We start from the raw sequence: 144,179 nt of genomic DNA, 5'->3' as shown, positions 1-144,179 counted from the left end.
ATTTGAAATTTATTTTCTTACTCTTGTTACACCTGAACATGGAAATTCTGTCATCTACCTTCAGTATGTGCATGCTTGGATTTGCTACCCAAAAGCAATAAGAATGCGCATTGAGTATATGTTGTTATGGTTTGGTAGACCAGTTGATTTTGCTAAATTTCACTAATACTTTTGTCTAAATACTGTCTCTCTACAGTGTTCCCTGATGGTTGGGTGCTTGCAGTTTCAGTTTTTGTTGGCATATCATGTGGAAAAATAGGGTCTGGGAAAATATCATGAGTATGCCACAGAAGGAGAAGCTGTCGAAGGGATTGACCGACCATGACACCAGCTCCTCCTCCCACCGCAGACCTCGAACATTCGAGAGCTCTGACACGCAGCCACTGCGCCGTGCATCCTGCCTACATGGATGTTCCTGCCATTTTTGTAAGTACAAGTTATTTCTGGAGGCAAACGTGCTGGAAAGAAGTGACAATCAAACTATCATCAACACATTGATTATATTTAGCATAAGTAACTGTTTTGGAGAAAAAATTGGTGGATCAAATAGCATTCAGATTTAGACATTTTGTGTGCATAAGAAAAGCTATGCATTGGTGGTTATTCCTATCTGTTATTTTACTAACTTGGCTCAGCGAAGAACTATCATAATGGGTTGTTGCTTGAGAGATGCATACCGTCCGCAAGTTTGTGCATTGCTGTAGTAATGATTGCTTCCATGTTTTATAAGGTCTTCTTTCACTGCTTTCTATTTTCCTCCTTTCTAAAGTTGTGTAATTTTATCTGCTTTCTACTTTCCTCCTTTCTAAAGTTGGTGGTTTATAAGCCTAACCTCAATAACATGACAAAAGTTGAGTTCATTAATTCACTTGATAGACGTAATAGAAATCAAATAATGTTGTATCTTTATCTGATCATTGCTACAGTTTGCCTTCTATTTGTTTCAGATTATATTTCTTTTATTGGATGCACAAATAACACTGCTCATTATATTATAAAGATATTTTTGCAAGAAAAATTCTAGAACCGACAATTAGTTTGGGAGTAATTAATAATTATAGAACTTCTGGAGAATACTTCTATTCGAGGTGCAAGACATTTTTACAAAAGGAGATGACTTTTGAGTTTTTCCCATGCAAGTTAATTATAGGTTTTTTTATTGGATTACTAGCTGAACATAATTCAATTTTAGTCTGCCCATGAGTTGGCTGTAATTTGGGTATGATGGTGCAAACTAATCAATGCAGCAGGCAATAGCGAATTCACAACAACAGCTAGGAAAGCAATAGTCTGCATTTCTCTTTCGTATCGACTAAAGAGTAGCAAATATATCAGTATACAACAGAAAAATTGTATGTAATGCAAAATCCAGCAGCAATGCATGAAGCGATCAACCCAGCTTGGTATAGCATCCCCGGCCGCCTGTTGCTCCTCTTCACCGCATCCCCGGAACTTCACTGCATCCCAGAAAGTCAACTATTCAGATTAAATACTTAAGATGATCTTATAGTTTTGAGATATTATGCGGCTATTTTTTCTATGATCTGTAATCTATGTTAAATGGCAGCTCCAGCAGCGGCATCGCGCGTGAAGGGCATGCGATGGTGAACACTCTCAAGTGTAAGTTGTTCTACATACCTTGGTTCAAGACTACCGTGGCAATTGCCACCTATCTAAATTCAAATATAGGTCATTCAGCTCCTGTTAAGATGATCAAGTAAGAGTATTACTGTGGCTGAAAAATAGGATCTCTGACTTTGTTATAGTCCACTAATAACTACCACTGGATGCAAAACTGGCTAAATCTCAAATTACCATGCTTTACGGTGTCCAGTGTCCGAGTCACCGAGTAAGAATACAGTGTATTCATGGGGTATATTCTTCTCCCTGTAATTCAGATTCACTTCAGGTTTTTGAATCAAAGATTGAGTTCTTCTGCTTAGTAAGTTTAAACCACTCTAGAAGCATGACTAACATGATAATAATGACTTGTTGCAAGATAAATGAACATGTTGTATATAAAACTCCGAGTTAACTGAACTTCTTATGTGCCAGCCATTACAAACAGTGGGGTGACAGGATGACAACAAGTTTTAGTCCCACTTTTAGTACACCAAGTTATTTTTAGCCCAGTCCCTTCTCATTCGACCCAAAACCAGCGTAAGAAAAAATAAGAGAACAAAAAAATGCTACAGTACATCATGTTGGCAAGGACATATAGTTATCTCTACTGGATTCTTAATAAGCCGCATCCTTGCTGCTTATATTGTGGTATCTATTCCTCCCCTGCAGGCCCTCTGCTGTATATTATACAAGGGAGATAAGCTGGAGCTCGGTGAGCTTGATATTACTTGATGAGAACATGATGTAATCTCTTCATGAGGGAGAGAATAACGTTCAATTAGTAGCAACAAAGCAGGGTTCATCAATTGTGGAAGACAAGTGTATGTAGTATGTACCCGCACCTGTAATATGTATTGATTATTCATTCGGCTTCAATTGGTTATTTGGTTTTTGTTTTGTTACATGAACAAGAAATTAAGACACTTGAGAGTTGAGAAGAACTGTAATTTGTATGCACCCATAGATTTCACAGGCCGTTGTTGACACTGACATTGAAGTTGTTGTTGTGCTAGAAGGAGTTGGTACCAAATCCTGAATGGAACACTTATTGAGACTTATTTCTGTAAGTGTTAGTTTTATATAGTATGGCAACACATTAATTCAAAGCAGTGTATGAACTATTGATAATACATAATGTGTAGTTGTCGTGTCTACCCATAACAATATGATGAGAAAAAATTATGAGTTTCTGTTGTGATAATCTATAGATTTTTGTATTTTAAAATCCTTAGTAAGATGGGCGTCTTCAAGATTTATGTTGATCTTAGAATGATGCATGACCTTAGTTAGCATGCATTTAAATTTCTCTATCGTTTTATTCTTTTAATAGAATAAAACATTTAGATCCTTCAAGCATCAAATGTATTGTAATGCTATCATAATTATGTGTTGCATGTTATACAAATTAATAACTTATCATAATTTGAATAGCGAGTATAGTTGAAAAATCATCTAAATATATCTGGGCTAGAGCTTTATTGATTTCTCTATGCATTTATGTGAGAAAAGAGACGCGCTATATTTCTTTCTCGCTGCTTCACATTCCGCATTCTGTTGCAATTTTTGAATCGATGCCGATTGAGGATTAACAAAGTAATTCTTGTTATTGATGCGCTTACACAATAAAAGTACCGCTAATATGGCATGAGCGAAATGGTACTAAAGGACAGAAAGAACACATGTTATCCTCAGAAGGTTAGTGAGAGGGATAAAAATGACATTGTATAGGATGGGGTATTAAAAAACTAAAAGTCACTGTGCTTGCGATGCCCGACAAGATGAAATTATTTTTCTCCATGGCAACACACGGACATTTATCTATGAATAACAAAGTGTTGTTTGGACTAATCAGAAAAGAAATATTCTTTCACAGCACCCTCGTTTTGTGAGACAATAATACATCTAAAAGAAGAAGTTGTTGAGTTGACAGTTACGACTGCCCGAAACACAGGTGTGGAACTTACTGCGAAAGAGTAACAATAAACAATGTTGTCTTGCTATTGTGTTCGGTATTATCATGATGTAGTACATTATGATATCTTTAATTTGCTTTGAATTTTCATAATAAGTTATGAAGTATATATGTGCATTGAGAAATAAAATTTGAGGACCCGTGGCAACGCACGGGCATTTGTACTAGTATACGTATAAGGCTGGTGCCAATGCACCACCCCACTCTCACCCGCCACGTCAGCTTTTTCCCTCACTCTCACCCCACTCTCACCCCACGGTGCCAATGCACGGGCTATAGTGCCATCTCTCACATCTCTCTCCTCCACATCACCATTTCTTTTTCACATTAAGTTATTTCACTCGATTTTGTTTAGACATTCAAAATAATGCAAGAAAATTATTTTATTCAACTTAAAATGTTACCGATTACGTAATAATTAATAAAATTGCATAATAAATATTAAAAATTATATAATAAATAAAAATTCTACTCGTCTTCCTCTTCTTCCTGCTCCTCCTCCTCGTCGTCATCATCTTCCAGACCAAGCTCTTTTTCCACCATCTTGATGGCCTTCGAATGTTTGCGCTTTTCTGCTTCGTTCATGTCGGCGGTTGATCGGTCTTTCATTTTGTTCCATTGCTTGAATAGCTTAGCCTTCACTAAACCCTTCATCATGTTCCTCATCGCGAAGGATTTACTTTCTACCTCACTGCTTGATGAGGTTTCCTTCCCCTTCCTCCTACCCTTACGTGTCGCGGCCTTGGCCCTATCGCGGCCCATTGGACGCTCTTCCTCCGTGTCGCATGTCGCGTCGCTAGAGCTGTGCTCACCAGAAAGTCCTAGACGGCTTCTCTTGGAAGTGGAGTCGGTTCCACTACCAGGACCATGTTGTCCTTTCCACTTCGCTTCATTGCGAACAGCTTGCCACCAGTGGTGCTTTCTGAACGGCTGAGTCACTCTTTTGTCATTCGCGTACCTCTCCATTGCCGCCTTCATGACCATATCATCGTCTACTCCACTCTGACGTAAATTGGTTTCTTGGATGTGGTATGAATTGAACAGGGACACCTCCTTGTTGTAGGCGTTCCAATGATCCTTCAGCTGCTTCGAGGTCTGATGACGGGCAGGATCTGAGGTAGAGTTGAAGGTTGCAGCTATCTGACCCCAAAAACTAGTGCCGGTCTTGCAATTACCGGCAACAGAGTCCTTGGAGTTAAAAAGCCAAGCATTAACCTACCCCGAAATAGATATTGTTAGTGAAAAATCCAAGCAAGAACCAACCCCGAAATAAATATGTGATGGGTAAGTAAAGTACCGAGTTTTTCCTCTTCCGCAACAGTCCAGTCAAGCCTCTTTGCACGCGGTGGTACGATTGTTTCCGCGGCATTGGACTCGGAGCTTGGAGCGGGAGCTTCAGAAGGTGGTGGGGGGTACGGACCATATGGCGCGTATGGATACGGAGGTGGAGGGTATGAACCGTACGAAGGTGGTGGGTAAGGAGGTACAATGCCACTCCCGCTACCTGTAGGTGGTTGGGGGTATGGATACGGAGGCGGAGGGTATGAACCATATGGCGCCGGAGGTGGAGCGTATGGCCCATATGGCCCCGGAGGTGTGCCGGAGGAGTATAAAACTCGGGGAAGCGGCGAAGAACCGACATTGGTGCGACGATGTGTCGGAGAGACATCATCTAGGTTTATTGGTGACCCGTCCGGCCCCAACAGATCTGTGAACGTGGTCAAATCTGGTGGAGTCCAACCGGACATGGTGGAGAAGATTTGAGAGAGGGAAGGTGATGAATGGAGATGAAATGGGTGTGGAGTGAGTGAAACCATATGGGGGGTATTTATAGGGGGTGGGGATGAAATTTTAGGGTTTTTTGAACCAGCAACGGCTACCCAACGGCTAGCTGACATGGACGAATCAGATCGCACCACGTCAGCTAGCCGTTACACACTACCGCCCCTCTCTCGCCCGCTCTCGCCCGCATCTCGCCCGCCTATCGCCCGCTGTCGCCCGCTGTCGCCCGCTGTCGCCCGCCCTCTCGCCCGCCCCGCTCTCGCCCCGCCCCGCCAACGCTGCCGCCTCGCTACCGCCTCCCTCTCGCCTCGCTCTCGCCTCCAACGCGGGCGTTAGCTGGGCGGGAGCGGGCGATAGCGCCGGGCGCCCCCGCCGTCGCCTGCCGCTCCCGTCTCGCCCCACTCCCGCCTCTCTCTCGCCTCCCGGCGGGCGATACCGCCCCGCCTACAGCCCGCAATGGCACCAGCCTAAGGGAAACTAACGATACCAGTGAAATACAATAATACAAACCGGCATGGGCCACCACAAGAGAAGAGCTGTCGCAGCCTGATTCGCGGGAAGGACTCCGGTAGGTACCGGCGTCGGTAAAATCAAGTTTTCGCGGTTTTAGATTGTTGCCACCCCGCTCCGGTGCTCTCTTCCCCGGCAGGCCGGGACAGGTGGGCCGTCTCTCTCCTCTCCTTCTACCCGTTCGGCTGTTCTGTTGCTACAGATGGGACGCAGTGCCCACGCCGCCACGATCAGTCAAGCAGGAGGCAATGTCCAGGGCCGGCCGCCAGCGAGGTGGAGGAGCTAGGTACCATCGCCATCAACACAAGATCAGTACTCTTTGCTTAGTCTTGTCTTCCTTAGTTGATCTGCTCCTAAACTGGTCTATTTATACCACAGGTGTGACTCTGTGTTGTTGACTTTATATTCAGATGTGCACGGCAACGAGGATGTGCACGGACTGGGAGTAGCTTTTTTGCGCATGTGTGGCCAATCCGCGCCTGTGCACTTGTGCAGCCATGTCCGCGCTGCTGATTAGTGATTACTGCTTCCGGTGAAGATCTAGGCAGGTAGGCATGCCATTGGCTTGTGCGTCCAGGTTCGAAAAGCCTCCAATAAGTATAGCTATTTATCTGAACTGCTGAAATTGATGTGAACCACTGAAATTTCTACTTGTCAATTTGTAGTGTGTAATTGTGTGATGTTAGTGTAGGAGTCATTCTATAACTCACGTCAACTTTGGTTAGTGTTTGATGCTAGAGATGTTGTTCATTTAATTGTCATTCTATTTTTTTTTAGAAACACAGTACAAACGCAGACGCTCACATACACGCGCATACACTCACCCCTATGAACGCACACACGCACACCCTACCCCTATGAGCACCTTCGGAAGACTGAGCTAGCGGATCTTGAAATTAACGAAGTCACCACAGGCGCCTCGCTGTCGACGGGAACGTCGCCTCCCACTGAATGAATATTCCGCCTTTATGAGACACACAGATGTCAAACCTGGGGTTTGAACTCTGGTGGGCTGGGGGTACAACCACCCTCCTAACCACCCAACCTCAGGTTAATTCTCTAACATATATTTTCTATTGTACGTAGGTGAATACAAGATTGTATTAACTATTAATGAGACTGGATAACCATATGACTAAGCGAGCGCGGGCTCTCTTTTGGAGTTTCACAGTATGGTGCAGATACAAAGGTTGGGTTAGATTTGGAGTAAATTTTCAAATGTTCAGATTCTTAGGTTTTCTACCATATATTAAACAATATGAGCAAAAACAAACTATACATGAATCGCTGAGTTCTCTTCTGGTTTTTTGTGTGATGTTAGTACAGATTTTATCAATCAAATAACCAAATATCCTTAGTGAATCAAGTTGGTTATGTCCTTTCGATCATCTCATATGGTATCTTTTCTAAACGTAGGCTGTTGTGATGAGAATTGGCTAGGCATCTATTGCATACCCTTTTTTTTTTAGCAAATTGTCTCATCACCTCTTAGTCCATGGAAGCAGCTTAACATAATATTGGCCTTTTTTTAGAACAACATAACATTGGCATACCTAACCTGAGAAAATAAAGAGAACTAAGTGCCAGTACAAAGATAACACAATCTGGATTATTCCATATGCACGCCTTACAAAGATTGGATTAAACATGGCAATCGATCAACTTATGTATTATCCATGCCCACTTTTAAATGCCATGCTATCCATGTGGCAATTATTTAATATATCTGCCATGACACATATCCTTCTAATGGCATCCAAGAATGAAGAAATACTGACTTTCTTGGTGCTGTATTGGCAGTATATAACAATTTATTATGTCATATTGGTTGAATCCTTCTTGCAGAAATTGTACATAATCTAGGACAAGTTTTCCGCGGAACCATTTGGGTGTCCTGTTATGGAACCAAATATTCCTGGTAGCTTCTGTTATTGTCTGCTTAACAAAACAATGTAAGATCATTTTTGTTTGCTAGAGAATCTTATGAGCCACAGGGAAAACGAATCCAGGTTGGTTAATTTTGTGAATTGTTCATTTGCCTATTCTATTCCACCACCTAAGTTTGTTGTGTGATAAATATTACTTTGTCCACCCAAATTTTCCATGAGGTAATTAGAATGATTACATTTTTTTAGAATTTCTATGTGCAGATAAGATAAATTCGAATATGATATTCATATGAGGTGCTTGAAGAATTGCTCCCAAAGAGTTCAGTGTGAATCGAGTCTGGTTTCAGCTCATGCAATATGAGTTAAATTAATATGTGTACTTGTTTTCTAAAGCATATTTAATATCATCTCTTGGATTTTAAATATGAATATTACTATCATTTTTCTTCTTTGTCTTCTATAAGTATGAGTTGGTTCTTATAAACAATAGTGGCTTGCACATGAGGATGGTTGTGTGAAGCTATACAATTTTTTGATATTCGGCACAAATTTTTGTTCGTTCTTTCTGTGTAGATATCCCTGGACGGTGTTTTAAGATTCATTTTAAATGAAAGAAAAAGATCAAACTAGAAGCCACCAGTTTAGACGTGCATGTTTAAGTTAGACTTGAGTGCCCGTAGGTAATTGGTCTATGTCTTATTTTAGTTTTTTACTAATTTTTGAACATAGTCTTATTTTAGTTGATGCTTAGCTGACCTTTGTGTTAGCCACTGATTAAAATATGTTTAGTCTTTTAAATAACAAATTGATTTAGGTATCAAATTTCTATCCTGACATGTAATGGTTGCTAAGCAAGCATGTTTATTCTCAATGAAGAGCTAAAGCTATCCACTATACTTTAAATAATTGATGGTAATATATATTCTGCTGTATCTAAGAGGAACCTGAAGTTCCGAGAATCAACATTCAAGTGATTCTTCTCATCCATGCATAGTTGTAGGTGTGACTAGCCCACATTTCAGAAAGGATGGACCATCCGTTTATACTTCTCAATCCATTCTTCTGTAACATTTTTGCATGTAACAAATATTTGTCGGGCACAAATATACAAGTGTAATGTGCCTTTTATCTTTCTGGCACACGGCTAAAACTTCAATTCAGTACACTGATGGTGTACACAATGATATATTGATCAGATTGATCCAGACTAGAAAAATTCATTAGGGTTAAAGCAACTTGATTCTTATTGCCCATGTATATCTTCTTGCAAAATTTTGAATATTCAACATATTGGAGCTATGTCTGGAAAAGAAAAGTTTAAGTCATTGTTGAATTGTAATGTCATCTGATGGAGTAATTAATGATGTTTTTCTAAGAATGGAGTATTGTGGTTGCTCTCTTTGCTTTGTGGTGACTATCCAGATTGTAGACACGATTATTCAAGTATTGAGAAAGGGTGGTCTGGTACACGTGACTGTTCCAGACCATTAAAAAAATCACAACAAAACACATAGTAAAAAATAGATGATTGAAAAAGAAAAACGGCGCGGCATGACGCGCAGGGTCCTTCTAGTACATGTGTGGCTAGAAGAACAAAGCGAACATCCTGATCCCTTGTAACACTCACGGTTCATCTATGTATTTGGCCTAGTCCTTGCTGTTATATGTCCCTTTGCTTTATCCAAAGAAAAAAGAAGAAGCAAAGGAGCACAGAATCCACCTTAAGTTATCCTTTACTTTGCTACATCGTCAAGCAAAGAATTAACCAGCTAGCTATGTACGGATGCCTACTTTTGGCATAATGGCAAGCCACAGACAATTGCACTCAGCCGCTCAGCTTCATATAACTTGCTGATGTGAACATCTTTCCTCTGCCACAACCAGCATGTACATTGATCCTCCTGTCACCCATCATCATAAGCACACAAGATCGATGTGATTGACTGCATAGTAAGGTACTAATGTTGCTGCTGCTGCTACTTCTGCTCTAATTCCTCGCAGTTTAATTAGTTTGTTTCCGTCGACCGACCGAAATTGTTTATCTATGCACAAACACAAACTAATTCTTTTGCGACTCTTGCGCAGATATTTCGTCTGGTAGTGCAGATTGTTGGGTTAAGTCTCTGGAGCTTCTTGTCTTTGTTGGTCCTTCATTGAGGACACAGTATCCGCCAAGTAAGGTACTGCCGTTGCTACGTACTACTGCTATACCATTTTACTTCCTGTGCCCAATTTCTCGCACTTTTAGTTTGTTTCCATCGACTGACAACGAAGCATAACTAGTGCCTCCCGGTTTCTTATGGTAACTAGGTGAGAACAAGAAAGATATATATAAGTCATCTCTACAGGCCGGAGCAGATCGATCGATGGGTTAGATTTCTGCAGCGTTTGTCTTCGCCGGTCTTTACTGAAATACTATTCATCATGCCTCGACGGGTACATGTATGTTATTCTCACAATCTAGACTCGGTACTGTCCACAGTATAAAATTTGATCCACATTTTAAAATTTCCAGTACATACTAGCCAGCCTATCTGCAAGATTATTTCCAGTACATACTAGCTAGCCTATCTGCATTACTGGAGGAAGGGAGACCATATATATGATGCAACCGCAACCAGATTATTTTCTATGTCTCTTCCCACAGTTGCAGTTGCCTAATTGACCGAGTCTTTTTGTCACTGAGTTAATTGCACCACTCAAACACCCCAACTGACACACATTGTGTTCCATTTGCAAACGAATATTAGCACAGAAGAATTGCATATCACAATTATTTCTAGAGTGGAGACATAACTAGGTGCAGCCGTATACACGTGTAAATACACCCTGGCGATTGATCCCCAAATTCATATCTCTCAGGAAAAAAATATTAATACATAAATGTCCTACCACTATGCACTACGGGAGAGGCAACGTCTGCCGACGGCCCCGCACCGTCGGCACAGCACCCACGACCACGTAAAAGCAGTGACTCTCCTAGAACGTGTGGTGCTTGTTAACCTGCAACAAATCAAATGAGCCGGACACACCTGGGGGTAGCCTTGGAATAAAACCATCTCAAACCACTTGTGTGCATACCATGTGGACACGCACAAGTTTTGGAGCCATTCCCACCCTCCGAGGCTCGATTTCTGACGAAACCCTAGTTCTGTTGATCGCGCGGTCTACCCCTTTGACTACATCCCAGCAGGGGTCCCCCGGTGGGCATATGCCTTCATTTGAGCTTGGATAGGTCATAGGTACATGTGGTAACAATGATCATCCCATATGATCTCAAGGTTCTCTCCGGTTCACCTCCCAGGGAGTTCCCCCTATACATCCAGAATCTACCTAAGTGTAGGAACCCCATGTCCGAGAAGCCGGACACACCTGGGGGGTAGCTTTGGATATAAAACCATCTCAAATCACTTGTGTGCATACCATGTGGACACACACAAGTTTTGGGGCCATTCCCACCCTCCGAGGTGCGAGATCGAAGACATATCAAAACTAGTCACGATTACTACGGAAGGCAGCATACCACACGATTCCATCTCCCGGAATGTAGAGTTTGTCTGGAAGGGACATAGGAAACATGGCCCATCAGGTCTAAAAGACTGGTACTGTCAGCCCTCTACACGGAGTCGGGGCAAAGCAGCAGCATGTGATGCCAACAAGAGAGCTAGGCTTGTATGTACATCGGTTCAGTTGCTTCTACATGACGCCCTAAGACATAATCAGGCCCACTTATCATTTGAGCCTCATGTGGAGTGGCTTGCGAGGTCTCTGCCAGTGGGGCTGGAGTCTCTAGCTGAGCCTCCTGTGGAGTGGCTTGCGAGTTTTCTACCGGAGTTGGTTGAGAAGCCTCGGCTGGTGCTCGATCACGGTTGCGCCTCTGGAAGTACATCCGGGAGACCAATTCAGCGGGCTCTTCTGCATAGCTCTTCCTCACGTAATTGTCCAGGCACTTGTTGTATGAGAAGTTTGTCTGTGTTCCATCTGACGACACCACGTAAAAGCAGCGACTCTCCTGGAACGTGTGGTGCTTGTTAACCTGCAACAAATCAAATGAGCCGGACACAACTGGGGGGTAGCCTTGGATATAAAACCATCTCAAACCACTTATGTGCATACCATATGGACACACACAAGTTTTGGGGCCATTCCCACCCTACGAGGCTCGATTTTTGATGAAACCCTAGTTCTGTTAACCGCGCGCTCTACCCCTATGACTACATCCCAGCGGGGGTCCCCCGGTGGGCATGTGCCTCCATTTGAGCTTGGTTAGGTCATAGGTACATGTGGTAACAATGATCATCCCATATGATCTCAAGGTTCTCTCCGGTTCACCTCCTAGGGAGTCCCCCCTATACATCCAGAATCTGCCTAAGTGTAGGAACCCCATGTCCGAGAAGCCGGACACACCTGGGGGTAGCCTTGGATATAAAACCATCTCAAATCACTTGTGTGCATACCATGTGGACACACACAAGTTTTGGGGCCATTCCCACCCTCCGAGGCTCGATTTCTGACGAAACCCTAGTTCTGTTGACCGCGCGATCTACCTCTTTGACTACATCCCAGCGTGGGTCCCCCGGTGGGCATATGCCTCGATTTGAGCTTGGTTAGTTCATACGTACATGTGGTAACAAGGATCATCCCATATGATCTCAAGGTTCTCTCCGGTTCACCTCCCAGGGAGTTCCCCCTATACATCCAGAAGCTGCCAAAGTGTAGGAACACCATGTCCGGGAAGCCGGACACACCTGGGGGTAGCCTTGGATATAAACCGTCTCAAATAACTTGTGTTCATACCATGTGTACACACACAAGTTTTGGGGCCATTACCACCCTCAGAGGCTCGATTTCTGAAGAAATCCTAGTTCTGTTGACCGCGCGGTCTACCCCTTTGACTACATCCTAGCGGGGGTCCCCCGGTGGGAATATGCCTCCATTTGAGCTTGGTTAGGTCATAGGTACATGTGGTAAAAAGGATCATCCCATATGATCTCAAGGTTCTCTCCGGTCCACCTCCCAGGGAGTCCCCCCTATACATCTAGAATCTACTAGTGTAGGAACACCATGTCCGGGAAGCCGGACACACCTGGGGGTAGCCTTGGATATAAACCATCTCAAATAACTTGTGTTCATACCATGTGTACACACACAAGTTTTGGGGCCATTACCACCCTCCGAGGCTCGATTTCTGACGAAATCCTAGTTCTGTTGACCGCACGGTCTACCCCTTTGACTACATCCCAGCGGGGGTCCCCCGTTGGGCATATGCCTCCATTTGAGCTTGGTTTGGTCATAGGTACATGTGGTAACAAGTATTATCCCAAATGATCTCAAGGTTCTCTCCGGTTCACCTCCTAGGGAGTTCCCCCTATACATCCTGCCTAAGTGTCGGAACCCCATGTCCGAGAAGCAGGACACACCTGGATGGGTAGCCTTGGATATAAAACCATCTCAAGTCACTTGTGTGCATGCCATGTGGACACACAAAAGTTTCGGGGCCATTTCCCACCCTCCGATGCTCGATTTCTGGGGAAACCCCAGACCGGGGTCCCGGGGGATCTATACCGCCCTTATATATAGGTTTCCCGCAAAGGGGTTCGCCAAGAAAGTAGTGAGGAAGAAATGAACAAATTAAAATGATTGGGATTAACAATTAGATGGGTAATAATTACCTTTGTAATAAAAAAGTGTAAAAATAAAAATGGTCCATATGTAGTGCCGACGGCCAGGTGTTATGCCGTGGGTAGCCGTCAGCACAACATGGAGCGCCGTAACGGGGGAAGTGGGGCCCAGCAGTCAGCATGCTGTGTCGACGGCCGGAAGTGTGCTGTGGGTAGCTGTCGGCACAGACTGAAGGCGCCGTGACGGAGTGACGGCACAGCCTGCTTGTCAGGTGCTGCTTCGGTGCACGCCGGGTTGTGCCGACGGCTTAAGTTGCGCCGAAGGTGGCCGTCGGTGTACTGCATGCTGTGCCGACGGCCAGCTCCATCGCCGGTCGCTGGGGCCTCTGTGCCGATGGCCCCTACATTTGGCCGTCAGCACATCACCTGACCGTCGGCACACGCCAGCTCTCCCGTAGTGATGTTAAGGTTTGGAGTCCCCAGATTTCCCCTTGGAAAACGACTCCTAGAATTGGGTATGGTTTGTCGTCTCTAGCCACCCGGCCTCAACTACTCGCCCCAGACTAAGTGCAACCCTAATACGCATCTAGAATGCGAGCAACAATATAGATCTATGAATATCTCATGATTAAACATAGCAAATAATTGAATAGGATAAATCATCTCATAAACAAGCATCCACCATCGAAATTACACGTAGGGAGGCCCATAGTCTAGAGACAACAAGGCACGTGGAGCAACATGATCAAGCTAGCAGCACAAACTCATGGTTCTCTCCGGTGTGTTCATGTGCGTAGATCTTCGTATCCAATCAAAATTTCTTCCCAATGTTTCTCCAATTTTTTTCTCTTTTGGGAACTTTCCTGAAATAATAGATTACGCGAGGGGTATTCTGCCTTCCAAAGTTAAATTGAAAAATAAATAGGATTTAGAAAATACCCATGAAAAATTTGTTAAATAATATTGGAAACATTATATTAAACTTCAAAAGGCAAAGATATGTTTAGGACGTATCACCATCTTCTTCCCTAGTGACGATCTCGTGCAGTGGTGTTCCTCCCGGCCCGTAGCCGACAACTCTGCCACACCCCCATGTATACCACACCACATTCCCTACAATCTTCCTCAGGTCCATGCATGCATTTTAGTGTTTATCCCACTACTAATAGAAAAATGTAGTTGCACCTCTTGCACAAGACAAAAACTTCCAAGTGAGTGACCTTAACTAATTTCCATCAACTAATGCAGAATATTTATACAAACAGCATCGGAGATGCAGTGACATCGATACTCCGTTATCTGGAGGATACGAGCAATATTGCACACAAGGCCATCTATTTTGATGGCTGGTGTGGGCTGGCTGCTTCGGTGGTGCTTAGATCAATAGCTGAGAACCCTCCGTTGTCTCTACTCAATAAATTCAACAAGATCATCCACATTGATTGCTCTAGGTGGAAAAGCCGAAGAGGACTCCAAAGGACAATCGTTCAAGAACTGAAGCTTCCTCAGTGGGTAATGGATGTTATTGATAGGCAAGATGAAGATGATGATTTTAGAGGGGTAGATGAGAGCTCCAGAGCAGAGATACAAGTCGTTGGCACAGAGATACATCGAGTCATACAAGAACACATATATTTAGTAGTCTTCCATAATGGGAGCGATGGCACAATTGACTTGGATGATTTTGGCATTCCTATATCACTATGGGGTACTCGGGTATTGTGGACATTTCGAGGAAGGCTTCGGCTCAACTCAAAAATTATAGAAAAGGTGGAGAATTCACATCTTCATCTTAATGACGCATATAGGTGTACATTATTGTGGAACTACTTACTGCAAAAAGAGGCTACAGAAACCGATGCGTATATCAAAGATACATCCACTAAAGTAGTTGATGAGTGTTACTCGTATCTATTGTCACTCAACTCTCAGGGTGGCAACATCATGGACTACAACTGGGCCACGCATGCTTCAAACTATTGGGTATGTGATGGTATCATAGAGGAAGATCAGGTTGACAAAGCTTGGGAGGTTGCAGGTGCTCTGCATCAACAGATACATACAGAGGATTATTATTTTAATATAATACCCTCTTTTGGTGATGAACTAAAGACTCCCTCGAAACGTTGGATATTCGGTAGGAACACGGACAACCTTGTTGTGCATCAAGAGACAACATCATTTTTTCTGGCTGCAGTCACACACATATTAAATCCTTCAATAACACATCTACCTAATGTCATGTTTCATCAATCGAACAAACTTCGTGTGCTCAAATTAGACCATTGCACTTTCAGCTTTTCTTCGCCTCCTTTCCATTGTTGCCGCAGCTTAAGGTTTCTAGGACTGGCGTACTGTAAGGATAAACGAGAACAAGAAGCTGAAAAGCAAGATAGGACAACAATGGATTTTTTAAAGACGCTATGGGTGCTATACATATGCAAAACAGACTGGGAATTGGATTTATCACCGGATATTATAGATCATATGGCAGCAAACATTAGAGAGGTGCATATATATAGAGGGAGGTTTTGGCACATCAATTTTGCATGGAAAAAACTACAAAACCTTCGCAAGCTTCAAGTAATTGAGCCTACATGCCCCTGGGAGACAGGAGAAAAGGATGAATTTACAAATATGGTGAAGATGGAGTCCCTCAACCTATCTGGAAATTATACAATACAAGTTTTGCCCCGTCTGTCAGGAGCAACAAGCGTCAAAACTATGGTTCTAGATGATTGTGTAGGGTTAGAGCATCTTGAAGGTCTTCCTGTGTCACTTGAATCATTCAGCTTAGATGTAGAACGACAAGTGTATAATTACAAGGAGGCTAAAATAACTCGTATCTCCTTTACTGGTTGTTCAAGTTTATCTGACATCAGGTTGCGGGGGTCATTACCACACCTTGAGCAGTTGGACCTTTCAGGCACAAAATTGAAGACCCTTGACCTCAGAGTTGTGCAGATCCCGTTTCTCCAACGACTCATGCTGGTGGGATGTGAGAAACTTCGTGCTGTACTTTGGCCAGTAAAAGGGATGCCCCAAATAAGTTTTCTATGCATTGATACTCGAGGAGGAGGAGGAGGAGGAGGAGAGGTCGGAAGGATAATACAAGATTATGAGAAGTTAACAAAGGGATATTGTCAAGCATACGTCGCTTTGATGGACTTGAGATTTATTCAGTCATTGGTGTTAACAAGGTATAAAGATATTTTTTGGAACAATGATAGATTTATTATCAACCTCTGCTTATCTGCTAGTGGACAATGGTTCAGCAAAGAGAGGATGGGCTCTGGAAGCCGTGGTAAAATATGCAGGTCACCATCATTAATCCAGCAGCATTCTCGCAACCCCTACACAAGTATTGAGCTTGATGGCATTACTGTTGATCATGACTACACTAGTGCACTGCAGTTTCACCCCTTCGGCTACCATGTGCAAATTGGTGAGGGAATTAGCAACACTAGATTGGAAAGCCAGCAAGAAATAGAGGCTATCATCTTTGTGATGAACAAGGCAAAGTCGTTGCATGTGCACGACAATTTTTCTATCACCACTACCATCCCTGAACACATGCTCACCGGAGAAGGGAATAGGCTTACTTGGAAAGATTTGAAAGAATGTCATGTTGCGAGATGCCCGAAGATGCACACAGTCTTCATCACAAACTATGATGAATATTGCTTTAATAAAATAGAGACCTTTCGGGCAGCTGATCTACAGATGGTACATTGCATTTGGACCAAAGGAAGGATGATTAGTCATATGGACAATAATATGGACAATAGATCGTTTGTGAGATTGCAGAGCATACATTTATGGTCCTGCCCAAGGCTCACGTTTGCGCTTCCACTATCGTGGAATGCTCCACACTCATATTTTCCCAACTTAGAAACTCTACACATCATCAACTGTGGTGATATGAAGGATGTTTTCCCTGTGGAGCCTAGGTTTCTGGCAATAATTTCTACCGGCCACAGAAAAGGAATACTAGAGTTCCCAAAGTTGAAGTACATCTACATGCATGAGCTCTATAAGCTGCAACATATATGCGAAGCCAAAATGTTTGCTCCCAAGCTTGAGAAAGTCAGGCTCAGGGGCTGTTGGGGTGTCAGGCGCCTCCCATCTGTCGCGCAAGACAGCCACCCCATTGTGGACTGCGAGAAGGACTGGTGGGAGAAGCTGGAGTGGGATGGACTGGAGGTCAGGCACGACCCTTCCCTCTTCAAGCCGCGCCACTCGTCGTACTACAAGAACCCCCTGCCCAGAGTCTCGGTGCTTCGATGAACCAACCTTGTTGTCTAGGTAAACACGCATGCATTCCACCTTATTTTCTATTTATTTTTAAAGAATGTGTCGTAATGTGTGAGTGGTGGCCATGATCGAACAGACCTTGTTGTTAATAATCACTCGTATGATTGATCATTTGTTGTGTTGTGTAGGTTTGGTGCTGTCAAGAAAGACCTACAACGGGCGGCGGCATACGTCATGTTGCTTTCTATTTCTGTGGTTGATACAGTTCAAGTGATTAGTGTTTTAATTTCTTCCCAAGATTTGTGGTTCTTTGTTTTCTGAAGAATGAATGGATGCCATCTAGCTCTTTCTACTGGGAGTGAGGTGACCTATTGTCTACCTGTGGTTTGTGATTATGTTGTATGCTTGAAATAAGAAGGGTTTGACGCGTCTCTCTGATGTGTCTACCCCTTTAATTGGTGTGATGGGAATACTATGTGCCAAAGACTATGTAAGAAAATCATTTAATTTGTGTGATATTTATTCAGCAAGTGTGATCAAGTGTTTATGTTTGGTTCTACCATTCAGGTCTGTGTCTTTTAATTATTGTTGTAGGTATGCATATGGAAGGTTAAAACTTGCCACGTTGTCTTGCTTCGAAATTCTAGTGATGTATCCTTTCAAAACTAACCACTTATTTAGATATGGGGGCTGCTACACAGTGCGCGATTACTATTTAGCGCTACATGGTGCCCCTCCTGTATGAACGTGACAATTTCCAGAAATAGAAACTGGTCCCGCGCACGGTGACAATTTCCAGAAATAGAAACTGGTCCCGCACGGTGAAAGCGACGTGTTTCCAAAATAGGAAGACGATCTGGTCCATTTCCCTGCTGATTTTCTTTTCGAGAGGGGGCGCGCGCCACCAGGCGGGGGTGACGCTCCAGAAAATACAGGCCACGTCAGACATGAAGATATGCCGGAAAACTCCATGGCTGTACCAGAAACTACAAGCAAAAGAGCTAATAAACCGGAAAAGTAGTAGAACAACAGTCTCCATTCCTACTGCTGTGCAAGAACCCGAGGAAGGTAAAATTACTTCTGCACATCCAGATCTGTATAAATAGATTTTATTCTACAAGCCAGGTTCAATGTAAAAATTGTTGATGTAACAAAATATTCCATGATTGGAAAATGAAATTATCTCATTGTAAACATATAGTAGCTGGAAGTGATGTGCATACTAGGATGTAAAAAAATGTTCTTCTATGAGAAATATGAACAAAAGCACGTGGCTTTCATAAGTTTGTGAGCATCACAACTTTGAACCACCACTCGAACAACATGGAAGATCCAGAAAAATTTGTAGCAGAAAACTGAATCAAAAACATCATGTACAATTTCCTTGAGGCTTCATGCTCACTCGAACTGTAGGGCGCCATGAGATCTTCATAGGATGAGCTCTGTTTGCATTAAGAAATATCAGAAACAAAAAGTTAGTCATTGTTTTGTTAGCCGGTAAAAAATAGCATAGTAGCTGTAACTTTGCATACTTGAAAAAGTTAAAAGAGAAAATTCATGCTAGTTTTTTGATATGGAAATGAACTTTCTTATGTAACATGCAAATTAGCTTCTATATAATTGTTCTATCTGTTGTAGGTACGGAGTCCAACTATCCTTCTGCTGGTCTGTACCTAAATGTTCCAATTCTGGATGACGCAGATGTACGAACTTTGAGGAGGATCAAAGTCAAGATCATGCACCAGAGGGAGAATAAGTTAAAGCCCCGGTGCATGCTGCTAGAAGGAACAGAGGTCCATCTGCAGATACTGTAGTTGAAACATGGCCAACATTATCTAGTGCTGAACACAAGAAAAGTTACAGCCTACATACATAGGTTTACCAAAAAAGTTACAGCCTACAAACATAAGCTGATTAACAAGTTACAACCTACATACATAATCTGACTAAAAAGTTACAGCCTACATACATAAGCTGACTAAAAAGTTACAGTTTATATAGATAGGTTTACTGAAAAGTTACAGTCTAGATACGAGGTTTACAATAAAAGTTACTGCCTGCATACATAGGTTGACTAAAAAGTTACATGCACATCGCAGAAAAAACAGTAATAAGCTACATTAATGTGACCCATGAGGTAACATGCATTAGAGTATATAGTACATGTAAGAACAATGAAAATTACAGTCCGGCTATAGAGTTGCATGTGGTTCATGACGACCTCATAAAAAGTATATAGATACATGTAAACCATACAAATTATAGTCATGTTCAGCTATACATGTCATAATGCCTCAGGATAAAATAGATACATTCTACAAAAAATGTGAAACCTACAACTGCAATTTGTAACACGATAGCATGTATTTCGGGAACAATAATTACATCCTATTAAAAAACAACATAAAAACCCATATTAATAACATAATTGCATTATTTAACTAGAATAATTGCATGTACTACGGAAATAACATGCATCCTGATCACCAGGTATTGCAGATTCGAGAAAAAAATACATATACAACACCCAAGATGCACGCTTCACCAATTGGAGGTGGTAGCTAGTGTATCTGGGGAGTGGGACAATTATATGACAGTAAAACTTTAATAAAATCGCTACTCCCACCGGCCCTAAATAATTGCCGTAGGTTCAATGAACTTAGTACATTTTATTCTATATTTTGCCTAAATTTATGACAAGTATTAAGGGCCGGAGGGAGTAAAAGTCTCCCAAAAATCACTATGCTGCTCACAATAAAATGAAGGGTATCGGACTACAAAAGCACCCTACGACATAAAAAATACATCCTATGAGCAGCATATATACTAAACTACGACCATGGTCCCAGGATGTATATATTGCCAAAAACATACATCCCGCTACTAAAATCCAAAACTAAGAACTACTACTCTATACTCCATGTTTAGAGCGGGAAAGCTCATATATTACTCACATTCAAGGTACACAATTGTCCACAACGAAATCAGAGATAACAGTTGACACTGGAGCCAGCCAAAGCTTACAGGTTCCAGACCAAATAGCTAGTTGAGCTAAATTGTGGGCACTTGATTTAAACTTTCTCCTAGTAAATTTTGACATAGATCAATGCAGTGTCCTCAGTAGGCATGGACATAGGAATGGGGCGCAGTTCTTCTATGAGCATACTGTATACTGATGCAAAAAGAGCATAGTAGCACCACCATGACAGATTAAATAATACATTGTACGTGTAGATTATTACATACACATGAGCATACTATGCAGTCCGGAAAACAGAGAGACCAAATTCCCACATAGTTATCTGATCCCTAACAGAGTAACAACACCAACGTTACTTCGCTGCATAAACGAAAATCTCCCGTGAAGAAAAACAAAGCCCCCCCCTTCGTCTCTCTCGCGTCGCCCCTCTTGGCGACCGGGGGAGACAAACCCTAGCTCCCGCCGCCACCTCCTCCTCCCACCTCTCCCCCCTTCTCGTCGCCCCTAGAGGCTGCCGCCGCAAAGGCTGTGCGGCGCCGGTGAAGGGGGCGGCGGGGAGTAGCGGTTTCGGCTCCCCTGCAGCAGTATGGAGGAAGACTCTGCGCTGGATCCGTCGCTTCCTCGCCGGCGGCACTGGATCCTTGCACCGCGGCGGCGCCCCGGCCTCTCCTCCTCCACGCTGCTCTTCCCCTCGACCACCGTCGTCGTCCTCGTCTCCCTCGCCATCTGACCCCGGCAGCTGTTGCGCCGCCCTGGTTTCTCCGCGCGGATCCGGCCGTGGTTGGCGGTTCCGTTGCTCCCCAGGCCACTGTGTGTCCTGTCCTTCGGATCTGGGCCGGCGGCCGTTTCTGCGCCAGGGGGCGCAGTCTATGGCCGTGGTTTGGTGGGTGGCCGGTGCTCGTTTCTGCAGGGGCAGTTGTGTGGTCGGCCGCGCATAGGAGCAGTTGGTTTTCCGGTGATGGTCGTCAAAGGGCCAAGCTTTTTGTGCAGGCGATGTGCGGGTGTTGTTCTGGTTTGGCCAGATCTGGTCTTGGGTAAGTTCGTGTGTCTGGTGGAGTTGGCCTTCGGGTCTGGCGGCTGTGCTTCTTCAGAGTGGAGTCTTGGTGGTGCGTTTGTGATTCGCCGCCGGCCAAGTGCTGCTGATGCGTGTGGTTGATGTCGTCGGGGATCTGTGCGCGCGCGGTCAGGGTGACCCGCAATGCCGATGGTGCCGGAGCGGTGGTCTCGCGGTTCCCCCCTTCTTCATCCCAGCGCTCACAGTCTACCTCGCCGCGTGGAATCAGCTTATCACACCTACCTCATCAGCTTTTGTTTCCGCTGGACCTTGGGAGAAGATGGTCCCTTGGTGTGTTGTTCCTCTTGGCTTTTGCCATGGCATGATGGTTTCCACTTGTGTACCTTTTGCTTGTCGTGCATCTCCAGCCTTGGTTCGTGTTTCGTCTTCAGTGAGCCTATACCTACTCTTCTTCGGCAGCCAGGGGGCTGGCCATTGGAGGGGTTTAGTGCAAATTGGCTTGGAGCTACGATTGGCATGGTGTGAGATGAGAGTCGAGGAAGGCTCGGGTGAAAGCCTTGCCCGGCTAGTCTGGTGCCAATGACGATGACACCCACGGGTGCCATTTCCCTTCTTGAAGGCGTCGTTGCGGAGCCTTCCCTTTTCTCGTATTCTTGATCTTGTGTTTCTAGGTGAAAACTTTTCCCCTCACAGGGTGGGCGACGACGGCATTCTGGTGCTTGGAGGCGTCGCTTTAGAACCTTGATCCTCGACGGTTTATCATGTTCTGCACTTCCGGTGGTTTCCTTGTGTGGTTGGTAAGAGTCCGAGAAGACGATGTCATGGTGACTCCGGTGAAGGTCGCGGCTTGAGCCGGCAATGCCCTGTTCTTCTTGGCTGCAAGAGGATGACTCAAGCATAGGACATTAGATTTTCCTTTCTTTGTCAATGCTTTGTCTAGTCGCCCTCTTTGTTTGGTGTTGTTTCTTCTCTCCTGTGCTTATTTGTAAGCTGGTATCCCCAGCGTGTCTGTAACTGCAACTACTTGTCGGTTGAGGGCTTTGTTAATTCAAAGTCGGGCTATGAGCCTTTTATCTAAAAAAAAAATCTCCCGTGAATACTAGACGAGCACACTATTACTGAACAGAAACAACTACAATAGAAAGAGCGCTCTCGTACTAGCTAGACTAGCACCACCATGAGAACAGAACGATTCAGCGCCCTCGTGACCAAAACTGGAGATGAAATCGAGCTCGCGTCGAGCAGCACGCCAGCCCCTTAGAAACGAGAGGGATCAAAGGACTCACCAGCACCTTACTCCTTCAACCACCCCTCAGCCGACGGCCGCCCCGCCACAATAGCGTCGACTGCAGAATCCCTTCCACCAAGTCCTCCTCCGATGCCCGCACCACCTTAGAAGTATAGGATTGGGGACGTCGCGCCGCCGAAGGAACCCTCCCAGGCCCAGCACGGCCACCCCCGCCGCCAGATGCCTTGATCTGCCGTCGAAGCTCCTCCACCACTAATCGAACCGACCAGGGACACTACACCGGGGCTTCCCATTGGATTTCTCCCCGCCGACGAGAGTGATTCGGCGGTGGAGATCGAGCAGGGCGCTCGTGCGCGAGGGGGTAGGTGGGGATGAACCCGGTGGTGCCAATTTCCTAAGACAACGAAAAAGAAAAAGAAAATGAGGCCGTCGCTGGTTTGGATGTTTGCGTCGGTTCTTTTCCATCCGCTCGATCGCAATCCGACGGGCCAGACGACGGAGCACCACGTAAGACACGGCAATGCCCAGGCAAAAATTAGATTTTGCGTTTAGATATATTTATATCTAGATAAAATTGTGACACTCTTATTTCAGAACGGAGATAGTATAGTAAATCAATATTGCATTTTGTTGCCTCTGCGCTTCAAGCAACCCACAACTGGTATTCAGGTTCGCAAATTAGTCATTCAAGTTCGAGAATTTTCCTACCATGCAACGACTAAGTTACCTAACAAATTAGTTCATGTCAGCGCATAATTTGGAACTAGTTTTATCTAAACTCCTTTAGAAATCTAACAAACTAAAACTTTATTTGGACCACCTAACTAATTCTTGGATGAGTAAAACTTGATTTTCGTAATACCCGAATTCACGTTTTGGAAAGAACGGGTCTAAGACGCGACCCGGACGTTTGGAACCTAGCAACGCGCGAGGTCAATATCGCATCCGCACATGCATGCAATGCGATTAGCAACTAATATAGCAATTATTTTATACGGTGTTTCCCTGTGATTTGGTAAAATGTATACGGATGATTGTACATACCACGGACCCCCTTGCATGCGCTTGAGCTTTAATTGAAACTTCGGTCTATGGTACACACGAACCGTACAGAGTTATTGCACATACAGATTTATTTTGCATGCATGCTTTTGACTCGCTAAAAATGGTAACAGGGAACAGGGGGAGTAGTAACAAGTCAAAATATAAAGACGTGATAAAAATACAGAAATGCAAGCCAAAGAGTATTGCAATTATAGAGTGGATAGATAAAAAGGACAAATGTAACAAAGATTGTTAGACTGATTTTTAAAACTAGAGATAGCAATTCAGCATTTAATATGAACATAAAATCCCAAAACTACATTTTAGTGACCTTAGATGTACTAATGATACATGCTGCCTAGGGTTGAAAACGGAATGAGCCGACAGAAGCGGCAATTGAACATAAAGTACAAATATAGTAGTTATACTACCTGGACATCCTTCGGGCTGGGCCGGGCTGAAGAAAGCCTGACGCACGAAAAATAGTCCCAGGCCTGGCCGCCCATCGGACCGGCGGGACGGGCCACCTCCTATTTTGCTTATTTGGACTACCCAGGCTCGGCTCAGCCATTGGGCCAACATTTTCAGGCCTCTAGGCCAAAGAATTTCAGGCCGAGCTGCCCATGCCCAGGTATGTAGTAGTACATAGCCTGGCCTGGTTGCAAGTGTGATCTAGGCCCTAGTTTCATGCATTCCATGGCCCGATGAGCAAGAGAAATGACCAAGTCGGACTACTATTTCGTACTTAGGCCTGGCTAGGATATATTTTCGAAAAGTTTCCGTATTTGTTTTTTCGTAATTTCCTTGTTGTTTCCGTTGGAACTGGCTCTCCGGTTACCTTTTCCATTTCCTTTCCCGTAAAATACCGTTTCCGTATCCTTTTTTGCTCTTTGTTTCCTTTTTCTCCAGAAAAAGGACGGCGTTCCGTTTTCGACCCTACTGCCAATGTAAATAGCTTGTTTATAGTGAAAAGATGATAGTCATCTAATGGACCAATGAAACTAATCAAGTGGCAACTAATGCATCAAGGTATTCTAGACTATACACTAGAGTAGCAAACATAACATGAATATGATATTCAAAACATACTTGAAGTTATAACCGGTTCCAGGCTGGAGAACTTCTGGAGCCATCCTAAACACCAAACAAAAGAACATAGCATGTCAAACATCTTCTCAAATGTTTAATACTTATTGAGCCTCTAGAAGAAGAAATTTTGAAAAAATATAGCTACCAGCACGGGGTTCCCACAAATGTATTCCTAGATCTTTGTCTATCACCTCTGTCAAACAAGCAAGCAGATACACCGAAGTCCCCAAGCTTTACTACACCAGGGCTATCGACAAGGATATTGCCCGCCTGCACAATGTCATATTTAGCAAAAGTGCTGATGAAATTAGCGCAAAATAAACCTATAGAGCAGATTAAGCTAACCTTGACATCTCGGTGGATATGTCCTTGCCTATGGAGGTAATCTAGAGCCTTTAGTGTTTCTTTTAGAATAGAGCAGATGACAGGCTCTTCGAGGCCATCGGGGTATCCAACCTTCATTAGGTGTAAACATGAACCCTCTGCCATGAACGGCATTATCACCCAAAGGTTGTGATCGACAACGAACGAGCAATAGGCCTTGATGACATTCGGATGATCTATCAAGCTCATTATCTGAGCCTCCTTCCGCACATCATCCTGGAGAGGATATGTATACATATTAGATACCACTGTGAGATGCTAAATACACTACGTACTAACTTCAAGAGGCAACCGGTACGTATACAAATACGTTCCCTATGAGATGAACTTTCACTGGTTGGTGTACTGTTTGGCGCTACTGAAGCGGGCACGCAATACTCATGGTGATCATGCCAACCAAAAAAATATGCAGTTACAGTTCCTTGCAACGAAGACGCAATTTAGAAAAAGTACTGCATCCTACATTTCGTTAACCGCATCTACATGCCATCTAGGGGCCTCAAGCGCACTGTGAGAGAAGAATCTGTGAAAGTAATGAATAGCAACCAAAGCATGCTGGAATTGTGCCTAGCAATACAGACAGGAGCCCCACCGTATCTCAGCGGCAAGGGTAGTGCAAGTCAGCAGAAAAATGGTGAAAACCCGACAATCAAAGTATAATTCACAAACAGAAATTGCAGAATCGAGTATGTATACATATGAGATACCAGTGTGAATATACAAATCCATTCATTATGAGATGCACTTTCACTATCAGGTGTACAGCTTGGCGCTACAGAAGCGGGCAAGATGTAATCCTGGTGATCATGCCAGCTAAAAATCCTTGCAACGAAGACGCAATTTAGAAAAGTAGCGCATCCTACAGTTAATTCACCGCGTCGACGTGCCGCCATACAGAGAACAATTGGAAATTATTATCTATGTGATTTGTGAAATCAGTAAATAGCAATCGAAGCTTACCGGAGTTGTGCCTAACAAAGTAACAATACAGATAGGAGTCCTACGGTATCTCCAAACCAGCGGCAAGGGCAATGCAAGTCAGTAGCGAAATGACGAAAACAGAGGATCATCAAAGTAAAATTCGCGAACAGAGATTGCAGGATCGGGTATATCAACTCCTCAAATAGAGCTAAGTCGCATGATCCAGAGTCACCGTCGCACACCAATAAACAGGTTTGCGCAGAGAAAGGGATGGGTAGATCGATCGATCAGCCCGGCTTACCACAGGCCAGCTCGAACGAAGGAGTGTGTCCGCAATGCGTTCCTAAATGACCCGATCAAAACCCTAGGACGCGCGCCTTGCGCGAGCGAGGGAGAATCGGAGAGGAGAGGTGTGACAGAGAGAGGGGGGAGCTCACGAGGTTACTGTTGACCCGATCGAGATCGAGGCACTTGACGGCGATGGTGGTGTTGGCGGGGAGGAAGACGGCGCGGTAGACGACGGCGTTGGCGCCGAAGCCAATCTCCTCCATGAGCCTGTAGTCGCCCGGCGACGCGGTGAAGTCGGGCGGCGGCGCCGGGGCCGCCGCCGCCGCGGACGGCAGCGAGGCCCGCCGCATGCTCCCGCTCCTGACCATCTTCCTCGCGGGCGGGCGGGCCGATCGCGGGCGCGCGCGCGGCCGCCGGCGGGGGAGTTGGTTGACTGGTGTCGCGCGCGTACGAGTGGGGACTCTGGAGAGACCGAGGGGGGCGGAGCGGGGTGAAACGGAAGATTTTGCGGAGGGATTGTTTCTGGCGTGGCGTGGGACGCGAGGGTTTTCGCGGGTATGAGGATGACTTGTGGGGACGGGTGTGGTGGGGCCGGGGTGGAAGTGGGAGTAAGAGGTGGTGGTTGGGGCGGGGTGGAGTGGCCTAGGGAGGGAGGTAGATGCGGCCGGTGCGCTGGGCTGAGAGATCTCCGCCTCCCGATGTTGGTCTGTGAGCAATCAGCGGGATCGTCTGTGCGCAATGCGTTTCACCATCGGTATAAAATTCAGTATAGCCAGCCCATCCCTAACGGCGTGACGTAAACGACAAAAAAGTATCTGTAAAAACTCAGCCCAGCGGCTAGATGTATATAGTGATCAGCCTCTTCGCACATACTAAAAGACATATTTTCTCTCTTTGGTCGGTTTGCGATGGCATGCGGACAGGAAAGAAACCCATATTTGTTTACGCTTGCGGCGGCCCTACCCGCATACCACATTTAGCATGCGCTGCAGCTTTAGCAGGGGATAATGGTGGCTGTTGTTGCTAACCAGAGGCTAATGACGGCATCATCGATTTCCACCCGCCCTTTCCAATCAAGCACCCCGCCCGGGGCCCATTTCGTCGTTGTTTTCTCCTCCGAGGCCGCTTTTGTTTCCCGCCCAGACCGGTGTGCCTATAAATCGAGCCCACCATGGGACCTCGGCCAGATCACAGAACCATAGCCATGTTTGACCTCACCCTACCCGCCACTTTGGCCAAGATTAGCGAGGATGTGCTAAAGAGGTACCCTCCGAGCCCCACGGTGAGCTGTGACGATTGAGGCGACGACGCCGGTGGCGAGGACGATCAGCGCGCGTTGAGCTCTACTGAGCGAGCCCTTCCAAGGCGCGTGGTAACGAGCCCTGCAAGCATCGGACGCCTGCAGACTTCTCAAGTTGTTTCGCTAGACAACGACCTGGGAGGAGCGCGGCCGCTAGTTCATGGCGACAGAGCTCGACTCCCACCGTGCGGCCGAAGAGATCGCCTATCGGGCGTCGGCAGAGGCCGCATTCCAACATGCCGCCCTCCACGCCGCGTTGGAGGCGGTACAGGTGGCCCGCAGGTAGACAAACTTCATCATCGTGTAGGTGTCATCGGAGCGGCTACAAAAGCACGCATCGGCGGAGCGGAAATCGATGGCGTTGCGGCAGGCGGCGAGGGCCGCCGAGATCGAGTTGTCGGCACGCCTGCATAGCCGCTCACGCGACGACGCAGGTAGAGGCGAAGCAGCGGCAGGCCATGACCTATGCCCGGACCATGAGGAGGCATGCAACTCGAGAGAGGATACGATGCGCCAACGAAGCCATGCGTCCGTGGCAACCAAGGGATGACGAGGGCCAAGGAAGCTCCGACGGCCTGCGAGGGCCAAGCCAGCTACGCCGACGATGGGCATGCCTCTATACAGCTTGGTTTAGTGTAATTAGGTTTATTGTATAATGGAAACATGTAGCCACCTAAAAAAATCAAGATTTGTTCCACTGACTTGCGGACAACGGGAAGGTGTGCGGCCTGTCCACGAGATGTCCTTACAACAACAAATTTAGGTAGAGTTGGCTCTAAAAGAGATATGTCGTGGGGCGCGGTAAATTTAGGGCATGTTTCTTGGAATATTCTCAGCAGGGAAAAAATAGGTGGGATTAGTCATTTTCATGAAAATGCTCAGCTTCGTAGTAATCGACAAATCACGTTTCTCACTTTATTTGCAAATTGAGGTCGCTCTCCATAGTGTAGTGCGCATCACCGTCGGTGCACACCGACCTCACAGCTGGCGAGGGGGACATAGGGCGCAGAGGATCCGCTCGTGGTGTGGAGCGGAGCAGCAAGCCCGGGTAGCACGGCCGGGTACGCGCCCGTACCGTACGACCAGAACGGACGGGCTCGGCTCCTCGCGGGCCCACCCTGTGCCGGCGGTACTCACCGTAGTACGGACCGGATCATTCCCCCGACGCGTGGATGTGCTGGCCATGTGCATATGAGCCAGGAGCGCTGGGTAACAACCCTACACTCATTATTCATGGGTCCTCCCAAAAGGAAAAAAAATATTGGTGCCACGGAGTGTGCACTTCGTTGGAGTTACCAAAGCTCCGAAATATTTCACCAAAAAGAAAATGGTGCCAAGTAGCCAGCCAGCCAGCCTTGTTTGACATGTACGTAGTAGTAGTAAAAAATAAAGCAGCTAGCTGCAGCTAGTTGTGCCAAGTCACCATGGAGGAGATTAATCTGCTGGTAGATGTTTCCAGGTTTGGCAAGTACAGTAATGTAACCAAATTAAGACGGAGATCCCGTGCGGACGGATGATAGGCCAAACAATCGCCCATGTTTCCGTATGAAGCCGATCCATGACGCGCGCTACCAAGGGCATGTTCTTTTGGGTTGTGGCTGGCTGGCTGTGCAGGGAAAGCTCCTATGCAGGGAAATCCGCTGTATAGGAAAAGCTGCTGTTTCGAATTTTACTGTTTGGCAACTTAGCTGGCTGTCTGGTTGTGAATAAATGAATTATCTAAAAAACCCTTTAATGTCATACAGATATATTTTTTCTGATTTTTTTTTAATACTTCCTCCGCTCTGAAATAATACTTGTCGCACGTTTAGTGAATCTGGACATATATTGGTGAATCTGGACATACATTAGTTTTAAATTTGTTCAGCAGATTCGCCAGTGTCTCTCATGCATGGTAGGTAGTGTTAATCAAGAAGTAGTAACAGCTGCATGCAGCGGGCCAGCATAATAATTAGCACGCATAGCGCGAGCATTAGCGCGCAGCACGAGTTGTGTGTCGTTTCGGCCAGGGAGCGGCCGCTCGGTGGCAGTTCTACGTAAATACTATGAGAAATAGGGACAAAGGGTTATACCGTTTGGATCTTTAAAGATGAAGCTACGGGAAGCCACGTGAAGCACCTCGTGAGGTGCTTTTGCTCGCCTGTGTATTTCGCTCCGTGGCTTTGGAAAAGCCTGCAGCCAAAGCACCCCGTTTGGTTAGTTTGGTCTACTTATTTCTGTGGAAAGCCAAAACCCAAACAAACAGGCCCCAAGACAGGCCGTTTGTTACAACGCACGCGGTCAAACTTTTATTAGAGAAATAGGGGCATACCCCGGTTCCAATATATTGAAACCAGATAACCAGTCTACATCATCCAGAAATTTTATCATTACAGCACCCAAACCCCTCTCTAGGCACATCTAGCCAGCACATCTTACAGTAACAAACTTACACAACATACTAAGGCACCAGAGAGAAACACACAACATCAAAACAGCATCAGAAGAAGCAGGCTAGCATTTTGAGCCCTCAGACCCCACCCCCTCTCCAGGCTACTGACGATCCAGGACTTGGAAACACGCTCCATCGCCCACCAAGACCAAATCATTCGCCTCCAGGGTCCTTGCCAAGTCCTCTGCTTTGATCAGTCGGGCCAAAAACCTCTCGAGTTGTTCATGTCGCAGACCTCCAATGTCGCTCTTGCCTTTTTCTGTGGAATCACCTAGGTTCCGGCCACAATAGCACTGGTGGCATCCTGGACACTTCCTCCACCTTGCTCAGCATAGACATCACTGTTGGAGATATGCCCAAGAGGCAATAATAAATGGTTATTATATATCTTTGTGTTTATGATAATGTTTACATACCATGCTATAATTGTATTAACCGAAACATTGATACATGTGTGTTATGTGAACAACAAAGAGTCCCTAGTATGCCTCTTAACTAGCTTGTTGATTAATGGATGATTAGTTTCATAATCATGAACATTGGATGTTATTAATAACAAGGTTATATCATTATATGAATGATGTAATGGACACACCCAATTAAGCGTAGCATAAGATCACGTCATTAAGTTATTTGCTATAAGCTTTCGATACATAGTTACCTAGTCCTTATGACCACGAGATCATGTAAATCACTTATACCGGAAAGGTACTTTGATTACATCAAACGCCACTTGCGTAAATGGGTGGTTATAAAGGTGGGATTAAGTATCCGGAAAGTATGAGTTGAGGCATATGGATCAACAATGGGATTTGTCCATCCCGATGACGGATAGATATACTCCGGGCCCTCTCGGTGGAATGTCGTCTAATGTCTTGCAAGCATATGAATAAGTTCATAAGAGACCACATACCACGGTACGAGTAAAGAGTACTTGTTAGGAGACGAGGTTGAACAAGGTATAGAGTGATACCGATGATCAAACCTCGGACAAGTAAAATATCGCGTGACAAAGGGAATTGGTATCATATGTGAATGGTTCATTCAATCACTAAGTCATCGTTGAATATGTGGGAGCCATTATGGATCTCCAGATCCCACTATTGGTTATTGGTCGGAGAGAAGTCTCAACCATGTCTACATAGTTCGCGAACCGTAGGGTGACACACTTAAGGTTTGATGTCGTTTAAGTAGATATGGAATATGGAATGAAGTTCGAAGTTTTGTTCGGAGTCTCGGATGGGATCCAGGACATCACGAGGAGTTCCGGAATGGTCCGGAGAATAAGATTCATATATAGGAAGTCATTTTCTAGGTTTGAAAATGATCCGGTATTTTTCCAGGAAGGTTCTAGAAGAGTCCGGAAGAAATCGGCATGGAAGGTGGAGTCCCAGAGGAACTCCACCCACCTTAGTGGGGTCTAACAATGGTTCACCACCATTTAGCAAAGTAAAAATGGTATTGGTCGAGAATTGCATACTAGGGCTATATGCCCACATATGTTTTTATTATTTTATTTTAGTTTCTTCATATTTGATCCTATTTGGTTTTGAGAAGGTTGGGGTTTAGGGTTTTCGAAATATGTTTAATGTAATAAACAAACAATCATGGTAATAACACAAGTATTAGGTATGAGCACTATGCATAGCATCATATGTAATAAAAGTTTTTGTTGGTTCTCATTTTTGAAAAGTGGAAATTTAATTTCTTCTTTGTTTGAAAATTTGGGATGTTACACCTGTTGTGGGAAAGCAACCAAAGGAAAAAGTGAATTTTTGGGGGTACTTTGATTTTCCAAACACAATGGATATCAACAGTTTGAATTCCCCCAAAGTTAACAATAGCATATAAAGATTTTACACTATAAACCCCACTTGCTTCCCACTTCCAAATCAAACAGTCTTGAGAATCATCCAAATGGATAGTTTGCACAATTTGCTGAATTTCCAACCATTGCAACATCAAATTATGGTCAAAACATCTCCTAAAGGTCATTTTCAAAGAAACACCATCCCATAAATCCGCAATAGTTTTATTTTGCTCATTCAAAAGGAAATAGACTTCCTAGTATTGAATATCTAGAGAGCAAGAACCAAACCAATGGTCCTCCCAGAACTTAATAGTCCTACCATTCCCAACTTTCCATTTATAGCCCATCTTAGCAGCCTTGGCAGCCCAAAGCACCCCTTTCCAAAAGGGGGAGGCACCATTAGCAGAGCAAGAAAAGATGTTAGGGTTACTCACATTATATTTATTATCTACTATCTGTTTCCATATCTTATTATCAGCCAAATGGTATATTTTGATCCAGGAAGCTAAAAGGCACATGTTCATCTCTGATAAATCAGGGATGCCCAATCCTCCATATTCCTTTTTCCTAGTGACCAAGCCCCAATTAGCTAAATCATACTTCTGGTGTCCCTCATAATTATCCCAAAGACAGTGAGCCATCTGAGAGTTAATAAGCGTAATGGCCCATTTAGGGAACTTGATCACACTAAGGAGATAGATGGGAATGCTGGCCAAGACACTCCTAACCAGCTCTAGCTTGGCAGCATGGTTATGGAGTTTCCCTCTCTAGCCAGCAGCTTTTTTGAGAATTTTATCAACAACGGGCTGAATGTCCTCTTTTTTAAGCTTGCAGTGGTGCAGAGGAACCCCCAGATACTGCAGAGGAAACTCACCCAACTTGCAACTCAAAGATTGTGCAAAAAGTTGTCCATCACTCTCAACCACATTAATAGGAACTAGATCACACTTATGAAAGTTCATCCTCATCCCAGACATATGTTCAAAACAAGCCAAGATCCATTTTAAGTTAATGGCAGAAGTTAAACTATTTTCAAGGAAGAGTAAGGTATCATCAGCATACTGCATACTAATGATTCCCCCCTCCCCAGTCCTTGCATAAGCCCAGCTATCTGCCCTCCAAAAGCAGCTTTATAAAGGATTTTAGTGAAAACATCAGCCATAAAATTGAAAAGAATGGGGGATATAGGGTCCCCCTATCTTACACCTCTGCTAGTAAGGAAAAAATGACTATTACAATCATTGATCCTAACACCAACAAAACCATTATGTAAGAGCCCCTCAATAATAGACATCCACTTGGGGCTAAAACCCCTCATTTTCATCACTCTCAAAAGGAAGTCTCTGTCCACTCTATCATATGCATTTTCATAATCAATTTTAAAAATAAAACCACTATGTCCTCTGTGGACAACATCATGAATTACTTCATGGGCAGATACCACACTCTCAAGAATGTATCTCCCTTTAATAAAGGCAGTTTGATTAGGAGAAATAAGTTTCTCACTAACCACACCCAACCTATTAGTGGCACATTTGGAAAAAATCTTAAAACTGCAATTTGTCAAGGCAATAGGTCTGAATTTCTGTATATTTACAGCATCAGACTCCTTTGGAATCAGAGTCAAGAGAGAAAAATTTAGCCTAAAGAGATCAAGTTTTCCCTCATTCCAATCCTTAACCATAGCCATGAAGTCAGCTCTAATGAGCTCCCAAAAGTGTTGATAAAAGAGAAAAGAAAAGCCATCAGGACCAGGAGCACCTTCAGCATAAGAGCCAAAAATAGTCTCCTTTACCTCTTTTTCAGAAAAAGGAGCATTAAGCATCTCATTATGACTCTGTGACACCATATCCTCTGGGTCCCAGAAGTCATCTACTATATCAATATCAAGACAAGGTTCTTTGCAAAACATGGCCTTATAGTAATTAATAGCAATGTCCAACATACCTTTGTTGTCTTCCACCATCCCCTCATCACCTTGCAACTGGCAGATTTGCTTCTTCCTTCTCCTCTGATTTGCTATAGAATGGAAGTAGGCAGTATTACGATCCCCTTCCAAAATATATCTTTCTCTAGACCTTTGCCTAGCCTTAATTTCTTCATTACTCCAAATTTTGGTGAGTTCAACAGAAATATCTTTCATTCTTTTTTTAGAAACAGGTGATAAGCTCCGTGTTTCAGCAATAATATCAAGCAGATCATATTCAACAACCAAACTTTGTTTATTTTTCCTTTGAGCAGATTCAATATTAGCAACCCAACCTTTTAAGCCTTTCCTAGTATTTCTAATCTTAAAATTCCATCTGTTAATGGATTTCTGGAGATGACAGGGAGCTTGCCAAAATTTGGCAACCACCTGATCAAACCCCTCAATATTAAGCCACCATTTCTCAAATCTAAATTGTTTAGTACAAGGAATTTTAAAAGCCCAGTGTCCACAACAAGGGGAGTATGATCACTCCCAACCCTAGCTTTAGAGGCTAGACTACTAGCAGCGATGTCGGTCTTACAGTAGTTGCAATTTCCCTTCTGCAGAACACCATCAATCAGGATCTTCTTGAAGTGCTTCCACATCTCAGATCTTGAATCCATCTTCTTTCGAGCTTCCTTCTTTTCACCCTCCTTGACCTTGCCATCATCCTCCAGCCCTGCTTCCGCTGCTATCTCCTCAACACCACCACCGCTGGACTGCCCTACTTCTGTTGCGTTCACCTCGCCAGCGACAACAATGGCAGTGTCCATGTCTATAGGTACAACAGCTTGGGACCCTGCCTCAGCAGTGTTTGCTGTACCCATATTCTCCATCTCGGACGACATCTAAAAAAAGAAATATTTGACACAATTATCATAAGTAACAATATATCAGGAAGCTGAAATAGACAAACTGATAACAAACTGAAAATCTGATTTCGGACATCTTAAGTATTTACGACCTTGAACCATACTGAAGTATACAACATACCACCAAACTGAAGTATTTACGACCTTGAACCATCTTAAGTGAGCGTAAAGCTAATGCATAGACAGAAAAGTCCAGTGACAAAGTATACGAGCAGTACAGAACAAAGAATAGTCTGATTGTAGATTTGTAGTACTGAACCAAATGAATCCCCATTAGGCCATCGCTAAAATTCAGTTTACAATGGATACACTAACAGCAAAATCTATTGGCTACTTCTAATGTCGATCTCAATTCGTTACAAACTAGCGGTATAATCATAGATTCATAGGCTACTTGTAAAGCTGAATCAAAAGCAATCCAACAGGCCATCACTAACGTTCAGTTTACAGTGAAGAGAGCACAAACCTTGCAGCTTGAAGCCTAGCAGCAGAGTTCGGCGTGGATGTCTTCCACACCAGCCGTGGTCTTCCGATGTGGAATTCCTTCGAACGGCGCCGTCGCCCGCGGCCGCGTCTAGCTTTTGTTACGATTCGAACGACGAACAAACACATCTGTGTAGGATGAGATCTCGGCTCTTATAAGAAACTGCCGAACTGGGGAAAGGAAAAGATCAATCCATTTCGGAAAGAAATCACGCATTCAGGAGGGCGAAAATCAGTCGGTGCCGAGATTCTGGCGAATGAATTCATTACGGGATCGCTAAGTTAGGGGGAGAGGAGGGAGTCAACGCGGCCGCCTCGTCTCTGCGCCTCTATGGAGCTCGTCGAAGACTCCGATGTGGTATGGTTGTCGGTTCCTCGGTCAGTTCGGTGGACCGAACGGTTAGACCGAACTCACCGAAATAAATTCGGTTTTCTAGGACTGCTAACCGAGGGTACTACCGAATATCTCGGTTTCGGTCACTTCGGCTTCGGTCTCGGTTCATTCGGTTCGGTAATTCGGTTTTCGGGTAAAATGCCCACCCCTACTACTAGCAGGGAAAAGGGAATCCCAACAGGTAGTCACAAAAACTCTATCAAGTAAAGCCATAACCAAATTATCTTGATTATTAGCCCAAGAGAATTGCCTACTAGGGTTTTTAATCTCCATCAAATTGAATTTATTGATCCAATCATTAAAAAGATTGGCCCAATGTTGGTTGATGTTCCCAGTGTTTTTCTCACATCTTTCTCTAATGAGATTAAAATCACCACCAATAAGGGTAGGACCATTCCAACAAGACATGATATTATGCAATTCATTAATAAACTCTAGTTTATGTTCCTCATATGCAGAGCCATACACAGCAATAACTCTCCAAAGGACATTATCTCTTTTTTGCTTTGATGTGCACAGACACACAATATGAAAGAATATCCCACTTAATTACATCAAACATATCAATGCTAACCCCAACAAGAATCCCTCCAGCAGTTTTCACATCAGGCAACCAATTCTAGGAAAACTTCTCCCCTGGATCTAATTGCTTAAGCTGTAAGCTAGAGAAAACTTCATTTTTAGATTCAGAAAAACAGATAATATCAGGACATGTCTCTCTAATGAGGTCATGCACTCTAGTAAGCTTATCAGGTCTATTGAGACCTCTAGGGTTCCATATTAGAGCTACTACCATTTTTAAAAATCAGTTTTCTTCTACCCTTCTTTCTACTATGGGACTAATGTTCAAGGTTCATCATCATCAGGTACATCACTAATGTAATCCTCCTGATCAGAGACAACCTTATCCTTATCTTCCAATCCTACCCTCAGTTCTTCCAAAGATAGACTAATGTCACTAGGAAGAAAACTCTCGGGGTTGGAGTTATGAAAGTCAACAAGCCTTTTAGTTTCATCATTTTTAATCTCATCAATAACAGAGTCAACATTAAGTTTTTTATGACCCAGGCTAATGCCAGCATTTTTTGCATTCTCATATAAAGTTGGTGAATGGATCGTAGCGAACAAGAGGGGGGGTGAATGGCGCTACGACAAGTTTTAGTCTTTTTCAATTTTTATGCAACGGAAGGTAAAGGTGAGAACTTTACCAATAGGGGTGATCCTACAATGAATATCGGACAAGTGCAACAAGTAAAGGAATCAACAAGATAACGAGAGTAAGGAGCGAGACAACCGGGGGGGCGCGAGGCGAGTCGAGGTTTGTTTCCCACAGTTCCTTCCACAACGGGAAGTACGTCTGCGTTGAGGAGATGCTAGTCTCACACAAGAGACTAGACGGCCACACCACGAAGGAAGGCATCACCTTCTTCCTCGAGAGAGCTCCACGGAGGTGCTCTCCCTCTTCCACTAAGGCACCGGTCGAGGCGGTGATTCCTTCACAAGGTTGGGGCGAGCTCCACACACAAGGATGCTCCCAACACCCTATGGATCTAGTACATCACCAAGCTAGACTCCATAGCTGCACATCTCCAATGCTCCACCATAGGAACCCATCTCCAATGCTCCACCATAGGAACTCTTCCAATGCTCCACCAAGGAACTCTTCCAATGCTCCACCAAAGGAAACCTTCCAATGCTCCACAAAAGGAACTCTTCTCCAATGCTCCACTAAAGGAACCCTACCACCAAGATCCACTAAGGAATAGCTAGTATTGGTGAAATCTCTCTTGGTAGAACTATAGATCGGGGTCTCCTCCACCTATCCTCAAAGTTTGGGCAAGATTAGTTGGATGGGGAAGGAGATCCTCAAGGATTAAGCTCAGCAACAATGGAGGAGAGAGAGAGGGAAGAGATAAAAACGTGTTGGGGAAGAAGGGGCCCTTAAATAGGCTCCTCCAAATCCAACCGTTATGTCCAGTTTTTGCCTAAGCAGTACTACCGCTTTGGGTAAGCGGTACTACCGCTCTGAGTTCGAATTTTCCCAAATCTGGTCAAAGGACGCAGAGCGGTACTACCGCTCGAGGTACCGCTCGAGGTACCGCAGCAGGGTCCAGAGCTTACTGGATCCAAAGCGGTACCGAAGCGGTACCAGGGCGGTACAGCCGTAACTCGTTTACGGTACCTGAGCGGTACTACCGCTCCAGGTACTACAGGGGTACCGCAACGCGTATTCTGGGTCAATCTCAGTGCAGACTCAGAGCGGTACCGTAGCCGGTACCTATAGGGGTAGCGGTACTACCGCTACAGGTACCGGTAGTACCGGCCTGGCTAAAACTGGTTTTCTTCCCTTTTTCTCTCCAACCATGTTACCTCGCTAAACACACACAAAACCGGAAAACCTATCACCCACGCTTCAGTCTTCTGATCTTGACGTGTCCGGCGAGGTCACCGTGCTCTTGCAAATCTAACAATGATACTCAAGGTACACGGTGAGATATCTCAAGTGTTGTCATCAAACACACAAAACTTGGGGTGTGAATTTTGCTCTTACAATCTCCCCCTTTTTGGTGTTTGGTGACAACACAAGAGTTGACAATAACATATGATATTATGATGAGATACTTTAGATTTGCAAAAACTAGACGGAGCTCCCCCTACACATGTGCATATCATGAATATGTATTTGAATACAAATACACATGTTATAGAGACATCACTCCCCCTAGTTTTTACAAACCAAGCACATATGCAACATAGATAAATGACATGTTCAAGTAGCATATGCACAATATGGAGGCAACATAAGATCATGCACGGAGATTTGGGTGAAGTTATCATACCATAGCCTTGAGAATACCCAAACTCACAATAAGATGCCTCCATAGGGTTGTTGATGTAGCCATAAGACAAGATAAGCAACTAGAACCAAATGGCTACACACAACAAAGATCCCCATCCACCTAGGAACTTCTCCCCCTTTGGCATCGGAACACCAAAAAGGAGGGTAATGAAACTAGAAGGATGGAGAAAAAGAACATACAACCAAGCTTGCAAAAAGCACGAGAAAACAAGCTTGAAAGAGGTTCTCCAAAAACAACAATAATAAAGCAAAGAAGAAAGACAAAACAAGGTCACAAGAAACCGAAAAACCCTTGAAGAGGGGGTGTTGGTGGCCGAAGCCACCGTGTAAGAGTATAGTAGTGTGAGGTCGCGTAGATGTATCTAGGACTCACGGACTACAACTCAACATGAAGCTCATAAGTCACTTAATTGACAAATAGAAAATGTTTTGGATTTCTTTATGCATTATGGGGGGAGGGATAGCTCAATGGATTTAAACCGCACTCCCCCTATGTTCATGCGTGCCTTTCATCTAGATATAAAGGTTATGAGTGGTATGTGCGCACGACGGTCAAGCAAAGTTCGATGGATCGATGATATTTAGCTGATGCCTCAACTCAATGAAACGCTTCTCATCCAAGGGCTTTGTGAAGATGTCCGCCAATTGCTCCTTGGTGCCAATATAGGATAGTACAATATCTCCGCGAGCAATGTGATCCCGGATGAAGTGGTTCCGTATCTCAATGTGCTTCGTCTTGCCATGAAGAACCGGATTGTAGGCGATCTTGATTGCGCTCTCATTGTCACACAAAAGAGGCACCTTGCTATACTCGAGTCCATAATCCCGCAAGGTTTGCCTCATCCATAAGATTTGAGCACAACTACTCGCCGCGGCAATATACTCGGCTTCCGCGGTGGAGACGGAGACACAATTTTGCTTCTTCGAGGACCAACACACCAAAGATCTTCCACGAAAGTGACATGCTCCGGAGGTAGACTTCCTATCAATCTTGTCACCCACCCAATCGGAGTCAGTGAAACCAACCAAAGCAAAGTCCGTGTCCCTTGGGTACCATAGTCCGAAGTGTGGGGTATCAACTAAATATCGAAAGATCCTTTTGACCGCCACAAGGTGGCTTTCCTTCGGACTTGCTTGAAACCGTGCACACATACCAACGCTTAACATTATATCCGGGCGAGAGGCACAAAGGTAAAGAAGCGAACCTATCATCGAACGGTAGAGCTTGGTATCCACCGCCTTGCCGGCCTCGTCAAGAGTGAGTTGACACTTGAGTTGCATCGGAGTTCCAATCCCCTTGGCACCCTTCATATCAAAGCGCTTGAGCATGTCTTGGAGGTACTTTGCTTGATTGATGAAGGTGCCTTGTTGCATTTGCTTGATCTCGAACCCAAGAAAGTACTTGAGTTCACCCATCTGATAATCAACATAACATAGTATTCCATATTCATCGGATCCCAACAAACGCAACATGTAGCATTACAAATAGATGATCTTGATCATGTTAGGTAGCTCACAAGATCGAACAATGATAGCACAATGTGGAGAAGACAACCATCTAGCTACTGCTATGGACCCATAGTCCAGGGGTGAACTACTCACACATCAATCCGGAGGCGATCATGGCGATGAAGAGTCCTCCGGGAGATGATTCCCCTCTCCGGCAGGGTGCCGGAGGTGATCTCGTGAATCCCCCGATATGGGGATTGGTGGCGGCGGCGTCTCTGGAAGGTTTTCCGTATCATGGCTCTCGGTACTGGGGTTTTCTCGACGAAGGCTTCTTATAGGCGGAAGGGTAGGTCAGGGGGCGACGCGAGGGCCCCACACAACAGGGCGGCGCGGCCCCAGCCCTGGCTGCGCGGCCCTGGCGTGGCGTCGCCTCGTCGCCCCACTTCGTATCACTTTCGGTCTTCTGGAAGCTTCGTGAAAAAATAAGACCCTGGGCGTTGATTTCGTCCAATTCCGAGAATATTTCCTTTGTAGGATTTCTGAAACCAAAAACAGCAGAAAACGACAAGCGGCTCTTCGGCATCTTGTTAATAGGTTAGTGCCGGAAAATGCATAAATATGACATAAAGTGTGTATAAAACATGTGAGTATCATCAATAAAGTAGCATGGAACATAAGAAATTATAGATACGTTTGAGACGTATCAACAAGCAGTTTCGATGAAGCAGATAAGTATTCAGGGGGTTTTGATATAGCAGATAAATAGAGTACAAGTAAGTAAAATGCGAGAGTAATAATTGCAGCGAGTGGCCCAATCCTTTTTAGCACAAAGGACAAGCCGGTTTGTTTACTTATGATGACCAAACGTTCTTGAGGACACACGAGAATTTAGTCTAGTGCTTTCGCTTCATATAGTTGATTAATCTTCATTTTTTTTATAAGTGTTGTGTGGGTGAACCTATGCTAATGCATTGCCCTTCCTAGGACTAATACATACTTGTGATTAAACCCCTTGCAAGCATCCGCAAATACAAGAAAGTAATTAAGATAAATCTAACCACAGCCTTAAACTCTGGGATCCTGCTATCCCTCCTGCATCGATATACCAACGGGGGTTCAGGTTGCTGTCACTCCGGCAACCCCACATTAGCAAATGAATACAAGATGCATTCCCGTAGGCCCATAAAGGTGAAGTATCATGTAGTCGACGTTCACATGACACCACTAGAAGAATAACACCACAACTTAAATATCAAACCATTAAATATTACTCAACATAGTTCACTACTAACATTTAGACTTCACCCATGTCCTCAAGAACTAAACGAACTACTCACGAGACATCATATGGAACATGATCAGAGGTGATATGATGATGAATAACAATCTGAGCATAAACCTTGGTTCAATGGTTTCACTCAATAGCGTCAATAACAAGGAGTAATCAATACCGGGAGAGTTTCCCCTATGAAATAATCAAGATTCAACCCTAGATGTTACAGCGGAGACGAGGTGCAGTGGTGGAGATGACGGTGACGGTGTTGGAGATGATGGTGATGATGATCCCAACGAAGTCCAGCTCGATGGCGGTGACGATGGCGACGATTTCCCCCTCCGGGAGGGAATTTCCCCGGTGGATTTCAGCCTGCCGGAGAGCTCTTTTCTCTCTGGTGTTTTCCGCCCCGCAGAGGCGGCTGTGTCTATTCGCGATGATCCCCCAGTACCTTAGGTTTTCGGGTAGATGAAGTACGCGAAAGAGAGGCGTCGAGGGGGGCTGTGGGCCCCCTCCCCACAAGGCGGCGCGACCAGGGTGGAGCCCGCGCCGGCCTATGGTGGGACCATGGCGGCCCTCCTCGGTCCCTCCTTTTGGGTGGCTCCTTCTTCTGGAGAAATAAGACTTTCGGTGTATTTTTCGTCAATTGTTGATCTTCAGAAATATCGTATCCTGACGGTGCTTTTTCCAGCAGAATCCTGACTCCGATGAGTAATTCTCCAATAATCATGAAACATGCAAAATAGGTGAAATAACATAAGTATCATCTCTAAATATGAAATATATCAACGAATAGCGGTAAATTATGATATAAAATAGTGATGCAAAATGGACGTATCAATGACATTGACATGGATCCTCCTTTTTGCACTCAAGCTCCGCTACCGGAGATGGTTGAAGAATCTCCAGACCCGATAGGCAGCGATCAGGAAGTTGGTGGTGGTTCAAATAACCACAGTAGTAGAGGCCCACATAACAATTCAGCTTCACACAATGTTGGGAAAAACAACATCCCGATTACTACAAGGCCTACAGAATCTACCACTTAACTAGAGTTCAAAGATGGTGAAGATGACATAGCTGGCATGCATGAAGTACTTTCCACCCCAACATAACCATTTCTTGGTATGCGGTTTGATAATATCGAAGCAGCAAGAGTACATTATAATGCTTATGCAGCGAAATTGGGTTTCTCAGTTAAGTCTCACGCATCCCAAAGGAACAGACATATAGGCACACTGGAGAAGCAGCAGTTTGTATGCAACAAATTCCGCAAACCTAAAACAGATGAAGAGTTGCAGAGGGAAAGGATGAACATTATTGACGAAGAGAGCCCAGTTCAGATGGATGAAGAGAATTCAGAAGGACATGATGAAGATGACGAAGCTGGACCATCAAAAAGAAGTTCTAGTAGATTAGCGGTTCAGCGCAAGAGAGAAACTTGATGGGTTCGTTGCATGGAAAACAAAAAATTTCTAACGTGAACAAGAACAAAACCAAGATCCAATCTAGTAAAAGCCAAGATCTAATCTATGAAGATCGAAGCAATGAGATACATGTGAGAATAACCCTCGAAGATTTCCAAAGCCTACGAGATTAGATCTCGTTGTTGATGTAGTCGATCATCCTATGCTGCAATCCGGCAGCACTTCCGTACTCGGTCGTGCGTACGGTGTTGATGAAGCCCGTCCTCTCCCCGTTCCAGCGGGAAGCGGAGGTGTGGTAGATTCCCTCGGAATCCCAGCAGCACGACGGCGTGGTGGTGGTGGTGGAGGATAAAAGTTGCAGGGCTCGCCAAGACAGAGCAGTTTATCGGTGGGAGAGAGAGGCGGCTAGAGGTCAAGGGGTGAAGGAGGGATGCGCCCCTGCCCCCTCACCTCTTTATATAGGGGGTGCGGCTAGTGTTGTATTGGCCCCTCCTCCAAGCCCTTGGTCGGCGGCCCAAAGAGGGAGAGGGGGAAACTTGCCCCCCCAAGTTGATCCCCCTTAAGGTTTTGGGGAAACCCTAAGGGGTGGCCGGCCTGGGCCCTTGGGGCTTGATGCGCCTGGCCCATTAGGGCAAGGCAGCACCCCCTCGGCCCATGTTGGCCCCCTAGGTCGTGGGCCCCATGGTGGAACCCTCCGGAACCTTCTAGAACCTTCCCGGTCTTCCACCGGAAAAATCCTAAACTTTTCCGAAACCTAGAAATCAACTTCCCTTATATGAATCTCATTCTCCGGACCATTTCGGACCTCCTCGTGATGTCCTGGATCCCATCCGAGACTCCTAACAAACTTCGGTCTCCATATCATATTCTGAATCTACTTATGCGACATCGAACCTTAAGCGCGTCACCCTACGGTTCGTGAACTATGCAGACATGGCTGAGACTCCTCTCCGACCAATAACCAATAGCGGGATCTGGAGATCCATAATGGCTCCCACACATTCAACAATAACTTAGTGATCGATTGAACCATTTACATACGATACCAATTCCCTTTGTCATGCGATACTTTACTTGTCCGAGGTTTGATCATCGGTATCTCCATACCTAGTTCGACCTCGTTACCGACAAGTACTATTTACTCGTACCATGGTATGTCATCTCTTGTGACCAGGTCACATGCTTGCAAGCTAATTAGACGACATTCCACCGAGAGGGCCCAGAGTATATCTATCTATCATCGGGATGGACAAATCCCACTCTTGATCCATATGCCTCAACCTCACACTTTCCGAATACTTAATCCCATCTTTATAACCACCCATTTACGCAATGGCGTTTGATGTAATCAAAGTACCCTTCCGGTGTAAGTGATTTACATGATCTCATGGTTGAAGGACTAGGTAACTATGTATCGAAAGCTTATAGCAAGTTGAACTTAATGACTTGATCTCATGCTACACTTATATGGGTGTATGTCCATTATATCATTCACCCAATGACATAACCTTGTTATTAACAACATCCAGTGTTCATGATCACAAAATCATGATCATCTATTAATCAACAAGCTAGTTATACAAGAGGCTTACTAGGGACTCCTTGTTGTTTACATAACACACATGTATCAATGTTTCGGTTAATACAATTATAGCATGGGATGTAAACACTTATCATGAACACTAAGATATAACAATAACTAATTTATTATTGCCTCTTGGGCATATCTCCAACAGTCTCCCACTTGCACTAGAGTCAATAATCTAGTTCACATTTGTAAAGATGTAACACCTTGGCCTTCTGGTGCTTATCATGTTTTGCTCACAGGAGAGGTTTTAGTCAACGGATCTGACACGCTCAGAAACGTATGTATTTTGCAATTCATTTGCGTCTCAACGCATCACTCATTTTCCAAATGAGTCGGCATTAATCATATATGTTCAGTCTTATGGTGGAACCTTAATTCCGCGGTCTGAAATATGTCACTAATATTGTCACACACAATATAGCTTCAAAGTTCTGACACTATCGGAACTACACCAAGTTCTCAAAGAACTTCTCGACTTAAACATACTTAGTCATTGTTAGAACAATGACATACTCTGCCTTCGTTTGTAGAATCCGTCACAATATTTAGAACTCATCTAAATCTAGCATAGACTTCTTCTAGCTCATTGTGCTACGTTTCAAAACAACACTTAGCCTAATTGAGATTGAAATTTTATTTTTATATGAGACCAAACTAATATCGGTGAAACACCTTACATCGATTTGTTCGTCATTACCCCATACAAAACTATATATATATCCTTGGTTCTTCTAAAGCACTCAGGGATATTCTTACTGTTGTCCAATGATCATTGCATGAATCATTCTGGTATATGCTCGTAACACTTTAGAGCACAGAACATCTGATTTTGTACATATTATTCGTGATCCAAAATCACTCATGTGTTTTTACTCATCGAGTGTCAAATACACTCAAGTCTTGTTAAACCTTCACATGGAAAAGAACACCTTCTTAATATTTTTATATTGAACTACTTCAATATTCATTCTATGTACTTTGACTTAAACTTATTGTGTGTTTCAATCTATCTTCATAGATCTTGACACTAAATATGTTTCATCCATATCCTTTCATTGAAGTTAATTCTCAATGAAACCTTTTAAACACGTCAAGTATATAATTACATCATTTATAATCAATGATATGTCATCCACATATAATATTATAACTATGTCTCAGCGCTCCCACTTAATTTCTTGCAAATGCAAGCATCTTCATCATTTCTGATGAAATCAAAAAACTCTTTGACTATTTCATCCGGTGAAGATTCCAACTCCGCGAAACTCACTTCATCCAATTGAAGTTTGTATACTTATCTAGTATTCACCGAACCAGCAAAACTCTTGGTTGTATCTAGTATACATCCTTAATACACACTTCTGGTAAGGAATGTATTTTTACCGTCCTACTAACATATATCGTAAAAGAAATATGTAGTGATTACTAGAAGAATCCACATAGACTATAAACATCGCTACGGAAGATCTAATCTTATCGTAGTCAACTCTTTGAACTTTGTCGTAAACAACTTTTCGACAAGTCGAGCTTCTTTAAGGATATTCCATCCAAGTCCATCAATTTTATAGATACATTTACTTTCAAAAAGTATTGACCTATCTTGGATTTTATGGCTCTTAGCCATTTAACGGAGTCAGGGCCCATCATAACTTCTTTGTATGTAGTTGGTTTATCATTGTTCAAAATCAATCCTTTGTTCACAAATCATTTATTTGATCACAAAGTAAACCATACCTACAAGGTTAAATAGGTACTTCGATCTTCATGACTATAACACTTTGTAGACATGGGAGGTATGATCATCGTGGCCGCTTATGGAACCATTTCCGATGTTGTGCTACTCTGATCATCATGCTCAGGTTCATTAACCTTTATCAAGTTTTATTGTCCTCCCACTCAAATAGCTCGCTAGAAAAAATTTCTTGGAAATAAGAAACATCGACATACACTTTTGTCTTTGACTTCATAGTGGAAAGAATTCCCAATCAATTCTCTGGGATAACCAACAAAGACATTCATCCGATTTTGGTTGCAAACTCATTTACTTATGCTACGCATACCAAAATTTAAGAAAGGACTATTAGGGTTTATACCCATGCCATAAATCATATGGTGTCATTTCAACGGATTATGATGACGCTCTATTCAGTGTAAAAGCGGTAGTCTCTAAAGCATAATCCACAAAATATAATGGCATCATTTTATTTTATCTCATCATTAATCCAACAAGGTTTGGATACGTCTCTCGGGTACTCTATCATCACTATGATACTCTCCAAGAAACGTGAGTTGTAGAACAATTTCATAACTCTCTTAGATGTTCGCTAAAAATCATAATTCAAATATTTCCGCCATGATCTAATCATATATATTTGAATTTTCTATTACGATGATTTCCACTTCAGGCTGAAATCTATTTGAATCCATTCAAATGTTTCAAACTTCTTTCAAGACCTTTTCCACTTGCCTCTCTCTATACAAGCCTTTAATGAATTCGAAATGCTTGAAGACATTTGTGTATCAGCAGGTGAAAAAATTCAACTAGGTGAACAAGACTCCTGGACATATATTTGGGGCAATGATACATTCTCTTCAAAAAAGGCATACAAAGCTTTGATTGGAGTTCAACCAGCACCACAACTTTTTGCCTGGATATGGGACACTTCCTATCAAACAAAATACAAGATCTTTTTCTGGTTACTTCTACATGATAGACTAAACACAAGGAACCTTCTCAGAAGGAAAAAATTTCAAATTCCGACCTACAACTGTGCTTCTATCAACTGTGCTCATGAAGAAACGCTGGTTCATCTATTCTGGTCTTGTCCTTTTGCCCAAGAATGCTGGGATTACCTTTGCCCACAAAGAACAAGAAATCTTTCAGTCCATGAAGCTTTTTATGACATCATAGACAAATTGAGACTTCTTTTTTCAATGGATATTATTATTCTTGCAGCCTGGGGTATATGGAATATCAGGAACAACAAGATTTTCAAGAATCAAAGACCAATTTTCCAATCCCGGAAATTCTTATTCTTCCAAGAACTGCATATGCTGGCTTACAGAATGAAGAAACAAAAGGTTCAATCCTTCAAAGATGGCTGCAAACTCAAGTGGCTTAGCTCTGTTAGATCTGTAACTTTGTAGTTTTTCTCTTGTTTTGATAGCTGAGGCTATCTTCAGATATATTTACCTTGTAACCTCTTTTAAAATCTATAAAAATTGCAGTGGGGTTTTCCCCACTGTTTTACCCTTCAAAAAAATTATTTCATACTTGGCGCGACTTGCTCCACAACAACACACATAGCAAAGTAATTTGCAGGGGATTTGACAAACATAAACTAATTGGATGATCATCAAGCAAAATTTATAGGGATTGGCGCTAGAAACTACCTCTGGAAGCCGCCGAAAACTTGGTGACCGCGCACCCCTCCGACGACCGCACCTAGATCTCCACCTCGTTGATGACCACCGCCACGGATCTCGACGCCCGACTATCGAAGTGGCCGCGCACTCTCTGTTCGCATCGACAAGTGGAACGGCTAGACGCATGCGACCTCCCCTCGCCGAAATCGTCGCCGAACCCCGACGGGAAAGCCTCACTCCCCGGCGCAGAGCTCGCCACACTAACGCACGGCTCACACTACGCCAACGAGCAAAGCTTCCCTACGGCGATAACTTCCTCCTCCCAGCGTCCGAGATCGCCGCCCCCCACCAATTCCGAGATCGCTGATAACCCACAAGTATAGGGGATCGCAACAGTCTTCGAGGGAAGTAAAACCCAAATTTATTGATTCGACACAAGGGGAGGTCAAGAATACTTATAAGTCTTAACAACTGAGTTGTCAATTCAGCTGCACCTGGAAAAGCACTAGTAACAAGGGTGATGTGAAAGCAGCAGTAATATGAGAGCAATAGTAACGATAACACGACGAGCGAGTATCGGTAACACGAGAGGCAATGGCACCGAGAAAATAGTTGATACTACTTCCAATGTCATGTAGGAACGAGTATATGATGATGAGAGATGGACCGGGGTCCCCAGCGATCTACACTAGTGGTAACTCTCCAATAACAAGTGACAAGTGTTGGGTGAACAAATTACAGTTGGGCAATTGATAGGATTGAAAGCATTAAGACAGAACATCAATTTATTAATCATGTAGGCATGTTTTCCATATATAGTCATACGTGCTCGCAATGATAAACTTGCATAACATCTTTTGTCCTACCAGCCGGTGGCAGCCGGGCCTCAAGGGAATCTACTTGGTAATTAAGGTACTCCTTTTAATAGAGCACCGGAGCAAAGCATTAACACTTGGTGAAAACATGTGATCCTCATACCTACGCCTTCCCCTCCAGGTTATCCCGATTCTTTGTCACTCACGGGGCCTCGGGTTCCGGACATAGACATGTGCAAACAACTTGTAGATACAATCTAAGCAATAATTATAGAGCTTAAATCTAAGATCATGCCACTCATGCACTAGTGACAAGCATTAAACACAACAAGATTGCAGCAACAATAACTTCACAAACTTTATAGATAGACTAATCATAATGTAACAATCCATCGGATCCCAACAAACACAACACCGATTACATCAGATGGATCTCAATCATGTAAGGCAGCTCATGAGATCATTGTATTGAAGTACATGGGAGAGAGAGTACCAACTAGCTACTTCTAGAACCCGTAGTCCATGGGGGAACTACTCACGGAGCATGATGGAGGCGGTGGCGTCGATGGAGATGGCTTCCGGGGGCACTTTACCGTCCCGGCGGCGTGCCGGAACAGAGATTCTATCCCCCGAATTGGAGTTTCGCGATGGCGGCGGCGCCCCTGGAGTCTTTCTGAAGTTTCGTCAATTGGTGTAGGGTTTTTACGTCGCGAGGGATTATATAGGCGAAGAGGCGGCGCAAGGGGGTGCCTGGGGCTCCCACCCCATAGTTGGGCGCGCCCCCCCTCTAGGCCGCGCCGCCCTATGGTCTGGGGGCCCTGGGACTCCTCTCCGTCTCCCCTTCGGTGTTCTGATCCGTCTCGGTGAAATAAAATGTTTGGCTTTTGTTTCGTCGAATTCCGAGAATATTGCCCGAACAGACCTTTACGGAACCAAAAACGGCGAAAACGAGCCGGCACTTCGGCATCTTATTAAAAGATTAGTTCCGGAAAATGCATAAAATCATTATAAAGTGTGAGCAAAGCATGTAGGTATTGTCATAAAACTAGCATGGAACATCAGAAATTATAGATACGTTGGAGACGTATCAAGCATCCCCAAGCTTAGTTCCTACTCGCCCTCGAGTAGGTAAACGATAAAAAGAATAATTTCTGTAGTGACATGCTACTTACATAATCTTGATCATACTATTGTAAAGCATATGAAATGAGTGAAGTGAATCAAGGCAACGATCTATAGTTTTCTAACAAATAGATAACATATAGCAAAACTTTTCATGAATAGTACTTTCAAGACAAGCATCAAAAAGTCTTGCGTAAGAGTTAACTCATAAAGCAATAGATTCAAAGTAAAAGCATCGAAGCAACACAAAGGAAGATATAAGTTTCAGCAGTTGCTTTCAACTTTCAACATGCATATCTCATGGATAATTGTCAACACAAAGTAATATGATGAATGCAAATAAGCAAGTATGTAAGAATCAATGCACAGTTGACGCAAGTGTTTGCTTCTAAGATGGAAGAAAGTAGGTAAAGCCGACTCAACATAAAGTAAAAGAAAGGCCCTTCGCGAGAGGAAGCGAGGATTAAATCATGTGCTAGAGCTTTTTAAGTTTTGAAATCATATAGAGAGCATAAAAGTAACGGTTTGAGAGGTGTTTGTTGTTGTCAACGAATGGTAGTGGGCACTCTAACCCCCTCATCAAACAAACTTTCAAAGAGCGGCTCCCATGAAGGACGTTATCTCTACCGGCAAGGTAGATCATCCCTCTTCTCTTTTGTTTACACATGTACTTTAGTTTTATTTATGGATGACACTCCTCCCAACCTTTTGCTTTCACAAGCCATGGCTAACCGAATCCTCGGGTGCCTTCCAACATTTCACATACCATGAAGGAGTGTCTATTTGCAAAATTAAGTTGCTTACTCGATGAATCGGGGCAAAACATGTGAAGAGAATTATTAATGAAAGTTAATTAATTGGGGCTGGGAACCCGTTGCCAGCTCTTTTTGCAAAATTATTGGATAAGCGGATGAAGCCACTAGTCCATTGGTGAGAGTCTGCCCAACAAGATTGAAAGATAAAACACCACATACTTCCTCATGAGCTATAAAACATTGACACAAAGAAGAGATAATAACTTTTGAATTGTTTAAAGGTAGCACATGAAGTATTTACTTGGAATGGCAAAAAAATACTACATAGTAGGTAGGTATGGTGGACACACATGGCATAGGTTTTGGCTCAAGGTTTTGGATGCACGAGAAGCATTCCCTCTCAGTACAAGGCTTTGGCTAGCAAGGTTGTTTGAAGCAAACACAAGTATGAACCGGTACTGACAAAACTCACATAAGAACATATTGCAAGCATTATAAGACTCTACACTGTCTTCCTTGTTGCTCAAACACTTTTACCAGAAAATATCTAGACCTTAGAGAGACCAATCATGCAAACCAATTTCAACAAGCCCTACGGTAGTTCTCCACTAATAGGTTTAAACTACATGGTGCAAGAGCTTAATCATGATATACTTGAGAGCTCAAAACAATTGCCAAGTATCAAATTATTCAAGACAATATGAATCATTTTCTGTTTCCAACCAAATAACAATAATGCAACAGCTTCCAACTTTTGTCATGAACATTAAAAATAAAACGAAGAACACCAGTGTTCATATGAAAAAGCGGAGCGTGTCTCTCTCCCACACAAGGATGGCTAGGATCCGATCTTATTCAAACACAAACAAAAATAAAAGCACACAGACGCTCCAAGTAAAGCACATAAGATGTGACCGAATAAAAATATAGTTTCACTAGAGGTGACCTGATAAGTTGTTGATGGAGAAGGGGATGCCTTGGGCATCCCCAAGCTTAGACGCTTGAGTCTTCTTGAAATATGAAGGGATGAACCACGTGGGCATTGATGACCCACAAGTATAGGGGATCGCAGCAGTCTTCGAGGGTAGTATAACCCAAATTTATTGATTCGACACAAGGGGAGGTAAAGAATACTTATAAGCCTTAACAACTGAGTTGTCAATTCAGCTTGCACTGGAAAAACACTAGTAACGGGGGTGATGTGAAAGTAGCGATGATATGAGAGCGAGTAGTAACGAGTAACACGGCGATAGTAATAACAATATGAGAGCAATGGCACCAGAAGATAGTTGATACTACTTCCAATGACATGTAGAACAGGTATATAATGATGAGAGATGGACCGGGGTTCCCAGCGATCTACACTAGTGGTAACTCTCCAATAAATGACAAGTGTTAGGTGAACAAATTACAGTTGGGCAATTGATAGGAATCAAAGCATTAAGATAGAACATCAGGCTTATTAATTATGTAGGCATGTTTTCCATATATAGTCGTACGTGCTCGCAATGAGAAACTTGCACAACATCTTTTGTCCTACCAGCCGGTGGCAGTCGGGCCTCAAGGGAAACTATTGGATATTAAGGTACTCCTTTTAATAGAGTATCGGAGCAAAGCATTAACACTCCATGAAAACATGTGTCCCTCACATCACCGCCATCCCCTCCGGTTGTCCCGATTCTTGTCACTTCGGGGCCTTTGGTTCCGGACGAGCGACATGTGCATACAACTTGTAGATACAATCTAAGCAATAAGTATAGAGCTTAAATCTAAGATCATGCCACTCGGGCCCTAGTGACAAGCATTAAGCATAACAAGATTGCAGCAACAACAACTTCACAAACTTTATAGATAGACTAATCATAATGTATCATCCATCGGATCCCAACAAACACAACACCGATTACATCAGATGAATCGCAATCATGTAAGGCAGCTCATGAGACCATTGTATTGAAGTACATGGGGGAGAGTATACCGACATAGCTACTGCTAGAACCCGTAGTCCAAGGGGGAACTACTCACGGAGCATGGTGGAGGCGGTGGCGTTGATGGAGATGGCTTCCGGGGGCACTTCCCCGTCCCGGCAGGGTGCCGGAACAGAGAGTTCTGTCCCCCGAATTGGAGTTTCACGACGGTGGCGGCGCCCCTGGAGTCTTTCTGGAATTTCGTCAATTGGTACTGCGTTTTTAGGTCGAAAGGGATTTTATAGGCGAAGAGGCGGCGCAGGGGGGCACCTGGAGGCGCCACACCATAGGCCGGCGCGGGCCCAGGCCAGGCCGCGCCGCCTTATGGTCCGAGTGGCCCTCTGGCCCCTCTCCGACTCTTCTTCGGTGTTCGGAGCCTTCGGGAAAAATAGGAGGTTTGGCGTTGATTTCGTCCAATTCCGAGAATATTGCCCGAACAGCCTTTACGGAACCAAAAATAGCGAGAAAACGAGAACGGCACTCGTGGCATCTCGTTAATAGGTTAGTTCCGGAAAACGCATGAAATCATCATAAAGTGCAAGCAAAATATGTAAGTATTGTCATAAAACAAGCATGGAACGACAGAAATTATGGATACGTCGGAGGCGTATCGGCATCCCCAAGCTTAGTTCTGCTCGTCCCGAGCAGGTAAACGATAAAAAGAATAATTTACGTAGTGACATGCTACTTACATAACCTTGATCATACTTGTTACAAAGCATATGAAATGAATGAAGTGACTCAAGGCAATGATCTATAGTTGCTAACAAGTAGATAACATATAGCAAAACTTTTCATGAAGAGTACTTTCAAGACAAGCATCAAAAGCCTTGCACAAGAGTTAACTCATAAAGCAATAGATTCAAAGTAAAGGCATTGAAGCAACACAAAGGAAGATTTAAGTTTCAGCAGTTGCTTTCAACTTTCAACATGCATATCTCATGGATAATTGTCAACACAAAGTAATATGATGAATGCAAATATGCAAGTATGTAAGAATCAATGCACGGTTTACACAAGTGTTTGCTTCTAAGATGGAAGGAAGTAGGTAAACTGACTCAACATAAAGTAAAAGAATGGTCCTTCAAAGAGGAAAGCATCGATTGCTATATTTGTGCTAGAGCTTTGGTTTTGAAAACATAAAGAGAGCATAAAAGTAAAATTTTGAGAGGTGTTTGTTGTTGTCAACGAATGGTAGTGGGTACTCTAACCCCCTTGACAGATAAACCTTCAAAGAGCGGTCCCATGAATTATTTTTATTTTTGGGTGACACTCCTTCCAACCTTTCTTACACAAACCATGGCTAACCGAATCCTCGGGTGCCTGCCAACAATCTCATACCATGAAGGAGTGCCTTTTTATTTTAATTTTATTATGATGACACTCCTCCCAACCTTTGCTTACACAAGACATGGCTAACCGAATCCTTCGGGTGCCGTCCAACATTCACATACCATGGAGGAGTGTCTATTTTTGTTAATTAATTTGGGACTGGGAATCCCATTGCCAGCTCTTTTTGCAAAATTATTGGATAAGCGGATGAAGCCACTAGTCCATTGGTGAAAGTTACCCAACAAGATTGAAAGATAAACACCACATACTTCCTCATGAGCTATAAAACATTGACACAAATTGAGAGGCATTTTGAATTGTTTAAAGGTAGCACTCAAGCAATTTACTTTGGAATGGCAGGAAATACCACATAGTAGGTAGGTATGGTGGACACAAATGGCATAGTGTTTTGGCTCAAGGTTTTGGATGCACGAGAAGTAATCCCTCTCAGTACAAGGCTTAGGCTAGCAAGGTTGTTTGAAGCAAACACAAGTATGAACCGGTACAGCAAAACATACATAAGAACATATTGCAAGCATTATAATACTCTACACTGTCTTCCTTGTTGCTCAAACACTTTTACCAGAAAATATCTAGACCTTAAGAGAGATCAATTATGCAAACCAATTTCAACAAGCTTTACGGTAGTTCTCCACTAATAGGTTTAAACTACATGAAAAAAAACTTAATCATGATCTACTTGAGAGCTCAAAACAATTGCCAAGTGTCAAATTATCCACAACATATGAGGCATTTTCTTTTCCCAACCAAATAACCAATAAGTATTGTAGCTTCCAACTTTTATCATTGAACATTAAAAGTAAAACGAAGAACAAGTGTTCATATGAAAAAGCGGAGCGTGTCTCTCTCCCAAACAAGGATAGCTAGGATCCGATCTTATTCAAACAAACAAAAATAAAAGCACACAGACGCTCCAAGTAAAGCACATATGGTGTGACCGAATAAAAATATAGTTTCAGGGGAGGAACCTGATAAGTTGATGAAGAAGGGATGCCCAAGGCATCCCCAAGCTTAGACGCTTGAGTCTTCTTGAAATATGCAGGGATGAACCACGGGGGCATCCCCAAGCTTAGACTCTTCACTCTTCTTGATCATATATCATCCTCCTCTCTTGACCCTTGAAAACTTCCTTCACACCAAACTTCTCATAAACTTCATTAGAGGGGTTAGTACTCAAAAAATTTGAATCCACCTTGGTCCTGTAGTGGCACATTTCAAGAACTCAATAAAACATTAGCTACAGCCCTCTACGTCTAGAAAACCTCGCTTAAAGTCCACAAGAGACAATACAAAAAACAGAGACAGAATCTGCCAAAACAGAACAGCCAGTAAAGACGAATTTTAATAAAATACTTCCGTTGCTCAAATCAGAAAACTCAAAACTAATGAAGGTTGCGTACATATCTGAGGAACACGCACGTAAATTGGCATATTTTTCTGAGTTACCTACAGAGAAAACAGCCCAGATTCGTGACAGATAGAAATCTGTTTCTGCGCAGAAATCCAAATCTAGTATCAACCTTCGATTATAGGCTTCACTTGGCATAACAAAACACAAAACTAAGATAAGGAGAGGTTGATACAGTAGTAAACAACTTCCAAGACACAAATATAAAACAAAGTACTGTAGCAAAATAACACATGGGTTATCTCCCAAGAAGTTGCTTTCTTTATAGCCATTAAGATGGGCTCAGCAGTTTTAATGATGCACTCGCAAGAAATAGTATTTGAAGCAAAAGAGAGCATCGAGAAGCAAATTCAAAACACATTTAAGTCTAACATGCTTCCTATGCAAAGGAATCTTGTACACAAATAAATTCATGAAGAACAAAGTGACAAGCATAAGAAGATAAAACAAGTGTAGCTTCGAAATTTTAAGCACATAGAGAAGAATGTGTTGACTGCCAAAACCCACCGGCGGGCAGCGGCCTTGTCAACACTGTAGAGCCGGGGGGAGCCTAGAGCTGCGGCTGGCTGAGACCCCTCCGAGCGACGGCCCGCAATGCTCTTCTGGTCACACGCGGCGTTGCGAAGTGCAAGGGCGTGCCACCCGACCTATACCTGGTCGGGAAGGTGATGAGATTGCCTCGCTTAGTTTCTGCAGGGCATACATGTAAACGTTAAATACGAGCCTCGATCGGCTCTCGGGTTATCCTCGTGAATCGGCTCAAAGAGCCGATCCACCCATGATCCGTACGGGGTGTACGAATACTTGGTGGTCCCGCTTGATCAAGATGAAGCTAATGAGATCTACGACGATTTAGGGTTTTCACCACATAATCGGATCATCCTACTCCAGGTTGGGCCGGATGGCCACGCACGGTGCTCGTAAGCCGATCCTAAACAAGGCCGGAAAACCAACATGAAGTTGATCCTAGGAACATCCCGTTTAGGACTTGCGAACGCCACCCTACGTGCCACAGGATCCTCCCCCTTTGTAAGGCCAAACTATTGCGAGATATTAAACTAATCCTTGTAGAACAAGGAGCAATCGTAACGGATCAGATCTACTAAATAATGATCAAGCGGGGTGCCGCCCCCACACCCGGGATAGGCGTGAGGACGGCTAGATATGCAAGGGTTGCACTACGTAAGCATGCTTAAACGAAGAACAATGCTAACCCTAACACATCTAATGATAACTACGTTGCTCGCCATCAAAAGCGCTTCGATACGAGCAACGCATGAACAACGTGGGGCTTGTGCTGCCTAGATCGCAAGATGCGATCTAGGCAGCATGTCGCTTACCCGATAGAAACCCTCGAGACGAAGGAGTTGGCGATGCGCCGAGATTGGTTTGTTTTTGGGGTTGAACGTGAGTTGTTGTTTATTCCATAAACCCTAGGTACATATTTATAGTCCGGGGACTTTCTAATGTGGATATGCACTAAACCGTGCACGAGATAAACTCTAACTTCTAAATCGATACATAATTTATTCTACTAAGATACACGGGCTAACCAGCCCAACTTCTCCGTGCGAGGCCGCTTCATAGATCTTTCATATGTAATCTTCTAAGCCCATCTTGATCGCGGCCCACCTCCCGATTTAGCCAAAATCTGGTGATAACACATGCCCCCTGGTTTTGGTAATGGTAATTTCAAAACCACTGCTTTTTCCCCGGAGGGGTCATATCACGACAGAGCGAGAGCTGTCGCGAGCATGCCTCATCATGACGACTTGCCTTCCCAACTTCTCTGCACGATTTGACAGTTTTGGCACCATGTCCTCGAGAACTGCTCGGAAATTAAAAACCCCCACCTCCTTTTATTTAGCCGCAGCGAACAGTTCTCTTCTTTTCCCCTTCCGCAGTGGCACTCCAAAAAACCCTCCTCTGCAACCATGTCCTCTTCCTCTTCCTCTTCCTCTTCGTCGGATCCTTCCCACGTGTCCTCTCCAATCCGAGAGTCGACGCCCTCGTGGGGGACGCAAGCGGCGTACGACATCCTTGCCCCGACAAAGTGGGACAAAGAGGACCATGACTCCTCCGTCCGGTCCGAGGATGACAAATCCCGGCACCGACGGGGAGAGCGACCTCCGCTTCCTTGCCGGCGAGGAAGCGGTGGTGGAGAGCGAAGACGACCGCCTCTCCGGGCGGACTTCACCACCTCCGAGGAGGTGAAGGAAGAGGAGAGGAGGAAGAGGATGAAGACGGCTCCTCCGATGAGCCGCCGGCCAAACGCCGCCACCTCCGGCCCGGGAACTTCAGCGACGTCGACAGGTGACGACGACGCCGACGAAGAGGACGAAGACGACGAGGGTCCTATCGGCGGCCGCCGGAGCAGCCGACGACGAGCCGGCGGGGAGTAGCACCGGCGGTGGCGACGACGGTGACGACGACGACGACGAGGGCAGCAGCGGCCCCTAGATAGGGTCTTAGCATAGGACTAGCGGTAGCGGACGGGGCAATGTATCCCCTGGTCTTCTCTTTTGAGGGCAATCAGCTCTTCTCTCGTAAAAAATCCGGCTCATCAATGAAGAAATTCCCCAACTCGATTTTGCCGATTCCATTTATGATAATTTAGCCGATTGTCTTCCCTCCCGATTCTCGCCGATTGCTACACTAGACCATGCCCAACAAGCCGATGGCATCGCGCCGGCTTCCCACACTAGATTTTGAGATAGATCCATCTAGACCCAAACTCCTTGCCACACAAGTCCAAGCCTTATTCGCGCGAATCCACGAGATCTCATTCAAGATGACATGTTGGACCTAGCGGCAAACCTCCTGAAATAATGTCGGGTCTCCTCTTCCTTATTCTCTCCGATTCCGCTCGTTCAGCTCCGACAGCCTTCCCTTTACAATAAATACCGTCTTTTGAACGAGCCGACACGAAGAGCGGGCCCACCTTGACGAGTTGGTTAGACCTCGAGGGCGAGCTGCCCCCGAGCCTTAGCCACGGCGAGGGTAAAGGATGGATCATCACCATTTAGATTTCGGGCGGGCCCAACCCTCGTCCAAGAGAATTACCCCGCGAGGCCACTCAGCCGATTACCTCCCTTCCGTTGAGGGTCCATACAGACCGATCCAGGCAAGCTATGATAATTTTGCAACATAGGCACCGTTCTTCAGGTAACTCGCGGTGCAATTTTGCAACATAGGCACCGTTCTTCGGGTAACTTGCGGTGCAGAGTTCGGCCGATCCCAACGAGATCGGCTCCCGGAGCGAGACCTTCAAAGTGAGCTGCCCCCGGGCCTTCAAGGTAAGAATAGCGGCGAGCTGATTACGTCAATCATCCTTGGTTTCTAACTCACAACGCCGTATCAACCGATTTAGAACAAATCGGCTCTTTTAGAATGAGGGAATTCCGAAGTACGAGCCGCCCTCCCCGAGCTTCTTTAGTCCAAACCTTGCGCCTTGGAGGGAGCTACCCCCTCTGCTCTTAAGTCAATGCCTGCTGCATCGGCTATGCCTGAAATTTTTCGATGCCTGCTGCATCGGCTATGCCTGAAATTTTCCGAATTCCAACATTTTTTATTTTTTATTTTTCCGGCCGACTTGTATATCGGCCCCCCATGTTCCAACACCCATCAACAGAAGATGAAATGGTTCGGTTGCACACCCTCGTACTTTATATACCTGGGTGCCCTCCCGAGCCGATTCTGTCAAGAGAATTGATGGTATCGGCTCTGTTGGATAACATGTTGAACCCGAGCGAGAATGGTGGGTGAGGATATTCCCGGCCGATCATCGGAATCGGCCTCCACGTTGTTTGCTCGGTGAAGGTCTTGTAATGCTCCTCCACGGATCCTCGGGGCCGATCACAAGGATCAGCCTCGCCGACTTGCACACTACATGGTCAGGCCAGTGGATAAAACTAGCTTAACCCTTCCCTTCGTTACATCGATGCGCTCGCAGCCGTCCAATTTGATGCCTGAGAGGGGTTCTTGGCCTGCCGCTTCCCATGCATTCATGCCAGCCGTTGAGACTTCAGCCGAGTCGTCGGCTTGGACGACCTCCACCTCATCACCATCCCACTGTATTATGCATTGGTGCATCGTGGAAGGAATGCAGCAGTTGGCGTGGATCCAATCTCTTCCCAGCAAAACAGCATAGCTGCTCGTGCTATCAACGATAAAGAACGCCGTAGGGATGGTTTTCCTTCCTACGGTCAGATCCACGTTCAGAACTCCCTGTGCTTCAGATGCTTGGCCGTTGAAATCGCTCAACGTTACATTGGTCTTGATTAGATCCGAACTCGAGCGTCCCAGCCGACGTAACATAGAGTATGGCATGATGTTAACTGCCGCTCCGGTGTCTACCAACATCCTGTTTACAGGCCTCCCATCAATATACCCTCGTAAGTATAGGGCCTTCAGATGCCTGTAGCTCCTGTCTCGTGGCTTCTCAAAGATAACCGGCCGTGGGCCGCAGTCAAGTTGTGCCACGGAGGTCTCGTCTAATCCTGGGGCATTGAACTCCGAAGGGAGGATGAACACCATATTTGTGCCAGCCGATGTTTCATCATCGGCTTTTCTCTCGTTTGGGGCGCCACTCTTTTCTTTGTGGCTGACCTTCCTCGTCCGGGGTTCGCAGGATTTTGGCGGCCAAATCAGGCCGTGCCTTCCTTAGCGTGCGCGAGTATAATCTTTCGGTTTCTTCCAACTCACGCAGTACGCTGGACTTTTTGCTCTCGGGAACGGCTGAGCCCATCAGGGCACCATCTGGGCTGATGATATTTGTATTCTTCGCCACCGTCCTCCAGCTCCTCGAGCCCTTCCATCTGAGGGGACTCAGCACGCTTGTTCCGATGCGGGAAAGGCCCTAGCCGGCTGACCACAGACACGTTAGCGGCACCCTTCTTCCCTTGTTTGCACTCCGGGCAGTCCTCGATCGTTGGCAATCGGCTCATCCCTGAGTCCCAGCAATGTTTGAAGAACGGGCACTCCCCGTGCTTATCCATGTCACTCCGTCCCCTTGGCCTCCCTTCGGCGCGACGACCGTACCCGTTGTTGCTTCTACCATGTTGGCGGTACCTTCCGACCTCGGCATCGGACCGGACATTCCCCTCCTCGTCGGCCGCCGTAGCGCCGACGTCGGTCTTGGTGTTGCTCGTGATTTGCCGAGAGGGTGCTTAGAGTGTGGGCGTTGACACCGCATGCTTCTTATTCCCTCCCTTGCCGGGTACCGCATGTCATCACCTCGGGGTTGGCCGCACGGATCGGCCCCTTCTTCATCCCCGCCACGGGAGTGGCTGCTTCTGTTTCCTCTTTGCCGTGGTAGCTTGCAGCTCTTGCCACATTGACACCAAAGGAACACCTTGGCCGATTTATGGGATGGCTGAGATCCACCGTGTCGACACCGGGCCCCGGCGTGGGTTCGTACCAAGCCCGATATCACGCGGCCGGGTCTTCTCGGCGGAGCCGATGAGTTCGGCTCCAAGGGTTGCCTTGATCCCGTCATGTTCCCTTCTGAGCCCCTTGGGTAGATCCCCATGCTTCAGAGACTTGGTGCGCTCCTTCAACGGGGTGGAGAGATCTCTCTCCTCAAGCGCGCCTTCGGGCGTGGAGCCCCTCCCCTTGACGTCATGGGGGTGGGTTCGGTGGGAGGAGCCGAAGAGTGCGGCTTCGAGGATGGCTTTGATCTCGTCGCATGTGACTGGCGTGCCGTCCGCCATCTCAGATGTAGATGGCGATGTGGTCGATGTAGACGATTGTCCCACCGGCGTGCCGAGATGTGTTGATCGCCAAAACCCACCGGCGGGCAGCCGGCCTTGTCAACACCGTAGAGCCGGGGGGAGCCTAGAGCTGCGGCTGGCTGAGACCCCTCCGAGCGACGGCCCGCAATGCTCTTCGGTCACACGCGGCGTTGCGAAGTGCAAGGGCGTGCCACCTGACCTATACCCGGTCGGGAAGGTGATGAGATTGCCTCGCTTAGTTTCTCGCGGGGCATACATGTAAACGTTAAATACGAGCCTCGATCGGCTCTCGGGTTATCTCCGTGAATCGGCTCAAAGAGCCGATCCACCCATGATCCGTACGGGGTGTACGAATACTTGGTGGTCCTGCTTGATCAAGATGAAGCTAATGAGATCTACGACGATTTAGGGTTTTCACCACATAATCGGATCATCCTACTCCGAGGTTGGGCCGGATGGCCACGCACGGTGCTCGTAAGCCGATCCTAAACAAGGCCGGAAAACCAACATGAAGTTGATCCTAGGAACATCCCGTTTAGGACTTGCGAACGCCACCCTACGTGCCACAGGATCCTCCCCCTTTGTAAGGCCAAACTATTGCAGATATTAAACTAATCCTTGTAGAACAAGGAGCAATCGTAACGGATCAGATCTACTAAATAATGATCAAGCGGGGTGCCGCCCCCACACCCGGGATAGGCGTGAGGACGGCTAGATATGCAAGGGTTGCACTACGTAAGCATGCTTAAACGAAGAACAATGCTAACCCTAACACATCTAATGATAACTACGTTGCTCGCCATCAAAAGCGCTTCGATACGAGCAACGCATGAACAACGTGGGGCTTGTGCTGCCTAGATCGCAAGATGCGATCTAGGCAGCATGTCGCTTACCTGATAGAAACCCTCGAGACGAAGGAGTTGGCGATGCGCCGAGATTGGTTTGTTTTTGGGGTTGAACGTGAGTTGTTGTTTATTCCATAAACCCTAGGTACATATTTATAGTCCAGGGGACTTTCTAATGTGGATATGCACTAAACCGTGCACGAGATAAACTCTAACTTCTAAATCGATACATAATTTATTCTACTAAGATACACGGGCTAACCAGCCCAACTTCTCCGTGCGAGGCCGCTTCATAGATCTTTCATATGTAATCTTCTAAGCCCATCTTGATCGCGGCCCACCTCCTGATTTAGCCAAAATCTGGTGATAACACATAGAGAGGTGTTTTAGTACCATGCAAATTTCTACTACCATATTTTCCTCTCTCATAATAATTTTCAGTAGCTTCATGAATAAACTCAACAATATAACTATCACATGCAGCATACTTTTCATGATTTCCAAACACATAATTTTTATCAAGTTCAAGAATAGTGGAATTAAAACTTTCAAACTTACTTTTATTACTAATATAACAAGGTAGTTGATCAATCTCAAGAGATATGGGACACATAGATAAAGTCAATAACTCTCCAATCCCATTTTCATTAGTAGTACAATTAATATTATCAAGTAACATAGGACCATCATCTAGAGCTTTATCATAGACATTTGCCAAACAAAATTCTTTAGTACCATGCATTTCGACATCAAGCACAAACAAAGCATTATCATAAGATTTATCAAAGTAGCATGGATTATCATAGATAACAGTAGCATAATCATTCTCACAAGTATTACTCATAGGTACTATTTCAAGAGAATCCACAGGAACATAACATTCAACCTCTTCCGGTAAGCATGGAGGACAATCAAATAGTGTAAGAGATAAAGAGTTACTCTCATTAGAAGGTTGACATGGGTAGCTAATCCATTCTTCCTCCTTTTGTTCGTCGCTCTCCTCTTCTTTTTCATCCAATGAGCTTTCGGGTTCATCAATTTCCTCCTCTTTTTCATCCAATGCGCTTTCAGGTTCATCAATTCCTTCTTCCACGAGTTCCTCGCAAATTGTGAGTGCATTCTTGTGCATTAATGTGTCTCTCTTTATAATAAAGGATATAAGGATTCCTAATGTAGCATTCTATGCAAGAATTAAGGATAGTAGAGACATAATCTTTAAGGTCCTTACAAACAACACAAGTTTCATAATTCTCAACCATGAAGGATTCTATCTCGGAGGCTCCCATAAATAAGACAAATTGTTCTACCTCTTCGAACCCATAATGAATATAGCAATTCCGATTATAGTTCTTAATTAAAAATTCCTCACTAAAGCCACATTGAAATTTAAGATGTTTAGTATCCTGTTGAGAGCAACAGTTTATATCATGGCGTTTAAGCAAGATTTCAGCAATTGTATTCAATTTTTCTATCATAGCACTCATTATTTTACCAGTTCTTGATTCTCTATAATTATTATAACATTCTATAAGCTCCAAGTAGGTTGTTGGTTCTCCCATAACAGCAGTTTTTAATTTTTTGGTTTTTCAAATTTTTATGGATTTTTGGATATATGAGGAAAATAAAACAAGACAAAAAGAAACTAAGCAAAAGTAAACTAAGCAAACTAATACTAGACAGAAATAAACTAAGCACAAATAAACTAGACAATAGTAAACTAAGCAAAACAAAATAAAACAAAATAGAGAGAGAGGTAGAGTGTACTCCCCAGGTGAACTTATGAGTAGAGCTATGCCTCCCCGACAACGGCGCCAGAAAACAGTCTTGATGACCCACAAGTATAGGGGATCGCAGCAGTCTTCGAGGGTAGTATAACCCAAATTTATTGATTCGACACAAGGGGAGGTAAAGAATACTTATAAGCCTTAACAACCGAGTTGTCAATTCAGCTCGCACCTGGAAAAACACTAGTAACGAGGGTGATGTGAAAGTAGCAGTGATATGAGAGCAGTAGTAACAGTAACACAGCAGCAGTAATAGCAATATGAGAGCAATGGCACCAGAAGATAGTTGATGCTACTTCCAATGACATGTAGAACATGTATATAATGATGAGAGATGGACCGGGGTTCCCAGCGATCTACACTAGTGGTAACTCTCCAATAAATGACAAGTGTTGGGTGAACAAATTACAGTTGGCAATTGATAGGAATCAAAGCATTAAGATAGAACATCGGGCTTATTAATTATGTAGGCATGTTTTCCATATATAGTCATACGTGCTCGCAATGAGAAACTTGCACAACATCTTTTGTCCTACCAGCACGGTGGCAGCCAGGGCCTCAAGGGAAACTATCGGATATTAAGGTACTCCTTTTAATAGAGTACCGGAGCAAAGCATTAACACTCCATGAAAACATGTGTCCCTCACATCACCGCCATCCCCTCCGGTTGTCCCGATTCTTGTCACTTCGGGGCCTTTGGTTCCGGACAGCGACATGTGCATACAACTTGTAGATACAATCTAAGCAATAAGTATAGAGCTTAAATCTAAGATCATGCCACTCGGGCCCTAGTGACAAGCATTAAGCATAACAAGATTGCAGCAACAATAACTTCACAAACTTTATAGATAGACTAATCATAATGTATCATCCATCGGATCCCAACAAACACAACACCGATTACATCGGATGAATCTCAATCATGTAAGGCAGCTCATGAGACCATTGTATTGAAGTACATGGGGGAGAGTATACCGACATAGCTATCTGCTAGAACCCGTAGTCCATGGGGGAACTACTCACGGAGCATGGTGGAGGCGGTGGCGTTGATGGAGATGGCTTCCGGGAGCACTTCCCCGTCCCGGCGAGGTGCCGGAACGAGAGTTCGCCCCCGAATTGGAGTTTCGCGACGGTGGCGGCGCCCCTGGAGTCTTTCTGGAGTTTCGTCAATTGGTACTGCGTTTTTAGGTCGAAAGGGATTTTATAGGCGAAGAGGCGGCGCAGGGGGGCACCTGGAGGCGCCACACCATAGGCCGGCGCGGGCCCAGGCCAGGCCGCGCCGCCTTATGGTCTGGTGGCCCTCGGCCCCTCTCCGACTCTTCTTCGGTGTTCTGGAGCCTTCCGGGAAAAATAGGAGGTTTGGCGTTGATTTCGTCCAATTCCGAGAATATTGCCCGAACAGCCTTTCTGGAACCAAAAACAGTAGAAACAGGAACTGGCACTGTGGCATCTCGTTAATAGGTTAGTTCCGAAAAACGCATGAAATCATCATAAAGTGCAAGCAAAACATGTAAGTATTGTCATAAAACAAGCATGGAACGACAGAAATTATGGATACGTCGGAGGCGTATCAGGCATCCCCAAGCTTAGACTTTTCACTCTTCTTGATCATATATCATCCTCCTCTCTTGACCCTTGAAAACTTCCTTCACACCAAACTTCTCATAAACTTCATTAGAGGGGTTAGTACTCAAAAAACCCTTTAATCCACTTTAGTCCTATAGTGACACATTGCAAGAACTCAATAAAACATTAGCTACAGCTCTCCACGTCTAGAAAGCCTCACTTAAAGTCCACAAGAGACAATGCAAAAAAACAGAGACAAAATCTGTCAAAACAGAACAGCCAGTAAAGACGAAATTTTTAGAGGTACTTCCGTTGCTCAAATCAGAAAACTCAAAACTAATGAAAGTTGCGTACATATCTGAGGAACACATATGAAAATTGGCAGAATTTTTTGGGTTTCCTACAGAGAGACATACTCAAATTCGTGACAGCTAAAAATCTATTTTTGTGCAGAAATCCAAATCTAGTATCAACCTTCTATTAGAGACTTTACTTGGCACAACATTGCAATAAAATAAAGATAAGGAGAGGTTGCTATAGTAGTAACAACTTCCAAGACACAACAAAACAGTAGCAAAATAAAGACATGGGCTATCTCCCAAGAAGTGCTTTCTTTATAGCCATTAAGATGGGCTCAGTAATTTTAATGATGCTCACATGGAAAATAGAAAATGAAGCAAAAGGAGCATCAAAAGCAAATTCAAAACACATTTAAGTCTAACCCACTTCCTATGCATAGGAATCTTGTACACAAATAAATTCATGAAGAACAAAGTGACAAGCATAGGAAGATAAAACAAGAGTAACTTCAAAAGTTTCAGCATATAGAGAGGTGTTTTAGTACCATGCAAATTTCTACAACCATATTTTCCTCTCTCATAATAATTTTCAGTAGCTTCATGAATAAATTCAACAATATAACTATCACATAAAGCATGTTTTTCATGATCCACAAACACATAATTTTTATCAAGCTCAAAAATAGTGGGATTAAAATTTTCATACCCACTTTTATCAATAATAACAAGATGATTGATCAATATCAAGATATATGGGACTCCTAGATAAACTCAAGTCCTTTCCAATCCCATTTTCATTAGTAGTACAATTAATATTATCAAGTAACATAGGACCATCATCTAGAGCTTTATCATAAACATTTGCTACGCAAAACTCTTTAGTACCATGCATTTCGATATTAGGCACAAACAAAGCATTATCATAAGATTTATCAAAATAGCATGGATTATCATAGATAACAGTAGCATAATTATTCTCACAAGTTTTACTCGTAGGGAATATTTCAAGAGAATCTACAGGGACATAACATTCATCCTCCTTTGGTAAGCATGGAGCACAATCAAATAGTGTAAGAGATAAAGAGTTACTCTCATTAGAAGGTTGGCATGGGTAGCTAATCCATTCTTTCTCCTTTTGTTCACCACTCTCCTCCTCTTTTTCATCCAATGAGCTTTCAGGTTCATCATTTTCCTCCTCTTTTTCATCCAATGAGCTTTCAGGTTCATCAATTTCTTCTTTCACGGGTTCCTGCAAATTGTGAGTGCATTCTTGTGCATTAATGAGTCTCTCTTTATAATCAATGATATAAGGATTATCGCTGTAACTTTCTACGCAAAAATTAAGGATAGAAGAGACATAATCTTTAAGGTCCTTACAAACAACACAAGTTTCATAATTTTTAGCCATGAAGGATTCTATCTCAGAGGCTCCCATAAATAAGACAAATTGTTCTACCTCTTCGAACCCAAAATGAATATAGTTATTCCAATTATAGTTCTTAATTAAAACTTCTTCACTAAAGCCACATTGGAATTTCAGATGTTTAGTATCCTGTTTAGAGCAATAGTTTATATCATGGCGTTTAAGCAAGATTTTAGCAATTGTATTCAATTTTTCTATCACAGCACTCATGACTTACCCGTTCTTGATTCTCTATAATTATTATATATTTCAATAAGCTCCAAATAGGTTGTGGGTTCTCCCATAACAACAGTTTTAAATTTTTCAGTTTTTCAAATTTTTATGGATTTTTGGGTATATAAGAAAAATAAAACAAGACAAAAACAAACTAGACAAAAGTAAACTAAGCAAAATAATACTAGACAGAAATAAACTAAGCACAAATAAACTAGACAAAAGTAAACTAAGCAAAACAAAATAAAATAAAATAAAAATAGTGAGAGAGGTAGAGTGTACTCCACAGGTGAACAGCTATGCCTCCCCGGCAACGGCGCCAGAAAATAGTCTTGATAACCCACAAGTATAGGGGATCACAACAGTCTTCGAGGGAAGTAAAACCCAAATTTATTGATTCGACACAAGGGGAGGTAAAGAATACTTATAAGTCTTAACAACTGAGTTGTCAATTCAGCCGCACCTGCAAAAGCACTAGTAACGAGGGTGATGTGAAAGCAGCGAGTAATATGAGAGCAATAGTAACAAGTAACACGACGACAGTAGCAGGTAACACGCAGGCAATGGCACCAGAAAATAGTTGATACTACTTCCAATGTTATGTAGGAACGAGTATATGATGATGAGAGATGGACCGGGGTTCCCAGCGATCTACACTAGTGGTAACTCTCCAATAACAAGTGACAAGTGTTGGGTGAACAAATTACAGTTGGGCAATTGATAGGATTGAAAGCATTAAGACACAACATCAATTTATTAATCATGTAGGCATGTTTTCCATATATAGTCATGCGTGCTCGCAATGAGAAACTTGCATAACATCTTTTGTCCTACCAGCCGGTGGCAGCTGGGCCTCAAGGGAATCTACTGGTAATTAAGGTACTCCTTTTAATAGAGCACGGGAGCAAAGCATTAACACTTGGTGAAAACATGTGATCCTCATACCTACGCCTTCCCCTCCAGCTTATCCCGATTGCTCTGTCACTCGGGGCCTCGGGTTCCGGACATACACATGTGCAAACAACTTGTAGATACAATCTAAGCAATAATTACGGAGCTTAAATCTAAGATCATGCCACTCGTGCACTAGTGACAAGCATTAAACACAACAAGATTGCAGCAACAATAACTTCACAAACTTTATAGATAGACTAATCATAATGTAACAATCCATCGGATCCCAACAAACACAACACCGATTACATCGGATGGATCTCAATCATGTAAGGCAGCTCATGAGATCATTGTATTGAAGTACATGGGAGAGAGGGTACCAACTAGCTACTGCTAGAACCCGTAGTCCATGGGGGAACTACTCACGGAGCATGATGGAGGCGGTGGCGTCGATGGAGATGGCTTCCGGGGGCACTTCCCTGTCCCGGCGGCGTGCCGGAACAGAGATTCTGTCCCTCGAATTGGAGTTTCGCGATGGCGGCAGCACCCCTGGAGTCTTTCTGGAGTTTCGTCAATTGGTGTAGGGGTTTTACGTCGCGATGGATTATATAGGCGAAGAGGCGGCGCAAGGGGGTGCCTGGGGGTCCCACCCCATAGCTGGGCGCGCCCCCCTCTAGGTCGCGCCGCCCTATGGTCTGGGGGCCCTGGGCCTCCTCTCCGTCTCCCCTTCGGTGTTCTGGTCCGTCTCGGTGAAATAAGATGTTTGGCTTTTGTTTCGTGGAATTCCGAGAATATTGCCCGAACAGCCTTTCTGGAACCAAAAACAGCAGAAAACGAGAACCGGCACTTCGGCATCTTGTTAATAGGTTAGTTCCGGAAAATGCATAAAATCATTATAAAGTGTGAGCAAAGCATGTAGGTATTGTCATAAAACTAGCATGGAACATCAGAAATTATAGATACGTTGGAGACATATCAATCGCCGCGCTCCGCCACCAGAATCGCAGGCACCAGAAACCCTAGCGCGAGAGGAATCGTGGGATCGCGATGGGGAGAAGAGGAAAGAAGCAAAATGGGAGGCGAAATCTTCGGCGAGGAAACGGTGTCTCCGAATTTACAAGGAATACGACAAAAAATCGGTCCGGGTTTCAGGTGGGAAACGGTCCGGGTCTAGGTGGTTTTTGGTAGCCAGACCCGCGTGACATCCGTCCGTCCTACGCGAATACAATGGCCCACGAGCGAGTGCTCGGTATGAACAGTAGCATCCACGCACTTTTTAGCTATTAAACTTTGTACGGAGGGAAGTAGAGTTGAGGAGATGGCGGCGGCAGCTTAGTTTGACCGCGTGACCAAGGGAGTTGAAAAGGCGAATTTATAGATCTGCCCTCTCAGGCGATCTTGCGATTCCCCGGTGACCTACCCCTACCACCACCACCACCACCGCCGCCTCCTCCTTCTCCACCCTGAGCGCTCGCCATTACTGGTATTCCCCGGTACGCACGGTGGAGGAGCATGTCCATTCCGAAGTGGACATCGGGTTTCCCGTCGTTCGCCGAGGAGATGCGGATGGGAGAGGAGAGAAGGAGGAAGGAGAAAGAAGCTGTGATGGCGGAGGAGCGGAGGCTGGCACTTATGCGGCGAAAGCTCTTGATCCTCCAGATCAGCCTCGCCTCGGAGTGGGCTGTCGAGCAGATGGCGAAGGGGTGGAGGCCGCAAATCTCAGGGCAGGGGCTCGAGGAGCAGGTGGTCGCGGCGCTGGCGATGATCAAAATGAAGGATCCCGAAGACCCGCGGCGGCAAATGGCGGAGCAAGGGCTGGAGGATCTAGAAAATTGGACGCCGTGAAGACCTCGCCTCGGATCTCGCCGTTGAGGTTGTCCCCGTTGCTGTTTGATGGTGGAGGTCTGCAGCCTGTAGTCTCTGAGGATCTTCGAGGTTCCGCTGATGCTCGGCGGCGAAGGGAGAAAATCAGAAGAGGAAACCCATCTCCGACGAGGTACTGCTCGCCGGAGAGGTTCGGGAAAGCTGGTGGTTGCTGTCAGGGGCGGGCCCCGTTGCGCAGCTGCTCTTTGGTGGCAGCAATTGGTGGCCGTCAATTGGACCCTCCGGAGCGAAATCGGGCCGTCTGTGGATCATCTGGGATGGCGGCTTTTGGAAATACGTCTTCAAAGTTGGGTATAAATGTGGGTGCGCCGGTAGTGTCGATCAACAAACCCCTAGTCGGATCTAGGTTTTTGCCTGGTCCTTCGACCCTGGTCTGGGTCAGAAAAGAGCTGGTCCATAATAGATCCTTCACACCTGCTGATTGTTTTCCTGCTAGAAGTGGATTTCTACCCAAGCCAAAAGTGATCAAGTTCTCAGATCTGTGGGGAGCGGAAGAAGGGAAGAGATCGTTCGTGGAGGTGGTCAAAATGGCGGGTGGTGGTCGTGGTGCGGGCAGATTTGGTGGCACGGGGACTGGTCGTGGTCCTGGTGGTGGGCGTGCACCCCCAGCACCGGCGGCGACAACATCAGCGGCTGCCTCACTGGGTGCTTCTAACGAGCCAGCTGGTGTCAAGTCAGAGTTCCCCCCACCGATGATGCAGCAGTTGGGAGCTGGTCAAGGTATGTTCCCGATGCTACAGCCAAACATGTGGAACATGCCGATGAGCCAGTGGTCACGAGTTCTTCGGCAACCGGCAGATTCCTCAAGCCGGTTTCAATCCGTTGATGATGATTCCTCGGGGGATCCCCCTAGCCTCCCACAATCCAACAGCCAAGGCAATGAGTGCTAGCATGGTCCCTTCACGGCAACCACAAGGCTGCGGTGTCGTGAAGAACAAGAAGAAGAACCGGAAGAATGTCGCTCGGATGGATCAAAACAAAGTGGTGATAGGGGTGGTGCTAATCTTCAGCTATCTGTGGCTGGTGGTCCTGGGCCTATCCTGGATCCCAAGTTCAAGAATGTAACTTGCTACAATTGTGGAGAATTGGGACACTATGTTGGCATATGCACTAGGATCAAGAGATGTTTTATTTGCAGCAAGACTGGGCACCACATGGATAATTGCCTCATGTGGTACTCTCTTCTTCCAACTGCCCAGCACTGGGGGAGTGCAAACCCTGGGCTGGGGTTTTTCCATGTGGAAGTGGAAGGTCCAGAAGCTATGCAGTGGTTGAACATGGATAATGTAGGTGTGGTGGTGGTTAAAGAAGGAGATATTTCAGCTGATGAGCTTGAGAAATGTTTCAATGATATGTGGAAAGTAAATTGGTTTTGGCAGATTAGACAGATTGGCCCCAAGAAGTTCTTAGTTAGGTTTCCTCCTAGCAAAAGGATTAAGGATTTGGTGGAGTACCCCTCCATTAACCTAAAGAAAGATGGAGTAGTGATCTACTTTGTGAACTGGGAAGGTGAAGCTGTGCCATTTGAAGAATTCCAGGAAATCTGGGTCAAAATCTTTGGTATCCCTGCCAAGTGGTTGACTTGGAAAACTATCTACAAAATCTCCACCTCTCTGGGTGTGCTTGTGAACATTGATTGGCAGGGCATTTTCAGAAGCTTCTACAAGGAGGTCAGGGTTAAGGTGGCTGTGAGAGACAAAACCAAGATCCCATCAAACAAGCTATTTGAAATGGAGCAGTGCATCTTCCTGATCAATTTCATTGTAGAAAATGAAGGGGAAGCCATTGATGTGGATGATGATGATGAAGATCCTGGACAGGGCAATGTAGGTGATGCAGTTGATGATGACAATGAGATTGGAGATGACTTCAAGAGCTTGGACAAAGGCAAAAATATTGGAACTAATAGTAAGATGGAAACTGAACCCTCCATACCTCCTGGTGGAAGAAGTGATGTTCAATCTGCTGTTCATCAAAAGCTGGAATCATCTGTTCAGGACAAGGTGTTTGGTAAAGAACCAAGTGTACAAGTCAGTAATGCTCTAGTCTTGAGGGGAGTTGAAGAAAATATTGGGAAGAACCTTCTTCAGCACTTTGATGATGAGAGTGATGAAGAAGCTGATGATGGTGTTCAGAAACATGATAAGGTGGTGTCCAACAATCCTGTTCATGTGATGCCTTCCATGGCTTGGAAGGATAAGAAAAATTGGGGGCCTATAAAAGCTACAAGGATGAGTTCCAGGATTACAAGAGATGGCAAGTCAGCTATCGAGAAAGCTCAAGATCTTAAGAAGGCCAAGAACCTGGAGATACCTAAAGGTAATAAAATCCATGGTTTCTTTAATTCTTTTGGTGCCCTTGATAATCCAACTGTAAGAGCAAAATTCACACCCCAAGTTTTGTGTGTTTGATGACAACACTTGAGATATCTCACCGTGTACCTTGAGTATCATTGTTAGATTTGCAAGAGCACGGTGACCTCGCCGGACACGTCAAGATCGGAAGACTGAAGCGTAGGTGATAGGTTTTCCGGTTTTGTGTGTGTTTAGCGAGGTAACATGGTTGGAGAGAAAAAGGGAAGAAAACCAGTTTTAGCCAGGCCGGTACTACCGGTACCTGTAGCGGTAGTACCGCTACCCCTATAGGTACCGGCTACAGTACCGCTCTGAGTCTGCACTGAGATTGACCCAGAATACGCGTTGCGGTACCCCTGCAGTACCTGGAGCGGTAGTACCGCTCACGAGCGGTAGTACCGCCCACGGTACCGCTCAGGTACCATAAACGAGTTACGGCTGTACCACCCTGGTACCGCTTCGGTACCGCTTTGGATCCAGTAAGCTCTGGACCCTGTTGCGGTACCTCGAGCGGTACCTCGAGCGGTAGTACCGCTCTGCGTCCTTTGACCAAATCTGGGAAAATTCGAACTCAGAGCGGTAGTACCGCTTACCCAAAGCGGTAGTACCGCTTAGGCAAAAACTGGACATAACGGTTGGAATTGGAGGAGCCTATTTAAGGGCCCCTTCTTCCCCAACACGTTTTTATCTCTTCCCTCTCTCTCTCCTCCATTGTTGCTGAGCTTAATCCTTGAGGATCTCCTTCCCCATCTGATACGTCTCCAACGTATCTATAATTTCTGATGTTCCATGCTTGTTTTATGACAATACCTACATGTTTTATACACACTTTATGATGATTTTATGCGTTTCCCGGAACTAACCTATTGACGAGATGCCGAAGTGCCGCTTCTGTTTTCTCGCTGTTTTTGGTTTCAGAAATCCTAGTAAGGAAATATTCTCGGAATTGAACGAAATCAACGCCCAGTATCTTATAATTCCACGAAGCTTCCAGAACACCCGAGAGGGACCAGAGGAGGGCCACAGGGGGCCCACACGTGTGGGCGGCGCGGCCAAGGAGCCAGGCGCACCGGCCTACTGTGTGGTGGCCCCGTCAGCCTTCCGACTCCGCCTCTTCGCCTATAAGAAGCCCCCTGACCTAAATCTTCGATACGAAAAGCCACGGTACGAGAAACCTTCCAGAGCCGTGATACGTCCAAAACGTATCTACTTTCCCGAACACTTTTGCTATTGTTTTGCCTCTAATTTGTGTATTTTGGATACAACTAACACGGACTAACGCTGTTTTCAGCAGAACCGATTCGGTGTCTCGTTTTTGTGCAGAAATCCAACTTTCGGGAAAATCCTCGGAATTTATGCAGAAGGCCCTATTTTCCCAGAATACTGATGGAGCCAGAAGGTCAAGTAAGGTGGAGGCCCGAGGGGCCCACACCAAGGGGGGCCCGCGCGGCCCTATGGTGTGGCCCCCTCGGTCGGCCTCCGACGCCCTCCTTCGGACTATTTATCGGCCTCGACCTAAAAACGCACGGAGAGAAGTCGAAGTCGCCAGAAACCCTCCAGAACGCCGCCACATCGCGAAACTCCGTCGCGGGAGCCGAAGTCTCCGTTCGGCACTCCGCCGGGACGGGGAATTGGAGGAGATCATCGCCATCATCACCGCCAACGCCTCTCCATCAACCAGCCATGCTTCCCCCATCCATGTGTGAGTAATTCACCGCTGTAGGCCGAAGGGGATGGTAGGTATTGGATGAGATTGGTCATGTAATAGCATAAGATTGTTAGGGCATAGTGCCTAGTGTCCGTAATTGGTACTTTGATGATATTGTTGCAACTTGTTATGCTTAATGCTTGTCACTAGGGCCCGAGTGCCATGATCTCAGATCTGAACATGTTATTGATTCATCAAGATATTCATTGTTTATGGTCTTACCTGCAAGTTGTATACACATGTCGCTGTCCGGAACCGATGGCCCCGAAGTGACAGAAATCGGGACAACCGGAGGGAATGGTAGTGATGTGAGGATCACATGTGTTCACGGAGTGTTAATGCTTTGCTCCGGTACTCTATTAAAAGGAGTACCTTAATATCCAAGAGATTCCCTTGAGGCCCGGCTGCCACCTGACCGGTAGGACAAAAGATGTTGTGCAAGTTTCTCATTGCGAGCACGTACGACTATATATGGAACACATGTCTATTGATTGGTTAGTACTTGGACACCGTTTTATTATTATCTGCAAATGCCCTGCTATGATTGTTACATGAGTTTCTCTCATCCATGCAACGCCCGTTCATCCGTCCCCGTGCCTACAGTATTTTAATCCTGTTGTTTACTAAAATCACTACTGCTGTCTTTGTTACTCTTCGCTGTTATTTCACTATCGCTATCGCTATAAAACTCGTTACTATCGATAAACTCTTGCGAGCAAGTCTCGTTTCCAGTGCAGCTGAATTGACAACTCCGTTGTTAAGGCTTCCAAGTGTTCTTTGTCTCCCCTTGTGTCGAATCAATAAATTGGGTTTTACTTCCCTCGAAGACTGTTGCGATCCCCTATACTTGTGGGTCATCAAGACTATTTTCCGGCGCCGTTGCCGGGGAGCATAGCTTTATTTGGAAGTTCACTTGGATTGATATTGTTCGCTGCAAATTCTCCATCATGGGTAAACCTCGCGATACTAAGGTCGCCATATTACCATCCACTACAAGAAAAGGTACAACTCGAGTACCTCTCGCTCGCTCTTGATTCACCATCCGTGATTTATAAACTTGTTTCACCGCCACATGCTTCACATGCGGGTACTTCTGCTGAATCTGAAAACTCTCATAATATTGATAATATTTCTGCTCGTGCTTGATGATAGTGGTTCATTGGGATCTTTTCTAGATGCTACGATTGCTAGGTCTAGACAAATTGAAAATACCGAAACTCCTAATGTTACTACACCTCGTTAATTCACCCGAACTTGATTATTCTAGTGATGATCCCGATGAAGATTATGTGGAGCTTAATGATGATTTTATTGAAAAATGCAATGCTACTACCGATGCAAGAAAAATTAAAAAGTTGCTTGCGTAACATGTCGTTAGATATAAACTCGTCTCCCGATCCTAAGTTTGCCACATCTCCTATAAACATTAAGGATAAAGATTATGATTTTTCTCTTGATCTATCTCATATAGCTATTGTTGAGAAAACACCCTTTTGTGGTACCGAAAAAGAAAGTGTCGTTGAACACATGATTGAGCTATCTACTCCGAGTAGCTTGTTTTCTCGATGATGTTAAGAAGCGTACTTACTTTGTTGCTAAAATCTTTCCATTCTCATTAAAGGATGACGCTAAAACTTGGTATAATAGTTTGCCACCTAATTCTATTAAAAGTCCAAAAGAATTGCTTGATGTTTTCTTCCGTAAATACTTTCCTCGCTAGTGCTCAACATATTGCTTTGCAGAGAATCTATAATTTTGACCAGGGAGATGGAGAGAAATTGCTCGAGGCTTGGGCGAGATTTTGCTCTCTTATTAGAGCTCGGCCCGACCATGATTTGGAAAAGCATGATTTACTTGATATATTTTATAGTGGACTAACCATTGAGTCTAGGGCATACTTGGATAGTTGTGCTCGGTTGTGTTTTCAGAAAAGAACTCCGTACGACGCCGAAGAATTATTGGCTAAAATAGGCCGGAATCATGATGATCGGACTACGCCCGAACCAACTCCAACGCCAATATTGAAGAAGAGGGGTTTAATTAAATTGAATGATGAAGATATGAGGGAAGCCAAGAAGTCTCTCAAGGAGAAAGGTATTAAATCTGAAGATGTGAAGAATCTTCCTCCCATAGAAGATATATGTGAGATAATTCCCCCTTCATCCATGATTGAGGTAAACTCCCTTCAGCGCTTTACTAGGGAAGATATTCCGTATTTGAAGCCTCCTGCACAATGCGTAGATGAGTTTGATAATTATATTGTTAAGCAAGAAAATTTTAATATGAGAGTAGAGAACCATTTAATGGAAAATTCTCGAGCTATTAGTGAATTGCATGATATTGTAGAGAGAACCTCCAATGATGTTAAGATGCTTGTTAAACATTTTCATATGGTTCAAACTCAAATTGATCAACTCACTAAAGTGCAAAATGACTTGTTGGGGAATAATTCTAAAGAGAAACATGCTTATGAAGTAACAACTAGAGGTGGTGTTTCTACTCAGGATCCTTTATATCCTGAGGGACATCCTAAAAGAGTCGAACAAGATTCTCAACGAACTAAAACTAGTGCTCCTTCTAAGAAGAAAAAGAAGAAGAAACATAAGAATGTTGTAGAATCCTCTGAACCTGTTAATGATCCTAATAGCATTTCTATTTCTGATGCTGAAACTGAAAGTGGTAATGAACATGATAATGATAATGATAATGATAAGAATGATGCTTCTGATAAAGAAGATGTTGAAGAAGAACCTGAAAAGCATGCTAAAAATAAAAAGTACACTAAAGAAGATTTTATTGCCGAGAAACATGGTAATGAAAGAGAACCTTGGGTCCAAAAGCAAATGCCCTTTCCTGCTAAGAAACTAAAATCAAAGGAAGAAGAACACTATAATAAATTTTGTGATTGGATGAAACCTTTATTCTTGCAAATCCCTTTGATCGATGCTATTAAATTGCCTCCTTATTCAAAGTATATGAAAGATATTGTTACTAACAAAAGGAAAATCCCCAATGAGGAAATTTCCACTATGCTTGCTAATTACTCTTTCAATGGCAAAGTGCCAAAGAAGTTGGGCGACCTGGTATACCTACTATTCCTTGTTCTATTAAGAATAATTATGTTAAAACTGCTCTATGTGATTTGGGAGCCGGTGTTAGTGTTATGCCTTTTTCTCTTTATAAGAGACTTTACTTAGATAAGTTGATACCTACCGATATATCTTTGCAAATGGCCGATAAATCTACCGCTATTCCCGTTGGTATATGTGAGGATGTTCCCGTTCAAGTTACTAATAACCGCTTGATATTAACCGATTTTGTTGTGTTGGAGATGCCCGAAGATGATAATATGTCTATTATTCTTGGGAGACCCTTTCTTAACACCGTCAGGGCTGTTATTGATTGCAATAAAGGAAAGGTTACTTTCAATGTTGATGATAAAGAGCATACCGTCTATTTCCCCAAGAAGATTGATAAAGTATGTGGAGTCAATACTATTTCTAATGTGAGAACTATCAAAGTTGGAACTATTGATTGTCCTATATATGAGCCTAAAGAAGAATATCAAACTCTTGTGATTGGATCCATATCAATACAATTCAAGGTAACATGATTGATTTGAGGTTTATTTCTTCTTATGCTATGTAAAATTTATTTGGTGGCAAGACTTGATCAACCTTGTTAACAAATACTTTTTATATGCATAGAGGAGGTAAACAACATCTCTTTCTTCCTCCACTTGCTCTAGTTGCTGTAGCACTTTTAATTTGCAAAGTTCCTTAGTTATTTAGAGATTTCAAAAAATTTCCTGGCCAAGAATAATAAATTTAATACCCGTAAATGTGCATTTTTCAAAGTTTTCAAAAATTCACAAAAATTATACCGTTGGTCCTATTTTTCGAAGAGGCACTGGGAGCACCAGAGGATGACCCGTGGGGCACCCCAGGGTGCCACACCACAGGCCGGCGTGGCCAAGGAGGGGGCGCGCCACCCCGTGGTGTGGGCCCCTCCTTGCCCCACTACTTCATCTCTTTCTCCCAAGCATCTTCTCTCTCCCGAAAAAACTCGAACCAGCCTTCCTCTCACTCGCATTTTTGCTCAAGAACTCCAGATTTCTCGATCTCTTTGCTCAGCCCGTATTTCGTCCGAAATTTGGCACATTTGCTCTCCGGTATGTGACTCCTCCGCCTATCCAAGTAGAATTTTGTTTGGTTGAGTATATCTTGAATATTTTGCTGCAGTAGGTAACATGTTTAGTGAGCTTGCATGCTTGTTCTAAGTTGTATAAACTAGTCTTGATGCATGATTAGTACTCTAGCAAGTTCCTATAGTAGTTCCCCTTGATTATATGTCACCAAATCAAATTTTATATTGTTTGTTGAAAATTTCAGAAAATGGAGTGGAGTAGATATCAACTTAACCAACAAGAATTGGAGGTCCAACAAGTTATGAGAGTGAATCGTGAAGAGGGAGTATACCCCTCTTACTACCCGTGCGCGGATTTCATGAGAAGCGCGGGAATATTGGAAGATGTTCGGAGTCTAATTTCTCGAGCGGTGGCTGAGTGATTTTGTTGAAGGAGAGCCAAGACAATATGCAAAATTAACTATGTATTTTGTGCAGGACTTTAAGTTCAATTGGTCGCGATCTAACCCCACTGGTTTAGTATAAAATTTACAATAAAGTCGTCAACTTGCCATTCAGGTGATTTTTATGCAAAGCAATTAGAGTACCGCAATGGGGATCATGCGAGAAGATAAGGGGATCGCCGCAAGAACTCTTAAGCCTCTTCAAGATGATTTGCTATGGAAGGAGTTTCTCGAGGATAGTGGTAAAATCACTAGCATTCAACTCCCGGCTATCCGCTACTTTGCCTATTTCATTACTAAATGCGTTCTTGCTAGAAAGATTGGTGGTAAACTTTCTATCCCGGATTTAGCTTTTCTAGCTGCAAGCACTCGCAAAGTAGTAGGACTTATAATTTGGGGGCATTGATAGCTTATAGACTCGCTACTAACCGTGAGAAAGGTGGAATTTGTGGAGGTCTCATCGCCTCTCGTTTACTAGCTTTTCATAATGTAGAACCTCATCATTTTGATATTCCATTCTCCATAGAAAAACTTGACATAGCCTCTATGATTAAACATGAATTTGTTTCTGATTCCTCCAACTTGGGTAACCTGTTTTACAAGATGACATTTTATAAGAAAGTCCGGAGAATAACTAAGAAAACTCGAGAAACTAGTAAGATTGCCTCGCGCCTCGTTCTGTCTAACCTTGATTCCAGTGGAAGATTGGTCGGTCACGTAAGGTGCACTGGATGCACACATAGAGGGAGGAGGCCATCATGCAAGAGACGACACGGAGGTCGAGGAGCACCTCGACTCATCATCCGAGGCAGCAAGTTCCTCGCATCAACATGTTGGACATGTGGAGGCTCCACGCTTTTCTTCTGCACAGGAACTTTACTATGACTACACCATGAATTATCCACCGGCGAGGAACAACGACCCTCGATGGGATTGAACTCCACTTAGGCCAAAAGCCTAAGCTTGGGGGGAGGTATACCGGCATCACTCATTCTTTGCATATTATGATTGCTGGATACTTATACATACTTGTTTAGTCTCTTTGAGTGGTTTTCTAATGAGAGGGGGATGATATTTGGGGAAGTGCTGCCTGAAAACAGATTCTGGGCTGTTACTAGAAAAATTCGTGCGCACAGCCAGAACGTTATTTTGAGCTGCCAATTTTTGTGCAGGTTTCCCAGGTTGTTATCTAACTTTCATTAGTTGAACACTTTTCGAGCTGAGCAACGTAAGATTTTTGTAAAAATCGATTTCTGTACTGCTGTCAGGTTTTGGCAGATTTCTGCCATCTCGCTTTTCTGTGTTTCTTTTAGTTTTCATTTTCTTGTTCTTGCTTTGTTTCTTTCTTAAAACACAAAAAGACCAAAAATATTTCTGTTGTTTCTCTTCACCATTTGTTTATCTTGGTTTCTTGCATTTGTTTCGCTTTATTTTCTATTGCTAGTTTGCTATAAGAAAACCCAAAAAGATTTTGCTTTGTTCGCTTGTTTCCTTTTGTTCTTGTTCTCGAATTCGAAAACACCAAAAATATTTGCTGTTATTCTTTGGTTTGTAAAGTTCATCTTGAATTCAATGGTCTTCGGTGGCTGGAGCGTGGTTTTCATTTCATATTATCCAAGCTACACAAGTGAAAGGCAATAATGACGATCTACGACAATTGGATTGTGGTGAGAGGCTGGTATGAACTCTATTTGTTTTCATTTTTGTACATATACTCATCCATGTGAGCATGCTTAGTTGGTTCATGTGAGGTATATGTTATTTGAGAAAGTCTAGTAGTTTATGATCTCTCATGTTTAGCTCCAATCTATTAATATGAGTAGCATGTCATGGATGTTTGCTTGCATTGTTTTATTCATAAGTAAGTATGGCATTGTGGTATCCTCCTCGGAATAATTCATTTATATCGACTTGGCACATGCTCACGCATGCATATGACTGAACAAAAAGTCAATTAAGCCTCGATGATCTATATTGCTTCAGAGTTCTTGTATCATTTTTATGCCTCCGTTAATTTATTTTGCCGCAAGCATGATTATGACAGTTACCGCTCTCTTGATTTGTCGCTCCCTAGTCTTTTGCTAGCCTTCACTTGTACTGAGTGGGAACGCTGCTCGTGCTTCCAAACACATGAAAACCAAGTTATCCCAGAGTGTCCACCATAAATACCTATGCATGGCATTTCAAACCATTCCAAATAAATTATCATGCGCTACCTTTAAAACCTTCAAAATGCTTCTCAGTTTGTGTTTATGTTTCATAGCTCATGAGGAAGTATGTGGTGTTTAGCTTTCAACCTTGTCATTTACTTTTGACGGACTCTCATATGGACTAGTGGCACATCCGCTTATCCAATAATTTTGCAAAAAGAGCTGGCAATGGGATTCCCAGTCCCGAATTAATTAACTTAAATAGACACTCCTCCATGGTTTGTGATGGATGGACGGCACCCGAAGGATTCGGTTAGCCATGGCTTGTGTAAGCAAAGGTTGGGGGAGTTTCATCATCATAATAAAACTAAAATAAAAATGCACTCCTTCATGGTATGAGATTGTTGGCAGGCACCCGAGGATTCGGTTAGCCATGGTTTGTATAAGAAAGGTTGGAAGGAGTGCCACATAAACATGCAAATAATTCATGGGAGCCGTTCTTGGGAGTCCGGTTGGCGAGGTAGTTGGTGTACCCATTACCATTCGTTGACAACAACAAACACCTCTCAAAATAATTTTACTCCTGATTTCAAAAATGAAAAGCTCTAGCGCATGTTAATCCCCGCTTCCCTCTCGCGAAGGGTCAATCTTTTACTTCTATGTTGTGTCTCCATTATTTCTTTGAGCACTATCTTGAGAGCACAACTCGTCATTCTTAGTATAATATGCTTGTCTCAAAATATGACTGATTGTGGTATAACTTTGATGCTTTTATCTTTGACAATCACTACTTCTAGTCTTTCTATGAACTCCAAAGGTGCCCGGGCATTTATGTTTTGCCAATCAAATACAGGCAAGCGAGATACCACTCTATCATACTCTCTTATGAACATTGCAATCCTGCTCATATACATGATTCATGATGCTTATTATTAATTGTTGGTACCTCTCCATGATTGACATAGCTGTTAGATGATCCTATTTGCATATATCTCATTATGAACTGCTTAAGTATTAGCCATAGCATGAGAATATATACATCATATGAGCAAATGTGTTCGTGAAAGTTCTTTTATCGCTCGCTTGTTAATCGAATTGCTTGAGGACAAGCAATAAGCTAAGCTTGGGGGAGTTGATACGTCCAAAACGTATCTACTTTCCCGAACACTTTTGCTATTGTTTTGCCTCTAATTTGTGTATTTTGGATACAACTAACACGGACTAACGCTCGTTTTCAGCAGAACCGTTCGGTGTCTCGTTTTTGTGCGTAAATCCAACTTTCGGGAAAATCCTCGGAATTTATGCGAAGGCCCTATTTTCCCGGAATACCGACGGAGCCGAAGGTCAAGTAAGGTGGAGGCCCGAGGGCCCCACACCATAAGGCGGCGCGGCCTAGGGGGCCGCGCGGCCCTATGGTGTGGCCCCTCGGCCGGCCTCCGACGCCCTCCTTCGGACTATTTATCGGCCTCGACCTAAAAACGCACGGAGAGAAGTCGAAGTCGCCGTAAACCCTCTAGAACGCCGCCACATCGCGAAACTCCGTCGCGGGAGCCGAAGTCTCCGTTCGGCACTCCGCCGGGACGGGGAATTGGAGGAGATCATCGCCATCATCACCGCCAACGCCTCTCCATCAACCAGCCATGCTTCCCCCATCCATGTGTGAGTAATTCTCCCGCTGTAGGCCGAAGGGGATGGTAGGGATTGGATGAGATTGGTCATGTAATAGCATAAGATTGTTAGGGCATAGTGCCTAGTGTCCGTAATTGGTACTTTGATGATATTGTTGCAACTTGTTATGCTTAATGCTTGTCACTAGGGCCCGAGTGCCATGATCTCGGATCTGAACATGTTATTGATTCATCAAGATATTCATTGTTTATGGTCTTACCTCGCAAGTTGTATACACATGTCGCTGTCCGGAACCGATGGCCCCGAAGTGACGAAATCGGGACAACCGGAGGGAATGGTAGTGATGTGAGGATCACATGTGTTCACGGAGTGTTAATGCTTTGCTCCGTACTCTATTAAAAGGAGTACCTTAATATCCAAGAGATTCCCTTGAGGCCCGGCTGCCACCGGCTGGTAGGACAAAAGATGTTGTGCAAGTTTCTCATTGCGAGCACGTACGACTATATATGGAACACATGCCTATTGATTGATTAGTACTTGGACACCGTTTTATTATTATCTGCAAATGCCCTGCTATGATTGTTACATGAGTTTCTCTCATCCATGCAACGCCCGTTCATCCGTCCCCGTGCCTACAGTATTTTAATCCTGCTGTTTACTAAAATCACTACTGCTATCTTTGTTACTCTGCCGTCGTTATTTCACTACCGCTATCGCTATAAAACCGTTACTATCGATAAACTCTTGCGAGCAAGTCTCGTTTCCAGTGCAGCTGAATTGACAACTCCGCTGTTAAGGCTTCCAAGTGTTCTTTGTCTCCCCTTGTGTCGAATCAATAAATTGGGTTTTACTTTCCTCGAAGACTGTTGCGATCCCCTATACTTGTGGGTCATCAAGCCGCCGCCATCGCGAAGCCAAGATCTGGGGGACAGAAGTCTCTTTTCCGGCACGCCGCCGGGACGGGGAAGTGCCCCCGGAAGGCATCTCCATCGACACCACCGCCATCTTCATCAACGCTGCTGTCTCCCATGAGGAGGGAGTAGTTCTCCATCGAGGCTAAGGGGCTGTACCGGTAGCTATGTGGTTAATCTCTCTCCTATGTACTTCAATACAATGATCTCATGAGCTGCCTTACATGATTGAGATTCATATGAGTTTTGTATCACTGTTAATCTATGTGCTACTATAGTGATGTTATTAAAGTACTCTATTCCTCCTCCATGATGTAACGGTGACAGTATGTGCATCATGTAGTACTTGGCGTAGTTTATGATTGTGATCTCTTGTAGATTATGAAGTTAACTATTACTATGATGGTATTGATGTGATCTATTCCTCCTTTCATAGTATGATGGTGACAGTGTGCATGCTATGTTAGTACTTGGTATAGTTGTGTTGATCTATCATGCACTCTAAGGTTATTTAAACATGAATATCGAATGTTGTGGAGCTTGTTAACTCCGGCATTGAGGTGCTCTTGTAGCCCTACACAATTAGTGGTGTTCATCATCCAACAAGAGAGTGTAGAGTGGTTTTATTATGTGATCAATGTTGAGAGTGTCCACTAGTGAAAGTATAATCCCTAGGCCTTGTTCCCAAATACCGCAATCATCGCTTGTTTACTCGTTCTACATCGCATCCGTATCGCCTCGCAATATTCCCACCATCAACCACATGTCAGTTGTAGCATCAACTATTTTCTGGCGCCGTTGCTACTGCTCATATTCATTCATACCACTTGTATTTTACTATCTCTTCGCCGAACTAGTGCACCTATACATCTGACAAGTGTATTAGGTGTGTTGGGGACACAAGAGACTTCTTGTATTGTGGTTGCAGGGTTTCTTGAGAGGGATATCTTTGACCTCTTCCTCCCTGAGTTCGATAAACCTTGGGTGATCCACTTAAGGGAAAACTTGCTGCTGTTCTACAAACCTCTGCTCTTGGAGGCCCAACACTGTCTACAGGAAAAGAAGCGTGAGTAGACATCAAGCTATTTTCTGGCGCCGTTGCTGGGGAGGAAAGGTAAAAGGCACTCACACTCTGGTCCCAGGTAACTAAGTTATTTTCTGGGACTCTGGTCCCAGGTAAGGGATAACTTATTTGCATTCTTTCTAGCAAGAACGCACTTGGTGATAAAGTAAGCAAAATAGCGAATAGATGGGAGTTGAATACTACGAATTTTACCACTCTCATCCGAGAAGCTTCTCCCTTGACAGATCATCTCGTATAGATTCAAGAGTTGTGGTGGCAGCCCCTAATCTTCTCACGTGATCCCCACTGTGGCACTTTAATAGCTGCACAAAAATCATCAAAGGGCAAGTTGATAGTTTTATTGTAGATTTTATATTGAACCATGGGGTTAGGTTGGGACCAACGGAATTCAAAATCCCGCACCACTGACATGGTTAGTTTTTCATATTGGTAAGGTTCACCAACAACAAAATCTTCTAACCCTGCATTAGAAATTAGAGTTTGGACATCCTGAAAAATTCCTGCACTCTTCATGAAATCGGTGCATGGGTAGTAGGAGGCGAATACCCCCTCTTCACGGTGGACTCTCATAACTTCATGCACCTCCAATTCATGTTGGTTGAGTTGGTGCCTATTCCACTCCATTTTCTGAAATTTTTCAACAATCATTATAAAAGTTGATTTTGAGACATATAAATGAGGGAGACTACTATAGGAACTTGATAGAGTACCAAACATGCATCAAAACTAATTTTTACAACTTAGAACAAGCATGCAAACTCACTTAACATGTCACCTACAACAGCAAAATACTCAAGATATACTCAACTAAACAAAATTCTATTTGGATAATCGGAGGAGTCACATACCGGAGAACAAATGCCCCAAATCTCAGCAGCAAAGATGGGCTGAGCAAGAAGATCGAAAATCTCGAGCAAGAACAGCAAAAAAAATCGGGTTTGAACAATGGTGGTGTGTTTTCCCGTGGAAGAGAGTGGAGTGGTAGGTGGATGAGTGAGTGGAGGGCCAGGTGGGGCCCTCACCACAGGGCGGCGCGCCCCCCAAGCTGGCCGCGCCAAGACATGGGGTGCAGCCCCGGGTGCCCCACCGGTCGGCCCCGTGCACTCCCAGGTTGCAATTTAAAAAATAGGAACAGTGGTATAATTTTTGTTAATTTTTGAAAACTTCGAAAAATGCACATTTCTAGGTGTTAAAATAACTGTTTCAGGGCAACAAAAGATTTTCAAAATTTTAAACAACTAAGCATCTTGCAAAACAAGTAGTACTACAGAAAATAAAACAAGTGTGGAGAAAGAAAGAAATGTTGTTTAGCTCTTCCATGAATTTAAAATGTACTTGTTAACAAGGTTGATCAAGTCTTGCCACCAAATAAATTTTACATGACATAAGAAGAAATAAACCTCAAATCAATCATGTTACCTTATATTGTATTGATATGGACCCAATCATAATATTTTGATATCCTTCTTTAGGATCATATATAGGACAATCAATAGCTCCCACTTTGATAGTTCTCAAATTAGAAATTGTATTAACTCCATATACTTTATCAATCTTCTTGGGAAAATAAAGAGTATGCTCCTTGTCATCAACATTGAAAGTAACTTTTCCTTTATTGCAACCAATAACAGCCCCTGCAGTGTTAAGAAAAGGTCTTCCAAAAATAATAGACATATTATCATCTTCAGGCATTTCCAACACAACAAAATTAGTTAATATTAAGCAATTATTAGCAACTTGAACAGGAACATCCTCACATATACCAACAGGAACAGTAGTAGATTTATCGGCCATTTGCAAAGATATATCAGTTGCTATCAACTTATCTAAATAAAGTCTCTTGTAAAGAGAAAAAGGCATAACACTAACTCCTGCTCCCAAATCACATAAAGCAGTTCTAACATAATTATTCTTGATGGAACAAGGGATAGTTGGTATACCTGGGTCTCCTAGCTTCTTTGGAACCTTGCCATTGAAAGAGTAATTAGCAAGCATAGTGGAAATATCCTCATTAGGAATTTTCCTTTTGTTAGAGATAATATCTTTCATATACTAATAAGGAGGCAATTTAATAGCATCAGTCAAAGAGATTTGCAAGAGCAAAGGTTTCATCCAATCACAAAATTTATTATAGTGTTCTTCCTCCTTTGATTTTAGTTTCTTAACAGGAAAAGACATTTGCTTTTGAACCCAAGGTTCTCTTTCAGTACCATGTTTCTTAGCAATGAAATCTTCTTTAGTGTACTTTTTATTTTTAGCATGCTTTTAGGTTCATCTTCAACCTCTTCTTTATCAGAAACATCATTCTTATCATTATCTTTATCATGTTCATTACCACTTTCAGTTTTAGCATCAGAAATAGAAATACTATTAGGATCATTAACAGGTTCAGAAGATTCTACAACAGTTTTATGTTTCTTTTTCTTTTTCTTAGAAGGAGCACTAGTTTCTTCAGTTCGTTGAGATTCTTGTTCAACTCTTTTGGGATGCCCCTCAGGATATAGAGGATCCTGAGTAGAAACACCACCTCTAGTTGTTACTTCATAAGCATGTTTTTCTTTAGAAGTATTTTTTAACAAGTCATTTTGCACTTTAGTGAGTTGATCAATTTGAGTTTGAACCATACGAAAATGTTTAACAAGCATCTTAACATCATTGGAGGTTCTCTACACAATATCATGCAATTTACTAATAGCTTGAGAATTTTCCATTAAATGATACTCTACTCTCATATTAAAGTTATATTGCTTAACAACATAATTATCAAATTCATCTAAACATTGTTCAGGAGGTTTTGAGTAAGGAATGTCTCCTTTATCAAAGCGTTGAAGAGAATGTACCTCAATTGTGGATGAAGGGGGAGTTATCTTACATAAATCTTCTATGGGAGGTAAATTCTCCACATCTTCAGATTTAATACCTTTCTCTTTAAGAGATTTCTTGGCTTCCCTCATATCTTCATCATTTAATTCAATCATACCCCTCTTCTTCAATATTTGTGTTGGGGTTGGTTCAGGTGTAGCCCAATCATCATGATTTTGGCTTATTCTAGCCATTAATTCTTCAGCTTCGTCTGGAGTTCTTTTCTTGAAAACACAACCAGCACAACTATCCAGGTATGCCCTAGACTCAATGGTTAGTCCACTATAAAATATATCAAGTAAGTCATGCTTTTCCAAATCATGTCCAGGCCGAGCTCTAAGAAGAGGGCAAAACCTTGCCCAAGCTTCTGTGCAATTTCTCTCCATCTTCCCGGTCAAAACTATAAATTTTCTGCAAAGCAATATGTTGAGCACTAGCAGGAAAATATTTTCGAAAGAAAACATCAAGCAAACCACTTGGACTATCAATAGAATCAGGAGGCAAACTATTATACCATGTTTTAACATCATCCTTTAATAAGAAAGGAAAAATTTTAGCAACAAAATAAGTACGCTTCTTGATATCATCAGAAAACAAGCTACTCAAAGTAGAAAGCTCATTCATGTGCTCTACAACACTTTCTTTTTCTGTAGCACCCTACCTTTTAATAAAGGTAAGATACCTGTGTATAGTGTTATTCCCGGGATCATTGATAGCACACACATTACAAAATATAGTAATCATTGCAATAGTATCAAATTACTACATCTTTGATCTAGAGGGTAAAGTAAAACCTTACAAATTGCATAGTCACATGGACTAGCTCAACAATATTCAGAACATATACAGCGGAAAGTAAATCATCAATGAGCCTTCATCATCTTCATGTGCCACAGGCAGTCATGTTAGAATGTAGACTCGATATCCTACCACGTACTTCTCCTCAGAAAATCCTGCACGTTTGAATAAGCAGCCCCACGAATGGAGGTCAGTACAATGATGTACTGGCAAATGACACTTATATGGTGGCAGTTTTGGGCATGACTATCTACATGATATTTGGCTAGTGGTGTTTAGGCTAATTTGCATAAAGCCAATTTTATCCTACATTTTATTTAAAACAAAACATTTTACAAAACTTGTAATGATGTCATAAATAGTATCATGGTTACATCTCCCATGTACTATCCGAAAGTTGCTACTCAAACTTTTAACTCATTCAGAAAAGGTGATGAGATTCCTCCGTACATTCCCTGCCTAGAAGCTCAAATTGTCCATAACCGGGAACACGGCTAAGATCTTAGGTTTTACTCTCGAGACGTTGCGCTCTTTACCCACAATTCGCAACCAAGCCTTTTTGCCAAAATTCTTCATCTTCATTAAGGCCAGAACAAGGTCACCACGAAGCTTTTCTTTAATAGCCCCTCTACCTACCGGATCCGCCCGTACCCTGAAACTCCACCAACTGGCGATACCCTAGGCGAGGTTTCCCACTAAGTACTTAGCTAAGATAGAGCTCATAATGTATTGTGGTTGCACTGGAAGCTATCTAAAACATGGACGACATAATAATCTCTTTAATCCTGGGTGGCAACCACTATTCAACCGCGCACTCTCAGGCGCCCACACGTCCACTGGTCCATCCCCAGGGATCGGAGCCCTGAGCAGCCGCCCACCACTCAAACAATCCACCCAGGTGATTCATTAAGTTTGTTAATTTTTAGTTCTCAATACTCATAATCCCAACCAATCAAAACAGCAGTGGCATTTTGTTATTGCTAGGCATACTAAGAATACTAGCAATGGTTCAAGGGTGGCTACACACTACTAGGATGGATAAGCATAGCATAATTTTTGAAAACAAATTTCTACCATGCATACTAGTTGAAAACACTAATGCATAATAAAATAGGTAGGATTTGAGTGTCACTTGCCTTTTTGGTAGTCGAAGCGCATTCACTTCTCTTATTCAAAATACGTGCCTCTCCGTACGAACTATAATATAAAATATAGCACAACATAAACACACCATTCAACAACAATAAAATCAAACAAGACGACAATCGGCTCTATGGTACTAAGGTGTGGCATGAGGTCTGGCTTGCAAGATCTGGTGGTGAGAGTTTGGACGAAAAGTCACATGATTAGAAAGTAATGTACTATCCAAGATATAATTGAAGAATCTTTATGCTTTAGAAAAGCATGAAAAGAATTCGGAACGGCTGGATTGAATCACATATGTGACAAATAGTGGAACACAAATACTATTGAATAAGTGTGACAACAATTACTCAAAATAGTATATATTACACATAAGCTTGAGTATGGATTTGTGATATATTGAATTACTCAATTAACTCATTTGTAAATTGAATAGTTCGATATAAGCCAGTAAGAACAAGTGTGCATGAGATGAAAATTGTATGAAAGATATTTAGAAAGATGGTGGCTGTTTGGACTCATGATATGTTTGAATAATATGAACTAGACAACCAGGGGTAAGCTATGCATTATCTGTGAACATGATAAAGAATTATAACTGGTCCTGGAAGATGAGTATGATCATAAAGATCATTTTGGCTAACGGAACTGTGTCGAAACTAGGTATAGGACTACACTTTTCACGAAAAATCATTAGAAGAAGTTTTCCGAATGGAAGCCCTTTCTACACGGAAGTTGTAGAGAATTCCATTAGTTATAATTCTAATGGTGTACGAAAAGTTGTCCGAATAAGTTGCTCGGATGGAAAAACTTCCTATATGAAAGTTGTAGAGGATCTAAATATAAACTTAACGGAAGAACCACTATTCTAAACGGAGGTGTAGATCTAAGAAAATAAAATTGCGAAGTTGCGTACAACAATCTTGTAAAAAGAACGGAAATAGAATTATTACCACGATGTTTCTCCAAATAGCATAATAGCTGCGCGCCAGAGAAGCTGCAGGCATAATAGCTGCGCGCCAGAGAAGCTGCAGCGCTTCGCGTGCTGCGCGCGGGGAGAGAGGAGGCGTCGGGCGCTAGGTGTAGTTTTGGGGCTTCCGCGGGGTCCCTTTTATAGGCTGCAGGCTGGAGAAATTTTGTCTAAAGAGTCAGGGTGGGACTAAAATGAAAAGCAAGAAGGGCAGGCGCGAGCGCGTACGTGCGTGCTGCGCTGGGCCGTAGCGTGCAGCGCACGCGTGGATGCTGGGGGCGGGGTGGGCTGGGGACGGGAGCAGGCCAGGTGGGCTGTGGCGAGCGGGTCCTGGGCGAGTTGGGCCGCGGCGGGCGACGCCGTGCTGCCTGCCGCGCGCGGGCGAGCGGGGCCGGGCTAGCTGCGCGGGCTGGGCCGTTCGGCCTGGCCGCGTTTTTTCCTCTTTTTTTTTTCAGAAAATGAAAATACACTTTTGGAAGCTCAAAAATAATTAGAAAAATGCAAATGAGGCACCGTTGGATTCGTTATGAAAAATACTTTAATATGAGAATAAATTTAGAACAAAAACATAAATTTTCTAAAACTAAAATTTGACATACATGTCTACGTGGCTATAGTGCCTTTTTAGGGTTTAATGATTTCTCAAATAAAATATTTTTATAAGTTTCAAAACCTTCGAACAAAATATAGCATTGTTGGAAAATCTTTTGAAAACCATATTTTATGAAAACTCTATATTTTGCAAAAACTTTTTAATATCCCTTTGTGAAAATAAAATAAACATTATATACATTTGGCCTATATGTTTGATTTTTAAGATACTTTAAATCCAAAAGTCTTTGAAAACACTATTTTGGAATTAACTTGTAAATAAATTTAAAAAGTTTTAATTCTTTGTGAATTTTCAATCAATTTCAAATAATCGAGCATTAAATTTATTTTTATTTTACATTCCAAAATTTAGAAAATTTCGGGATGTGACATTTTCAGTACCACAAAAAGGTGTTTTCTCAACAATAGATATATGAGATAAATCAAGAGAAAAATCATCCTTAATGTTTATAGGAGATGTGACAAATTTAGGATCAGGAGACAGTTTATATCTAAAAACATGTTGTGCAAGAAGCTTTTTAATATTACTTGCACCAGTAGTAGCATTACATTTATCAATGAAATCATCATCAAGTTCCACATAATCTTCATCAGGATCATCACTAGAGTGTTCAACAGACTCAGGTGAATTAACATGTGTAACCGTATTTTCATTAGGAATTTCAGTTTTTTCAATTTGTCTAGACCTAACAATTGTAGCATCTAGAAAAGGACCTAATGAACCACTATCATCAAGCACAGTAGAAGCATCACCAAAATTATCAAAGCAATTTTCAGATTCAGCGGAAGTACCAACATGTGAAGCTTGTGGTGGTGAAACAAGTTGACTTATCACAGATGGTGAATCAAGAGCAGCAGAGGTACTCAGAGTTGTACCTTTTCTTGCAGTGGATGGTAATATGACGACTTTAGCACCGCGAGATTTACCCATGATGGAGGATTTGCGGTGAACAATATCGATTCAGGTGAACTTGCAAATAAAGCTATACTCCCCGGCAACGGCGCTAGAAAATAGTCTTGATGACCCACAAGTATAGGGGATCGCAACAGTCTTCGAGAGAAGTAAAACCCAATTTATTGATTCGACACAAGGGGAGCCAAATAATATTTGTAAGTCTTAACAACGGAGTTGTGAATTCAGCTGCACCTGGAAACAAACTTGCTCGCAATAGTTTATCAGTAGCAACAGTTTTATAGCAGTAGCAGTAGTGAAATGTAAGCAGCAGTGTAAATAAGACAACAGTACTGATTATAGTAAACAACATGATTAAAATACTGTAGGCATAGGGATAGATGAACGGGCGCTGCATGGATAAGATAACTCATGTAATAATCAAGACAAGACATTTGCAGATAATAATAAAACAGTATCCAAGTACTAAATAGCCATAGGCATGTGTTCCGTATATAGTCGTACGTGCTCGCAATGAGAAACTTGCACAACATCTTTTGTCCTACCAGCCGGTGGCAGCCGGGCCTCTAGGAAAACTACTGGTAATTAAGGTACTCCTTTTAATAGAGGACCGGAGCAAAGCATTAACACTCCGTGAACACATGTACTCCTTCCCCTATGGTTGTTCCAATTTCTGTCACTTTGGGGCCTCGGGTTCCGGACAGCAATATGTGCATACAACTTGCAGGTAAGATCATAAAACAATGAATATCATCATGAATCAGTAACATGTTCAGATCTGAAATCATGGCACTCGGGCCCTAGTGACAAGTATTAACCATAACAAGTTGCAACAATATCATAAAAGTACCAACAACGGATACTAGGCACCATGCCCTAACAATCTTATGGCTATTACATGAACAATCTCATCCAATCCCTACCATCCCCTTCAGCCTACAGCGGGGAATTACTCACACATGGATGGGGGAAACATGGATGGTCGATGGAGAGGCGTCGGTGGCGATGATGGCGATGATCTCCTCCAATTCCCCGTCCCGGCAGGGTGCCAGAATGGAGTTTCTAATCCCGAAATAAAGTTTTCGGTGGCGGCGGAGTTATGGATGTCTTCTGGAAAATTGGTCGAACCCCCGTGCGTTTTTAGGTCAAGGGCTTTAAGTAGTCCAGAGGGGAGCGCCTGGGGCTGGCCGAGGCGGCGTCCCCATGTGGCGGCGCGGCCATGGGCCCACCGCGCCACCATGTGATGTGCGCGCCTCGTGGCCCCTCTCCGTCCCGTCTTCTGGCTTCGTGGGTCTTCTGTAAAAATAGGCCCATTGCAATTATTTCCGGGGATTTTCCTGAAAGTTGATTTTCTGAAAACAACGTTAGTCCGTGTTAGTTGTATCCAAAATACACAAATTAGAGGCAAAACAATAGCAAAAGTGTTCGGAAAAGTAGATACGTTTTGGATGTATCAGGGGGCACCGGAGTAGGGACAACGCGTGAGATTGCGGCCGTGCATGACCGGCGTTGCGTCGGTTCTTGGCCAGGAGAAGCTGAGATGAGGATGTAGTCGGGAGGAGAGGATAAGACCGAACGAAAATACTACCTCCGATTACTTGATGCTAAAGTAGATGTACCTACTACTAAAATATGTCTAGATACATCTATATTAACATTAATCTTAAATAATATGAATTGGATGGAGTATTTTTTTATGGAGAGGTGTAACGTGTGCCCCAAGTAAAATCAGCCCCACGGTCTATTCCATCGCACGGACAGAGCACCTGGAGGTTGCGAGTGCCTGATCCCGGGGGGATTGTATCATTCTCCTTAAGGAATCTCCAGCGGGGCGACGCATTTCGGACGTCCGCCGCGTCCGTTTGCGTTGGCTCAAATGGTCGAAATCGACCGCGCGTTCGTTTGCGTTGGGGGTTGGCTCCAGCGGCATGATACATACTTTTTTTCCCATTCATAAAAGTCATAATTTATATTCATAAAAAACATAAAGAGACTCTAAAAAGGCCACAAAAGGCTTGGTAAAACTAGGTACTGCCTACTGGTCGTCGTCGCTGACGAGGTCGATGAACTCCGGCGTTGGCCATGGAATTTGGTACGCCGGTGGTGGAGGAGGAAGGGCAGGCTACGCCAACTGCGGCAACTGCGGTCAGGCCGTCGCCTACGCAGGAGGCCGTGGTGAAGGTGGCCACGGATCCCAGGCCGGAGCAGCAGCCGGCGCGCCGTCGTTGGAACACGTCGGCGTGGCCGGAGGAGTCGCCGCCCTCCCCTGCGCGAGCGCCGACTCGCGGAGCTGTATTGCGAGCCCGTCCCACAAAGCGAGCTCGTTGAGATCGTCGAGCACGCTATTGGCCAGTGATATGGCAATGGCCTCCTCCTCACTAATGTCCGGCTGCTAGGTCTCCGGATCCCACGCCGGCCCGCTGTAATATCCCAGGTTTAGAGGCAACAAAATGAGAGAACACCAAAGTGTGCATTGCATTCATGCATAGAAAATCCGGGGGATTTTCGCGCTTTCAAATAAAACTTACCACAGTCACTGAAGTTTCACTTGACTTGCTGGAATTGAAGTAGATCATCAAGGCAAGCGCTATAAACTTCACTGTGATCTTTGCTAAACCTTGTTTGGGTAGAGATGATTTGATCTATGGATTAGATCAAATGGAATTAGATTTACAACAACACATTCTTTAAGAATCAAACCCTAACTTAATAATACTTAAAAGTTAGCAACTACCTTTGTGTGTAATTTAATTCACTTATAAATAAGGTAAACCACAAGGTCTAAAGTGCATAAAAGCCATACATTCTTATTTAAATCATAACTTATTAAATACATGGAATATCATAAAACTAAATCCATTTACATTACGAATTATAGTCCAAACCATTTGAATAAAACTAACTATGAGTGTTTTGAAACTCATATGATCATGCCTTGGTGAATTCAAACACCAACTATCCAAACTTGAGAAATAACCCTCAACATTGACCTTTTCACCAATATTATAATATAAATCCAATCAAATATAATATAGTGACTCATCCACAATAATAAAACCATCCACATGATATTTAGTAGCAAATGCCACTTGGCTATCCAAAAATAAATCATATGAGAGGATAATCTCTATGCCATGTGGGATGAAAATATCTACATGACTTGCTTTCCAAGCTTTGCCACCTCATGCTCAAAGGATTGCTATGGATGAGGGCATGACAACCAAGCACCTTACTCATCAAACCAACACAAGAGTCACCACCTATGTGTCATGATACTAGAGCTTGCCCAAGCCTATAAATAGAGCCACACCCTTCATCCATTTCATCATCTTGTAGCATGAAACAAGGAAGCACACACATAGAGCCACTCCATACATTAGCTAGGATCAAGATGAAGAAGCTAGGAGGTGGAGGCATACCACAAGATGCAGGTTTATCAGATTTCTCGAAGAACAAGCTACGTAATATTGCAAGGTAGAATCCCTAGGCAAACCATATCTTTAGAGGATCATATCATCATATCTTGAGTAGGACCTTAGGCTATTACAAGACAATTAGAAGTGAGAGAGATTATAGATGCTAACCATAGCCATGTCTATCCTAGAGAATTTTAGAGTAGTATTACATCTTGCTTGTTTAAACCAACCTTTAATCTTGTAGATAAAAGCCATGTCCCATTAGTAAAACATAACCAAAGCTTATGCCATATCCTAATTCTAGTTGTGTGTCATATTGGTGGTCACAACTTAAACCCTAAACTACATGTGAATTCCAACCCATGGATTACTTTGGATTATAATTATAACCCTGCCATGCCTCATGCCTATTTAATACTTCAATTAGTGAAGCATCACCAAAACCCTAAACCTTTCACATAGGAATCACTTCACATAAAATATTAAACCCTACCTTTCCATCCTAGTAGACCAAATGAAGTAGTGTTCTATAAATTAAACCATCATTAGCAAATGCATTGCTAATTATAAACATAGGATCCATCTTAATTAGTTCAAGCTAAAGTTTACTAAAACCAGATTAGTGATTATAGAACTTTCTTAACCATCTTCTTAAAAACTTAGGAATAATTCTCCATATAAAATCATAAACCAATTCCATACCCTATTCCATTTGTTAAACCCTAGATATAATTAAATTATATGTGAATGATCACTATGGTTAAGCACTAGAAAAATAGAATGTGTTCACCATGCACATGTTCTAAATTTCAAATCAATTAAAAACAGGTTTAATTCCTTAATTAACAAAGCAATTGAGATAAACCCTAAATCATATCTATTTGAAATTTTGAATTGTGTCTCATAAGAAAACAAAATAAATCAATTATATAATAGTTGTTTGAAAACAAAACAATACGAGTAGGTGGCATTATCAAATTGTTTTGATATTCAAATATATTAGAACCCGCAAAGTAAAACCAGGATCAAAATTTGAATTCAAATTCAAAACAGAAAATAAAAACAGAAAATGGAAAAGGGGAAAAAGAAAAGAAGGCTCACTTACCTTACCTGGACCGCAGCAGCCCAAAGCCAACCCATCAGCAGCCCAGTTCCACGGCCCAGTCCAGCCCACGGCCACTTACCGTTTCGTCGCTGGCACAAAACAAGACGAGGGCGTCGTCTTCCTCCACGGCGTCGACAGCACAGCGAGGAACGGCGGCCACGTCCTCGAAGCCGATAAGGATGCCCCGGACGCCACTGAAGCTTCCGAACCCTCCACTATCTCTCTCGCGTCCGAGTCTATCCGAAGACATCAAGATTCACGCCCGAATGCAGCTCACCGTCGCCATCGCATCTCGGCCAGTACCGCCGGCGAGCCGACGAACCAGACCCTCTCTTGCCCTATAAATATGCCTACAGCACCGCCAGGAAACCCTAGCACCTTGCCGCCCATCCATTTCTTCCCAGAACCTCTCTAGCTCTCACATTCTTCCTCTACTGTTCGCCGGTGTCGAGCACGACGCCGTCGATGGAGATCATCTTGGAGGCCATGGCGCAGCTCATTCGATGCGCCTGACCTCGTAGTTCACTCTGAAAGAGTAGAGCATCAAGGGGAGCCAGGAGGAGAAGAAATTTCGGCGTTCCCTTTCCCTCGGGTTCGCCGAGAAAAGCTCAATCGTCATCGTCTCCGTCAACAATCGTCGTCGCCGACCACACCAGCAGGTTCAGGGTGAGTTTGCGCGCCGTTAGAGCATACTTTCGCTTCCTAGCTCCGTCTCTAGCTCGATTTCGATACCTCGCCGGAGAGCACCGCCGCGGGACATGTTTTCCGACATGGTTCCGACGACCAATAGCCCAATCCACCACCACCATCGTGTTCCTTGTATTCTTCTCGTTCGTGTAGTATCAACCGCGCATCCAGGGAGGCCATATAGCGGCGGCGCCACCGTGCTCTGGCCGCCGGCGGTTAAACGCCGGTACGGTCAACAGCCCCGGTCCACTTTGACCATTCCTTGCTTGCGTGGCAGTCGACGTGGCCTTTGGTCCCACTGGTCAGTGACCGTAGCTAGGTTGTGAACCGGTACGTTTAGTATTTCGTTCAAATTTCAAATTCCAGTAATTCCTGAAACTTTGTAAAATCATACAAAATTCATTTCAACTCAGAAAAATATGAATAATATATCAAAATGCTCACAAAAATAAACTCTAGTCAAATAAAATATAAAACAAAAATGTGTGTCAAAATAAAAATTCATTTATTTTTAACCTTATTAAATATGCCATTTCCCTTATTTACAATACAATTTGAATTCAATAATTAGTGAAGTTTCAAAATTAAATTTTAACTATTCAGTAACTAAGTAAAATATTAAGATTAATTTTATTTACCATAATTGCATTAACTTCATTCTTAGTGGTAATTCATAAACCCTAAGTGGCATATTACTATTTTTATTTTCTTTAAATAGTAATAACTCAAGAAAATATTAAAAGCCAATATTATTTTGGTAGCCCAACAATTGTTTATTTAAACATCTTAAGTCAACAAGTTAAATACTTTAAACCTAATAACAATTATTAAACCCTGATTCTTAATTAAACCTAAAAAAGAATTACTCTAATTATTAAGTCTTGTGAAAATTAATAAAATGACAAATCATTATTTTTGTTTCAAAGTAACTAGTTACCACACCTATGTTGCCAATCATCATTTTAGGAGTTGTACCATAATTTAGAAACCCTAGTTTCAATCTGAGTAAGACCTTGATCCCATTATTTCATGTGATCATCCTAAATTAGTGCAACCCTGAAACCCTAGGGGTTTAGCCCATGTGATCATATCCACTTCACCTTTACATGTAGAACCTTAATAAACAACCAATGAGTGCATACTCATGATTCACAAAAATAAAACTAGGTACAATTCACATGAGACCATCATTTCATGTCTTAATTTTTGGTTAACACCTATATGATCCACTAGTGCCACCTAGATGTAAACCCTAGCTTGTAATTAAGGTAGTACCATTGATCACCACTCACACCACACCATTATAATCAACCTCAACCATCAAACCCTAGTAGAACTATAATAAAGAACCCTAGTACCAATCTTGTGTAACAATTCACAACACATGCTCCTATCCAGCTAAACCCTATTTAAGAAATAATAAACCATCTAGTTGAGAAGCCATTAGAGGTTACTTAGTAAGTCGTTATGAAACCATAGTAAACCCTAATAGCTAATTTATAGGACAATCCTAAACAACCATCCTTTGATATGATTCTTAAAAGAAACCATAACAATAAAACTACCAATACTTGCTATATAGAAACCCATTCCAAGTTAAGAACCAACTAGTTCCTATTAGTGGAACTAAATGAATTCAATAGTAAACCCTAGAAAGCCATAGCTCCTATATATGTATAGTTCATATTCTTATTTAACCTGTTCTTCAAAAGTTATTCTTTTGAAGTACAAACATTAATCAAACCTTAGAAGCCTTAATCCTTCTTTGAAATACTAATTATTTCTTAAACAACATGTTCTTCAAAAGTTATTCTTTTGAAGTATAATACAAGTAATCGTCAACCATGTTCTATAGAACTTAAAATTGACAACTGTTCTTTACATATTATTTCATCACTATCCTTTATGTTTATGATTGTTATGATGTCCTATATCACTTGGTTATGATGCTAATATAACCAAACCCTAATAAGAACCTTGTTTGAGAACCATTCTAAAAGTGCAACCAATCCTAAAGAAATATTTACAACTCATACATCCTAAATCATCGAGATTAGGTTACGCCCGGGACGATTGCATCTCATATTATGCATTATAGCATCTTTGCTAGTTCTTTAAACATTGTCCTTACCGGACAATGATGGTATTTCAGAATTTGGAGTTCTCACGTATCGAAGCTTTTGCCTGCATAATCTTGCAGTCAAGAAAGGCAAGTTCATCGCTTGCTCATGTCATTTGATTATTTGTATCAAACTATATGCAAAGTACTATACTTATCACTCATGCATTGAAAAGCAAAGTATTATTTTACAATTATGAATATGACTATGTGGTGGGCAATGGAACCATGGTATGTGTTGATATGGTGGAGGTTCCATTGCATGGGTACTACTCATCTAGGACTAAGTACCAATGCCGTCCGGTGATTCTAGCGCCGTACATATCGCGTTGACCATAAGATCTATAATGGCTCGGGGAAGTCAGCTGTATCTTTTCCCTCTCGCATGCCAACGGACTGGTGATAAGGGTTGCCCGGATCGGTCTATCTTTGGTAAAGGTGGGGACATGTGGTCCTGCACGGTCTACCATTAGATATAGGAGAGGGTAGACTTATTATTGGTCTATGAAGGATTGTAAGGGTTGTACGGATCGGTCTATCTATGGTGTATAGGACAGGGCATATTAATTGTTCGGAACGGTCTACCTTATTGGTAAAGGTGAGAACAAAGGCCTGGGTCGGTCTACCCATAGATATAGGAGAGGACAGACTTACAAAAGGGTGGGTCTGCGAGGTCGCGGAGAAGGCGGTGTGGACTTGGATCTTACACCCGGCCTCACACCAAGGAAGTGTGGACGGGAAAGATATCGCCCGGTTGGCAACAAGGATAAGGTCTCTTATGGGAAAAGTAACGCACCTCCGCAGAGGATACTGAATTGTGATTGTCACTCCCTGTTCCGGGAAGGAAGCTGCGAACGCGGCGAGAAAGGAACTCCATGAAGTTCTGTTCAACTCCGTGAAGACCGACGGGCATAGTTTTCGGAATAAAATAAACCTTTTGAAGAAATGTTTATGAAAACTTGCATTGGCCTATGACTTTCCGGTCTATGGCCGTAGCTAGTGCATGATACACATATTTCCTAATATGAACTTGCTGAGTACGCTCGTACTCATTCTATCCCATTTGAATCCCCTTCTTAGATCAAGGCACCGAAGGAGAAACTACCGTGGAACTCGAAGACAAAGGAGTCAATCGCAACAAGATGAAGAATCCAATCAAAGAAGTCAATGGAGTCAACTTACGCATCAGCTATAATGGAAACCTAGACTAGTAATAGAAGGGAACCTTTCCCTAATCCTAGCACCTAAGTAGCTAGACTTCTGTAGCAAGCCAAGTAGCTCTTAAGTCTTGAGTTAGCAATAGCGATAGACTACGAGTCGTTCTTCCGGAGCTTTATTTGAAGTTTTACCTCACTCGTAAAGTAGGAGGTTGTGTTGATCTTATGTAAACGAGCTTCGTGTGTACTTCTATAGACATACCTTGGACTCGCATATGTTTCTGTTGTACCACTCGAGAGATGTAATATGAGTGGAACGGTGTTTCACTTGTGTTATGTCAACGACTTGTGTACTACACCATGCGGTGGTACGCTGGGTCATCACAGCTGGTATCGAAGCAAATGCTTTGACCCTAGGATTAAAACCCTTTAAAGGAGACCTATAGGTTTGGTAGTGTCTATAGGAAGTTAGTCTTAGCCAAACCAATTATTCTTTTGACTTGAGATGGGTATTCACTTGAGAATAATCCTGACACACTTGAGTCAATATTTCTTATCTATTTTCTTAAGTGAAGTTAGTTAGTTATCTTGCTTCATTCCAAATAACTAGAACACAATTGGAGCTTAAGATAATTTGTGGTAGTAGACCACAGTTGGTATACAATACATGGTAGTCCAAAGAGAGGATACAACCACAAGGAAGATATCCTATTGGAAGAAGTATACCAATGCTAGTTATGGTTATGTAGGAGTCATTTAAAATGTCAAATACCTGATGATAACTAAAGGAGATAAGTTATATAATGTAGTATATGTCTATGATGAGTCAATCATAGGAGGTAAGGAAGGGTGATGGGAGTTACATGAGTCTACTTTCAATAATAAATTAGGTACTCATATATGATTCACTTGAGAATTATGGTATGATGGAGTAGAACATCATAAGTACGGTAACAAAAGGATGATAAGGAGTAGGATTTAGGGAATAGTTCGAAAGCTTAGGTCTTAAAATCCTAATAACTGTACCAAGGATGTTAGAACCATAGTATTTAATTTAAGGAAGGCTTATTTAGAGCATATCACATAGAGAAATCCTAGAGTTATAGGTGGTATATTCTAAACAATCATGTGTTTAGAGTAGACATGTTAGAACTAAGTGTATTATAGGAAGTAGTCTTCAATAGCACATAGATATGGTAGACTATTTTGTTAGTACTTCCAAAGAAAACTAGGTTACCTTCAACTATCCAAGGCCATCATGTTTCAAGTTTGTCTCATTGCAAATGTGCAATTAAGACAAATGTTGAGACAAATAGTAGAAATTCACGTATTCGTGCTAAGTATCACAACCTAAACCTATCTTATGTGGTGTTATATACTACACATCTGATCCTGATGTTTAGGGATGTCTTACCCAACTATTATCTTCGGGCATATAAGGATGTGTATTATAAGCACAAAGCTGGATTTTCTTGGATTTTATTGGATTTTCATTGATCGACTAGATCCATACATGAAGTTTGACTTTGATATGCAAATGCATGTTGCAATATCAAGTTCTTACTTGATGTTATAGGTCTAGAGGGTAAAGGTATTCGTGTTAGGAAGTGACGAATTCTGAAGATTTTGAAGACAAGATGAAGGTTCACTAGATGAAGGAAGTAAAGTTGTGGGAAGCAACCACAACAATCTGAAGGAAGGACCAACCAAAACTCACTTTTATCCTTAATCAAGGAGTATTTCAACATGGAAGTACCATAAAAGTGAGAAAATAGTGAATATGGAGTAGTAGAAGTGGAGCCGTATTCATTATGGAAGAAGGTAATGCAAGTGAAGTCACTTACGATACTATCTTCATAGTGTCAACAAGTGGTTATCTTGCAAACAAACCCTAGAATAAGGAAAATAGACAAGTGAAGTCGCAGCTAGCATCATATGACCGCAGCTGATATAGGATAATCATGAAGAGAAAGAATGTTAAGTGAGGTATATCTTAACTAAAGCTATGTAAGTAGCCACAGCTGGTAGGTAGATATTGCCTAAAACCCTAACATAGCCACAACTGGTATCCAATAAGCTACATCTGGTACTAGGTAGTCTGCAGCTGGTACCAGATAGCCACAGCCTGAACATTTCTTTACCTAAAAGAAAGGGGATTCCGCAAGCTAGTATTTCACAGCTGGTATCTCGTAGCTGGTAAATTTTTGTTTTAATTGGAGGATTCATAATGGATACCCACAACTGAGTGGATACACCGCAAAGAATTCTTCGTGAGACTCTAGAAAAGTACAAACTACAAGTTAGACCAAGACTAAACTTCTAACCTTGGAGTTTAATGATTAGAAGAAAGGAAGTTTAAAGATCATTAGTAAACTCCAAGGGGGAGAGGAAGGTTGAAGGAGAAGTATTAAAATATGATTTGGAGTATGATAGACGGAGAAAAAGGTCTAAACTGAGAGGAAGTCCGATCTTATTTTTATAAGGTTGTTGGGAAGTACCCATATAAAAGTACTCTCAGGAGATTGTCAGACCAGAAGCCGAGGTTTATATCTCGAAGAAGTAAGGGTTAGACCTTAACTTAAGTGGGTAATTGTAATTACTCAAAACCAAGAGAACTCAAGTAAGTCTAAGAAAATGAAGTTGGATGAAGAAGATATAGGAGGACAATCAAAGCCTAAGAAAACAAAAGATCGAAGGGTTTGACTATACCAAAACATAAGCCTATTAGAAAGATTCCTTTCATGGAACCTAAAGAAACCAAAAGGAAGATAACTAGTATAAACTAGAAGCCATGATGGGATGGACTAAATGAGTCTAATCCATTCGTATGACTAAACAACCAGGACCATGCCTATCGTAATACCTTACCAAGTACCATTACTTTCGTTATGGTAGTAAGGGAAAACAATACCCTACTTTAAATAAATCTTTTAAAATGAAGGTTTGAGTACCGCAACTGGTACACCGTAGTGCCATATTACACTGTGGCTGTTAGAACCAAGCTTTGAGTACCCAAATAGGAAGATGTCACCACAACCATTAGTAAAGTCCATTAACACAATAAGATGTCCTAATCCAAGAATCTTTGGAGAGTAAGCCTATAAGCTTAGAGTGTTGGAAGAAATCATAGAATAGACGAAAGTATCAGTGCCAGACATCAGAGGACTACATGAAGGATCTGGACAAGGGATATATCCAACTATATCTAATGAGATCACCATGGAGTTTGAAAGGATTGTGATCTGTTCAAGTCCGTTCCACATTCCGAAACGTGAGAGCGTTCGAACTTCGGGACGAAGTTCAGTTTAAGGGGGAGAGGCTGTAATATCCCAGGTTTAGAGGCAACAAAATGAGAGAACACCAAAGTGTGCATTGCATTCATGCATAGAAAATCCGGGGAATTTTCGCGCTTTCAAATAAAACTTACCACAGTCACTGAAGTTTCACTTGACTTGCTGGAATTGAAGTAGATCATCAAGGCAAGCGCTATAAACTTCACTGTGATCTTTGCTAAACCTTGTTTTGGGTAGAGATGATTTGATCTATGGATTAGATCAAATGGAATTAGATTTACAACAACACATTCTTTAAGAATCAAACCCTAACTTAATAATACTTAAAAGTTAGCAACTACCTTTGTGTGTAATTTAATTCACTTATAAACTTATCAAATAAGGTAAACCACAAGGTCTAAAGTGCATAAAAGCCATACATTCTTATTTAAATCATAACTTATTAAATACATGGAATATCATAAAACTAAATCCATTTACATTACAAATTATAGTCCAAACCATTTGAATAAAACTAACTATGAGTGTTTTGAAACTCATATGATCATGCCTAGATGAATTCAAACACCAACTATCCAAACTTGAGAAATAACCCTCAACATTGACCTTTTCACCAATATTATAATATAAATCCAATCAAATATAATATAGTGACTCATCCACAATAATAAAACCATCCACATGATATTTAGTAGCAAATGCCACTTGGCTATCCAAAAATAAATCATATGAGAGGATAATGCTCTATGCCATATAGGATGAAAATATCTACATGACTTGCATCCCAAGCTTTGCCACCTCATGCTCAAAGGATTGCTATGGATGAGGGCATGACAACCAAGCACCTTACTCATCAAACCAACACAAGAGTCACCACCTATGTGTCATGATACTAGAGCTTGCCCAAGCCTATAAATAGAGCCACACCCTTCATCCATTTGCATCATCTTGTAGCAATGAAACAAGGAAGCACACACACTTGAGACCACTCCATGCTAGTTAGCTAGGATCAAGATGAAGAAGCTAGGAGGTGGAGGCATACCACAAGATGCAGGTTTATCAGATTTCCGAAGAACAAGCTACATAAGATTGCAAGGTAGAATTCCTAGGCAAACCATATCTTTAGAGGATCATATCATCATATCTTGAGTAGGACCTTAGGCTATTCCAAGACAATTGATAAGTGAGAGAGATTATAGATGCTAACCATAGCCATGTCTATCCTAGAGAATATTAGAGTAGTATTACATCTCTGCTTGTTTAAACCAACCTTTAATCTTGGAGGTAAGAGCCATGTCCCATTAGTAAAACATAACCAAAGCTTATGCCATATCCTAATTCTAGTTGTGTGTCATATTGGTGGTCACAACTTAAACCCTAAACTACATGTGAATTCCAACCCATGGATTACTTTGGATTATAATTATAACCCTGCCATGCCTCATGCCTATTTAATACTTCAATTAGTGAAGCATCACCAAAACCCTAAACCTTTCACATAGGAATCACTTCACATAAAATATTAAACCCTACCTTTCCATCCTAGTAGACCAAATGAAGTAGTGTTCTATAAATTAAACCATCATTAGCAAATGCATTGCTAATTATAAACATAGGATCCATCTTAATTAGTTCAAGCTAAAGTTTACTAAAACCAGATTAGTGATTATAGAACTTTCTTAACCATCTTCTTAAAAACTTAGGAATAATTCTCCATATAAAATCATAAACCAATTCCATACCCTATTCCATTTGTTAAACCCTAGATATAATTAAATTATATGTGAATGATCACTATGGTTAAGCACTAGAAAAATAGAATGTGTTCACCATGCACATGTTCTAAATTTCAAATCAATTAAAACGAGGTTTAATTCCTTAATTAACAAAGCAATTGAGATAAACCCTAAATCATATCTATTTGAAATTTTGAATTGTGTCTCATAAGAAAACAAAATAAATCAATTATATAATAGTTGTTTGAAAACAAAACAATACAGTAGGTGGCATTATCAAATTGTTTTGATATTCAAATATATTAGAACCTGCAAAGTAAAACCAGGATCAAAATTTGAATTCAAATTCAAAACAGAAAATAAAAACAGAAAATGGAAAAGGGGAAAAAGAAAAGAAGGCTCACTTACCTTACCTGGACCGCAGCAGCCCAAAGCCAACCCATCAGCAGCCCAGTTCCACGGCCCAGTCCCGCCCACGGCCACTTACCGTTTCGTCGCTGGCACAAAACAAGACGAGGGCGTCGTCTTCCTCCACGGCGTCGACAGCGCAGCGAGGAACGGCGGCCACGTCCTCGAAGCCGATAAGGATGCCCCGGACGCCACTGAAGCTTCCAGAACCCTCCACTATCTCTCTCGCGTCCGAGTCTATCCGAAGACATCAAGATTCACGCCCGAATGCAGCTCACCGTCGCCATCGCATCTCGGCCAGTACCTCCGGCGAGCCGACGAACCAGACCCTCTCTTGCCCTATAAATATGCCTACAGCACCGCCATGAAACCCTAGCACCTTGCCGCCCATCCATTTCTTCCCAGAACCTCTCTAGCTCTCACATTCTTCCTCTACTGTTCGCCGGTGTCGAGCACGACGCCGTCGATGGAGATCATCTTGGAGGCCATGGCGCAGCTCATTCGATGCGCCCGACCTCGTAGTTCACTACGAAAGAGTAGAGCATCAAGGGGAGCCGGGAGGAGAAGAAATTTCGGCGTTCCCTTTCCCTCGGGTTCGCCGAGAAAAGCTCAATCGCCATCGACTCCGTCAACAATCGCCGGCGCCGACCACACCTGCGAGGTTCGGGGTGAGTTTGCGCACCTCGAGCATACTTTCGCTTCATGAGCTTCGCATCTCGTAGCCTCCGAGTCGATACCTCGCCGGAGTAGCACCGCCGCGGACATGTTTTCCGACGACGGCTCCGATGAGTCCACTAGCGCAATCCACCACCACCATTCGTGTTCGCTTGTATGCTTCTCGTTCGAACGCACCTAGTCGCGCATCCAGGGGAGCCCTAAATCAGCGGCGCCACCGTGCTCTGGCCGCCGGCGTTTAAACGTCGGTGAGGTCAAAGGTCCTGGTCCACTTTGACCGGTCTTTGCTTGCGTGGCAATCGACGTGGCCATAGGTCCCACTGGTCAGTGACCGTAGCTAGGTTACGAATCGGTATGTTTAGCATTTTTGTTTATTTCAAATTCCAGAAAATAGCTGAAACTTTACAGAAATAGATTAAATTCATTTCAACTCAGAAAAATATGAATAATATATCAAAATGCTCACAAAAATAAACTCTATTCAAATAAAATATAAAACAAAAATGTGTGTCAAAATAAAAATTCATTTATTTTTAACCTTATTAATTATGCCATTTCAATTATTTAAAATACAATTTGAATTCAATAATTAGTGAAGTTTCAAAATTAAATTTAAACTATTCAGTAGCTAAGTAAAATATTTAGATTAATTTTATTTATCATATTTGAATTAACTTAATTATTAGTGGTAATTCATAAACCCTAATTTGCAAATTACTATTTTCTATTTTCTTTAAATAGTAAAACCTCAAGAAAATATTTAAAGTCAATATTATTTTGGTAACCCAACAACTTATTTATTTAAACATCTTTAGTCAACAAGTTAAATACTTTAAACCTAATAACAATTATTAAACCCTGATTCTTAATTAAACCAAAATAGGAGTACTCTAATTATTAAATCTTGTGAAGATTAATAAAATATCTAACCATCACTAAATTTTGATTCAAAGTAATTAGTAACCACAACTCTATTACCAATTATCATTTTAGGAGTTGTACCATAACTTAGAAACCCTAGTTTCAATTGAGTAAGACTTTGATTCCATTATTTTATGTGATCATTTGAAAATGCTTAAACCTTAAACCCTAGCTATGTGTCACATGTGATCATGTGCCACTTCACCTATACATGTAGAACCTTAATAAACAACCAATTGAGTGCATACTCATGATCCACTAACATAAAACTAGGTACGATCACATGAGATCATCATTTCATGTTCTTAATTTTTAGTTAACACCTATATGATCCACTAGTATCACCTAGGTATAAACCCTAGCTTGTTACCACTTAAGGTAGTACCATTGATCACCAATCCTATACACCATACCATTAGAATCAACCTCAACCATCAAACCCTAGTAGAACTATGATAATAGAACCCTAGTACCAATCTTGTGTAACAATTCACAACACATGCTCCTATCCAACTAAACCCTATTTAAGAAATAATAAACCATCTAGTTGAGAAGCCATTAGAGGTTACTTAGTAAGTCGTTGTGAAACCATAGTAAACCCTAATAGCTAATTTATAGAACAATCCTAAACAACCATCCTTTGATATGATTCTTAAAAGAAACCATAACAATAAAACTACCAATACTTGCTATATAGAAACCCATTCCAAGTTAAGAACCAACTAGTTCCTATTAGTGGAACTAAATGAATTCAATAGTAAACCCTAGAAAGCCATAGCTCCTATATATGTATAGTTCATATTCTTATTTAACTCTGTTCTTCAAAAGTTATTCTTTTGAAGTACAAACATTAATCAAACCTTAGAAGCCTTAATCCTTCTTTGAAATACTAATTATTTCTTAAACAACATGTTCTTCAAAAGTTATTCTTTTGAAGTATAATACAAGTAATCGTCAACCATGTTCTATAGAACTTAAAATTGACAACTGTTCTTTACATATTATTTCATCACTATCCTTTATGTTTATGATTGTTATGATGTCCTATATCACTTGGTTATGATGCTAATATAACCAAACCCTAATAAGAACCTTGTTTGAGAACCATTCTAAAAGTGCAACCAATCCTAAAGAAATATTTACAACTCATACATCCTAAATCATCGAGATTAGGTTACGCCCGGGACGATTGCATCTCATATTATGCATTATAGCATCTTTGCTAGTTCTTTAAACATTGTCCTTACCGGACAATGATGGTATTTCAGAATTTGGAGTTCTCACGTATCGAAGCTTTTGCCTGCATAATCTTGCAGATCAAGAAAGGCAAGTTCATCGCTTGCTCATGTCATTTGATTATTTGTATCAAACTATATGCAAAGTACTATACTTATCACTCATGCATTGAAAAGCAAAGTATTATTTTACAATTATGAATATGACTATGTGGTGGGCAATGGAACCATGGTATGTGTTGATATGGTGGAGGTTCCATTGCATGGGTACTACTCATCTAGGACTAAGTACCAATGCCGTCCAGTGATTCTAGTGTCGTACATATCACGTTGACCATAAGATCTATAATGGCTCTGGGGAAGTCAGTTGTATCTTTTCCCTCTTGCATGCCAACGGACTAGTGATAAGGGTTGCATGTATCGGTCTATCTTTGGTTAAGTTGAGGACAGTGGTCCGTCACGGTCTACCATTAGATACAGGAGAGGGCATACTTATTAAAGGTCTATGAAGGATTGTAAGGGTTGTCCGGATCGGTCTATCTATGGTGTATAGGACAGGGCATATTAATTGTTCGGAACGGTCTACCTTATTGGTAAAGGTGAGAACAAAGGCCCGGGTCGGTCTACCCATAGATATAGGAGAGGACAGACTTACAAAAGGGTGGGTCTGCGAGGTCGCGGAGAAGGCGGTGTGGACTTGGATCTTACACCTGGCCTCACACCAAGGAAGTGTGGACGGGAAAGATATCGCCTGGTTGGCAACAAGGATAAGGTCTCTTATGGGAAAAGTAATGCACCTCTGCAGAGGATACTGAATTGTGACTGTCACTCCTCGTTCGGGAAGGGAACTGCGAACGCGGCAGAAAGGAACTCCATGAAGTTCTGTTCAACCTGTGAAGACTGACGGGCATAGTTTTCAGAATAAAATAAACCTTTTGAAGAAATGTTTATGAAAACTTGCATTGGCCTATGACTTTCTGGTCTATGGCTGTAGCTAGTGCATGATACACATATTTCCTAATATGAACTTGCTGAGTACGCTCGTACTCATTCTATCCCATTTGAATCCCCTTCTTAGCTATCAAGGCACCGAAGGAGAAACTACCGTGGAACTCGAAGACAAAGGAGTCAACTGCAACAAGATGAAGAATCAAATCAAAGAAGTCAATGGAGTCAACTTCGCATCAGCTATAATGGAAACCTAGACTAGTACTAGAAGGGAACCTTCCCTAATCCTAGCACCTAAGTAGCTAGACTTCTATAGCAAGCCAAGTAGCTCTTAAGCTTGAGTTAGCAATCAGATAGACTACGAGTCGTTCTTCTGGAGCTTTATTTGAAGTTTTACCTCACTGTAAAGTAGGAGGTTGTGTTGATCTTATGTAAACAGCTTGTGTGTACTTCTATAGACATACCTTGGACTCGCATATGTTTCTGTTGTACCACTCTGAGAGATGTAATATGAGTGGAACGGTGTTTCACTTGTGTTATGTCAACGACTTGTGTACTACACCATGCAGTGGTACGCTGGGTCATCACACCCGCATTCGTCATGGTCGTACTCTGTGCGCTCCACCTGCTTGTCCTCGTCCTCGTCCTCCTGGTCGTTCTCCTCTTCTTCCGCGGCGATCTCGCGGTCGAAGTACTCGAGATCGCCTAGGTAGCCAGCGTGGCGGCGCGTGTCGAACTCCCACGTCCCGAACGAGATCCAGTTGTAGGAGTTGAGCGCGTACGCCGGATCTTCTTGGAGATCCGGCGGCAAGATCGCTCGGCGGCGGCGCACCTCGTCCCGGCGCTCTCGTCCCTCGCGTGGCACAGGGGGAGGGGGACCGGCACGCGCCTGGAGTTGAGGTACCAGCCTCCTCCAGACAGGTTTGCGTCCGGCCATGGCACCGGTTGGTTTTCCTCCGAAAGGCGACGCACGAGCTCGATGCGGACGTACCGCCCGACCCGTGGCTTCTTGCCGGACCGCGAGCCGCTAGCCTCATGGTCGTTCTTAGTCTTGCGGAACGGCCAACATTTCTTCCCCATGACGTCGGTCGGGTGGATAGGGTGGGCTCTGGCAATGATATGGTCGGGGAAATGGGCGCCAGCAGCGTTCCTTTAAGAGGCTCGGACTCCATCCCGCCTTCAATGTCCTGCCACTACAACGCAGCCTAGCAACGCACACTCGCGGAAGCCGAGGCGCGCTATTAACGGGGCCTTGGAAAGCTGCAGCGCGCCGCCCGTAAGTAATGCCGCGGAAGACGAAGCATCTGTGCCCCTGCCAGGCTGGCCCGTGCGAGGACAGGGCGGACGACCGCTGCGTCCGCGCAGCATCCGCCGCGACGCAAACCCTGACGCATATTTGACCAGATTTGCGTCTGGTCACTGTGCGTCGCCTCGCTGGAGGTGGTGCCAGACGCATTTTCGGTCCAGGCGGATGCAAACGGTTGCTCAGCCCGGCTGGAGATGCCCTTATACATTTTTTTCGATAAAGGATGTTTTATTACTTATGATAAGCAATTACATCCGGCCTCTGCATAACCAGGATGCACACAGCTGTTCAAAAGGTCTGTAACGAACAAAATATGAAAAAAGACGAAATACATATCGAGACGATGAATTATATAACGCCTAAGGAGAGGGTGGAGCATCAATCCGTAGTCTATGCTGCCACCCATGTAGGGAAAAAGTATCCCTCGCCGTAGTCTCCAACCGTGTACAGACCTCCGTAAATAGGTCTCGGTTCTCCGCCCGCTGAAGAGGTAACCATGAACGGAGAATACCTGTACATCTGTAGATGACCTGCAACAAAGAACAATTTTTATCGTTAAAAATCTTGTCATTTCTACTTAGCCAAAGCGCCCAGATAACTGCTAGCGCCCCCACCCTAAGAAGCAACTTAAACCTTGAACCTACACCGTGAAGCCAATTGCCAAAGACATTTGCCACACTAGTCGGGGGATACAGGGTAGACGCTACTTGGATGACTGACCAGATAGATCTTGCAAAACTGCACTGGAAGAATAGGTGTTTGATTGTTTCGTCATGATGACAGAAAACACACCGTGTACTTCTGTGCCCTTATACATGCGTAGCTCTGGGAACAAAACGGGCATCCTGCTCCCGAGTAGCACTCACGGTTCATCTAGTGGAGAGTCCATGTTCTTGGCCTAGTCCCTGCCGCTATATGTCCCTTTGCTTTATTCAAAAGAAAAAATAAAAAGCAAAGGAGAACAGAATCCACCTTAATTTATCCTTTACTTTGCTCCATCGTCAAGCAAAGAATTAACCAGCTAACTACGTATGGATGCCTAGTTTGGCATAATGACAAGCCACAAACAATTGCACTAACCCGCTCATGCTTCATATCACTTGCTTGCTGATGTGAAATCTTTCCTCTGCCACAACCAGCATGTACATTGATCCTTCTGTCGCCCATCATCATAAGCACACAAGATCGATGTGACCGACTGCCGAGTAAGGTACTAATGTTTATGCTGCTGCGCTACTGCTAGCTCTAACTCCCGGCAGTTTAATTAGTTTGTTTCCGTCGACCGACCGAAATTGTTTATCCATGCACAAACAGAAACTAATTCTTGCGACTCTTGCGCAGATAGTTCGTCTGGTAGTGCAGATTAATTGGTTGAGTCTCTGGAGCTTCCTGTCTTGTTGGTCCTTCATTGAAGACACAGTGTCCGCCAAGTAAGGTACTGCCGCTGCTACTACTGCTATACGATTTTACTTCTTGTCCCAATTCCTCGCACCGAAGCACAACTAATTCCTCCCGGTCTCTTATGGTAACTAGGTGACAACAAGCAAGATATATAAGTCGTCTCTACAGGCTGGAGCAGATCGATTGATGGGTTAGATTTCTGCAGCGTTCGTCTTCGCCGGCCTTTACTGAAATACTATTCATCATGCCTCGACAGGTAATTAATTTTGTACCTCCCATGTATGCTATTCTCACAATCTAGACTCGGTACTTTCCTCAGTATAAAATTTGATCCACATCTTAAAATTTCCGGTACTAACTAGCTAGCCTACCTGCTAGATTATTTCCGGTACATACTAGCTAGCCTATCTGCGCTACTCGAGGAAGGGGGGCCATACATATATATGGTGCAACCGCAACCAGATTTGTTTTTTTAGATTACCAGGGATCTCTCCCCAGCTCCATTTTGTAGGAAAAGAAGACAAACAAAGTTCGAGAACAGAACAACAAGGAAAGGAAACCTAAACCCTACTATAGCAAAGAGAAAAACTAAAGAAACAAGTTCACATGTAAACATCTCCAAGCTTAGCAGAGGACACTGGAAGAGAAGAGAAACAGCTACCATCCCAGCTGCTACTTCCGCCCAGCACCAGTCTTACACAAACGAAAATTTCTAGAGATAAAAATTACAAACTTTCTTATGGCCAGACTTGTGCTTCCCAGATCTCTTTCTCCCGCAGCGCACTCCTGAAGGAAACGAGGTCTTTTTGTCACATCACCACATGGATGTTGTGTGAATCATCAGGGTGCTCTAGGAGGTATGCCAGGGATGCCCTTCTTTCATAGCTTGAGTTCCAGGACGAAGCCCGATCGAAGGAGGTACAAATCACCCCACTGGGAGGTACAAATGCGCTTTTAGCTTGGCAAGCCAAAGTTCCATGAATTGAGCGTTTTTTCCACCTTCTAACTCCTTGAAAGGTTTCTTCCAATCTCCAAGGAGAGAGTAGACCAGGCGCCAAACCTATTTAAGATTAATCCATGTAACCTTGTTAAATACAAGATTATTTCTATTTAGCCACAAGCCCCAAAGAATGGCAGATGAAACTACATTGAATTGTGTAAATTTCTTATTGCAGATCCATCTAGAAGAAATTGATTCAAAATTTACGACATGAAAATATCATCCACCATATCCTAAAGAGCTCTAGCCACTATACAATCAAACATAAGTTGTTGGAAAATTTTAAATTCACTACACATTTCACATTCCATAGGTTTGAGAATGTCTGTAGCTCTAAGATTATCCCTGTCATGATCTTGTTTTGAGAGAATAACCACAAAAACACTTGAACCCTAGGTGGAATTTTTAGCTTCCAAACAGTCGGCAAGTAAATTGGTTTTACCCCCCAAAAAATTATAATTGCATAGAGGGAACTAGAAGAGTACACCCCCGAGGAATTATATTGCTAGATCAATTGATCTTCTTCCTCAGAGAAAGAGGTAGACCTAGCCAACTCGAGGATCTCTTGCCACTGGACCATCATTTCACCAGTAAAGGTTCTTCTAAGGTTCCCTCTAATTTCATTCCCATCCCACAACTCAGCTATGGTTTGGTTTTGTTGGTTAGAGACAAAGTAAATGTCCCAATATTGAGTAGCTAAGGGACAATTCCCAAACCAAACATCCTTCCAATTTTTTATAGATTTTCCATTTCCTGCATGCTATTTATAACCCATCTTCACTGCCCTAGAAGCCCACATTACACCTTTCCAAAAGGTGATAGGTTGGATATCATGGCAGGACAATATGTTTGGTTTTTTTTTATATTATACTTAGCACCAATGACTTTTTTCTAGAGTGCTCCCTCACTCTGAATGTATCTATTGATCTAGGATCCAATCAAAAAATTATTTAAGTCCTGGAGGTTAGGAATACCTAGCCCTCCAAAATCTTTCTTCATGCAAATGGAAGGCCAGTTTGCTAAATGAATTTTCTGATTGCCTTCTTCATCATTCCACATAAAATTGGCCATATGAGAGTCTAGCAATTTTAAGGCCCATTTAGGAAACTTAAATAAGGATAGTAAATAGATAGGAATGCTAGCAAGGCAAGCTTGTTAAGAATTCTTTTTGCAGCAGAGGACACCAATTTCCCTCTCCACCCAGTAATTCTTTTAAGAATATTCCCAATGAGAGGTTGGAGATCCTCTCTTTTTAATCTATCATGGTGCAGGGGAATTCCTAGATACTTAACACGGAAGCTACCCACTACACACTGAAAAATGTCAACAAAAGGATGAACTTCCAGAGTATCCATATTGATAGGGATAAGCCCACTTTTATGAAAGTTTATCCTCATACCAGAAATCTGTTCAAAACAGGTGAGGATCCATCTTAAGTTCAGAGTTACTCTTGAATCATTTTGTCAAAAGAGAAGGGTTTCATTAGCATATTGTAAACTAACTACACCTCCAGGGAGGAAATTAGGACAAAGCCCCCCCTGATGAGATTGCATTCAGTACCCTTCATTAACATTCTAGAGAAAACATCAACAATATAATTAAAACATAGGGGACCAGATTATTTTCTATGTCTCGTCCCATAGTTACAGTTGCATAAGTGGCTGAGTCTTTTTGCCACTGATTTAATTGCACCACTGAAAGTCTCAAACACCCCAACTGACACACATTGTGTTCCATTTTCTAACAAATATTAGCACAAAAGTATTGCATAGAATAATTATTTGTAGAGTGGAGACATAACTAAGTGCAAATACACCCTTGCAATTGATCCCCAAATTCACATCTCTCAGGAAAATAAATATTAATAGATAAAATGTCCTACCGCCGTGTTAGGGTTTGGATTCCCCAAATTTCACCTTGGAACACGACTCCTATAAATGGGTATGGTTTGTCATCTCTAGCCACCCTCAACTACTCACCCAGTCTAAGTGTAACCCTAACACATATGCATCTAGAATAAGAACAACAATATAGATCTATGAATATATCATGATAAAACATAGAAAATAATTGAATAGGATAAATCACCTCATAAACAAGCATCCACCATTGAAATAACAAGTAAGGAGGCTCGTATAATCTAGAGACAACAAGGCACGTGGAGAAATATGATCAAGCTAGTAGCACAAACTCATGGTTCCCCCGGGTGTGTTCATGTGTGTGTACATCTTCGTATCCAACCAAAATTCATTCCCAATGTTTCTCCAGTTTTATTCTCTTTTGGGAAGTTTCCTGAAATAAAATAGATTACGTGAGGGATATTCTGCCTTCCAAAGTTAAAATGAAAATAAATAGGACTTTGAAAACACCCATTAATAATTGGTAAATAATATTGGGAACATTATATTAAACTTCAAAGGGAAATATGTATTTAGGTTGTAACACCATCTTCTCCCCTAGTGACGATCTCCTACAGTGGCGTTCCTCCCGGTCCTAGCCGCCAACTCTACCACTCCCCCATGTATACCGCACCATATTTCCTACAATCTTCCTCGGGTCCATGCATGCATTTTAGTGTTTATCCCACTACTAATAGAAAAATGTAGTTGCACCTCTTGTACAAGACAAAAACTTCTCAGCGAGTGACCTTAACTAATTTCCATCAACTAATGCAGAGGATTTTTGCAAACAACATCAGAGAAGCAGTGGCATCGATACTCCCTTTTCTGGAGGATAGGAGAAATATTGCACACAAGGCCATCTATTTTGATGGCTGGAGTGGGCTAGCTGCTTCCGTGGTGCTTAGATCAATAGCTGAGAACCCCCCGTTGTCTCTACTCAATAAATTCCACAAGATCATCCACATTGATTGCTCTAGGTGGAAAAGCCGAAGAGCACTCCAAAGGACAATCGTTCAAGAACTGAAGCTTCCTCAGTGGGTAATGGATGTTATTGATAGGCAAGATGAAGAAGATGATTTTAGAGGAGTAGATGACAGCTCCAGAGCAGAGATACAAGTTGTTGGCACAGAGATACATCGAGCCGTACAAGAGCACATATATTTAATAGTATTTCATAATGGGAGCAATGACACAATTGACTTGGATGATTTTGGCATTACTCTATCACCATGGGGTGCTCGGGTATTGTGGACGTTTGGTGGAAGGCTTCGGCTCAACTCAAAAATTAAAGAAAGGGTGGATAATTCACATCTTTATCTTTATGAAGAATATAGTACTTTAGGGTGGAACTACTTACTGCGAAAAGAGGCTACAGAAACCGATGCATACATCAAAGATATACCCACTAAAGTAGTTGATGAGTGTTACTTGTATCTATTGTCACTCAACTCTCAGGGTCGCATGTACTACAACTGGGCCACGCATGCTTCAAACTATTGGGTATGTGATGGTATCATAGAGGAAGATCAGGTTGACAAAGCTTGGGAGGTTGCAGGTGCTCTGCATCAACAGATACATATAGAGGATTATTATTTTAATATAATACCCTCTTTTGGTGATAAACTAAAGACTCCCTCGAAACGTTGGATATTGGCTTGGACCAGGGACGACAACCTTGTTGTGCATCAAGAGTCAACATCATTTTTTCTCTCTCATCATTCAATAACACATCTACCTAATGTCAAGTTTCATCAATCGAACAAACTCCGTGTGCTCAAATTATTTCATTGCACTTTCAGCTTTTCTTCGCCTCCTTTCCATTGTTGCCGCAGCTTAAGGTTTCTAGCACTGGCGCACTGTAAGGATAAACGAGAACAGGAAGCTGAAAAGCAAGATAGGACAACAATGGATTTTTTAAAGACGCTATGGGTGCTAGACATACACAAAACAGACTGGGAATTGGATTTATCACCAGATATTATAGATCATATGGCAGCAAACATTAGAGAGGTGCATATAAATGAAGGGAGGTTTTGGCACATCAATTTTTCATGGAAAAAACTACAAAACCTTCGGAAGCTTCAAGTAATTGAGCCTACATGCCCCTGGGAGACGGGAGAAAAGGATGAATTTACAAATATGGTGAAGATGGAGTCCCTCAACCTATCTAGAAATTGTACAATACAAGTTTTGCCCCGTCTGTCAGGAGCAACAAGCGTCAAAACTATGGTTCTAGATGGTTGTCTAGGGTTAGAGCATCTTGAAGGTCTTCCTCCGTCACTTGAATCATTCAGCTTAGATGTAGAACAGTATGTGTATGGTTACAATGAGGCTAAAATAACTCGTATCTCCTTTACTGGTTGTTCAAGTTTATCCGACATCAGGTTGCGGGGATTATTACCACACCTTGAGCAGTTGGACCTTTCAGGCACAAAATTGAAGACCCTTGACCTCAGATTTGTGCGGATCCCATTTCTCCAGCGACTCATGCTGGTGGGATGTGAGAAACTTCGTGCTGTACTTTGGCCAGTAGAAGGGATGCCCCAAATAAGTTTGCTATGCATTGATACTCGAGGAGGAGGAGGAGGAGAGGTCGGAAGGATAATACAAGATTATGAGAAGTTAACAAAGGGATATTGTCAAGCATATGTCGCTTTGATGGACTTGAGATTTATTCAGTCATTGTTGTTAACAAGTTATAAAGATATTTTTTGGAACAATGATGGATTTATTATCAACCTCTGTTTATCTGCTAGTGGACAATGGTTCAACAAAGAGACGATGGGCTCTGGAAGCCGTGGTAAAATATGCAGGTCACCATCATTAATCCAGAAGCATTCTCGCAACCCCTACACAAATATTGATCTTGATGGCATTACTGTTGATCATGACTACACTAGTGCACTGCAGTTTCACCCATTCGGCTACCATGTGCAGATTGGTGAGGGAATTAGCAATACTAGATTGGAAAGCCAGCAAGAAATAGAGGCTATCATCTTTGTGATGAACAAAGCAAAGTCGTTGCACGTGCACGACAATTTTTCTATCACCACTACCATCCCTAAACACATGCTCACCGGAGAAGGGAATAGGCTTACTTGGAAAGATTTGAAAGAATGTCATGTTGCGAGATGCCCGAAGATGCACACAGTCTTCATCACTAACTATGATGAACATTGCTTTAATAAAATAGAGACCTTTCGGGCAGCTGATCTACAGATGGTACATTGCATTTGGACCAAAGGAAGGATGATTAGTGATATGGACAATAGATCGTTTGTGAGATTGCAGAGCATACATTTATGGTCCTGCCCAAGGCTCACATTTGCGCTTCCACTATCGTGGAATGCTCCACACTCATATTTTCCCAACTTAGAGACTCTCCACATCATCAACTGTGGTGATATGAAGGATGTTTTCCCCGTGGAGCCTAGGTTTCTGGCAATAATCGCTACTGGCCACAGAAAAGGAATACTGGAGTTCCCAAAGTTGAAGCACATTTACATGCATGAGCTCTATAAGCTGCAACATATATGCGAAGCCAAAATGTTTGCTCCCAAGCTTGAGAAAGTCAGGCTCAGGGGCTGTTGGGGTGTCAGGCGCCTCCCATCTGTCGCGCAAGACAGCCACCCCATTGTGGACTGTGAGAAGGACTGGTGGGAGAACCTGGAGTGGGATGGACTGGAGGTCAGGCACGACCCTTCCCTCTTCAAGCCGCGCCACTCGTCGTACTACAAGAAGCCCCTGCCCAGAGTCTCGGTGCTTCGATGAACCAACCTTATTGCCTAGGTAAACACGCATGCATTCCACCTTATTTTCTATTTATTTTTAAAGAATGTGTCGTAATGTGTGAGTGGTGGCCATGATCGAACATACCTTGCTGTTAGTAATCACTCGTATGTGATCATTTGTTGTGTTGTGTAGGTTTGGTGCTGTCAAGAAATACCTACAACGGGCGGTGGCATACGTCATGTTGCTTTCTATTTCCGTGGTTGATACAATTCAAGTGATTAGTGTTTTAATTTCTTCCCAAGATTTGTGGTTCTTTGTTTTCTAGCTCTTTTTACTGGGAGTGACGTGACCTATTGTCTACATGTGGTTTGTGGTTATGTTGTATGCTTGCAATAAGAAGGGTTTGACGTGTCTCTCTGATGTGTCTACCCCTTTAATTGGTGTAATGGGAATACCGTGTGCCAAAGACTATGTAAGAAAATCATTTAATTTGTGTGAGATTTATTCAGCAAGTGTGATCAAGTGTTTATGGTTGGTTCTACCATTCAGGTCCGTGTCTTTTAATTATTTTTGTAGGTATGCATAGGGAAGGTTAAATCTTGTCACGTTGTCTTGCTTCGAATTCTAGTGTTGTATCCTTTCAAAACTAACCACTTATTTAGATATATTTATATCTAGATAAAATTGTGACACTCCTATTTCAGAACAGAGGTAGTATAGTAAATCAATATTGCATTTTGTTGCCTCTGCGCTTCAAGCAACCCACAACTGGTATTCAGGTTCTCAACTTAGTCATTCAAGTTCGAGAATTTTCCTACCATGCAACGACTAAGTTACATAACAAATTAGTTCATGTCAACGCATAATTTGGAACTAGTTTTTATCTGAACTCCTTTAGAAATCTAACAAACTAAAACTTTATTTGGACCACCTAACTAATTCTTGGATGAGTAAAACTTGATTTTCGTAATACCTGAATTCACGTTTTGGAAAGAACAGGTTAAGACGACCTTTTTCTACAAACAAGTTTTCTTTATCCTGGTTCTCCTTCTCAGCCATGAACTTCGATAAAAAACAAGCAATGCCTTTATCCGTTCATTACCCTGCCAAACTCCAGGAATCCATCTTCGGTGAAGATGTCGAGTTAGTCGTGGCCCTCGTCGACAAGTTGCTCCAAGATGTACGATGCCCCAAGGAGGCCGAACCAGGCCGCCTGGAGGCATTGATCTGTAGAACTCCCTTCCAATGGGCACCTCCACCAGCGATTATGGAGGTCGACGAAGCAGACGTCCTCATCGTAGGGACCGTTGAAGGATTAACTAGTTCAATTAGTAGTCAGAACTGTGACAAGTCCGGTGATGCCTTGCCGCCCTGATGGTGTAGCGCTGCATGGCGCGACCTTACATGCGGGGCCCACTACCTAAGCAGTGGGAATCCCATGCCCTTTTAAAAATGTTGCGTGATCAAGTCAAACAAAATGGAAAAGGAAGGTGATCTATGGCCATGTCTTCACTCCCCGTCTCAAGGCGAGATCCATGTCATGCATGCCTCGGTCGACCCCCATGGCGGCATCACCGACAAGTACATCAATGCCATCCACCTCACATTGCATGTGAGAGAGAAGCGACTAATACACCGATTCTGTTTTCAGCCTAATCCAAACATGGGTAATATAAAATGTGTATTTTGCATTTTTCCAAACCACACTCGTTGATTACCGAAATCCCAATTGAAACTCATTTTACTAAAATTTCTCTTAATGCTGGTGTATCTTTTTTTTTAGAAATGCATGGGAGCTTTTTCTCCCGCTTCATCAACAAAGCATATGTTTCTACGGAGTTTTCAGCGTGACTATTACAACCACAAGCCCACAACGGCAAGCCCGACATCTACCACACAGATTGACACCCATAGTTTCACAACAAATAGAAGAAAGAAACAACATAAGTAAGCATCAGGCTGCCAACACGCTTTCCTCCCCACAGCAACGCCTAGACACAAGTGTTCCTGATGAAGACTATGAATTGGCTATTCTTCGTCATAGTGGCGCCCATCCTCTAGCCCTGCTAAAGACCCGCTGCATCAGCATCTTTACGAACTCACTTCCTCTCGATTTTTTTTAGTTCTGGATACCACACTAGTAATAAATAAGGTGACAAATCATAAAGATAATGTCACCAATATCACCTTATCTTTTAATAAGGTGACTGATCATAAACCTAGAAACTGGATAGGCAAAAAAAAAGTGACATATGCTTTCGTCTCTAGCACAGAACATACTCAGTTGTTCCCCAACCCACCCTCTTTTAGTCAAGTTGTCCCTAGTAACAGTTCCCCCACACATCAAACACCACAAAAACATCTTAATTTTTGTTGGTACCTTTAAACCCCACATAAGCTTAAAAGCTTTGACAGGAAGCCTATCATGCAAAGCACAATAAAGTGTTTTGACACTAAAACCCTTCTATCTCAGGTCACTCTATCCTCACCTAGAGATAAATGAACCACATGAATGATTTCTAACAATTTATGCCATTCAGCTGCCAAATCAACCCATAATTTTCTTCTAAAAATAGACAACTTCCAAAAGAACTCACAACTTTATCAACGGTGTTGAAGGTCAGGTCATAGAGTCTATGAAAGGTGAGAACATATCCCCTGCACCAGGAAAATATATGCACCGCTGCACCTGTTATTCATGGACCACTGGATGAAAAAACAATAGCTAAAATACGCATACAAGATGGGTTGTAGCAGAGTCGTCTTCTCCACCGCTCTCCTCTTCTCCCCTTCTAGCTTTCTCCACACCCAAGATCCGGGCCGTCTGGCCCCTCCCCTCTCTTCTCCGGCGGCTGCCGGCGTTGAGGTAGGGTGAGGGACCCGCCCCTGTACAGTTGTAGAGTAGGGTTCCTAGTTTAGTGTCCCTCCATGGCGTCTGGCGTCATGCCTGCAGGTCGAGCTCCGTTGTCCCCGAGCGACGGTGGGGGCTTCTTCGTCTTCCTCTGCTTCATCTCGGCGCTCCAATGGCAGGAGCCAGTCGTGCTGGGGATTTGGTAGGCCAAGTATCTGTGCAATAAGCTCGATGAGCCTTCAGATTTGGGGAGCTCTTCCCTGGATTTTGCAGGTGATTTTGGTGGTCATCTTATGAAGCTAAAGCAGCATAGGGGATTCTCCTTTGACCGGCCGTGGAGGCGAGGGAAGGAGATGAAGCTGTGTTCTTGCTTTTGCATCGGCAGGGTGGCTACGTGTTGGTTGCCTACGAGGTGCTTTGGAGCTGCGATCTCCATTCAAGCGGAACACATGACGCTCAGTTTTGGCGTCGTGATCTTCGGCCGAAAGAGCGGCCCGTCTTCTACCTCCAATGCGGAGGCCTCATCTGAATCCAGTTGCTGGTGCTCGACGTTGCAACGCCCCCAAGTGGCACGTCCCCGGTGGTGCTATGGTGGCCGGCGGCCTCGATTCATCGTCGGAGCAGGGCCCTCGAGCGCACTGCCCTCAGACCTCGGCGGCGACGCCTGGAGGTCACCGGCGATCTGTGGCGGAGGTGCCAAGGGACTTGATTGCTTTCTCATCTTTCCTCCCAAGGTGCTTTTTGTTACTTTGGAGGCCCTTTCTTCAAATAGTTGGTTCTTAGTGCGAGTGATGTTTAAGGGGCTATCCTGTAAATTATACCTGCCACGTTTAATATAATGCAGCTCTCTGGGGTCTTCCAGACCCCTTCTTTGTGCAAAAAAAAAGAAAAAAAAGATGGGTTGTAGCATATTTGCAGAAACGACATTGTTTGTTCTGTAAAGCAACCTGCAGTCCAGTTGGGTGTAGTGTCGTGCACTATTTTGGAAAATGTCCAAAAGGTTTGTGGTTATCAACGCACTGTCCTCCTCTAAGTTCCATGTTCTTCTGTCAAGTTTGTGAGAGTTCTATTCAATTTTTAGTTTCGTTAAATTTCAGAAAATCAACACACCAATTCACCTCGTACAAAACTTGTTGGAATGGGATGATTTCATATTCATATCTATAATTTGTGGAACTTATTTTTGTATATGGATCAGTCTTATGGTGAAGTCTCAAGTAGCTAGATTACTGATTGATTTTATTGAATGCCAAGGTTCTTCTTACAAATATGATTGCGGTGAACAAATCTGGAACGTATCTTCTACATCCCATGATCCAGGAAAAACAGGTGCAGCTGGTGCGTATATTTGGTACGTGCATGGGTGACATAGGCATCCCCAATGGGCCTGCCGAAGATGGTACCCGGGGTTTACTGAAGGCCCACGACCCAAAGTTTATGAAGTCCGGAAGCCCAGTCAAGAAATAGTTTGGAAAGATAGAGAGCTCAAACCTTGCATGCATTGCATCGTGTTTCTTGGTTGTTGTTGGTTCTTATCCATGAGATGTTCGAGAGCTTGTGTTCATTCTCATGACAAGCTCTAGCTCATCGGAAACGGATTCCGAATGCATCGCATGTTGCATGTGCGAGGGTGATGATCTTTCCGATATACCATATTGAGAGGTTACACCTCTATGACCATGAAAAAAATCATCATCCACTCATTTGCATGTTTTCACCTTGGGAGTAGGTAGCTCTTGTCGTCCTCTTTCCGGCAAAATTGATTTCATGTCATTTGGAGTTGTCTAGCTCAAGTTATGATTTTATAGTGTATCATATTTGGAAAAAGAAAGAAAAACGCGTTTTGGGCCGGCCGGTAGTACCGCTGATGGTACCGGCTCAGTACCGCATCTGGCTTTCGAGCTTACTGGACCCGGAGCGGTACCAGGCCGGTACCAGCCCGGTACTACCGTATATTTTACGGTACCGGGCCGGTACTAAAACGGTAGTACCGGCCCATCTTTCATTTTTTTTTCTTTTTCCCCTTTTTTCTTAATCCTTCTGGCTTCTCCCCGCTCCTGGGCCACGCCCTTCCTACCGGCCCACCTGCGCGCTGCCGCCACCCCGCACTGGGCCGCCGTTGCCTTGCTCCCCGGCCCAGCTCGCCAGCCGCTGCTTGCTCCCGCCGCAGCCCACTCCCGTGCCACCTGCACGCACGCGAGTCGCTCCTTGCTCGATCCCGCGCGGGACGGCGGGAGACGCTCACGCGTTGACCCGCCCGCTGGCTTCCGCCCGTTGCTGGCTGCTGCACGCCCACGCCACGCACGCCCACGCTGGCCGGCCCCACGCGCAGCTCATGCAATCACTGCTGCCGGGCCGCATGCTGCCTCTGCTGCTGTCCCCTCTCTCTCTCATCTCTGATTTGCAGTTGCTTTTTCTCAGATTTGGCAAGCGGAACTTCCGGTCAACTTCCGGAAGTGGTGGTACCGCTTTAACAAGCGGTATTACCGCTCAGGTGCGAATCTGGTCGTTTTTCTGCTTCAACGGATATATTTTGGATTCCCCTATTTATACCTCTCTTCCACCTCCGATCCAACTAGTTCTTTCCCTCCATTCTCTCTCCTCCATTGTTGACCTTGAAGAGCTTTACCATCCTCTTGATCCCCCCACTTTTCTTGCATATTTTTGGGGGAAATGAGAGAGAGATCTAGATCTAGAGCTTCACCAATTGAATCCCTCTCCAAGTAAGGGGATCTTGGTAGATCTAGATCTTGGAGTAATTTTGTGTTCCTCCTCTATTTTGTTCTTCCTCCCTTATTCCCCCAATAGCTTTTGTAGTTTTGTTGGAATTTGGGAGAGAAGAACTTGGGCATCTTAGTGGTGTTCTTAGCCATTGCATTAGGTGCATCGGTTTTAGTTCTCTCCGGGGTTTCGGTCTCGTAGAGGGCGTGTTGACCTTAGTGGTGTTGTAGCCTTTGTGGCCTTGTCGTCTTTGTGGCGTTGTTGCCTTTGTGGTGTGGTAGCCTTAGTGGCGTTGTTGCCTTTGTGGAGTGTGCACTACTAGGAAATACGCTACTGCTGGCGCACCAAAATAAGCTATCACCGGCGCACTAGAGCCCGCCAGCCATTACAGGCCGGTGATAGTTAGCTACTGCCGGCGCACAGTATAGTTCGCCGCGCAGTGTTAGACATACTACCGGCGCAGATGGTCGGTTCGCCGCCGATATGGTTTTCTCGAAATTAAAAAAAATCGGGTCAAGCGCCCCGACTCACTCCGCCTCACCGCACGTGGCCGGCGCTTGGCATCGCCCACACTTTATGTACAGAGCAGTACACTGACAGGAAAATTTTACAAAGAACACCCTAACAACAAAATAAAAAAGCAATCAAGTCTCTTCCTCCACCATCGGCCGGAGCTCGCCGCTCGCCCCTTGCCGCCGCTCACCGGCGTGCCCTCGCCGCTCGCCCCTTGCCGCCGCTCGCCGCCATGGCCCTCGCCGCCGCTCGCAGCCGTGGCCGTCGAGAAGAATCGCAGAGGTAGGCGGTTTGATGCGCAGCCGAGGTCGTCGGCCGTCGCGGCTCCGGCGGCCACCATCCCGGCCCCCACACGCAGCGCGCCGCCCTTGGCCGCCGCTCGCCGTGTCTTGGCCTCGGCTCGCCTCGATGCGGCCGAGCTCGATGCCGCGGAGCTCGAGTCCTTGGCCCGGGGGCCTCGCGCTTCCGCATCACGCCGGGAGGATGGCAAGGGCGAGGGCGCGAGGCCGGCGGCGGTAGGAACGGCGATAGGCGGCGGCCGGCGGCCGCTCGCGGCGGCCGGCGGCAGTAGGTGTGGCTGTGAGAGGTTAGGTGCGGTAGGTGTGGTTGTGAGAGAAGGATCGTGGGTGGGTGTTGTGCGTGAGGAGTGAGAGGAGATGTGAGAGAAGGGGGCTGTGAGAGAAGGAGATCGTGGGTGGGCAGGATCGGGTCGACCGTTGTCGGCGCACGCTTTCTTTGGCGCCGGCAATAAATACGGCCCTTACGGCTGGCCTCAAAATGGCTGGCGCACGAATATTTTAGGTCGCCGGCATCGCAACCCCGACGTACCAACCTAAGCGATCACGGGCAGAATCTCTAATATCACCGGCGCAAAAACCGCACGCTCGCCGGCCATGTTAGGATAGCACCGGCGCTGCACTTATTTGGTGCGCCGGCGGTAAATACCACCGGCGTACAACATATTTGGTGCGCCAGCGGCAATTCTACCAGCTATAGGCATTTTCCTAGTAGTGGTGTTAGCCTTTGTGGTTTTGGAGCCGGTTGTAGCACGTTGGTGTCTTGGTGGCCTTGCCGCCGGTGTGGCGTGTTGTAGCCTCTTGTGGCCTTGTACTTGAGAGCCTCCGTGTTGTGGAGTTGCCTCAAGCTTGATACTTGTGAGTTTGCCCAAGTTTGTAGGGGTTCGGTGACCACCCTTAAGGGTCCCTTAGTGGATTGAGACTTTCCACTTGGTGGAAGAGCTCGAGGAGAATACGGTGGCCCTAGTGGCTCATTGGATTGCCTCGTGCCTCCACATTACTCCAACAGAGACGTAGCACCCTTGGGTATGAACTTCGGGATACATCGTCGTCTCCTCGTGCACCGGTTACTTCTCAACCCGAGCTCATTTACCTATGCGCTTTACATTGTGATATCTATCTTGCTTGATGTGCTATACCTAGCTTGTTATCACCTTGTTGCTCATCATGCTAGCATAGGTTGTTGGTGCACTTAGGCAAACCCCTAGTTGATAGGCTTTGAGCTAAACTAGTAAACACTTAGTAGTTTTATTCCGCCTAGTTTAGCTCTCAAGTAGAAGTTTTTATACACCGCCTATTCACCCCCCCTCTAGGCGACGTCCTTGTACATTCACGTGTACATTTTGTCAGGTTGAGAGTACGATGGTGATCTCTCCTAATGGTGTTTTCCCTTACTATTAATTAACCGAACTCCTAACCTCCTGTAATGTCTTCCGTTTACTTTCATGCTTGTAGAAATTTCAGAATGTTGGTTACGTGGACTCTAGTAAATATTGGCTCCAAGACTGCGGGATGATTACAGTTCATTTTTTTGTTAGGTTTACAAATAAAGACTTCAGATAATATGTGGTCAAAGTTATGTCAACTGACACCCAGCAACACTGCCATGGGCCCTTGTTCCTACGAGCGAGGTGCAACGCCAACAGGACGACTGTGAAGCATTCAAGCCTGAGGGCAAGCCCTATCTCCGGCAGAAGCTGCGGCGCTGGATTCAACACTACATCTGGACATGTCGATGCAACCCCACCTAGCATAATCCTGCAGTGTTCGCAACACAAGGGAAACTCTCATTGGCAATTAGTTGTATCCGTACCCTATTGTTGGATGTCACACTTTCAATTTTTTTAAAAAATACGAAAACAAATATAGGAAATATATTATGTTGTGCATTATGCATATGCGAAGTTTCATCAAAAAATTCGAAAATGTCTGGCATGCATAAAAAATACAAATGATATGTGAATAGTTATGAAATACTATTCACCTTAGACTTTTGTTTTTTCCACATGTCACACATGGTCATATTTTGGAACGAATTTTATATGTGTACATGACACAACATAACCCATGTCCATGATTTTATTTCACCTTTTAAAAAAACTCAAAAGTGCGACATATGATAATGAGGTGCAAGTTCAACTAATTGCAGAATATTGGCACTTGCAACGGACGGGATTTCGCATGCATCCTCGTAGTTTCGGGCCGTAGCGCTGTATATGTACCCATCGCTGTTTCTCCCGGTGACCAGGGCAAAATTATCTGAATCATTGACGGGATCTTTGCTTGCTGATCATGGCAGGGCTCCCCAAAAGACCGTGCATTGCAGCTTCCTTGCAAGCAGTGGCGGGGGACGTTTTGAAAGTTTGGTAGGGCAAAATGATAGGTATACATGCAGATGCCCCCTCCCCTATTTCCTATGTTTGTATTGTGTATGGTCAGTTTTTTCTGTTAAAGGATTCCAATCAAGATTTGATCGCATCACTGTAAAAGTTGTTTATTTAAATTGGTATATTATTTACATACGAAAGCTAATAGCATCATCTTTAAATAGAAGTAGAATCTATGAATCGTACCAAATGTGAAAGTAACATACATAATACATTGTATTGGAAAAAGAATTGCTAGCAATTAAGTATGTATGCAAGAGACTAAGCTTGCGGCTGTATCACTTTCTATCGTAATGGAAACGCTAGGCACATATTTTGATGCTTATTTATGCTTGCCGGCAACTAATACACCAGGTGGTATTATGGTGACTTGGAAGAGCAGGGTGGTGCAGCTTGACAGCGCGCATGTCGACTCAAGCAGCGGCACAACCCAGGTGACCCCTCTAGGGGGCGCTATGGTGGTTGACCTGCGTGTATGGGCCACATGATGATGTGGACAATGTCGCCTTCCTCTCAGAGATGAGGGATGTTAGGTGCACACACCTGGCCTTGGGTCCTCTGTCTATCTTTTACCATATATTTTTCACCGGATTTGGATCGGAGCGGACATTAACTAGTTTTAGATTCGAATGCGGATATACCGGGCTGCGGATTTGAATTGTAAACGGGTTGGATTCGAACCAGAAACAAAAATTGTCGGATATATGCTCTCATCGATAGATAGTTATAGTTATTGCAAATCTTGAGAGATTTAAACTTTCATTCTTGTGTAACTAAGAAAAAAGAGACACAATTTATGCTAAAACTCAACCATTGGTAGAAATTTAGAGCTAAATATGCTCACCAAATGAATTCTTTAAATCAAACTCCTAATCTTGTGAGATTGGCCTTGGCTTTCGACTAAAAAATTGAGTTATCTGCTTCAAACCTTTGAATTATCCTAATTAAATTTCAGATAATCCATATCCGCATAATATTTGCTATACCATATCATATTCCGTTTCCGAAACACTACTTCAGAATCGAATATCCTTATCCATCGGATTCTTTAAAATCGGATATGGATACCTTAAAACGGATTCGGGGCCGGTTTCGGTGCGGAAATTATCCTATCCGTTCACTCCCCTAGCTAACGCTATCCCGTTTTAGCGTGATATTGCATGCTATTTCGCAAATAGCGTCACAACGAATAAAATTATTAAAATATAGTGTGCACTGTCCAAATATGTTATAGCATGCTATTAGCAAAGAAATACCGTTCTATTTTAAACCTTGCTGAGAATTACAAGTGGACATTTATTTTGTTATTGGAAAAAAAGACTTGCCACCTACCGAGTGGGAAATGGGTAATAACACACATTTATTGGGCGTACGAAAATAGGTATATACTCCCTCCGTTCTAATTTAGTCTATATTATAGAAAAAACGAGACAAACTAGTATTACATTTATTATTACTACTTAAATATATGAACAACCACTCCAAGCTACATTAAAAATACCAATGTCAAATGAAAAGAGCAAAAGCATTTCGTTTTTAGTGGTTTTTAGTGTTATTGTTAACTAAAAACTAGAATGTAAAATATTTAAGAACAAATTTTAACTCTACATTGTAGACTTTTTTCTACATCTCAATAATGCAGAGATGGGACCTCCAGAAAACTACCAGGAGAATCAAAATGTGGACTCTGAGTGTTTTGCTTTTGTACGCAATTAGAAGAAACGCCAACAGTCATAGGGCTTATCACAAATGACTATATAAATAGGAATTTGTGTTGGAAATTTTATAACACAGTTAGACGATAATAAGTGCGGCTCATGTCATCTTCAAAACCGTGACATCAAATTAGCCTTATGCATTGGCTTATAATCATCAGCATACATTTGAGTATTTGACGCGTGTTGGCTTCATGCCTTCTTGATCTCCCGAATGCTGCGGGTTGTTGTTGGAACTTTCCTGGCCACATATGGCCGTCGATGTAACACAGTAGCTAGTAATGTATCATTTGCACACGGCTCTAGACCTATAAATTTTCTAGTACTCCCTCCGTCCAGAAATAGATGTCAAAGATTAATTCGGATGTATCTATATACTAAATCGTGACTAAATACATTCAAATTTAGATAAACTTTTGACATCTATTTATGGACAGAGGTGGCATGTTTTTTGATAATGGACTCTTTATTACTTTAATAACAAGCAATTACACTCAATCTCTATATAACTAAGATGCGCACAACCGTTTAAAAATCTCAAATATCTCAAAATAAAAACAAAAAAAAGTACTACGAGTGGTACCATCCGTTTCTGTAAATCCACGGCTACGATACATCTCCTTGTAGCTCCATAGGAAACAAAAGTTTAGGTAGCAGCTAAATCAGGGCCACACATAATACTAATTAGTATAACCATTTTTTGGCAATTATTCTAGAACCGGAGGGAGTAGTAGAGATTGAGCAATCGTGGATTTACTAACTGATGACGACCGGGTTAAATGAGACAGATGATGACTCGCCTTTGCTTCAACAACCACTCATTGGCCAGAGGCATGGGTGGCGACAACTTCTTCCACAACTTTAGAACACCTACTACCTTCATCTAAAAATAAGTGTTTTAGTTTTATCTAAATATGGATGTATCTAGATATATCTTAGTCCGTATCTAGATACATCTTAGTCCGTATCTAAAAAAAGTTGAGACACCTATTTTTAGGTACAGGGAGTAGTATTAATCTGCCTTGAACCAATGCATCTGCACCCATATCAATATCGTATTATATCCTGGCAGAGACATGTTAGTGAGGACCAGAACTACAAGGGCGTTTATTAACTCTGAATTTGTTCAGTCTGACAGATAATTTTAAAAACAGCACATAAATGAAAATATTATTTTCCATATACGTGAGACGACCTGGGGACCAATGGACCTCCAGCTAATCAAGATCGATGGTGCCTACTGCAGGTCTGAATATGATGGAGCTTCTGCTAACCAAGGCCGCTATACACTGCATCTCAGCTGTTATATAACCCGTGGTGCGGAGACAAGTTTTAAGTAGCCAGCCAGCCTGCACGCACACACAGACACAGCACAGCACAGTCATGGCCATGGCTGCTCCAGACACGTCTTGCCTGGTAGGCCCTGTAGCGTTCAAGGACTTGAACTGGAAGGACGAGGGCGAGATGGTGATCACCCCACCGGATGAGAGTGCGGACATTGTTTCCTCCCTGCCAAGCAACATAACAGGCCCCAACATTCAGCTGCGGCAGTACCAGGGCGTGTGGCTGCTAGGCACGGTGGTTCCCGGGCTTATCTCCCTCCACCGTCGCTTCAGGTCGCGGCCGGGTGATGTGCTCCTCGCGAGCCCTGCCAAGTCCGGCACTACCTGGATCAAGGCGCTCACCTTCGCGACCATGGCACGATCCTCGTACCCGCCCTCCGCCGATGACCACCCGCTCCGCCGCCTCAACCCGCACGAGTGCGTGCCCTACATGGAGGACCTGTTCGTCAACGGCCACGAAGCCAAGCTGGAGGCACTGCCGTCGCCAAGACTCATGCAAACGCACCTGCACTACTCCCTGCTCCCTCGCTCCCTCGCCAACTGCAAGACCGTATTCGTCTGCAGGTATGTATATATATGCATCTTTTTGTTTGTTTCTTTCCTTTCTCTTGATAATTTTAGTTTACCAACGAGGGAAGACGCGCGCGCGGTGTATGTGTCGTGTAGGGAGCCCAAAGATATGATTGTTTCGCTATGGCACTACCTGCATCGCGCTGGAGTGAACTTCTCCTTCTCGGAGGTGTTCGAGTTGACATGCGATGGCAAGAACCCCAACGGCCCATTCTGGGACCATGTCCTGGGATACTGGAGTGCGAGCAAAGTCAGACCCGAGGGAGTCCTGTTTCTGAGGTACGAGAAGATGCTAGTCGATCCGGTCGGTACCGTCCGAGAGCTCGCGCGGTTCCTGGGCGCGCCGTTCTCGGCAGCCGAGGAGACGGCGGAGTTGCCGATGGAAATTGCCAAGCTGTGCAGCATAGGCAGCATGAGAGGCCTCCAAGGGAACAAAACAGGAAGCATTGGCCAGTTTAAGTTTGCGCACCAAAGCTTTTTCAGGAAAGGGGTCGTGGGGGACTGGGTGAACCATATGACGCCTGAGATGGCCCGCCGCATGGATGCCATTGTCGAGGGAAAGCTCCGGGGATCGGGGCTCACCTTCACGTCTTGATGGTGGTAGGGGTTAGTTAGTTATTTTTATGTATATTTCGGCTAGGTTTCTTTGTGTAGCCATGATCATCCCGTCCCTCTCCACCTTATGCAGGTGCAGAACACACGGAGCTGGCACATGACAGAGGAAGCAGCTACAAGCTCTCAGCTCCGGGTCCGTCCGTGATCATGTCCCCTCGCTCCGAGCTCTCAGCTCCCGTCTGTGCGCTGCAAGCTCTTGCAGCGATGCGAGTCGAAAGTGTGTGTCTGCCCGGTGTGTGTTGGCAATAGGCCCTTGCTATTTCCCTTCTTCATCGTACGTGATAGCTCAGCGAACTATGTATGGTTGCCTATGCGTTCTGTGTTAGTTGCTAGCTCTGAAGTGAACTGTCCTCTCCAATTTGTATGGAACTGTAATTTCATTTTCTATTGTTGTATGGAACCCTTTTTTTTTTTACCTAGACTACGGCGGGCTTGCGCTAGCCTGGACAATATATTAACCTCTCCCAAAGGTTGTAAATCAAGGGGACATTACAACAATTTTAGAGGGCGCGAGCAGAGAAAGCAAGAGAAAAAGTTTGGGGGATCATAGCTATTGCGTCAAAAATTAAGAACATAGGCAGAAGAGGGAGTAGGACAACGATAAGGCCAAAGTCTAATATCCACTATTCCGTTAAAAGCGAGAGCATTTCTCCTTTTTTTAAATGGTCCAAGCAATGATGGTGTTGATCGTGGCTTCCTCGTAGGTGTGGTCATGTGTGAGTGAGATATCAGCAAATCACACAAGGTCATGGGTGTCGAAGTCTCGGTGGAAGAAGTTCCAAACTTCTTTTGCTTGGGGGCATAGGAACATCAGGTTGTCAATATCTTCGTCTTCAGAACATGAGAGGCAAGTGGTCGAGGGGGAAATGTTGAAGATAATAGCCAAAATACCACATATGGAAACCAAAAGTCTCAAAATACCATACTTGAAAACCAAAGTGCGAAAATACCACTCTTTTCAGTTTTTCAATGCCAAGCTACCACTAGTGACTAACTGAGACTAACTTTCTCAAATAAAGATGCAGATACCCTTACCTTTTCACACGTTAATGCATTCCATTCAGCACCGTTTAAACATCATTTCAGCACCATTTGAGAACCCAGCCTATTAAGCAACCAATGAGCAACAGTTCAACAACATTTTTACTATATTTCAGCAGCATTTTGACAGTATATTTTAGCAACCTTTCAACACAAATATATAGACAATATAAGATAGATATTCACGGAAAAACAAGGGGTGTGCGGGTCTTGGTCGGCGCCGATCAAGTCGGCATATAGTACCTCCTAGTAATGTTGGAAAATCCTATACATCGACCAGGTCGGTGTATACCTGGCACCACACACCCCTATATGGGTCAGGCCCAATTCGCATTTTATAAATTTTGCTCTTTTCTCTTGTTCTTTTTTTTTTCTATTAGGTTTTCTATTTTATTTCTGTTTCTTTTTCCGGAAATTGTTATAGTTCAAAATATTCAAATTCGAAAATGTTAAAATTTGAAAGATGGTCATATTTGAAATTTTTTGAAATTCAAAATTGTTCAAAATAGAAATTTGTTAAAATTCGGAAATTGTTCAAAATATTAAAATTCAAAAAATGTTAAGATTCTACATTTGTTCAAATTTTGAGAAAAGTTCAGATTCTGTATTCGTTCAAATTTGAAAAAAACTTAGATCCAAAATTTGCTGAAATTTCAAATTTGTTAAAAATATTTCAGATTCGAAAACTATTCAAATTCAAAAATTGTCAGAATTCGAATAAAAATGAAAGGAGAGATAAGATACTGGGCCAGCCCAACGCCCCCGCCTGAGGTGCGCGGCGTCTTCTAAGGGCCGACCAGTGTGGCATATAGCTGCTCCCGTAATGTCTACACTAGTTTTTCTATAAAAAGAAAGTAATGTCTACTAGTTTTTTTTTCTTGTTTTTTTTAGCTTAAGTAATGTCTACTAGTAGTACTTTCACCAAAAAAAAAAGAACATGTACGTATTACGGGCTACAGACTGTTGCTTCCCTGGCCCATCTAAGCCCAACAACAACTCTGTTCACGTGACCTTCGCAACCTCACCCCCGCGAGCACTCCCTCACGCCGCCGAACTCCCCAACGCCGCCGCCGCCGTCAGCCGCAAATTGTAGCGTATCCTCCCCCCTTCTTCTCACCCCAGTCGGGCGCGGCGCTGACGAAGCTCGAGCGGGGATGAAGGCCGGGAGGAAGAACCTGCAGCGCGCGTGCCAGGACGGCTCCGCCGTCACGCTCGCGGAGGGCGAGAGCATCATGCAGGTCGTCACGCTGCGCGGCTCCAATCTCATCGAGGTACACGCTCTTCTCCAGGCCTCCGAGCCTCTTAAAACCTCGCTTTGCGCCGCCCGCCCGCCGATCTCTCACTCGCTCGCTCGCTTGCCGCCGCACGTGCTCTGTTTGCTAGGTCACGGACGGCGAGGGCGTCAAGTCCCTGGCCCTGTTCCCGGCCAAGTTCCAGAAGAGCTTCTGGATCAAGAACGGTGAGTGGCTCGTTTGTGAATACAGTACTTGTGATCAAGAACTTATGCTGAACTTGTCCGTGCACCTGATGGGTTTGCTTATGGCCGCTCTGAACGTGCAGGGAATTTCGTGGTTGTGGATGCTAGTGGGAGGGACGAGGCTCTCGAGTCAGGAAGCAAGATAGGGTGCGTCGTGTCGCGGGTCCTCTTTCATGAACAAGTTCGTGCTCTCGAAAAATCCGGTGAATGGTGAGTTACTGGTTCCTCTGCTGTAACTGACTGCTACTGACAACGTAGGAATTGGACTTATGTATATGTAATAGGATAAGTTTGTGCTGGAGTAGAATGATCAGTAGGTCCAGGCCACACAGCTGCTTCATTTTTTGCATGTGTTTACTTCACATTGCGATTGCCTACTTTCTCTCTGTTGTTGCTGTATCCTGTATGTGGTGTCTATATTCATTGCTTTCGTTCTTCCGATTTTCCTAGTATACGATGCAAGATTGCCACAAGCCGTACATGTTTGACCTTCTAATTGCTGTGCAACTTTGGATTTGAATTCACTTGCCCAATGAGTCACGTAGCAAGAAAGAATCACCAATGCAGTTGTTTATGTAAACAGACTTAATCCTTGCTTTATCTTTCTGTAGATCATGTAAAAAGTAACTACAAAAATCCACAGAAAATACAACCACTTTTAGACAATTGTAGACTTCCCTTTTGTTGCCCGGAAATTTGTAAAAATACACCCTCCCTTGCAATATTTGTAAATTTTCTCTTTCTGATAGCTGCTATTTTATCTACACGAATGTCGATATGTGAAAGGTTGAAAGCTAGTTGGCACTATGCTTTGATGTTTATTGTTGCATGCATTTTTCATGTCATCATGTTTGACAAAGAGATCATCTATTGTTTCTTCTCCAGCATGTGCATAGACAAATCGATCATGTACTGTCTAGTATGTGGATATGTTGGTGGTTAACTAGCAGTTTCGGTGGTATAAAATGTATGCATATCCAGGCTCCAAAAACCCGTAATTTCTTACCCTTTTAATTTTTCCAAACATTGTATTTAATTCAGTTTCGCCGTGGGTTGCTAGTGCATTTTAGTAGCTTAATAAATGGTTTTATTCTGATTTCACTTGATCTAACGAGCACAAAAAATGACACCAAGAACTGATACTACAGTCAAATGTTTGGTATTATAATTTAAATCATGCAAAATGCTAGGACTGAAGATTCTTTAAGGTTCTCACAGGTCTTGTCATAATGTGTTAATTGTGCTTTTGCGCTCCAGAGTAGCTTGGCGTGGCGGCTCACCGGAGCGCTCGCTTCCGGCTGAATCGGCGTGCGGTGGCGAGCAGCCCGACGCCGACGCACACCGCCCACGCGCCCATCTCCAGCGCCCACCGCACCGTCTCCATCTCCGCCGCCTCCTCCTGCTCCTTCCACTTCCAGCATTCATCACCGCTGTCGCTGCCGTCGTCGTCCCCGACCACCTCCACTCCTCCCCGCAGGTCCCGCACTCGCAGGGATCCCACGACGCCTCCTCCTCCGGTATCCCCTCCAGCCTCGTCAGGCATGCGATCGACCTCGCCGTCGCAGCTGCCCTGGCCTTGGCCCGCACCGGCACGCCGCCCTTCGCGAGGACCACCATCTCCGCCACCCGCGCCCGCGACGCCGATGCCAGCGCGCGGCGGTACTCCACTTGCCACCCTGTTCCGCCGCCACCTCCTGGTCCCCGCAAGAACACGCCCTCCGCCGCCAGCTCCTTGCCCCGTGCGAGCACCTGGAACCTGCTTTACTGTGTGCCTGTACGTCTTCTCCGCGGCGGTCATCAGTGTGCCCGTGGTCATTTGACTCGTCCACTAACCAGCTCCTTGCAGATGATCCGGTACGTCTTCTCGGCGGCGACCGCCGCCCCGCCGCCGCCGCCGCCGCCGGCCCCTTGGTGCGGGCGCGTCTCGCTGCCGTACCCGCCGTAGTGCGGCCTCTCGTCGCCTGATTCGTGGGACACGTGGACGACGTTGCCGTGCGCCGGCGCGCCGTAGCCGCCGCCTCCACCGTAGGCTGCTGGGGCCGGGGCGTGGCGGCAGTAGTCGTCGTCGCGGCCGCCGCCTCCATAGGCCGCGGGAGCAGCGGCTCCGTAGCCGCCTCCCCCGTATGCCGGAACTGGAGCGCCGTAGGCCGGGGCGGGGGCGTGGCGTTCGTACTCGTCGTCGTGGCCGCCGCCGTTGGCTGGGGCGGGGGCGTGGTGTCTGTAGCCGTCGTCGTCGCGGCCGTAGGCGGGGGCAGGTGCTCCGTACCCGGGTGCCGGGGCGCGGCGGTCGTCGGAATCGTCGTCGTCGCGGCGACCGTGGCCGTGGCGGTGGGGGAACTGCATGATTGGTCGGTCGATCGGTGGGGCAATGATCTGGCCGAGGCCGATTGAGCACTATATATGTCGACGAGGGAGGGAGTGGCTGTGCCGCGTCAAGAGTTAGAACCCAACCGCAACATTTATCATCTCCATGTTACTTTGTTACCACATGAAAATCTTGTGCATGTCTTGCTAAGTTCGGGTACTGCCTGTTCGTGTCTACTTGTTCCACATTGCCCAACCTCTACCGCTTGCCTCCACTTACTCTTCATTGCCTTTTCCAATCCCTGTTCCCACACCAGTTATGTTTTTTCGATTTACTTCTGCAAGGTGTGTGTAGCTATCCTCTCGTTCAACTCAGTAGTGAGCCGAGTTAATGTTTTATAAGTATGATGTAATGCTTCACCGATAAATGTTTCCAAGGAAACAAATACACTGCTTTCTGCATTTTTCTGTGGTAGGAAATCCAATGGACATTAGTGAATTTGAGACTTCGTGTGTCAAATTAGATGAAAAATAGTACACGCCATCTGCAGAAGGTGATCTCTGGATATGTCTTAGAGATCTGTACTGAAACAGCTAAGCATAATCTGAAAATCATGGCTGTGGTGTATTTTTTGTCTTTGTCAGGCTCAATGGGTACTCCAATTGAGATTTTAACATGACTAGGATGCATGATGCATCTTTGTTCTCTCTTCAGTAATCTAGCTTTTAGATTCTTTATTATTTCTTATGTCAATCAATAATTTAAGAATCCAAGCATTAATCATTTGCCTCTTGCAGAATGATTTCTTTAACTGATGAATTGATTGCATCAAAGCTGAAACATGTTCAGGTCAGTGTCAAGCTACTTCTCATGAGTTTTCTCCGCTATGTTTTCACTTGAAGTCATCTGCAGTGAAGAGCTGAATTGTTTAATCTCCAACTAAGGGTGGGGGGAGGATGGTAAATCGAAATAGAGCATCATAGAAATGGCAGACAAGTGCGGAAATTAATACCACGTGAACGATGATTATGTGTCTGATGGGTCTTCTGCATTACTTGCAGCTGCAAGAAGAGCTAAATGCACTGTACTGCCAAGAAGAAATAATCGAAACGAGAGAGCAGGACAATCAAGAAGCTTGACATGGTAAGGCACCTTTTAGTGTACTACAAGGTGTGTTCTGGTGAGTGCTGACACCTGCAAAGAAAAAGGAGTATCCTGGTGACTATACGCTGCCTGCCCTGAGGCTTGCCTTCCAGCGAGGCGTTTGAGATCTCTAAGACATATCCACAAAGAGCTCGAGCAGAGGAGACGGAGAGCTCTTCAAGGTTTAGTAAGAGAATATGCTCGTTGATGGTCGACTGGGATTTATCTTGCTGCTCCCCATTTGTACATATTATTTATAGTTAGTAGAGTTGTCTATTTTACCATCTTGTGGTGCCCATTCATTTTGGCCGTGCTTATTATTCGGCTGGCTATTGATGCCAGCCAGTATAGTAGAGCCCATTTGATCGCAGAGGAGTGCTAGAATAATTGAAGCTTGAATGTATTATATAATATATGCTGAATGATTTGGAATATATGAAAAAGGAATTGAGTTTGTAGTGAATCCCATCTAACAATTATATGTGTCCATTTTAAGCAAGAGAACTGCTGCCGTGTACATTTTGTTAGGTTGAGAGTACGAAGGTGATCTCTCCTAATGGTGTTTTCCCTTACTATTAATTAACTGAACTCCTAACCCGTTTACTTTCATGCTTGTAGAAATTACAGAATGTTGGTTACGTGGACTAAACTCTAGTAAATATTGTCTCCAAGACTACGGGATGATTACAGTTCAGTTTTTGTTAGGTTTACAAATAAAGACTTCAGGTTATGTGGTCAAAGTTATGTCAACTGACACCCAGCAACACTGCCATGCGCCCTTGTTCCTACGAGCGAGGAGCAGCGCCAACAGGACGACTGCGAAGCATTCAGGGCAACCCCTATCTCCGGCAGAAGCTGCGGCGCTGGATTCAGCACTACAACTGGACATGTCGATGCAACCCCACCTAGCATAATCCTGCAATGTTCGCAAACGGATGGGAAACTCTCATTTGCAATTAGTTGCATCCGTGCCCTATTGTTGGATGTCACACTTTCAATTTTTTTAAAAAATACGAAAAACATATAGGAAATATATTATGTTGTGCATTATGCATCTGCGAAGTTTCATCAAAAAAATTGAAAATGTCTTGCATGCATAAAAAAATACAAATGATATGTGAATAGTTATGGAATACTATTCACTTTAGACTTTTGTTTTTCCACATGTCACACATGGTCATATTTTGGAACGAATTTTATATGTGTACATGACACAACATAACCCATGTCCATGATTTTATTTCACCTTTTTAAAAACTCAAAAGTGCGACATATGATAATAAGGTGCGGGTTCAACTAATTGCGGAATATTGGCACTCGCAACGGACGGGCTTTCACATGCATCCTTGTAGTTTCAGGCCGTAGCGTTGTATATGTACCCGTCGTTGTTTCTCATGGTGACCGGGGCAAAATTATCTAAATCATCGACGGGATCTTTGCTTGCTGATCATGGCAGGGCTCCCCAAAAGACCGGTGCACTGCAGCTTCCTTGCAAGCAGTGGCGGGGGACGTTTTGAAAGTTTGGTAGGGCAAAATCATAGGTATACATGCAGATGCCCCCTCCCCTATTTCCTATGTTTGTATTGTGTAAGGTCAGTTTTTTTCAATTGTTAAAGGATTCCAATCAAGATTTGATCGCATCACTGTAAAAGTTGTTTATTTAAATTGGTATATTATTTACAAACGCAGGCTAATAGCAACATCTTTAAATAGAATTAGAATCTATGAACGTACGAAATGTGAAATTAACATACATAATACTCGATTGTATTGGAAAAAGAATTGCTAGCAATTAAGTATGTATGCAAGAGACTAAGCTTGCGGCTGTATCACTTTCTATTATCGTAATGAAAACGCTAGGCGCGGATTTGATGCTTATTTATGCTTACCGGTAACTAATACACCATGTGGTATTATGGTGACTTGGAAGAGCAGGGTGGTGCAGCTTGACAGCGCACATGTCGACACATGTCGACTCAAGCAGCGGCACAACCTAGGTGACCCCTCTAGGGGGCGCTATGGTGGTTGACCTGCGTGTATGGGCCACATGATGATGTGGACAATGTCGCCTTCCTCTCAGAGATGAGGGATGTTAGGCGCACCCACCTGGCCTTGGGTCCTCTGTCATATCCTTTACCATATATTTTTCCTCAGATTTGGATCGGAGCTGACATTAACTAGTTTCAGATTCGAATGCAGATATATCGGGCTGCGAATTCGAATTGTAAACGGGTTGGATTCGAACCGGAAACAAAAATTGTCGGATATATGCTCTCATCAATAGATAGTTATAGTTGTTGCAAATCTTGAGAGATTTAAACTTTCATTCTTGTGTAATTAAGAAAAAAGAGACACAATTTATGCTAAAACTCAAGCATCGGTAGAAATTTAGAGCTAAATATGCTCACCAAATGAATTCTTTAAATCAATAACTCCTAACCTTGTGAGATTGGCCTTGGCTTTCGACTAAAATTTTGAGTTATCTGCTTCAAATCTTCGGATTATCCTAATTAAATTTCAGATAATCCATATCCGCATAATATTTGCTATATCATATCCTATACCGTCTCCGAAGCGCTACTTCAGAATCGAATATCCTTATCCATTGGATTCTTTAAAATCGGATATGGATACCATAAAACGGATTCGGGGCCGGTTTCGGTGCAGAAATTATCCTATCTGTTTACACCCCTAGCTAACGCTATCCCGTTTTAGCGTGATATTGCATGCTATTTCGCAAATAGCGGTGAACAAAATTAATAAAATATAGCATGCACTGTCCAAATATGTTATAGCATACTATTAGCAAAGAAATAGCGTTCTATTTTAAACCTTCTATTTTAAACCTTGCTGAGAATTACAAGTGGGCATTTATTTTGTTATTGGAAAAAAGACTTGCCACCTACCGAGAGAGAAATGGGTAATAACACACATTTATTGGGCGTGCGGAAATAGGTATATACTCCCTCTGTTATGATTTAGTCTATATTATAGAAAAAACGAGACAAACTAGTATTACATTTATTATTACTACTTAAATATATGAACAACCAATCCAAACTACATTGAAAATACCAACGTCAAATGAAAAGAGCAAAAACATTTTGTTTTTAGTGTTATTGTTAACTAAAAACTAGAATGTAAAATATTTAAGAACAAATTTTAAGTCTACATTGTAGACTTTTTTCTACATCTCAATAATGCAGAGATGGGACCTCCAGAGAACTACCAGGAGAATCAAAATGTGGACTGTGAGTGTTTTGCTTTTGTACGCGATTAGAAGAAACGACAACAGTCATAGGGCTTATCACACATGACTATATAAATAGGAATTTGTGTTGGAAATTTTATAACACAGTTAGACGATAAGAAGCGTGTGCGGCTCATGTCATCTTCAAAACCGTGACATCAAATTAGCCTTGTGCGTTGGCTTATAATCATCAGCTTACATTTGACGCGTGTTGGCTTCATGCCTTCTTGAGCTCCGGAATGCTGGCTTCATGCCTTCTTGAGCCCCGGAATGCTGTTGTTGGAACTTTCCTGGCCACATATGGCCGTCGATGTAACACAATAGTAACGTATCGTTTGCACACGGCTCTAAACCTATAAGTCTTGTATGTTTTTTTAATAATGGGTGTTGTGGGTATACTTTATGGGTATATCAACGGCATGACCTAGATCCGGCAAGCCCGGGTGACCCATAGATGGTGGTGAGGCGTGTGGCCCATCGGGCGGCCCAGTTGCTGTAGATCCTGAAGGATGAAGTCCAGCCCGGGAACGGAAGCCGGATCTCAACCGACCTACGAAGGAGGCCGGATCCGTGACGGCCCATGAAGTATCCGGATCCAGCACGTACTTAGAGGAAGGCGGATCCTTGACGTACACGGCAAGACATTGTACCGTAGTTAGGCAACTTGTATTCCGGCTAGGACTCTCCATGTAAACCCTAGATCCGTGCGCCTTTATAAGCCGGATCCCGGGAGCCCTAGAGGCACAACCACAACTCATTGTAACAACGCGAAAGCGCCCGGATAATTCCGGACAAGCGGCGGTAGGCCACTGTCATCGTGCGGGTGTTCCGAAGGCTGGGTAACTCGCGTACCACCGTCCCGTGTGCACTCCGCCCTATGGCCCCTACTTCTTCTTCCCCTCGTGAGGATCCCTCCTCCGAGGTACCGTCGATTAGGCAACGACGGTTGGCGCCCACCGTGGGGCTGCGGCGTACGGAGGCCGGAGCCGGGAGGGTTCCGCCATGGGAAGCTACGACGACACCATCCGCTGTGGGGCGTGTCCTTTACGCCGGAAGTCTGCCAATCGTCCCTCCGGATGAGTGTTGGATTCCGGCTAAAACCGACCCCGTCAAGCTCTCCATCGTCCCAGTTGGCGGCATACACATCTTCATCGGGGAAACCGTCGATTCCGACGGAAACCCACTGGTAAGTAGCAGCGACGCGACCGCCGCCGAGCGGGACGCGGTCGCGAAGATCCGATACGAGACGCGGGAACTTCCTGGTGAAGATTCCGCCTTAGATCCGAAAAAATCAAATCCCACCCAATCCGCCCCGAGCGAGGAAATAACGGTGGAAGACCAATGCGAGATCCGCTCGGGTCTCCCGGGTGTTAGAAAAGCAAAGGTGTCACTTCGTGCACTTCTTGGCCCATACCGCCGGAACCGCCCCTCAAGAAGCCGGAGCTGGTCCCGGCAGGTCGAGGCCCCGGAAAACAACGCTGCTCCGGATCAGCAAGAGGCTGTCGGAGAGAGCGGAACTCCGGCTGAAGAGTCGATTTTGGGAAATCTAAGCCCAATTTCCGGAGACACCCAATCCATGGACACTGAAGAGTTCGATCGCAAGGTGAAGGAATATGGATACGGTGAACAGCCTGAAGTTGATTCCGCCCGACCAAAGCAGGTACTTGCAAGCGTAGCGGCGCGGGAGAAAACGGATCGAAGAGGCAGGCACCCAATCCGACCCCCAGCCATCCCACCGGGGATCTCCAATGTCGCGGGAGCGACCCCGTAGGGATTCTTCCTCGGAGAGCCTCCTGTCGCACTGAAGAGATGGTCGCACAAGCGAGGCATGGATGCGGTTTATCGCTCGGATATTCTTAACAAACCCATCACTCCCGAAGACGTAGAAGCTTTAGAAGCTAAGAGAGTGGAGCTGCTGGCCACAACCAAGAAGTTTAAGAACACCGCAGCCGCCATCTTTGGAGGAAGGAAGCATGCCGCAGTTTTTGTGGAAGACTTCATCCGGCGTGAGCGAGGAGGTGGACGAAGGACTGGCGAAAGTCAAGGAACTCCGAAAGCATTGGGAGGACAAGATCGTTGAAGCTCATCAGGAGGTCGCAAAGGTCCGGCGTGAGTTGATAGCTCCCCGCAAGATCACCTTCGCAACTCCAACGGAGCGGCAGCCGTTCGCAACCCCAAAGGACAACATGACGAAGGCTGCGAGAGATCTTGAAGAAAAGTAACGAGGAGATTGACATCGACTACGTTCGCACGCTCGTCGCTTCGGTGGTCAAGCGACGAGCAAGGCGGACACTTCGCGCAAGTTGGAATCTAACCCGAGGCATTGCGTCTCCACTGCGCGAGAAGGACGCCCACGACAATCGCCATCGAGATGACGAATCGCGAACCGGATCCTCGGAACGCGAGAAGGAAAGCCGGGGAACACCCAAATCCGATCCCCGTACCATCAAAGACGCCACCGTCGGATCCAGAAAGGGAAAGGATGCAATGTACTCCGGACGAGACAAGTACCGCAACCCCTCTCCTCCGCCTAATGGTTACCCGCGTCCCCCTCGCCGCCGTAGTCCAGCCGGAAACACCGGGCCTCGGGGGCATGGTGGAATTGTTATCCGCGACAACGTGCTGCCCTCAAGAAACGAGAAACGAGGAGCGCACGCCGGAACCTCGCCGGAATCGGAACAACGATCGTGAGCCCGAGCCTAGGAGGAGCCGGAATGAGGAGCGCGACCGGAGCCCGCCGGGCCGGAACGACCGGGGCAGCCAGCGCCACGGCGAAGGCAGCCACGGAGCCGGAGCCGGCACGGGAGGGCCGGGGAGAATGTGAAGGCGGAAGCAAGAGGTCGGATCGGCCCCCTCGCAGATCTCCCTCACCACCACCTAGCGGTGGCGGCGGAGGTGGAGGCGGAGGCGGCGGCCGGAGATCTCGCTCTCGCTCACAATCCCCCCGCCACGGCTCGCGCGACGCGCGGGAACGCCTCAACGAATACAGAACCGACTACATCGGACCGAAGTGCTTTGGCTGGATGATTCGAGAGGAACCAAAGCCAAGGATGAACCTCAAGCTACCGGAAACCTGAAGCATTATGATGGCACCGAAAGGCCGGATACCTGGATTGAGGATTACTATAATGCGGTAACCTTTGCCGGAGGAACCCCTAATATCGCACTGCCGCATGCTCCGAGTTGTACCTTGTAGGTCCAGCCCGGATACGGCTCGGCGACCTCGAGAAGAACTCCATCTTTTGCTGGTTTGACACTGAAGACCGCTTTCGAGAAACACTTCGGA

At 43.8% G+C, this 144,179-nt stretch overlaps 5 protein-coding genes, 1 long non-coding RNA gene and 1 pseudogene across 9 annotated transcripts in view; 5 read left to right on the top strand and 2 right to left on the bottom strand.

The window, feature by feature from the left end:
* The window catches only part of LOC124701223, a 6,961-nt gene extending 4,259 nt beyond the window's left edge, over positions 1-2,702 (top strand). For all 3 annotated transcript variants that reach the window (XR_007001943.1, XR_007001944.1, XR_007001942.1), the window contains 3 exons: positions 1-426; positions 1,568-1,620; positions 2,293-2,702. The exon at positions 1-426 is cut by the window's left edge. This is a non-coding gene — a long non-coding RNA (uncharacterized LOC124701223). The remainder of the gene's footprint in view (positions 427-1,567; positions 1,621-2,292) is intronic.
* An 11,937-nt stretch (positions 2,703-14,639) lies between these two features.
* On the top strand, positions 14,640-17,684 carry LOC124694418. The gene is made up of 2 exons (XM_047227403.1): positions 14,640-16,522; positions 16,628-17,684. The coding sequence occupies exons 1-2, from the start codon at positions 14,640-14,642 to the stop codon at positions 17,682-17,684; spliced, it is 2,940 nt and encodes a 979-aa protein (XP_047083359.1).
* Positions 17,685-19,005: 1,321 nt separating this feature from the next.
* On the bottom strand, positions 19,006-26,989 carry LOC124701222 (serine/threonine-protein kinase BLUS1-like). Of its 2 annotated transcripts, none has more exons than XM_047233271.1 (5): positions 26,771-26,989; positions 25,374-25,628; positions 25,174-25,298; positions 25,029-25,073; positions 19,006-19,093 (listed from the first exon to the last, which is right to left on the bottom strand). In XM_047233271.1, the coding sequence occupies exons 1-5, from the start codon at positions 26,987-26,989 to the stop codon at positions 19,021-19,023; spliced, it is 717 nt and encodes a 238-aa protein (XP_047089227.1). In that variant the 3' UTR covers positions 19,006-19,020. The 2 variants fall into 2 exon arrangements, with proteins under 2 accessions (XP_047089227.1, XP_047089226.1); XM_047233270.1 differs by lacking the exon at positions 19,006-19,093 and adding an exon at positions 24,128-24,878.
* A 43,171-nt stretch (positions 26,990-70,160) lies between these two features.
* On the top strand, positions 70,161-120,041 carry LOC124694416 (annotated as a pseudogene).
* Positions 120,042-130,476: 10,435 nt separating this feature from the next.
* LOC124701219 (cytosolic sulfotransferase 8-like) lies at positions 130,477-132,062 on the top strand. Its single transcript, XM_047233268.1, has 3 exons — positions 130,477-131,056; positions 131,159-131,662; positions 131,751-132,062. The coding sequence occupies exons 1-2, from the start codon at positions 130,533-130,535 to the stop codon at positions 131,655-131,657; spliced, it is 1,023 nt and encodes a 340-aa protein (XP_047089224.1). The 5' UTR covers positions 130,477-130,532; the 3' UTR covers positions 131,658-131,662; positions 131,751-132,062.
* A 1,701-nt stretch (positions 132,063-133,763) lies between these two features.
* On the top strand, positions 133,764-134,418 carry LOC124694905 (probable RNA-binding protein EIF1AD). The gene is made up of 3 exons (XM_047227830.1): positions 133,764-133,989; positions 134,102-134,177; positions 134,279-134,418. The coding sequence occupies exons 1-3, from the start codon at positions 133,873-133,875 to the stop codon at positions 134,407-134,409; spliced, it is 324 nt and encodes a 107-aa protein (XP_047083786.1). The 5' UTR covers positions 133,764-133,872; the 3' UTR covers positions 134,410-134,418.
* Positions 134,419-136,007: 1,589 nt separating this feature from the next.
* Positions 136,008-136,538, bottom strand: LOC124694415 (glycine-rich cell wall structural protein-like). The gene has a single exon (XM_047227402.1). It carries the CDS (start codon positions 136,536-136,538, stop codon positions 136,008-136,010), a length of 531 nt encoding a protein of 176 aa, XP_047083358.1.
* Positions 136,539-144,179: the final 7,641 nt, after the last annotated feature.

This window comes from Lolium rigidum, chromosome 3, assembly GCF_022539505.1.
Source record: "Lolium rigidum isolate FL_2022 chromosome 3, APGP_CSIRO_Lrig_0.1, whole genome shotgun sequence".
Taxonomy (NCBI): Eukaryota; Viridiplantae; Streptophyta; class Magnoliopsida; order Poales; family Poaceae; genus Lolium; species Lolium rigidum.
Note: the sequence above shows the minus strand (reverse complement) of the source record. Positions and strands in the feature narration are given on the sequence as shown.

Excerpts from the sequence above, each read along its gene's own strand:
- LOC124694418 (XM_047227403.1), top strand. The coding sequence starts at position 14,640 with ATGCAGAATATTTATACAAACAGCATCGGAGATGCAGTGACATCGATA. Across the intron at positions 16,523-16,627 it reads ATAATACAAGATTATGAGAA|ATTTATTATCAACCTCTGCT; the intron begins GTTAACAAAGGG and ends GAACAATGATAG.
- LOC124701222 (XM_047233270.1), bottom strand. The coding sequence starts at position 26,989 with ATGGTCAGGAGCGGGAGCATGCGGCGGGCCTCGCTGCCGTCCGCGGCG. Across the intron at positions 25,629-26,770 it reads ATCGGGTCAACAGTAACCTC|GATGATGTGCGGAAGGAGGC; the intron begins GTGAGCTCCCCC and ends TATCCTCTCCAG. Across the intron at positions 24,879-25,028 it reads GGAACCGGTTATAACTTCAA|TAGGGTCGAAAACGGAACGC; the intron begins GTATGTTTTGAA and ends TTACATTGGCAG.
- LOC124701219 (XM_047233268.1), top strand. The coding sequence starts at position 130,533 with ATGGCCATGGCTGCTCCAGACACGTCTTGCCTGGTAGGCCCTGTAGCG. Across the intron at positions 131,057-131,158 it reads AAGACCGTATTCGTCTGCAG|GGAGCCCAAAGATATGATTG; the intron begins GTATGTATATAT and ends TGTGTCGTGTAG.
- LOC124694905 (XM_047227830.1), top strand. The coding sequence starts at position 133,873 with ATGAAGGCCGGGAGGAAGAACCTGCAGCGCGCGTGCCAGGACGGCTCC. Across the intron at positions 133,990-134,101 it reads GCGGCTCCAATCTCATCGAG|GTCACGGACGGCGAGGGCGT; the intron begins GTACACGCTCTT and ends TCTGTTTGCTAG. Across the intron at positions 134,178-134,278 it reads GAGCTTCTGGATCAAGAACG|GGAATTTCGTGGTTGTGGAT; the intron begins GTGAGTGGCTCG and ends CTGAACGTGCAG.
- LOC124694415 (XM_047227402.1), bottom strand. The coding sequence starts at position 136,538 with ATGCAGTTCCCCCACCGCCACGGCCACGGTCGCCGCGACGACGACGAT.